We start from the raw sequence: 129,030 nt of genomic DNA on the forward strand, positions 1-129,030 counted from the left end.
AAATCACCGACGGGCAGGGCAGCCCCGATCAGGTCACCCAGAGGCTGTGCCACCTCTGTCCTCGGATGCTTTCAGCAGCCCGCTGAAACCACATCAGCCTGACCCAGTGCTGGTGGTGAACCCACGTGGGATGGCTGCACAACAAACCTCGAGGGGCCCCTTTCCACCAGATCTCACGAGCCTACAGTAGTGCGAACGGCTGATGGCGGTGATCTCTCCTGAAGAACTGCTCGTCTCTGGCCAGATATTTGTGATTTGTCTCCATTGGCTCGCTGGCTCAGGCAAGAACAATCTTTAAAACTGTCTCCATCCGGTGCCACCTCCCTCTGCTTCTGTTACCTGACTCTGCCACCTCCACCTACCTCCCCACCTCAGGCCGCTGTGGGCTTCAGCTGCCTTTACTCGGGCCCTTGACTGAGCCTCTCCTCCTCTCCGTGCCATCAGTCCCCTTCTCCAAGGCCTACGGCTTCTCTACACTGCACAAGTCCTGCTGCTGTTCCTCCGGGTATACAAAGATACGAGAGGATGGCACCTCAGTTCTTTCAAGTCCATGAAAACCTGCCTCCCTTCCGCTGTGTGTGATCTGGAGCTGATCTCCGTTACGGATTTTCTGTGCCACCACAACACCCACCACAGCCCTTCCCTCATTGTGGCATTTGTTGTCTTTTAATATTTGGGCAAAGCCACCCATATTTTCATGACCAGCACATTTGTCTTGTTAGTCAATGTACCTCCTAACACTTAATGTTCTGGGCAAAATGTTACACGTCTGCCAGAGAAGTCAGTATTTTTCTAGTGTACTGTAATTGTATCAATTTGGCAGAGAGATTCAAAGTACGAGTTCCGAAATAAAAAGAAGAACCCAAAACATTTTTCTATTGTTCAACCAGAGCGAGACTGAGGCAAGGGCAGGGGCTGACCACAGACCCACGGCTGACAGACGAGGAAAGTCACTGACACACGAGGAAAGTCACTGACACGGGGCAGAGCTGTATGCTGGTTTTTAATGTTCCTAAGAACTAGGAAACGGAAATCAAAAATAGACTTTGCTCTTCTTGATAAAAGTAATAAAATGGTTAGCGGTGTTAAATTAATCCTTACAAAACAAAACCCAAGGAGGTTAAATACAGCCCGGAGGCTCCGCATAAAAACCACAACGACTACAAAACAGCTGCAAAGACGTCTTTACACACCAAAGAACTCCTCTCCTCCGCTCCTCTCCTATACGGGAACACAGCGTCGGCGAACACGGGACTCACACATGTGGAAAAGAAACGCGGGTGCGATGGGAGCAGCCCTGCGAGGAGCACGGGCGCCACGGACAGAACTATTTACACTATGGACACGGAGCTGTGCTGGTGCCAGTCCGGCCGCGGGAGCCCCCGCGCTCTGCCCGCGCTCCTCCTGCCCGCGCCGGGCTGCGGCCGGCTGCCGGGGCCCCTCCAGGCGCGGCGCCACGCGCCGAGCGCTCGCCACGGCCGTCCCTCCGGCCGCCCGTCGTCCGTCCTTCCGCCCGTGCGCGCGTCCCAGCTCCGGCTGCCCCTTCGTCCGTGCTCGGGCGGCGAAGGGGCCGCCCGCTCCTCCTGCCGCCCACGCGTGGCTCCCTCGCCCTGCGGCGTGGCTGCAGCCCAGCTCCTCTCCCGGCCGGGGGCCGGGCGCTCCGCGGCGCTGCCGGGCGCGGGCAGCGTGCAGTTCGCAGGGGAAGGCGGGTGCCGTGGAGCTGCTGGGCAAGAGTCCCCCGGGCCGGTGCTGCGCAGCCAGCAGTCTCTCCGCCTGCCCTGGCGAGCCTCCTCGGGGCCGCCGGCGCCTCCCTGCTGCCTCTCACCTCTGCACCTCAGTTGGCATTAGTCTCCCGGCTGCTGCTTTGCTCGCGGCCCAGCTCCCGCTCCTTGTCTGCGGAGGAGGACGAGGAGGACGAGGAGGATGAGGACGAGGAGCTGAGGGTCCGGCCCGAATGCTTGTAGGCCGCAACGAGCTCCTGCAGCCGTTCCGGCGTGGGCTCCCACTTGGCAAAGCCCGCGCTGTTCTGCAGGAAGAGGACGGCGGTGTTGTGCACGGCCTTGTAGTACATCTCCTCTCTGTGAGAAAAGACAACAGGCGCTCAGCATCTCTCGCTGGCCCACCTGCCAAGAAGTCACACAACTACAGGGGAACACTCTTCCTAGCACCTGCCTCTCCTCTTCCTCTGTGTAGTTTTTAGGACAACTTTTCCTCCCTGTCCTTCACTGTTATGAGACAAAGAGGAAGCAGACTGCAGTGAAGGCAGAGGCTCACCAAGTTTCAGAGGAGAGGCACTGAGCCAAGCAGCTCCCTGGCCCGCATGTGCACCAGGACACTGCTGTCCCTGAAACACTCAGTGAGATAATGAACCTCTCAGCAATCCTAACCAGACACAGAAAACTTAGCATTTAAGTACTCGTTGCTTAAACAAGCTGTGTCTTGAACTTGTTGCTTAAGCAGCAGACCAAGGGCCGGCTTGCCCCACTGAGGACCAAGATCCTGACTGCTCCTTCTGCTTCCTTCGGAGCGATGCTGAACTACCGAGGCACTACGGCGTTTGGTAGCCCAGGAAATCCTACTCGGCTGCGGCTCACCGGAGTGGGGAGTTGGTAGAGGGACACAGGTGATCACCACAGCACCGCAGGGGATGAACCGTTCAGACTGGACTTGTACCAAAGGAATACCTCACTCACAAGTTTTTTAGTTAGTGAAACACCTCAGCAGTCATCAAATGAGTGTGAAAATCCACAACACTCTGAATTCCACAACACCTCTCTTTAAAATCCAGGATGATTACGCATTGCATTTTTCCTTGCCTTTTCCCTACTTTCCATTGATTTCCACTTGGGATAGGATGTTCCTGTCACACGGCTCTCCTAAGAGGCTGCTCATCAGAAACGCATTCCCAGAAGGACCCCAGAGAAAAGCCTACTTTTTGCAGACGTGCTGAGACCCGCTGCGGTATTCGTGATCGAAGGCTGACAGGATGAGCTGGTGCCGCTTGAACTTGCTCTGCTCCATGCGGGTCAGGGCTGGTGTAGGAGGGTCCCTCCACTCAGGGATGAAGACAATGAAGGAGAGGGGCTCACTGGAGCTCTCCAGCAATTTCTAGTCCAACAAGAAAACAATCTTAGCCCCAGTTAAGCAAAGACATGCCTAATGACTTCTACAAGAAAGAAACATTTCTGCTTCCAGAGCAGTACAGCAGCAGTCACAACCCTTTGCCTTCTGAGTAACAGCCCCGTTATGAGGGTACAGGAGCAGTGGGGAGCAGAGCACTGCACAGCTCCATTCAGAATAACAACACGGGTGAGTGAACATACCTCAAAGTGAGAGACCATGGCATCCATCAGCTCCTCGCAGAATGGAGGATTTGCCTCAAAAGACCCACTTATAGGGAAGAAATCCAGGCACGGGCTAGAGGAAAAAGGCGAAGATCCCTGTCAGAGAGGCTAGAATTCTAATTTTCATACCTTCAAAAGCAGCCATTTCCTCAGAAACGACACTCATGCTCTCAGAAGGCCTGAATTCCCAGCAGCATGAGGCCTGCCACTTCTGAATAACAGAACCGTCACCGGGGACGTAGCCCATCTGCAGTCGCTGAGGGCTGACTGCGGATCCAAGCTGACTGCTTCAGGGCTCAGTTCTCCCTTTCACCAGAACAAGGGCAAGCGCTGCCAGACTCACAAAGCGCACCATGTCGGGACCAGACACCTCTAACCAGACCAGCGGCACACTCCTGGTTGCCCCACGGGCAATCCAGGTCCACTCGTTGCCTTTCCGCAGGCCCAAAGCACACATCCTTCTGCGCAGGCACCACACAACCAGCTACTGCCACGAGCTCCCGGAGCCGTCAGCCTGTCCGGAACCCTCGCACCGCACACACGCACGCACCCACACAGACACATGGCAAAGGGCACTGTAACATAAGACTCACCCCCTGGATCCAAAATACCCGTCTGTATCCAAGAAGGCCGAACAGTACTGTTTAAAATAGCAATTCAGAGGCGAGGCAAAGCATTCAAAACTCACTCCAAAGAGCTTGTGGAGGGCTTCAAAGACGTGCACGGGCAGTGCCCCCTGCAGGCCAGTTCCTTCATACAGGCCCACACCAAACATCATCTGAGGAGAGCAAATCCCGGTGAGAAGTGCCTGCACTTGCTGTTCCTTCTGTTCCCTTCACTGAACACAGACCAAGGGCCACATGTCCATGCACCCACTCCTCTAGGTATGCAGGGCCTCCTCATCCTTTCTCAAATTCGTGCAGGTCCCCTGCATGTACCCAAGAATGCTCTTTAGATACTTTCTCTAACTCAGGCCCCACAAAGCAAGTGTCAGTTTTTACACAGACTCCCCACGAACCTTCAGTTAGTCCTCACGGCAATGCCATGAACTACTGAAGGTTTTTGTAACAATTTATCTTCATCCCCACCAAGGTCTTCCCTCAAGATCACAACTGCTCCCCAGACTACACTCCTACCTCACAACAACGGGAACAGACAACAGCCCCCACGTAAGCCTTGTTTTGTACCCGGCTCCCAGAGTCGTGGACCTCCCAGAATAACGACAGCAAGTCCCCACTATTACTAGGGCTTTTTGACGCACAACTGTGATGAGACAGTACCTGGTATCGACGGAGAAGGCACCAAACCCTGGGCAGAAACTTTTCAAAGCCAGAGTCATCAATGCAACTGTACCGATAGAGAAGCCACTGGAAGAGAAAGCCCAGCCGTTAAAAACCAACAGCACCGCAAAGGTAGGACAGCCAGCACACGAACACGTCACGGCACGAGGGGGGACAGCGATGTACAAAGGAGCAGGTGGGGCTCTGCACGAAGGTTTTTCAGCACATCTGCTTTTACCATGGGAACGAACCGCAAGCTATTTACTAGCATGCATGAATGCAACACATCAGCAAGTGTCTCTCAGCACGGGCAGCCTTGTTGTGAGAACCATTCTTGCAACACAGCATGAACCCAAAGCACACACGCAACGCCTTTTAAGTACTCCCAGCAGAAGGCTGACCCTGACTAAGCAGAAGGAAGCTGTGCTCATGTCTGCTACTACCAGGGCAGTATCAGGCAGCCCCCACCAGGTCAGCACTCTGTCCTGCCGCACAGTCCCTCCGCTCAGAGGAAAAGGAGAAACGGAAGCTCTCGGCAAAGAGCAACTTGCAACGACAGTCGCACAGGCCTGCAGCCAGCCCTTACCAGCTTGCTGAAGTAGTTGCGGCTCACTTTCACCATTTCCCCCTTGTACCGCACACATGCCACATTGTTTTCCATGTGCATTTCCACACTGGGGAGTGGTGGGGAGGGGATGGCCAGTCGCACTGGGTAACAGTACACAAGCCTGTCCTGGACTTCAGGAGCTTCTATCTCAGCTACAGAGAATAAAGATCAAGGCAGTCCATTAGAATCCAAGGACATCCGGAACAGATCTTCCTTCCACCTCAAAACACGCAGTGACAGAAGTAAAGCTAAAAGAGCAGAGTGGTCCCCCCCAGAACACAGTGGTGGCCCTTCACACACATCATGCAGGCAGCCACCTAAGATCAGAGCTGATTCCCAAAATTAATCCTATCACACGCTGCCGGAGCACAGAGGATCCATTTCACAGTATTTCTCCACCTGTAACACAGGAGACCTGCAGACTGTACACAACCATACCAGCATCGTAAGGCACGTTCTGGATGAGTAAAACAGTTTCCTTGTCGTTATTGTTATTTCGGTTTGCCCCAAACTCATTCTAAAAACCAGTAAACATTCCCAGGCTGTCAAGTGCAGGAGGCAAAGGAGCCTTTCTGCCACCTTGTGGTTAACTATTTTGGACAGCAACTTAGCCTTAGCTTTGGCAGAGAAAAAAAGAGCTCACAGGAAAGTTCAGCTAGAAGGAATCACAATCAGGTGGGAAGACAGGCAGCAAGAACAAGCAGCAAAAGGCAGACACTGGGATCTGGAGGGAGCATGTCTGAGGAGAGCTAAGACTCAAAGGCAAAAGGGAGGGTTAAAGAATGGTAGTGATGAAGGAAGCAAGGACCAAGGAGTAAGAAAAAGGTTTACTGTGTACCAGATATATTGTTCTCTTTGAGGATGGCAAGATGCTTCTCCCGGATGCGCTTGACGTATTCAAGGGATATGTAGTAAATCTTACTGCAGATGCCTTCAACAGAGTCCTTTGCTGCAGCAGACACATGGGGCCCACACTGCTTGCGTAAGTGCTCCAGTCGGTCCTGCATAATCAGAAGAGTCCCTTGCACAACGCACCACCTCACGCACCACCTCACTCTCCGGAGGTATGCAGATCTCCATGCCTTTGCCACTTCCACTTCACAAATCAGAGGAAAGCAATCGCAGCCTTCTCAAGCACCTTTGTCTGGCCCTGAACGCCCCATCTGTCCCTAGGCTCGCTGCGCGCAGCTGCACAGGAGGGACACTGACCATGTAATCCTCCTTGGAAGCAGAATGGTCCCGTCGCAGCCAGCTGAAGGTGTCCTCCACATTCCATTTCACCACTTTCCTGCTGTCTGGTGATGCACTCCTGCACAAAACAGACAAGTGAAATTTAACCCAGAGGTGCGTGGCAATATATCCACGCTACCACAACAGTGTTTCATCAGCGGGGGAACACAGCTGCTGACACGTCCTCAGGGCCCTAGCTCCTCACTCCCCTCCAGGCCTCCCACAGAAAGTTCTTCCAGACATCTGACTACGGACTGCCACGCTCCTGCCAGGACACAGTGCAGCTAGCTGTCTGCTGTCCTCTCTGTGACGGGAAAGGCAGATAACGGATTTATCTACGAGAGAAATGGCCCATTTTCATCCTGCCTCTCATTTCCAAATGCAGCCACTGTTAAGAGCTTGCGACTTCAATAAAACTACCCTGTTAACAAGCTTTGGTTTTTCCCCACTAGGCTATCTTCCTCAATTCTGTCCTGTGGCAGGACTCTTCAGAAAAATTATACGTGGTGTAATAAAATAGCAGGCTAAGTTTGTTTCTCTTTACTATCAGTAAGGCCCAAGTACTCTTGTATTATCTCAGGAATAAATGACAGAAGGCATTCCATATTTAGTGTTACACAGATTCTTGCTCATCTCTGCAAACATTCACAGCTTCCCAACGTCTGATTTCACGATAACATCACTAGCAAAAGATGGCTCCAGCACTACCGTTTTTCTTCCATGTGTTCTTAACCTTGCTTTTCCCCTGTAAGATAACGACCTATCCAGAATAAGGCGGGACGCTGTAGCTCCTCCTACAAGTTCCTATAAACTTTTTCTCATCTCTGAAAGTGACAGCGCTGCAAGAGGAACCCCCACCTGGATTCAATAAGCCGTTTTGCAGCCTCAGCATACTTGAAGAGCAGTCTCTTGGCTTCTTCCCGGAACTTGATTCTGGATAGCCTGAGGCAAGCATAAATTCACACGCATCAGTTTCACAGCTGCCATGAAGGCCAGATCCAGTTCCCAAACTTTATATAAACGGCACCTTAACCACTTCATCAGTGGAAGTGAAATATGAAAGCAGAAAACCGCAGCAGGTAAATCACTGGACTAGCCCAAGAAAAGAACAACCCAGAAAGTTGTCCTGTCTTTCAACAGTACCTGATGGGAATGTCATTCATGATTTCTCTGAACATGGAAGGAGACACTACTGGCTCGCAGTCACTCGGTAAAAGAGGGTCTGTGCCTTTATCAACCACCTTCCTCTCCAACATCCAGCGGTTAAAAGACTCCCTTGGGGGGTCAATCCCTGGAGAAGCACAGAAAAAGGGTCAAATCAATACGATAAAGAGATGCCCAGAAGCTCTGACAAGAATCAACACTGGAGGTCAGCTTAATAAGTTTACAACCTTAAAACAATGTCAAAGAGAATAAAACCATCGCAAAAAGAGGAAACCACAGGAAAGAGACAGATGTGAACCAGACGGAAGAACACCAAGGTACTGCAGGATTGTGAAGACAAAGAAGGGGAGCGCAACAGGAACTTACCTTCTCGCTGCTGGCAGAGCTCACGATAGTGTTGCCGCAGCTTGAGAATGAGCTGGGATCGAAGCAGCTCCACCTCGGGGTGTGGAGAGAGCACTTCAGATGGTGCCCTCTGCTTAATCACTGCATTTGTCTGAATATCCAGGTCCCAGTATACTCTATGGCAGGAAAAAAAACGTCAACCTGATGGTCAGATCACTGGCTAATTATCAAATATTACTTCTAAAGATGCTTCCTGGGGCAGTTTTACCAACCAGGAAATCAAACTATCAAGATTCCTTGCAAAGACACGGGAGAATGTCACGTCCCTCAGGTTCTTCTTCAAAGGCATTTAGAAAATCAGCCACCTCTAACCTACTACCAAGAACAGAAGACAAATGGATATAACTCACTCAGTTGGTCGTAGAAGAGCCGCCTGCTGTTTATCTTCAGGTGAAACGCACCATGCCTTCAAAACAGAGGTTCCTGGAATACTGGGAGAGATGGGGACTGGCTGAGCGGCTGGGTTCCCCGGAACATCCACCTGGGCACGCAGAAGATGAATTACTGCCCCACAGAGAAAGGTAAAAGGGAAGCATCCCAGCATACCTAACGACACATCTCAGGATACCCAGTGGATTGCTAGAGCATGTTCTGCCTGCACTTAGCATAAGTTAATACGGACATACAAGCTAACAGGTTATGACTGAGAAACATGGTATCTCTCAACTCCCACACTCCATCTCAGGCTGTAAGAGAAATGGCAAATGAGCCGGACCTGAGTCTGCTTCCACTTTTGTAATTCTGTAATTCTGGAGCGTGAACTGTTACAGGTTGGGTTATACTACAGTGGCCTGATCTTGCGCAGTTCAGAAAAACAGCTGCAAGTTCCAGACCCTCTAGGTTTCAGTTTGAACGACATCCTTAAGCATTCATCTCACAACACCAGACCCACCTTGGACTTTTTCATACTGTTGCCACTCGGGGGAACCTCCTCAGAGAATCTCCTCTTCCTTTGCCTGCTGTCCACGGAGGTCTCTACCATTCCACCTTCCAGTGGCATAGGAGCCGCATTCAATCCCAGAGGGTCTGACTAAGAGTGTGCAAACAACAACAGTACTTATTAGTTCACCAGCTGCCACCGCAGAGTACCAAAGGCAATAAAACTTCTTAACTTCCCTTGCCACTGCCACCAGCTCCCAAGTGGACAGAAATAAGGATACTAATACACCTGCAGAAAGCTGAAAAATTCTCTTCTACACTTGTGTCTGTATGGTTTATTTGGTTTGGTTTTTAGTTCAAGACTTAGATGAGAAAAATTCTACGCAAGTCTCCCAGGTTGAGTATTCTCTGAGCAGTGTACTACGCCTGCAACAGCACTATCAGAGCAGGCACCTGAATGAGGAATGTTTTGTCAGAACCAAGCCAGACGCTGGACTTGGAGAAGAGCTCTGAAGGTAAAGAGGGCCCTCCCACACAGGTAATCTCAAATCCCAGCAGAATACCGCAGTATTGGCACAACCTCTTGAGGTAAGTGGTTACTTACAATGACATCATGCTGTCCCAGAACAGGCATTTCCCACAGAGACTGGTTGGTGAAGCGGTTGAAGTAGTAAGGGCGATTCTCCCGTTTGCTCCAGCACTTCTCCCAGCCAGCCTGCACCAGCTCATCTGAGAGGACAGGAGGAGTCAGGACAAGACCAGTGCTGAAGAGCAGCCCTACTCCTCACGTCCCCATTACTATCACAGCACGCTCTGAAACACGCAGCGCTCCCAACTCTCTTGGCAGCCCCGTTCCACCTTCCCTCCCCTGCTACCCAGGCCCTTCAGAACTCCATGCCTGGCCTTGTCAGGAGCACAACCAGTACCTGGGAGGTCCTGCACCAGTCGCATCGGTTTGGGGGAGCTGGGCTGGTTCTGGTTGGAAGTGCCAGGTGAGTGACTCATTAGAGATGCTTCCTCCGCAGGGCTTCCGTGATTCTCATTGGCCATTTCTCAGCAACCACACTAGAACAAATACACAAGAAGTCCGTGTTACAGCAGGAAGGATCCCAGATTCACTTGGCCCACTCAGCTGTAACAGCTTAAGTTCATTCTCGCAATAAAACATGACTCGAACCAGTACAAACAACAGTTAAGTCCTGAGAAATACCTGCTCCACGAGGTACAGCTCGCTGTAAGGAATGCTGAGCTTTGAACGCTAAGGAAGCTCTTACGGACAGCACTGAAAATTCTCCTCTTCCAGCTAGATCTCTCCTAGACGTGCAGCATGTCATTTCATTCAGCAGGACTGAACGCTTAAGAAATAAAATAGACTCTTCTGTGAACATCTACCACCCTCTAACATGCCGGCAATGCTATCCATACCTGCCCCGTTATCCTTGGATAGTTAAAATCAGTATTTACACACACATAACTGCACGTAATTTAAACTAAAGGCATTCGTTAAAATCCTTCTGCTATATAAAACAACCCCAGTGCTTCACTAATAACAACTGTGGTGGCTCACTGAACCACAGGCTAGGAGTGAGGAGCTCCTGAGTTGTTCTCCTCCGTACCTTCCAGACCCAGACTAACTGTCAGACCTCAGCCAGGCTATTTTAGCCTTTGGTATTTTCTCATTTGCATAACAACAGCTATACAAAATAAAGTCTGTTGAAACGGTAAAGCTTCTCTTAATCATCATTTAGCATTCCCAGCTGTAGAAGAACAGCCAGGTTTCTCCTCTCTTATTCACCCCTCTTCCCCCAGGGAAGTTTCTGAATCAGCACTGTTGAGTCAATCACCACAGATCGCTCCTCTCTGGCAACCCTAAATGCACTGGCAACAAACGGGGGAAACAAGGCGTTTTAAATAACTACTGGCTACCTTCTGTTACTCGACTCTATTCTGGCCTTTGGAGGCCACCTGCACGTCAGTCAGGGCTGCAGGAGCACAGTCTTGTACTCAGTGTGTTTTTAACGGGTCTGAATAACAGCACCAGCAGGAGGCTTCCTTGTGTTTCACCTCTTAAGTAAAACTTCTGGTTTGGTTCGTGCACTGAATTATTTTGAATTTATTCATCCTTACTCCCCATCCCATCCAAAAAAACTCCACTAGCCATTTCAGAAGTGCAGAATGTTAGGAGCTGACAACGATCAGGAATTAGCAGGGACCTGGTAGGTTGTCTATAGCACTGACAGCGAGATCAGCGTGACGCACGGCAGGGCTGAGGAACACTTGATCCTTCCAACGTCTTGGAAGATGTTTCCGTCCTTCCCTCACGGGTAAGCAAGGAAAGGTGCAGGGTACCGCAGAAACCTGGAGTGGCAGCCTCCGCTCAGAACTACGGAGATAGCCACGTCCAAGTCCACAGGCGAAAGCATCTGCTACACAGACCGTGCCAACGCAACCCCGTACGTTTAATCACCTCACTTATGGGTGTTGCACAACATTTGTTTACTGACACTTCCTCCTGAACTCCAGCCCCGCCGTGACCCCTGCAGGCACACTTCAGCTGGCTGCCACACAGGCAGCAGTTAGCCCAGCCACCTCGAGACAAGGCTCAGACCCACGTCACAGGCACTGGGTGCACGACACTTCCCCAGAGCCCGAGGGTCCCAGGGCTGCACGTCGTGAGCCTCGTTGTGTGTTTCACGTGTCACAAACTTTTCAAAGCTGTGTTTAGCCCTCCTTAAAACCTATTTACACACGCAGCTGTCAATGTGTCTCGCACATCACACAGACAACACATTACAACGGATCGGTACTGATGGGGCCGGACCTCCCGGAGCGAGCCAAGCACGTATTTTAAGAAGTTACAGACAGTACCGGGTATCAAGATCTTCCTAGACTGGAGATCACACGCCATGTGCAGTGACTTGCCAGTGGTTTTCTACCACCGATAGCTCAAAACAGCTGACAGACAGGGCTTGTAGTTTTTGCCTTCTCCCATTTACGGATAAAGTAGAGGAGGGGAAGGTAATAAGAAGCTGTAGCACTTTATCAACGTTGATGAGCATTAAATGCAAGCATCCTTAAGCTCTGTGAAAAGGACTAAAGCCAAGTAACAGAATCCTGACAGGAGGAGCTCTGCTTTTATGTAACTATTGTTGTGTCTTAGACAGCGAGAGGGACCCGGAGCAATCACTTTGTGGTGGTTACGGCATTGTGCTCATACCCGGCAGCGAGGCATACAGTGCTTCACGGACACAGCACAGCACCGTCCCTGCCCAGAGAGCTTACAGCCTAGGAGCAGCAGCACGACCAGAGACCACAGCGAGGTGGAAGAAGACACGAGGCAGAGCTGTACAGCGAACAGGCCCGTTACTTGTATTCGCTTCAGCAAAGCAGGCTGTCACACCGGACGACGGCAGACGCGGACAAAGGCGAGCAGCAGCAGCCAGCGGGGACACGGCGACTTCTTCCCTCAGCCCAGCACCGAGGCTGCGTCGCGGGGCTGGGGACGGGGCGCTGCCGCCTGCCGCCGGCGCTTCTCCCGTCCGAGCGCCCGGCTGCCCGGGGCCGGGGCCGAGCGGCACCCGGAGCCCCCGCGGGGAGGCGGCGAGCGCACCGGGCACCGAGGGGCCGCCTCCGCCGGGCACTAGGCGCCGCTGCAGCCCCGGGGCCGCCCTCCCTTTGGCGCTGACGGGCCGGGCCCGGCGGGCAGCCGGGGGCCGAGCGGGTGCGGAGCGGCGGCGATGCCGACCCGGCGGCGCCTGTGCGGGCCGGGCGGGAGGAGCCGGGGCCGGGCGGTACTTACGGGGGCGGGCTGCCTGCCGGGACGCGGGGCCGTCGCTCCGTGCTGGCCGCTGGCGCCTCGGGGCCGCATCCTCATAGCGGGGCGTCCCGCGCCTGGCCCGCGGGGGCCGCTGCGGAGACAGGGGGCCGTTACGGAGACGGGACGGGAGGGCGGGGGAGGGGCCGCCGGGGCGCGCAGGCGCGGCGGCAGCGGCGGGAGCCCCGCGCCGGGCGGAGCGGAGCGGAGGGGCCGGGCCGGGCCGGGCCGGGCGGCGGCAGCGGCCGCGCTCTAAGATGGCGGCCGCGGGCCCGCACCGCCCGCCTCGCCCGCCCCGCGCCGCCCGCCGCCCCCCGCCGCCCCCCGTCCGGCCGCGCGGCCCCGCGGGAGCGCCGCTTACCTGGGCGTGAGGCCGGGGGCTGCAGGCTCCGCGCACCGCCGCGCTTCCCGCCGCCGCCCCACCTCCGCCTCGCCCGCCCCGCCGCCGCCATCTTGCGCCGGGACCGCGGGCCGCCGCTGCGCAGGCGCGGAGCCGCCCCGCCCTCGGCACCGCGCAGGCGCCGCCGCCCCGCGCAGGCGCGCGGCGTCCCCCGCTCCTCGGCCCGACGGCACCGCGCCTGCGCGCCGCGCGGCCCGCGCTTTGGCGGGCGGGGGGGGCGCACGCGCGGTCGGGCGGCGGCCCCGCCTGCCCCGGCGCCATCTTTAGTGAGGGGCGGCGGCGCCCGCCCTGCGCTGGGCCGAGCCCGGCCGCTCCCGGGGGCGCCGCGTGGCGGTGCCGCCTCCCCCCCCCCCCCCCCCCCCCCTCCTTCCCCGGGCGGGCCCCGCGGCCGCAGGGCGAGGCCCTCGAGGCTGCCTGCGGCCGGGCCTCCCCCGGCGCCGCTTCCCCCGCCCGGACCGCGCCCGGCCCCGGGGCAGCCGCAGGCACCGGGTGGGGGAGTCCCGGGGCAGCCGCGGTGCCCCCAGCACGGACCGGGCCGTTCGCGGCCAGCCCCGCGCCCAGGGGGGCCGGGGGGGGCGGTGCCGCCTCAGGGCGTGCTGGGCCCTGCCCCGAGCGGGCAGCGGCCGCGTGCGGGCACAGCCGGGGGGGCCCCGCCCGCCGCCCCCCGCCCGGCCGCAGCCTGAGGCGCTCCGAGCCCCCCCGCACGGGGTGCGGCCCCCTCCGGCCTCCGGGGGCTCTGAGCAGGGCCCCGCGGGGCTCAGCCCGCCCGGGAGCGGGCACCAGGAGCGGCCCCCCCACACCCCCCCCACCCCGTGGAAGCACCGTGGGGCCCGGCAGCTCCCAGCCCCGAGGCCCCTTCGTGCCCTTTGGCTCCCGGCCGCCCCCCGCCGCCCGGGTCCCCGGGGGCTTTTCCTCCCTGTGGGCCGTGACCCGGCCTGCTCGCGCCCCGCACGAGTCCTGCCCTCTGCACCGGGAGCACCGGGGTCAGTTTAAGCAGTTAATGCTGGCGAAGCAGTTCTGGGGGGATAAGTGCTGTGTAAGCACCAAGGCTCCCAAGGCTCCCTCCTTGCAGAACACGAGCCCCACGCAGCCCGGCTGTGCATGGCGCAGATAATCGCCCCGACCGCAAAGCGCTGGCTCAGGCTGACTCCTCTCTGCAGGAGCCTGGAGGAGGGGGAAAGGGGGGACGCAGGCGGGTTTGTCCAGGGCTCCGGGAACAGAAAGCCCAAAGCCTCCTCAAAGCCTCGTTCTTTGTAACCAAACGGGGCTCGCAGCAAAACGCGTTTGTGCCTCGCCTCCCTTGGGCCGAGAGGTGCTGCTGCGTCCCAGCCCTCCCGGCTGTCCCCACCCCAGTGACAGGCGCTCGCTGGGTCAGGAGGGGAGCGTGGGCATTGCTGGGCCCCTCCGCGCCCCCCAGGCAGCCAGGAGCAAGCCCTGGAGAGCCCAGGCTGTGTCCTGGGAGCGGCCCTGGAGGCTCTGGCGGCTGTTGCAGCTTCCCCGCCGGGGCTCCCGTCACGGACGGGCTCAGAGCAGCGTCCCCCAGCCCGGGGCCGAGGGACCTGCGTCGCCCTGCGGCCCGGTGCGGAGCCCGCGGGGCAGCATTGGGGCTGGTGGGGAGCCTGGCACCTGCGGGGCTGGGGGCGGCGCTGCCCCAAAGTGCCCCAGCCAGGCCCCACGTGCGAGGTTTGCCCCACGCAGGGCCGAGCGGTGCCGGGACGCCTGGCGATGCTGAGGGACGTGGTGGTGGCTGCCCGTGCGGGACGGGGGGCACGTTATGGGGTGCTGCCGGGCGCTGTGCGTGGTGGGGAGCGGGGCCCGGCGCTCAGCCCGCGGCCGGGGTGTCCGAGCAGCCCGCTGTCTGCCGGTGCTGGCAGGCAGCCGGGGACCTGCGCTGCGGGGCCGGCATCCTCCCGTCCCGCTGTGTCTCCTCCCAGCTGCGGGCCCACAAGGGGTGGCGGCTGGTGGGCTATATAAAGGCAGGGGAACCTCAGCCAGCTCAAAAGAAACTCCTGGAGCTACTGGTGTTCTCCCTCCCTCCCTCCCTCCCTTCACGTGATTCAGCTTCCCCACACCAGGGAAGCCGAGGACAAGTCATACTGTAAGTACCCAAACTGAGCTGGCGTTGTGTCGGCGGGCCCCCCCCGGCCGTGCGTGGCCCTCGGGGAAGGATGGAGGCTCTGGACCCCGAGCAGGAGGGGGCCCGTCCTCCTCTCCCTTGCAGAGAACCGGGCAAAAACGCTGTGGGGAAACCCTGGACGGTCCCGCAGTCCTGCAGGCAGCTCTGCCTGTTGCTGCTGGACGGGGAGGCTCCAGCCCCCGGCCCGGCCCGGCACCCACGGGGCCGTGGGCGGCAGCACATCTCCGTGGGGGGGCGGCCAGGGTCTGCCCCGTGGCTGCGGGGGAGGCCCCACGGGAGGGCTCCCTTCCCCGCGCCGTGCTGGGCTCCCCGCTGCCGCACCACGCGCAGGGCTCGCGCCTCGCCGTGCGGTTCGGGGAGCTGGGCAGGGTGGGACGCTGCCGGCACCGCAGGAGCCGGCTGGAGCGCACCCTGGGGATGTGTGAGCCCGTGGGCCCACGGGGTCTGCCGGGGGCTTCTGTGCAGCACCCTGGGGAGGGGGCTGCTGGCCCATGGGCACTCAGGAGATGGGGACCTGGGCGGCGTCGGGGTTTCGGGGCGCGGGGTGCAGCAGAGCCCCGGGGTGGTCCTAGGGTCCGGGCTGCCCCCGCGCCGCGGGCAGGGCGGGCAGCGGCCGCATCCCTCCCACCCAGGGGGGTCGGTTCCCCCCACGGGCGCCCCACCGGGCCGGCCCGCGCTGCCCCCGCGCTCTGCCTCCAGGTGCGAGATGGCTGCTGGCAGCCGCCTCCTCCTCCTGCTGCTGCTGCCCTGCCTGGCCACGGCCTCGCTTAGCCCGCCCGGCTGCAGGATCCGGATTACCTCCAAGGGGCTGGACCTGGGTAAGGGGCCGGCCGGGACCCCGCTCCTGGGGCCTGGGTAAGAGGCAGGTCGCGGCGCTGCTCGCGGGGCCCAGCCTGCGCCGCCCCCGTGGGGGGCAGTGGGAGAGGAGCCGAGGCACGGCCGGGTGGGCGACGCTGGCGGAGCACGGCGCAGCCTGCCTGTGGCCAGCCCGGGCTCGTTCTGCGTTGCAGTGAAGCAGGAGGGGCTGCGCTTCGTGGAGCAGGAGCTGGAGAACATCACGGTGTCGGACCTGCACGGCAAGGAGGGGCAGTTCCACTACAACATCAGCCAGTGAGTGCCGCCCTCGCCCCCCGCGTGGCGACCCCCGGCTCGGCCTCACCGTCCCCTCCCCGGCAGGGTGAAGGTGGTGGACCTGCAGCTGCCCTTCTCCGACCTGCACTTCCAGCCGCAGCAGCACCTCGCCTTCAACATCAACAACGCCTCCATCAGCCTGCGCTTCCGCCGCCAGCTGCTCTACTGGTTCTTGTGAGTTCCCCCGCTCCTGCCCGCCGGGGTGCCACGGGCACCTTGCTGCCCTGGAGCTGCTCGGAGCTGCGTGCTCCTCCCGTCTGTTCCCCTTGCTTCCAGTTACGACATTGGGTCCATCAATGCTTCTGCCGATGGCGTCCACATCCACACGGTGCTGCAGCTGGCCAAGGACGAGGTCGGGCGCCTCAAGATCTCCAACATCTCGTGCAATGCCTCCATTGCCAGAATGCACGCAGGCTTCTCTGGCACGCTCAGGTACACCCGACCCCGCCGTGGCAGCCGCGTCCCTCTGCCAGGCCGGCTCTGCCCGCGCCCAGCTCGCCCCGTGCCAGCCCAGCGCGCCCAGGCTGTGCTGCCTTTGAGGCACAAGGGGTGGAGGGACAGGGCTGGAGGCTGCTGCAGAGCTGTTCTGTCCTGCAGGAAGGTCTACGAGTTCCTGAGCACCTTCATTGTCACAGGGATGCGCTTCCTCGTCAGCCAGCAGGTAGGGCTGCGAGCGGGGACGGGGCATGGAGGCGATGCGGGGCCTCCCCCGGCCCCGCAGCAGGAGGGGCTGTCCCCAGGGAAGGTGGAGGAGGGCCCCGGGTCCCCAGCCAGAGCAGGGGTAGCCCCACTGCCGTGATTCCCCTCACCCCAGCCACATCCCTTTCAGATCTGCCCGTCCCTGGAGCACGCCAGCCTGGTGCTGCTGAACTCCCTGCTGGACACGGTGCCAGGTGAGCGTTGTTCTGCGGGACAGGACCGAGCTGAGCACAGGACCGCAGGGCATCCTGCGGGCTTCGTCACGGCAGCACCTCTTCCTGGCAGTGAGGAACTACGTGGATGATCACATTGGGATCGACTACTCCCTCCTGCGGGATCCATCTGTCTCCCCAGACACCCTTGACCTAGACTTCAAGGTGCACACCGCATCCTGCCCTGCCTCCCCCTGCTTCCCTCGGAGCCGCCCCGCGCCAGCGCGCGCACCGGGCAGCACGGCGCAGGGCAGGCTGCGCTACAGCTGCAGAAACATCTGCTGCTCGCGGCCCAGGGCATGTTCTTCTACCGTGCGAGGGAGAGCCAGGAACTGGAGAACCACGCGGTGGAGCCGGTGATCAAGGAGACCGAGCGCATGGTCTACGTCGCCTTCTCCGAGTACTTCTTTGACTCAGCCATGCACGCGTACTTCCAGGCGGGCGTGCTGGCCATAGAGCTCGAGGGGGAGAAGGTAAGCAGCGCGGGTCGCCCGCCGGGCAGGGGCAGGGGCTGGGGGAGAGGGAGGCAGCCAGGGGGAGGCAGGAGGTGCTGCCCGGGGAGCAGCTCTGCTGGGGCAGCAGTAACGGCTCTCATCCACAGAGGTTTCTCCTCCCTGCAGGTGCCCAAGGACCTGGAGGTTTTGCTGAGAGCCACCTTCTTTGGGACCATCTTCATGCTGGTGAGAGGAGCTTGCCCCTGGGGCGGGCGAGGCACCCGGGGGCCCTGGGTGCGTGTGGGGACACGGCTGTGCCCGGGCTGGCTGTGCCCGGGGCTGGCTCACCCGCTGCCTCCCCAGAGCCCCGCCGTGGTGGATGCGCCCCTGCGCCTGGTGCTTCAGGTGTCGGCTCCCCCCCGCTGCGTGATCAAACCCTCGGGCACCTCCGTCTCCGTCTCTGCCTTCCTCAACATCTCGCTGGTGCCCGCGGGCCGCCCCCCCGTGCAGCTCTCCAGCATGGCCATGGTGAGTGCTGCGCCCCCAGCACAGCCCCCAGCACGCAGGGCAGGAGCACCCCACCCCCCCGGGGGAAGGCTGCACTGTCCCAAAGCAAAGGGACAGTGGGGCCCGGGGGGCAAGAGCAGCGCCCAGCCTGGCCAGCTGCCTGCCCGCAGCGCAGCAGGGCTCCCACAGGTCTCTGTCCCTAGGAAACGAAGCTGAGCGCCAAGGTGTTCCTGCAGGGGAAGGCGCTGCGCGTGCAGCTGGACCTGCGGCGGTAGGGCCCGCGCTGGGGTCCCGCGGGGGTGCAGGGACGAGCCCCCTCTGCCCCGGCTCACGGCAGCTTTCCCTCCCGCAGGTTTCGCATCTACTCCAAGCAGTCAGCGCTGGAATCGCTGGCGGTGAGCAGACCCGGTGCCAGCCCGGGGGGGTCCAACCTCCCTGAGCAGCCCCCAGCCGCAGCAGGGAGCAGCCGGGGGGGAAGGGGGTGAAGCCCGGGCCCCCCCCCTTCCAGCCCAGCCCTTGGGAAGCCCAGGCACAGCCCGCCCTGCCGGGCAGCTCTGCCCCCCCCCCGGGTGCTCACCCTCCCTCCTCTCCCCCAGCTGTTCTCACTGCAGGCCCCGCTGAAAACCCTGCTGCAGCTGACGATCATGCCCATCATTAACGGTGAGCATCCCCCCGCCTGCACGCAGCTGGGCCGGGGCAGGGGCACTCTGCTCTCTGCTTACTGCATCTCCTCCCCGCAGAGAGAACGAGAAAAGGGGTGCAGATCCCGCTGCCGGAAGGCATGGACTTCACCAGGGAGGTGGTCACCAACCACGCGGTGCGTGAGCACGGTGGGGACAGCCCGGGCCCCTGCAGCAGGCACCGGGACCGTGCCCGGCAGGGTGCAGGCACGGCCAGCCCCGGGCTGACACGCTTTCCCTTTGCAGGGATTCCTCACGGTGGGGGCTGATCTCCACTTCCAGAAGGGGCTGCGGGAAGTGATTGAGAAATACCACGCCGTCCCCGCAGCCCCCACCTCACCGCCCGCAGCGCCCAGCGCAGATCCCCGCCAGCTGTAGCTCCCACTCGCTCCTTCACCCTGGACAGAGGGCAGATCCCGGGCTGGACCCGTAGGCTGTAGGTAGGAAGCAGCATCCCCAGCACCACTAGAGCATCCCGCAGGGCTTCTGCGCCCTGGTGGGTGGCAGCAAGGCGGAGACAGCTGCTCTGGGAACCCCTGCTGCACCCTTGTCATTACACTAATAAACCACTCAACGCCAACCCATGCTGCCTCGTTGCTTGGAGGATGAGCCCACCGCAGACCGCACGGCTGCCAGCCCTTGGGGAGAGCGGAGGGACAGCCAGCACTGCTCCCCCAGGCGCCTGGGAGGCAACGCAGCTGAGAACAGGGGCAGGGGGGCCTGGAGCAACTTGTTCCTTGCTCCTGGGGCTGGCTGAGTTGTGGGAAGCCCCAGTGCGCCCTGCAGGAGGAGGCGGCACAGCCCACAGGCCCCGGGCCCCTGCAGGGCGCAGCAGCACTCGCGTCTGCTGGCTGCTGGGCGAGGAGCCTGAGAAAGCAAAAGAAAGCAAAGCAAAGGGTAGCGGAGAGGTGGGAGCAGCTGGTTAATGAGGAGCAGAACAACCTTGTTCAGAGAGTTTATTGTGAGGTCCCAAGAGCACTGCATGCCCCAGGCAGGGGGATTGTCTTCACCGTAAGTCACCTTTCACTGAGATCAGGGTGGGAGTGGTTTCAGGGGGAGCAGAAAGCCCCCGTAGGGCAGCTCACAGCCACCGCGTGAACTGTGCTTAGCAGGGAGCAGCTGGCTCAGAGCCTGCCCAGGGCAACGTGCGTGCAGAGGCTGCAGTGCAGAGGGAAGTGGCAGGCACCGCTCCCGCCCCAGAGGGAAGTAGTTGCCTCCGGAGACGGGGCGGAGGAGAGACAGGAAGCCACAGCGAGGAGGCAGCTGCAGCGCCCGGCAGGGACGGAGCCCCAGGGACTCCTCTCCCCCCAGCCTGCAGGAAGCGCCCCTCCACGCCGTTCACCCCGGCTGCTGTCCTGACAGGCTGAGCCGAGCCCCGCCAGCTGCAAGTGGCTTGCGGTGTGGCACAGCCAAGCAGCAGCGAGGACGAGCCATGCAGGAGGCAGCCGGCGCGTGCAGGCAGGTGGAAGCACCACGCGCAGCCTCGGCGGCTCCTAGTAAGGCTCGTTCTTAATGAACCGGCTGAACACGGTGAAGGCAGCGAGGGGCTGGTCCGTGGGCACCATGTGGCCGGCTCCCTGCAGGGAACAGGCAGCGGTGGTGGTCAGTGCCCTGCAGAGCCTCCAGCTGCCCACTGCGCCGCTCCCCCTCCACCCCGCTGCACTCCTCAGCACCAGGGTCTGCCCACACCGCAGCCAGCAGCCTCACGCTCCATCACAGCACCCCCCACAGCCCTACCTTGACGGTGAGGAAGGCAATGTTGGTGAACTCCTTCACAAAGCCCCCGATCTGGTTCTCGCCTCCTTCGGTGTAGAGCCAGGGCCGGCGAGACACCTGCACCTGGGGCCGGAGGCAGCACTGTCAGCACCCGGCCGAGCCCTGGCTGCCCGGACGGGCTCCCAGCCCTGCCCCGGGGCTCCCAGCGCTGCGCTGGTGCCCAGCTGACCTGGGCAGCCCGGAGCTCCCTGGGGCTGGTGACAAGGCTGGCCTAGAGCCTGCTCTGCGCATTTACCTTCTGGCACAGGGAGTCCACAAACCACTCATCCCCGAGAAAGTTGCAGGCCATGTCGACATCCCCGTTGTACACCAGGATCCGGTATTTCTGCGGAGCAGGAGGAGCTGAGCGCTGTGCAGGGCAGCGGCCCCGGGCAGGCAGGAGGCCCGTCGGGGAGAGCTGCTCGCCCCGCACGTACCATGGCTCCGAGCAGCTTCAGGTACTGCTCGGTCATCTGCATGTAGAGGCGCTTGTAGCTGCGATTCACCTCGAAGCTGGGGAAGAAGCGTCAGCACCAGGCAGCTGCTCACCCTCTTGGCCACATCCCTGCCTGCAGCTTGCTCACCTGCACACCTGCCACTCGGGCGCCTCAGGGGGGATGTGGAGAGCCTTCCTCACCTCCGGGGAATTCAGATACATGGTGGGGGCTGTGGAGTTGGTGCACGGCGGGTCCATCCGCACCTTCTTACGGGCTACAGGCATGCGGAACAGGTTCTGGAAGAGTCAGGAGAGGCCCTGCAGCGGCAGCACCTCGGCGCTGCTCCCTGAGAGGGGCTGCTCTGCCCGCTCAGCCCCCGGGCAGCGCGGCTGGCCGGGCAGAGGGTGCTCGCAGCCCCGTGTCACAGGCGCCCAGGCTCACCTGTCGCCAGGAGAACCTCATCGGCATCCGGATGAAGGAGTTTCCCAGGTCGTGTGTGACGAGGTAGTCGCCCTCATACCTGCAGGCAGACCAAGCACGGAGACAGGCTGAAAGCCCTGGAGGAACGAGGGCCTGGGGAACAATCTGGGGCCCCCCCAGGGAAGAGGGGGCCCTGCCAGCAGCCAGAGGCAGCACGGCCCTGCCCACCCCACCAGGTCCCCCTGCAGGCAGGGACCCCCCGCACGCTGCAAGCTGGTGCCCAGGGACAGCTCCACTGCTGCGGCCGCTCTCACCTCATGCTCCCAGGGACACCGCCAGCACACGGGGCGTAGAGATTGTAGATGTTGAGGCCGGACTCCTCTACAATCTGGATCATCTCCTCCATCTGCAAGGAGCCACAAGAAGGGCTTGGGACTGAGCAGGATGCTTGATGGACAGGAGCCACTCACAGGCACCAGAGAGGGGCACGCGGCCGGGGCTCTGGCTCCCTCACCTTGAGCGTGCAGTTAAGGTTGGAGTTGTCGTGGAAGTTGCACTTCCCCTGGGAGCAGCAGAAGGTCTGTAAGTCCTTCCACAGCCTGTGGGGAGAGCCCAGAGGACCTGCAGCGAGCTGCCAGAGCTGACGCCGACACGAAGCCAGCAGCCACGGGCACGCTGCAGGACCTCTGCCTGGTGGCTGCGCAGCTCAGCCCAGTGCCCTGGGGGCTGGCAGAGCCCCGGACAGACACAGCCCTTGGAGCCGCGCAGGACGAGGGGCCACCTCCACAGCCCAAGCACTGGTCCAAGTCAGGCCAGAGATTGCCCGGAAAGCAGGTGAGCCTGCCTCTGTCCCCCACACCGCTCACCCAGCCGGCCCTGGCCCACGCTGCGCCCCCCTCCTGCTCGCCCAGGGACAGCGGAACCAGCGGCAGCGCTCCCCCAGCTCTTACTGGGTCCCCAGCAGGCCGTGGTAATAGGCGAAGTAAACCAGCGAGTTGTCGTTGATCTCATAGGAGGAGAGGCCGTTTCCCACAGCGATTCCCTGTGAAGCAAGAAGAAAACAACTCTGCGGCGTCCCAGCTCCCCGCAGGGCGGCCACAGCCGCATCGGCGTCAGGCAGGAAGCAGATGTGGCCCCAGATGCGGCCCTGTTTACTCCACAGTGGGGAACAGGAAAGGTTGCGGGTGCCTGAGTGCTCCCCCGGTCCCACGCAGCAGGGACACATCCGCCGGCGGCCGCTGCCAGCACCCCGGAGGAGATGAAAGGCTGCGGGGCCAGGCCCGCCCCGTGCCCTGGACCGGGCCCCATGCTGCAGCTGCCGGCTGGGCCCCCGCGAGGCCGTGCCGACCCCTCCGCCCCCCAGCCCCGCTCACCTTCAGGTTGAGGCTGGGGTCCTGCATCACCCACTCGGCCAGCGTGGGGATGTAAACCCCCCCGTAGCTCTCCCCCGTGAGGAAGAGGTCGTTCTTGGAGTACTCGGGGAAGAGCCGGAAGAACTCCTTCAGCGCCAGGTAGTTGTTGTGAGCGACCTGCAGGCACAGGGAGTGAGCACAGCCAGCGGGGCAGCCCCCGGAGCGGGGCAGGCACGAGGCTGGGTGCTCCCAGCAGGCAGGGTCACTCGCCTCAGTGTCATTCGTGGCGTACTTCTTGTCCTCGGAGTACGAGAAGCCAACGCCAGCGGGGGACTCCAGGTAGAGCATGTTGGCAATCTGCAGGGACACCAGGGGAGCTGCAGAACAGGGGAAGCCCTCCTCCTGGCTCCCGGGGGGAGCCACTGGGGCAGAGGGCTACCGGCCTTCATCTACAGCGGTGTTTGTGTCTGCCACGCCAGTGCTGCACCAGAGGGCCACATTGCTGCCCTGCTTGGGAGCGGGCTTCAGAGCAGGGGGGTCGGGCAGAGGGGGCTCAGCCCCGCCGGAGAGCGGCAGGAGCTGGCTCGGAGCCGCCCGTGCCCCTTGCAGGGTGCGGCTGCCCAGGCAGGTGGGGCCGCTCCCCGCCCGTACCTTGTTCCAGGCGTAGTCGTTGTACTTCAGGCTGACCCCATCGGGCTGCACCTACGGAGGGAGAAGGCGGCGGCTGCCGGGCAGGGGGCACGGCGGGGACGGCCCCAGCGGGCCGCAGCCCGCGAGCCTCCGCAGCGGGCACTGACCAGGAAGGGGCCGTGCTCCTTCAGGAAGCCCTCCATGGAGCTGCAGCCGGGGCCGCCGTTCAGCCACAGCACCACGGGGCTGCCGCGGGGGTCGCTCTGCGCCTCCACGAACCTGCGGGAGGGGGCCGTGAGCGCCCGGGGAGCCCCGGCCCGGCCCCGCCCGGCCCCGCCCGGGGGCAGCCCCCACGTACCAGTAGTGCAGGCGGGCGGCGGGCCCGGCGCGGAGGTGCCCCGAGAAGTGGCGGAAGGCCGCCTGCTTGGGCAGCCCGGGCAGGAACCGCACCTCGTGGCCCGGCGGCGCGGCGAGGCCCGGCCCCAGCAGCAGCAGCAGCGCGCACAGCACCGCCGGCACCATCTGCGGGACAGCGGCAGCTGGGGGCGCGCCGCGGGGCCCGGGACGGCCCCGGAGCTGCTCCCGCTCCCGGAGCCCCCCCCCCCGCTCCCGGTGCCCCCCCCCGCCCGCTGACCCCGCTCCCGGTCCCGCAGCGGCTCCCGGCGGCGCAGCGCCGCGCGGCACGTGACACCCGCCCATATGACCCCCGGCCGGTCACGTGCACGGGGGCGGGGCTCCGCCGGGGGGCGGGGCTCCGCCGGGGGGCGGGGCTCGCGGCGGCCAATCGGCGCGCCGCCCACGCGCCCGGCCCCGCCCCCCTCCCCACGCCGCGCGCCGGTCCCGAGCCCGCGGGCACCGCGCGCACGCGGGGGGCACCGGCACGGCCCCGCCCGGCCCCGGCCCGGCACGGCCCAGCACGGCCTGCCCGCCCGGCCCCCCCGTGTCAGCCCCACGCGTGGGCCCCGCGCCGCGGGACCTGGCCCAAATCGCCCCGGGCCGGGCCCAAACCGCGCCGGTCCCGGCGGTGCCGCGGCCCCGAGACCGCCGCCAGAGCGCCCCGGGCAGCGGCGGGGCCGGCCGGCCGTGCCTCGGGACACGCGGCCCCGGGGACGGCGCCCGGTGCTCGGGGCTCGACACGAGTGGGAAAGCGGGGGGATGGGGGGGTTGGAGGGACCCCCGGTCCCGGTCCCGGCCCCGGCCCCGGCCCCGGCCCCGCCGCGCCCCGCCGCCCCCCCGGCCCCGAGCACTAGGACCCCCCGGCCCCGCGCGGCAGCAGCTGCCCGGAGCCGCCCGGGCCGGGTAAAAATAGCGGCGGGGCCATGGCGGAGCCGGCAGCCCCGGGGCGCCCCGCCGCCCGCTTCCACCGCGTGCACGGCGCCAACGTCCGGCTGGACGCCGCGCGCACCCGCGCCACGCGCGTGGAGAGCTTCGCCAACGCGCTGTGCTTCAGCCAGGAGCCGCTGGCGCCCGGGGAGATCTTCCTGGTGGAGATCGAGGAGAAGGAGCCGGGCTAGTGCGGGCACCTGCGCGTGGGGCTGACGGCCCGCGACCCGCAGAGCCTGCCCGCCGTGCCCGAGTACTCGCTGCCCGACCTGGTCAGCCTGGGCGACTCCTGGGTCTTCGCCATCACCCGCAGCCACAACCGCGTGCCGCCGGACGGCGAGGAGGCGCCGCGGGCGCGGGGCCTGCTCTGGGCACCCGAGCTGCTGATCGAGCGGGTGCGCATCCCCCGCGACAAGCTGGTGGGGCGCAGCCGGCCCGGGCGCTACAGCCACCTCCTGGACGAGCTGTACAGGACCAACGCGCTGCCCCCCACCGCCCGGCGCAGCCGCATCGGCGTGCTGTACGCCCCGCGGCCCGACGGCACCGCCGACATGCACATCGTCATCAACGGCGAGGACATGGGGCCCAGCGCCCGCGGCCTGCCCGCCGCCCGCCCGCTCTACGCCGTCGTCGACGTCTTCGCCTCCACCAAGAGCGTCCGGGTGATCCAGGTGGAATATGGCTGTGGGTATCTGCCCCCCGCGGGCACAGAAATGGGGGGGGGGGTTACCCCTCGGGCTCACGGGCAGTGTCTGAGTGGGACACGGGGCGTGGGGCTCACGGGAGCACCCTGGGGGCCCGCAGAGCACAGGTGGGACCCCCCAGTACCACTCGGCAGCTCCCGTGCGCTCTGCCGCACCGTGCTGGGGCTGGGGGTGTGGGAGCAGCTCCCCCACGCGTGGGCACGGAGCCAGCAGCAGCACCGGGGCAGAGCCGGCCTGAGGGTCCCGTCCTGTCCCATCCCGTCCCTTCCCTTGGGCACGAGGCAGCCGGAGCGGGGTCGTGCTGCTGTGGCACGTGAGCAGCGGGCTGACAGCCTGCGGTGCCGCCCGCGCTTGGGCAATATCCGGGCGTTCCCGTGGCTGCCAGCGAAGGCATCCCAGGCTGGGTGGGGAAGGGAAGCCCAGCGCTGTCACTGGCTCCTGCGAGCACTCAGGTGCTAATTAGCACCACGTTTGCAAAGCCAGCACGTGCTCGGGATTATGTGAGACGTGAGCCAGAAGGAAAGCTAGCTCCTGGCTGGGCCACCCTCACGCTGCCTACCACCTCTGTTTTATATAACTGGGAGATAATTAGGTATCTGCATCACAAGTGGAAGGCCAGAGACAGCTCAGTGAGACACCAGCCCCAGGGCAGACCGCCTGCTGCGCGTGGGCACCCACCGCCTCTCCCTCTGGCCCAAAGTTCAGCCGCTGCTATCCCAAGGCCGAAACCCGGGGTTCTCCTGCGCCGGCTGCGCTGGGGGTGACCGGCACCCAGCTCGCTGCTGGAGGCTGCTGAGCTGCTGCGAGAGCCCCGGCCCGGAGCTGGGCAGAGCCGTGCTCCCTGCCCTCCACAGATTTCAGCAGCTGCTCTTGCTGCAACACTTCCTTTGGGTTTACAAATCAGTTCGGGGGCAGACGGTGAAGTGAAACCCAGAGGGAAGCAGCCGGAGCGCAGCACTGCGCAGGGGGGGCAGGGAGAAAGGAGGGGGCACGGAGCTGCTGGGGCCCGGGGCGGCTGCTGCTTCTCACCAAGCACTCAGGGAGCCGCAGCCCCGCGGCCCTGGCACGCAGAGATAAGCGCTCCAGACGTCCCAGAGAGCCCAAGGCCAGGAGCCGGCGCGGCGCGGTGTGCTCACAGAGCTCTGCTTTGCCTGCTGCCGTCTCGAGGCCCTGGCAGCCATGTGAGAGCCTGGGCAGCGCGACGCCGTGGGCAGCGCGACGCCGTGGGCTGCGCTCCCGCCATCGGGGGAGCCGCGACCCACAGGCAGCGAGCCAGCTCCGGGCTGTGTCGGCGAGCGGCCGGCTGCCCCGCGCCCGCACTGCTGGGCGCCGCCGCGAGCTCACAGAAGAGGAATGGCGTGTCACAGGGCAGGGCAGGGGCTGGCTGAACTCCGCGGCGGAAGGCAGGCGTCCCAAAAGCATCATGTGAGCTGCCTCTGTGGCCAGATTGCCAGAGAAGTTGATCACGCAGTCTGGCAGGCGTGCAGGCCACCGAGGGGATAGGGATGAAAGGAAAACACCGCGTGGGCATGCGAGCCTCAGGGGAACCACGTGGCAGCCCGGAGAGAAAACAAATGCAAAACAGCCACGGTCGTGCAGCAATTAGGGTCAGAACTCCAGAGCTCTCCAGCTCTGCCCCTGGCTGGAGCGCCCGGCACAGCCTAAAGCCCTGCACGGCGAAGCTCTGCGGGCGAGAGCTGCCCTGCAGCAGGCAAACTCCCCAAATGCTGCCCGAAACCATGGGGCCAGCGGGGAGCCCCCCCCCAGCCCTCTCAGCACACAGCAGTCCCAGCCCCTCCAGCAGCCTCTTTCTGTCCTCTCCCCAGTGCCCTCGCTGCAGACGCTGTGCCGGCTGGTCATCCAGAAGCACGTCGTGCACCGCCTGGCCATCGACGGCTTGGACCTGCCCCCGCCGCTGAAGCACTTCTGCAAACACGAGTGAGGTGCCCGCGCCCCGCAGGGACCTTCCCCCGTCACCGGGTACGCCTGGGCTCACGCGCTCGGGGGGCACCGCGGGGCTGAGTGAGCAATAAATGCCTCCAGCCACAGCTCGAGCAGTGCTGGTGCGGGGGGCAACGGAGAGGGAGCGGGGTCGCTGCCGCCCCCGCCGCTGCCTGCGCCGTGCCGGCGGTCCCACGTGGGGCCGGGCAGCGGGTGCGGGCACTGTGGTGCCCTGAGAGGCGCTTCCTGGTGCCCTGCGCGGCTCAGAGCACTGCTGGAGGCCGGCACCAGTGGCCCCGGCGCGGGGTCTTGTGTCTGGCGAGGGCTTGCAGCGCGGACGGGGCTGCCCAGGGAGGCGCGAGCGCTGCCGGCACGCGGGCCCCAGGAGCTGCCGCAGGGCGTCCTGCCCGGCCCCGCTGCCCGGCCTCACGTGGAGGGTAAATTACAGCCGGGCCCTGTCCCGGCCACGCAGTTTCGCTCTTGGGAAAGATGTTTACGCTGAGAACGGGATGACTTATTTCCTGTGCTCCCCGTGAAGGGGTGGGAGGGTCGGGCACTGCAGCCCGTGCACCATGTGCAGGGAGCAGCCCCAGCGCTGGCTGCCCCTCAGGCACACGCCGTGGCTGTGCAGCTGGTCGCAGCGGGAGGTCCGGTGCCCCGCTGCGTCCCCGGCCGCTGGGTGCTCCGGGGGGAGCCCAGGGCCCAAACCCCATCTCAGTCCGCACCGCGGGCCCTGGCTGCAGGCCTGCCCAAACCTTTCAGGCTGCTCCTGACTGCAGCTGGTGCTGCCTGGCCAGGGGTCGCAGGGGCAGGCCTGGCCAGAGCTGCAGAGCCATCTCCAGAAGGCGGGGGATGCACCGCGCAAGGAAGGGAGGGCGGCAGGCAGAGGCTCCCAGGCTCTTCCTCAGCATGGCTGGAGTGGAAACGCAGCTGTAAGCTTAGAGAAAGGTGTTTTAGGAAACACTGCGCTATGTTTAGACAGCCAGATTTGATATTATCAGATAATGTTACAAAACCTCGACTGGGAGGAAATCCCCAGCCACGCAGCAGTTCTCCCGGGCCAGCTCCGAAGCCGAGGTGGTAACGGAGCGCCGCCCGTGGGGAGCGCGGTGTGAGAGCCCCGCAGCGCGGTGCCGCTGCTCCCCGCTGGCACCCAGACCCCCGTGGCCGCGGGACGCAGCCCGCTGTGCCCGGCAGCCTCGGGACGGCTGCGCCGGGGCTGCGTGCTGCCGGCGGGGGGGAACCGAGCTCACCCAGCCGCAGGGCAGCTGCCTCGGGCTGGGCACAGCCACGCGTGCTCTTTTCGGTGCTTTTTTGTCCCCCACCCACACGTTCAAAGCTCTGCGCTTTGCGCGGCTTTGTTTGCACGGCTGTGACCCCCAGCGGCTCCCCCGCCTGCTTCCACCCAGCGCGGAGGCGGCCGTGGGAGGCAGGGCGGGTTCCATTTTCGGAGGAATTAAGAGCAGCTGCCACGGCCAGACAAACAACTTCCCCGCCCGGGCAGCGCTGCCAGCAGCACACGTTGCCACCCGCAGGATCTGCTGCTCCTCAGCACACGGGCTCACACCTAACTGGAGGGCAATGAAATTAAACAAGAGATGAAATTAAACGAGAGAGGCAGGAGGAGGTGTCAGAAACCCTGCCCGAGCGAGGAGAGGCCTGGCTGCCCCGCCGGCAGGGGAGGGCCGGCCGCAGGGACAGGGGCAGCTCCCAGGCGACCAGAGGCCGGGTTATTGGCCTTGTTGCACAACACGTCGCAGCTGGATGCTGGAGGACCTGCAGGCGCTGGCCACGGATCACACAGCTTTATCACATGCTATTATACCACCACCTCCTACCCCACGCCACCCTCGGCTCGCTGCCAGCCACGTTTCCTGCTGTCAGGTCAGCAGCTCCTTCCCCGTTACGGTCCGGGCAGGGACTCGTAGCCCAGCTCCTCAGCTCCCCCACGCAACAGGCAACGCTCGCCCATCTGACAGAGCAGGCGAGGAGCCGGCTGGTCTCCGCCGTGGGGAAGGACGCGGGCAGGGACTCCTTCAGAGTCCCTCATCCCAAGACTCATCCCAGGAGCTCCCCAGGACGCCCAGGAGCTGTCAGCGTTGCCTTGCCCGGCCTGGCCGACATCGCGTCCCTCGTGGCACCGCCTGCCCAGCGCCTCTGGCCGCAGGGCGCAGCCGGGATGTGCCGGCGGGGCAGCTGGAACCCCGGCTGAAATGCCGCCTGCAGCGGCCTTCTGGGTCCGCCCCGTGGGATCCTCGAGGACCCGTGTGTCGGCAGCGTCCCGGCTGGTGCCCGTGGGCTGCGCAGCCCGCCGCGGCGCCGCCAGGTCACCGAGGCGCAGCTCGGCGGCAGGCTCCGTGCCGGTGCCCCTCACGGACGGCCGGACGAGTTCTTCAGCCCCTCGCCGCCGCGCCCCTCCGGGCGTTCCGCAGCCTCCGGCCGCGGACCGAGGACCCGGGGAGCACCGAGTGCTCGCGGCCCCCCTCCGGAGGAGACCCCGGGGAGGCGCAGGGCGGCCGCAGGGCCTCGGGGAGCTGCAAGCGGCGGGCTCTGAACGCCCGGGGGACCGCCAGCAGCCGGGGCGGGGGCCGGCACCGGGCAGCGCTGCTGGGGGAGGGGGCTGGGGGCGGCTGTGTACGGCGCACCGGCTCGGGAGCGGGGAGCGGGGCGGGCTCGGAGGAGCCGCGGGGCGGGCGGAGCTCACGGCACCGCCGGGGGGCGCCCCGGGGCCCCGGCGGTACGGGGCGCTGCGGGGGCGCTGCGGGGGCGCAGAGCCCGGCACCGGGCCCCGCCGTGAGCCGCAGGGGGCAGCCCGCGGGTCCGTCCGGCGGGCACCGCCCTGCTGCCGGCGGCGCTCTGGGAGCCGCCGGGGGCCGTGCGGGAGCCCGCGCCCAGCCCGCAGCGCACCGGGCACCGCCGCCGGCACCGGGTCCGCCGCGGCGGGCGGGGCCTATCCCGGCACGCCCCGCCCCCCTCGCCGGGACGCCGCCAATCGGCGCCGGGCGCGCCGTGACGTCACGGCGCCGGCGGCGCCCCCGTCAGGCGCCCAGCGGGGCCCCGAGCGCCGCCCCCGGTCCCGGTGCCGTGCCCCGGCCGCGGCCTGGCCAATCACGGGCGCGCTCTCGGGATTGGCGGCAGGCCGGCCAACCGGCGCCGCGCTTTCCGCCGCCCGCCCGGCGACCGACGGCGCGACGGGCCAATCGGCTGCCGCCCCCGCCGCGTGGGCGGTACCTGCCGCTCCGCCGCCCGTGCCGGTTCCGGGAGGCTGCGGGGATGGCGGCGCCGGGCGGGGACCTGCGGAGCGCGCTGAGCGCCACCGTGCTCAGCCTGGAGCGCCTCGAGCTCGACCTCTTCAGGTGCGCGGGGCCGGGGCCGCCCCCCGCCGCCCGCCGCCGCCGCCGCGCCCTGACGGCCCGCGCGTTGTCCCCGCAGGGGCCGGCACCACTGGGTGCCCGCCACGCGGCGCCTGTTCGGCGGGCAGATCGTGGGGCAGGCCCTGGTGGCGGCCGCCCACGCCGTCAGCCGCGACGTGCAGGTGCACTCCCTGCACTGCTACTTCGTGCGGGCAGGTGCGGGGCCGGGATGGGGGGCGGCGGGGGGCCGGGGGGGCCGGGGGGACCCAGCCCCCGGGGGGCAACGGGGCCGAGCCCCCGCTGAGCGGTGCCGCCGCCGGGGGGGCCCTGCCGGCTCGGGGCGCCCCGTGCCCGCCGCCCGTAGCTCGGGCCCCCCCCGCGGCGCGGCCGCCCCACGGCGGAAGGGCTCTGCTCTGTCCCAGGGGACCCCAAGGTGCCGGTGCTGTACGAGGTGGAGCGGACCCGCACCGGGAAGAGCTTCTCCGTGCGCTCCGTGAAGGCCATCCAGCACGGAAAGCCCATCTTCATCTGCCAGGCGTCCTTCCAGCTCTCCCAGCAGAGCCCCATGCGGCACCAGTTCACCATGCCCACGGTGCCGCCCCCCGAGGAGCTGCTGACCCAAGAGGAGCTCATCGAGAAGTTCCTGCAGTGAGTGGGGCGATAAGGGGCGCGCTGGGGGCGCCCTCCTCCGCGCTGGGGCTCAGGGAGGCGCAGGAAGAAAAGCAGGTGGGAGAGGATTGCGGTGACAACCCGAGGAGTTCTCGATCGCGAGGGGAGTGGAGCCGGCTGGGGCCGGGACCGTGCCCCTGCTGCCTCTCCGTGGGGGCCTGGGCCCCTGGGCTGAGTCCGCTGCCATCAGCCCTGCCCTGGGCCTGCCCAGGGACGCGGGGGCATTAACGTCCCTTCTCCGTATCGTCTCAAGGAATCCCAACTTGGCAGAGAAATACAGAAGGCACCTCAACAAGATCCAAGCGGAAGACGTGCCGATTGATATCAAACCCGTGAACCCGCCGGATATATTCAGCACGGAGCAGCAGGAGCCGAAGCAACTCTTCTGGGTGCGAGCCCGCGGCTACATAGGTGGGTGCTGCCCCGAGGGCGCTCCCGCTGCTGCACGAGCTGAGAGCTCGGGCTCCGCCTCGCCTTGCTGCTGTACAGCATGCTTGTGACAGGGGGCTGGGGGGGGTCGCGGTTCCCCGCTGTGCCGCAGGCCTGCGGGAAGCCTGGGGATTTCAGGGCTGAAGCGCCACGGGGCAGAGCGTGACTCGGTGCCCATTTGCCGCGTTCGGTCCTGCAGGCTTCAGCCAGGGGACGTAGCGAGGGCGGTGGGTATAAAGCAGCACCTTGGTTCTGCTGGGTAGCAGCTGGCCTTGGGGACACAGGGTTCCTGGAGCTCTGTGTCGCAGAACGTGCCCAGGGGTGTCCCACAGCCACCTCGCGCTGAGCAGGCGGCGCTGGTTCTTTGCAGGAGACACCGACATGAAGGTGCACTGCTGCGTGGCCGCCTACATCTCGGACTACGCCTTTCTGGGCACGGCCTTGCTCCCCCACCGGCAGTACAACGTCAAGTTCATGGTGTCCCTCGACCACTCCATGTGGTTCCACGCACCCTTCCGGGCTGACCACTGGATGCTCTACGAGTGCGAGAGCCCCTGGGCGGGTGAGTCCTGCCCGGTTCCTGGGCACCAGGCGGGGACGCGAGGGCTCGCGGTCTGACGGGTGCTCTCTGCAGGTGGGTGCCGAGGGCTGGTGCACGGGCGCCTGTGGCGCAGGGACGGGGTCCTGGCTGTCACCTGCGCGCAGGAAGGAGTCATCAGGGTGGAGCAGAAACCCATGCAGAGTAAACTCTAGCCAAGGACGGCGGCGGCAGCAGTGGCACCAAGCTGCGTGTGCTGGGGCTGAGGCCTGCGGAGGAGCCTGCACCAAATCGGCCATGGGCGAAGGCGGAACCCCGGGCAGCAGAGGAAGGAGCAGCAGAGCAGAATGGGCCGAGGAGCCCGGCCTGCCAGAGTGCTGGTGCCAGCACCTCGGTGCTGAGCTGGACCTGCACGGGCTGCAGTGATATCCACTTTCACCACCTGTCAGCGCGTTACGGTGTCCTGTGCTCAGTCACCCTTCACCTAACGTAAATAAAGCCATCACGTGAACGGGCGAGCTGTCCCCTGGAGTTTGTCCCCTTGGCTCTGGGTGGCTGCGTGACTCCGAGGGAGCTTCTCGTGGCAGGGGCAGCGTCAGGGCGCTCAGGGCAGCTGTGCCCCACAGCAGATGGGGTCAGAGGAGGGGAAAGCGCTACTGTGACACCCGTTAGCTTCCCCTTCTCACTTCTCCTTACCTCCTTGTGCCCTAATGGATGAGCTGCCGCTGCTGCTGCTGCACCTCGGCCTCCTCCTCAGGGCTGGGCGGGAGAGGGGCCCCCAGCAGCCGCAATGAAAGGGAACAAGGCCGTTCCCACCTCCTGGCTTGGGAGCCTTGAGAGGTTCCCGCTGATGGGTGCCCCCGTGCAGTGCCGGAGGGGGAAGTGAAGCTGAACAGACACAGCAGGAACCCCTGCTCTTTTTCCTACCAAGACTTTATTTAATAAAGTCCTTTTTATTATGTGTTATTGGAAGTTCCTGGCCAGAAGCCTTCCTGTCCCTTTAACGCGGTGCCTGTGAGTGCCGGCTGAAACCCCCTCTACCTCAGGAAGCCCCCTGCAGCGGAGCAGCCGGCTCCCGGCAGGCAGGCAGCGAGCACCCGGCGCCGAAGGAAGAACTGACACAGAAAGTGCATTTTCGAGGGGCAGCTCCCAGAGGGGCTGGCCCCGCTCCCAGCCACCGTGCGTGGGTTGTGCCGATACCGCTCTGCCTCCGTGCCCCATCCCGACCCTCGCTGCCCCTGGCTCCCGCCCTGGTGCGCGAGCCGTGCTGCCCCCTGCGGACCCTGAGCCCGGTGCTGGCCGGGGCGCTCACTCCAGAGGCTCCTTGATCAGGCACTCCTTCAGGCTGGGCTGCTGCTGCAGGGGCAGCCCGGCCTCCTGCAGGCCCTGCAGCCGGGCCTCCGACCGCCGCTTGTCCTTGCCCACCTTCCAGGCCAGGTGGACGTGGGCCTGGAGGAAGGGCCCCAGCAGCGGGTGGCTGTCCTGGGCCTCCAGCAGCTGCAGCGCCTGCTCGCAGCAGCTGTGCGCCTCGCCGAGCTCGTCCAGCTCCTGGTGGCAGACGGCCAGCCCGGCCAGCGTCAGGAGGAAGCGGCCGGAGCCGCAGACCCCCAGCCGCTCCTGCAGCCGGCAGGCGTTGGCCCAGGTGGCCAGGGCCTCGCGGTACATGCCGGTGCAGGTCAGGCGCTGGGCGGCCCGCAGGTCCTGCAGGAAGAAGAACTCGAGGAACTCGGGGGAGCGGCGGATCTCGGCGATGGAGTGCAGGTGGGACAGGAACTGCTCGAAGGCTCGGCTCCGCTTGGCGATGGTCTCGGCCGTGAAGTTGCGCCGCAGCCTCTTCCTGGGGAAGGCGATGCCGGCCATGTCGCAGCCAAAGCGGCTGCGCAGGCGGCGGTTCAGCCGCTCGAAGTCCGAGTAGCGCCGGGCAATGGTGGCGGGCGCCTTGTCGAACTGGCCGGAGCGGATCAGGTAGATGGTGTAGAGCTGCAGGCAGGGAGCCGGGGGTCAGGGGGGTGCCGTGGAGGAGGACACGGCCTCCCGGTGGGGCCGGGACAGAGCCAAGCGCACGCAGCAGAGGAGCCGCTGGGACGAGGACAAGGACAAGGACAGGGACAGGGATGCGGTGCCCCGCGCCGCCCTGCCCCGGGGCAGGGTTTGCCCCAGCAGAGGGAGCAGGCCGGACCAGCCGGCTGTAGTTACCTGAGGCTCATCTGAGCCGCCAGCACCATCAGAGCAGCACAGGGAGAGACAGAGAGAAATCAGCGCCCACCTGCCCCGGGACGCCCGGCCCGGCCGCAGGGGGCCCCGCGCCCACCCCGCGGCACGGCCCCGGCCGGGGCGCACTCACCACGTACTTGGAGGAGCGCTCGCTAACCACGCTGGCGCTGGTGACTTCGAAGAGCAGCCGCTGCGGCGCGAGGCTGCTCCGTGACTTCCTCCACAGCTCCTGCAGCTGGCGGGTCAGCAGGCTGCCGCCGGGGGGCTTCGCCGCCGGGTCCCACTCTGCGCGGGGAGAGGGGCTCAGCAGGCGCGGGGGCACCGGGCTGCCCGCGGGGCAGGGCCGCACCCCCGCCTGCCGCCCCGGGGCACCGGGTCCCAGCACCTGCCTCCGTCCTCTGCGCCCGCGGCCTCCCCCGTGGGCTCCGGCAGCTCCCCCGGCTCCTCGCCAGCGCCGCCGTCCTCCTCCTCCTCCTCCTCCTCGTCCTCGTCCTCGTGGCTGGCGAAGCTCAGGGTGCCGCTGAGGCGCGTGGACAGCCCCTCGGTGTCGTCCTCCAGCTCCGAGCTCTCGGGGCAGTCCTCGGCCTCGCCGCCGTCGCGCGCCCGCTCCTCCCTGCCGCCTTCGCCGCCCAGCGCGTGCCGCAGGCGGTGCAGGATGCGGGCGGCCATGCCCACGGCCCTGCGGACGACGACGAGGGCTCGGCCCCGGCCGCCCCCGCCCGCCGGGACGGGCACCGGGCACGGGGCGGCTCCGGAGCGGCGGCGGGACCCCCCCCCCCCGGCCCCGGCCCCGGCCCCTCCCCGCCGCCCCCCCCCGCCCCGGGCCCTGCCCGGAGCCCCGCTCCCGGTGCTGCCGGTGCCGGTCCCCGGGCCGTGCCGCCCCCCCGCGCCGCGCCGGGCGGTGCCGAGCGATGGCTGCTCCGCCGCCCGTCCCGGGATCCTCCCTGCGCGGCTCCGCCTCCGCCGGGAACCCGGATCGCGGCGGGGCTGGCACGGCCCGGCACGGCCCGGCACGGCACAGCACGGGGTCCCCGCTCCCCGCGCCGCCCCGAGCCGGGCCCAAATACCCCCAATGCCCCGGTACCCCGGTGCCCCAGTACCCCAGTACCCCGATGCCCCAAGAGCCCCAATACCCCAAATGCCCCAGTACCTGACGCCCCGATCCCAGGGCCCCGTCCCGCGGTGCTGTGGCCCCAGCAGACCCCGGCCTGCCCCGGCCCCCGCTGCCCTTGGCCCCCGGCCGCGCTCGCCACGCGCCCCCGCGGCTGGGCTGCAGCCACGGCCGGCGTCAGGCGCTCGCCCGGCCTTATTTAGCGCCATTCCTGCTCCCTCCTCGCCACTTTCTTGGGAACGTCTATTAATATCGAGGAACCGGCCCAGCTGCTGCCATCGCTCTGCGCCCAGCGCCAGCACCCCGCACCCTGCCCAGGTCTGCTCCAGGCCCGGGGTGCCCCAGGGCCACCCCCGGCACCCCACGTCCTGCCTGCCCGGCTGCGGGGACGCACCGCGGGGCTCAGCTCTCATGGGCAGCGGGGGTGTCCCGGCAGCCTCCCGCCCCTCCCCAGCACCGGGGAGCCCCACGGGACTGGTGCCGTGCCGCCTGTGCTGCCCTGAGCCCTCCTGGAGCCCCACGGGGCGCGGGCCACTTGGCCAGTGCATCCCCAGAGCCATTAGCCCTGGCAGCGGCGGCTGGCAGGGGCTGCGGCACTGGCGCCCACGCTCTGGGCTGCGCTGGGAGCCTTCGAGGAGGCCCCGGGCAGGTTTCCCACCCTCCCGACGGCACGAAGCGGCGCTGCCTTTTCCAGCCCCATCTGGGATGAGGGAGATGGGTGCCAGCAGTGCCAGGACCCCGCCGTGGGGGCCGGGTGCTCCTCGCCCACCCCGGGGCTTCAGACCCCAGCCCTGCCAGGGCCCGTCGCTCATCGGGGGCCGGGGGCTGCAGCAGGGCTCTGCGCTGGCCTGCCCAGCACCAGAAACGGGGGTGAAGGGCAGGGGCCGGGGGTGGCGGGCACGGCTGGGGCAGCCGGGGTGCTGCAGGGGCGAGGGAGGGGATGGAGCCCGGCCCCTGAGCTGGCCGCCTGCCCCCAGCGGTGCCGCGGGCTCGGCGGGGGCACGGGTGATGCCATCCGGCCGTGCCCGTGGTGCCGGGTCCGGCATGGCCACGCGGGGGAAGTCCCAGCCCCGGTGTCGGGGGGATGCCGACAATTGGGGGCTATTTTTAACCCCCTCCTTGCTGAGCTGCCCCGGGACTGGGGGGGGGGCACGAGCAGGGGACGGAGCCACGTTCCTGCCAAGGCTCCGGTGTCCCTCCCCGCAGGGCTTGAATTTCTATCCCGGCTTCAGACCCACGTTTAATCCCCAGCTCTTGGCCAATAACGCTTTGGCTAAATTAGGTAAAATGAGCCCGTTGCCAATGAGCGGGGCTGGATTTCCACCGGGGAGCTGATAGGCTGCCGGGCTGGGGGGCCAATGGCTGGGGGCACGGGGACACTACAAATTGGGGAGCCAGGGAGCTTCTGGGGGCTTCTGGTGCGTGAGGTGGTGACACCCTAGGGGAGGAGAGCAGCAGAGATGGCGTCAATGGTAAGAGCCCTGATGGTGCCGTGTGCCGGGGCGAGCTGCAGCTGGGCTGGGGGCGCTGGGCACCGCAGACACTGGGGGGATGCGGGGCTGTGCCAGGGCGCCCCTGGGGGAAGGATGGTCCCCATGGGCTGGAGCTCAAGGGCTGGCCAAGGCGGGAGGTGGCAGGGGACATGGGGGCAGCACAGGGCCCCCACGGGACGTGCACCGGGGAGAAGAGGGCACACGTCTGTCCGGGGAGCAAGCGGGCGCCCGGGGACATCGGAGCAGCCCCGACTGGACCCGGGCTGCGCGAAGGCGCTGAAAGCTGAGCGCTGGGTCATGCGACACCGCCGCGGCTCCGCGCCGCCCGCGCCTCCAGGAGAAACTCGATCCAGGGCCGACAGGTGCCCGTGGATGCGCACCGCTGTTCCCTATAAGGGGAGCCGAGGAGATCCCAAAAATAGTGCTGCGTGCCTGGGATGCCAAGGCAGCACGGGGGGGACGGGGGCCCCTGCGTCATGGACCCCCCCAGCGAGCGGCTCTCGCAGTGGCTGCGTGGATGCTGGGCGGCAGCTGAGCCGCGGGGGCTGCCCAGGGCCATGGCTCGCTGCGGGCATGGGCAGCGCCTCTCTGCTGTCCCCGCGTGCCGTAGGGCGGCGCTGTGCGAGGGCTCCGCGGCCGTGCCGGGGGGGCTGGGACCTGACCCTGTGCAGGGCCCCGCTGCAGAGCCCCTCGTCCTGCTGCCCCCACGCAGGGGTGTGTGAGGCCGGCGCTGACCCCTTCGCCCCTTGTCTTGCAGACGGACCAGCAGGCGGAAGCCCGCGCCTTCCTCAGCGAGGAGATGATCGCTGGTGAGCGAGGGCAGCGCCAGGGAGCGGGCTGGGTCCCGGCGGATGCACAGGGCCAGGGCCCACCCCGGTGCCCGAGGCCCCAGCCCCGACACCCCCCGTCCCCGCAGAGTTCAAGGCTGCCTTCGACATGTTTGACGCGGACGGTGGCGGGGACATCAGCACCAAGGAGCTGGGCACGGTGATGAGGATGCTGGGCCAGAACCCCACCAAGGAGGAGCTGGACGCCATCATCGAGGAGGTGGACGAGGATGGTGAGCGGCCTCCGCGGCGGGGTGGCGGGTGCTGAGGCGGGTGCTGAGGCCGGTGGCCTGACCTGTGCCGCGCTTCCTCCCCGCAGGCAGCGGCACCATCGACTTCGAGGAGTTCCTGGTGATGATGGTGCGCCAGATGAAAGAGGACGCCAAGGGCAAGTCCGAGGAGGAGCTGGCCAACTGCTTCCGCATCTTCGACAAGTGAGTGGGGCGGCGCTGCCTGCCTGCGCCTGCCCTCGGCGGGCGAGCGGGGCCCATCCTGCCCTTGCTCTCCCGCAGGAACGCGGACGGGTTCATCGACATTGAGGAGCTGGGCGAGATCCTCAGGGCCACCGGCGAGCACGTCACCGAGGAGGACATAGAAGACCTCATGAAGGACTCAGACAAGAACAACGACGGCCGCATCGACTTTGACGGTGAGCGGTGGCCCTGGCTGGAGTGGGCTGTGCGTGCAGCAGGGCGGGGGCTGACGGCGCCGCTCTCTTGCAGAGTTCCTCAAGATGATGGAGGGCGTGCAGTAAGGGACCAGACATTCCTCGGGCCAGCCGCTGCGCCCAGCCCCGCTCCACCGCCGGGGGAGCAGCCCCGCCGCAGCGCCTGGCCCCGGCCGCCCGCACGGCGGGAGCCCTGCCCGCACCGGGGCCCTGCTCTCTCCCTGTGGCCAGCGGCTGAGCTTTTCCTCGACGCTGTCAGATGTGGTTTATGGTTGAGCCTCATTAAAAGGGGAAAGGCTGAGCTGCCGGTACAGGATTATGCTGGGTTTGCAGGGGGAGGTGCTGCGGCACTGTCCCCAGCGCAGGGGGACGCAGGGATCCTTGCGGGCGGGTGCACCGCGCCACACACCACGCTGTGCCGTGCCGTGCCCTGTGCCGCCTGGCTCACCGCGAGGCACTCACGCAGCGGGGCGGCGCGGGGCAGCCGTTCCCACGGGCTGCTGGGCGGGCGCCAGCGCTGAGCTCAGAGTTTCCATGCAGAGCGGCCGCTTCCCACAGCAGCGGGACGGGGAGCGCGGCCCCATTCCCACAGGCTGGGGGTCCCGGCCGGCAGTGCCTGCGGGGCTGCTCCTGCCCGCTCTGGTGAGACCACAGGGGATGCAGGGGAGCCGGCGTCACCCCAGGGCCCTGTGGGCCTGCAGGGAAGGATGCAGGGGACCTGGCGGTAAGGTGGGGGAGAGCAGCAGCCCCCCCCCGCAGGGGTTAAGGCAATGCTGTGTCCAGGGAGCCCGTGCCAGCCCAGCCTGTGCCAGCGCTCCCTGGGGACCTGCGGCCTCGCACAGCCTCTGCAGCCGGGGAGGAGCGCAGCCATGGGGGCGCCGAGGGTGAGGCTCCTGGGTTCAGGAAGCGCCCAGTGCCCGTGGGGAGAGCGGGACCAGCCCCACGCAGGGCCCTGGCGCAGAGCCCGTCACGTCCCCGCAGAGCCGGGGCCACCGTGGAGGGGCCGCGTCCAGATTCCTCCTCGATGGCGCCGGGGCGAGGGGCTGCGTGTGGGGCACGGGGGGCAGTGGGGACGTGCGTGGCCACCCAGGCTGCCCTCTGCAAGGTGGCGGCTGGGCACCGCCAGCTGGTGTTGCAGCTGGGGGGCAGCGCCGACGGCCCCCGGCTGCGCGAGGAGCGGCGCGGGAGGAGCGAGGAGGCGCGGGAGCTCAGCGCCGGTAAGGGACCTGCGCAGCGGGCAGGGGGCACGGAGGGGGGGCCCCGGGGCAGCGGCCACCCCTGCACCGTGTGGGGCCGGGCCGAGGGGCAGGGCCCCCCTCAGCGCCCCCGTCCCGCAGGGCTGCGGAGCGCGCTGCTGGCGGGGCTGCGGCAGGCGGCGAGCCCCGAGGAGCGGCGGGAGCTGGAGCGGCTGTGGGTGCTCTTCCTCTCCGCCCTGGAGCTCTTCCTGCAGGACCTGCGCCAGGCCCACCGCCTCTGCCGCCTCTTCTCCCTGCAGGGGGGGGGCCCGGCCCTGCTGCGCACCGGGCTGGGGGGCCGGCGAGGGGGGGGCCCCGAGCAGCCCCCGGCCCCGCCGTGCCTGGAGGAGGAGATGGAGCAGGTGAGGGCCGTGCTGGCGGAGATGGAGAGCACAGCCAACATCCCCCTCTGGACGGTGGAGGCCACGCAGGCGGCAGGGCCGGGGGATCTGGGCGCAGCCCCCACGTCCCAGGGGCCGGGGCCTCGTGCCGGGCCCTGCTGCAGGGTCCTGTGAGCCAGGGCAGGGGATGAGGTGGCAGGACCAGGGCCAGCCCCCCCCCCCCGGTGCGGCACAGCTTGGGGTGGGGGGGCCCCGTGTGCCCCCACCGCCCCGGGAGCTGCCCCCATGGCGCAGAGCGAGCGGGGCTGCCCCTGCTGCGGAGCGCTAATAAAGCCCCCCTGACCCCACGGGTGTCTGTGTCCCTCCCTCTCCCCGCCACGCTCACAGAGGGGTGCGGGGCTGCTGCCTCAGGACCCTGGGGACGGGCCGGCCCACCCGCGGCAGCCCCAGCGCAGCTGTCCAGCACCGCAGGATGTCTGAATGCAGCAAAACCTTCAGGCTGGCAGGAGAAGAGTTATAAACGTGCATTTATTTATACATTAACCGTAGCTCGGACTCCAAAATTAACTTAAAAACAGCCTATGATACAGAAAGGCGCAGAGGGGGGCCGGACAGGGACAGAGGGGGCGGTGCAGGGAAGCGGCGGAGCAGGGGTCAGGTTTCCTGGCTCTTGGCCTGCTTGGCGTACGTCTCCCGCAGGTACTTCTTGAAGGCTGAGGAGAGAGGGGGGCTCGGGGCTCAGGGCCGGGCAGCGGCACAGCGGGGCCGGGGCCGTGCCGCCACCGCCCAGGGGAGGGGACGCCGCCGGGCACTCACCGGTTTGGTTCTTCCACAGCTCGGCGGCGTGCGTGTTCAGGGGGCTCTCGATGTTGGGCTCTGGGGACGAGGGCTGGGTGAGCGGGGTCCCGCACCGCGGGCAGCCCCGTCCCGGTCCCGGGCCCCGTCCCCGCGCGGACCCACCTGCCAGCAGGCTCTGGATGGAGAGCAGGATGGTGCGGACGTCGTAGAGCGCCGACCACTTGTCCTTCAGGATGTCGAGGCAGATGTTGCCCTGGGTGTCCACGTTGGGGTGGTAGCAGGGCGTGAGGAAGCGCACGGTGGGCGCGTTGTAGGGGTACCCGCTGGGGAACTCCAGCGACAGCTTGTACCGCAGCTCCTCGTACGCCTGCGGGCGGCACTTAGCGGGCGCGCGGCACGGGGGGGGGACGGGACGGGACCGGGGGGTCCCCGGCGGGGGGATCGGGGGGTCCCCGGGGGAGGGACGGGACCGGGGGGTCCCGGGGGTGCCGCTCACCGTGCCGGCCGCGCCGTCGATGGTGCCGATCCACCTGAAGAGGTTGTCGGACTCGGGGAAGGCGGAGATGCCTTTGTCACCGGACATCTGCGGGACAGCGCCGTCAGGGCCCGGCCGGCCCCGGTTCCGGTACCGGCCCCGGCCCCGGCGCCCGGCCCCCACTCACCATCAGCGCCATCAGCTCCTGCTGCAGCCTGCGGGGGGAAGCGCGCGTTACCGGCACCGTTACCGGGCGGATAACCGGTACCGGGCGGCTAGCCGTTACCGGCACCGTCACCGGGCAGCTCCGGCGGGCAGCGCCGCCGCGCCCCGTCCCGCCCCGGCCTCACCTCTTCCCCACCGATCCGCGGGCGGCCGGGGGCCCCGCCTCGGCCCCTTTCCGGGCGGCGGCGCTGGGCAGGGCGGCGGGGTCGGCGTTCTGCGAGGCCATGGCGGCTCCGTGCGGCTCCGCTCCCAGTCCCGCTCCCGGCCCCGGCCCCGCCCCCCTCCCGCGCGCGTTTGAATGTTTCAAACCGGCGCGGCGCGGACCAATCAGCGCCCGGCCGCCCTGGCGCCGGCCAATCGCCGCCCGCCGGGGACGCGGCTGCCACGGAAACGGCGCGCGGCAGCGGCCCGCCCGCGAGGCGCAGGCGCAGAGACGCGGCGTCTGGCCCCGCCCCCGCGCGGTCTTAAAGGGGCAGGCGCAGGAGGCGGGTGCGAAGCAGCGGCTTTATTGGGGGGGGGGAGGAGGGGGCTCAGGGCGCGGGGGGGCCCTCGGGGGGCGGCGGCGGGTCCCCCCCGTCGCGCAGCGTCTCCATGTACTTCTGCATCTTCTCCGTCATCCACGCCGGCGGGACGAAGGGCTTCAGCTCCTCCAGCCGCAGCTCGCCAGAGTCCCTGCGGGCACAGCGCCGGCGTCAGCGGGCACCGGGGGGGGGGCACCGGGCTGGGGGGGGGGAGCGGGGGGGCACTGGGGTGAGGCACCGGACCGGGGGGGGGGGGGCACTGAGGGGGGGGGCACCGGGCTGGGGGGGCACCGGGGGGGGAACTAGGCCAGGGACCGGGGGGGGCGCTGGGGTGAGGGGGCAGTGCAGGGGGGGCAGCGGGCTGGGGGGGCACCGGGCCGGGGACTGGGGGGGCACCGGGCCGGGGACTGGGGGGGCACCGGGCCGGGGGGCCCCGCCTCACCTGTAGTCGTCGCTGGCAGCCAGGTCGCGGATGTCCTCCTCCAGCAGCAGGTAGGCCTGCGCGGGGCGAGACAGGCGCTGGGCATCGCCGGGCACGGCGGCAGCGGCACCGGGAGCGCCCCCCCGCCCCGCCCCGCCCCAGCAGCACACCGCGTGGGTGCCCGGGGTGCCGAGCACCCGGGAGCGCCCCTGCCTCTGCCTGTCCTGCCGGCCGCCTCCCGCGGCGCGCCGACGGCGCCCGGCCTCGCCGCTCGCCCGGCCTGAGCGTACTCACCATCTTGCCCCCAGTGGCCCTCATGTGCTGCTGCTCTGCCAGCCAGTGCTTATCCTGCGGGTCGGCTGCGTACTGCAATAAAGCAGCAAGGACCTGGCTGAACGCGGGCGACGCTCCCCTCCCCGCTCGGACCCCCCTCCTGCTGGGACGGAGCCCGGCCGCCGCCTGCGCCTCGCCTCTGCGGCGCCGCGCTCGGGGGCTCACGGAGGGAGGGCTCAGCCCTGCCTGCCCTCTCCTCGAGTCGAAGCCTGGCTGCAGGCGAAAGCGGCTCGGAGGCTGCGCCACGCCGTCGTGTGTCGGTGTGCTAGCCCGACCGTGCGCGCCCTGAGACGACAGACGGGGGCACGGGGGAGGAATAAACAAGCGAGCCAAAGCACGCGCTCCCGGTTCCCGTCACAAACTGCTGCCGAGCAAACCCCGAGGAGGAAGCATCCTGCCGTGGTGCCTGACCTTAAAGAGGTGGGGATGCTTGATGTAGAGTCGCCCTCTTGTTCCTCCCATCCCGAGAGCTCTGAAAGAGGAACACGAGGGGGGCGTTACACCCAGGCAGAGGGGTGCTGCAGTGGCACTGGGACACCTCCTCTCCTCCCCAGCCCTTCCTACTGCTTCCGAGGCAGAGAAGTGAAGTGACGGGAGGAGTCTTACGGGCTCCTGCCTTGGAGACACCACCCTCCATCAACAGGGCCATTCCTTACTTGTTTGCTCGAGATCCCAGCACAAAGGTTGTGGTTTCAGTCAGTCGGGATGGATCCCACTACAGAGCAATTGGAAAAGGGGCAGCATTAGAAATGAAGCTGGTGCCAGCCAGTGCTCCACGAGCCTCGGCGCTCTGATGGGGAACCTCAGAACCGCCCCTTGGTTTGGGAGGGAGGGAGGTAGCCGCAGACCTCCGGATTGCCACAGAGGAGGGAATCTGCTGTTATCACCCTGGGCTGATCTAAGTGGTTTCCCCCAGGGGAAACACTTGTGGGATCCTCCTGGCTACTGCTACGGCTCGCCCTGGGTCTCCTAACAGCTGTACCACACCACGGAGCTACAGGCTACAGTGTCTGGAGGAGGCAAGCAAAGGCTCCCAGGCACTTCTCTTCTCGCTTCTCTCCCGGCACTGCAGCGGCCCGGCAGGGCACAGCACAGCCGAGGCCTGGCCTGAGCTGCCACCGCAGGCAGGGCTCTGCTGGCGGAAGCGAAGGGGAGGAGAGGGAGAGCCCAGCGGCGTCGGCCAGCCAGTACCTTTGGTCCATCCCTTCTCACGGGCTCAGAGACTTTAAGCTTCCACCTAAGGGGAAGGAAAACGAAGTAAGGATGGGTCCCAGAGGGATCAACGCAGGCAGACACCACGAGCTCCCAGCAGCAGGGAGCTGAGCTCCAGCCCTTCCAGACCCACTCACACCTTCCGCCTCTCTGCAGCGCCCGCCTCCAGACCCTCACCTCTGCTGCACGTCCTCTCTCCCCCCAGCTGCCAGGGTCCCCCCACTGCCCATGAACCGTCTGTCTCACGGCTCACTGAATCACCCGTCTGGACCCGTCCAAAACTGCTTCCCGGCAGGCCTTTGCCTCCTGCAGCTCAACCTCAGCCCAAACCTTCTTGCCCTCTCGCGCCTCCCCGCGCCTCTCCGCGGTGCAGGGCAGGAGGACAGCGCAGGGTTTCCTTACCCCTTGTCTCAGCCGGCCTCGCTCCCCGCCCTCCCCCCAGAGCTCGGGGCCCGTACTCACGCAGCCATGCCCGAGACCCCGCGATCATTCGACAGGCTCTGTCCTGGAGGCCGTCCCTTTCTCTGCAGGGAAGAAAGTCTCTCATCAGCACGAGGTGAGAGAACCCTTTTGTCTATCTGTCCCCTCTTTGGGAAGCCGCTCTTTTTACCACGTGCACAAATGCTGGCTGGCACAAGAGCAAGCTCCTCTGAGCCGCCACAGAAGCCACTCGCATGCATTCGTACTGTGGGAACGGCCAGGCGTGAGGCACAGGCCCTCCCAAACATAAAGTCCCTTGGGGAAAACTCCCCTACCTTTTTGGGAACGGGGCTTCCTCGACGATTCAGCTCCTCATCCAACTGTCGGGCACGCTGGAAGAGGAACGGCAATAATAGGGACTGTGCCTGGGGTCTGTGGTGCTCTGTAGGCTCCCCCTCCCTCCCAGCCTAACGCTCCCAGTTTCAGCTCCTCACTGGCACAGCTGACGGACAGGAAGGTCTCGGTGACAGAGCTCTACTTTGCTGCCCTGCAGCTTTTTAAGGACAGTGCTGCGCAGCCCACTGAAAGCACTTCTGTAGTTTGACAGACAAGGAACAGGCAGAGAACAGAGCAGTTCCAGCCCCTTCACTCACTGCTCCCAGCTCCTACAAATCTTTAAAGCCTCTGGGAACGACAACGACTTTTACCTTTGGTCCTGCCTGCTCGTGGGGCAGCCTGGGCACAACCTTTTTGCCATCGGAGAACAGCAGCTTGGCCTGCAGGAAGAGAAGGAAGGGTTACCCGGCTGTGGGTTAAGAGGGGGACCCGCCAGCACCCCCTGCTTTGCCCCGTGAAGGCGATCTGCGCGCAGAGGCACTCGCTCTGAAGGGAGGGTCGCAGCCGCGTGACGTTTAAAGGCTACGGCTGAGGATCTCGCGCCCGGCTGACCACGAGGGCCGGCCGCTACAGAACCCGGGGCCTCGGGGGCGCCTGCCCCAGGGCCCCCACCCGCCCCGTTCCCGGAGCGCTGCCACGCGCGCTGGTGCCCACCTGCTCCAGGCAGCTCCGACACGTCTCCTGGATGAGCTGCTCGGGGTCCACCTCCTCCCCGACGTTATCGCGCACGTTGATCGCAGCCTTCTGGAAGAACTGGGGGGGGGGCACGAGGGGGTGAGCGCCCCGCATCCGGGCCACGCCGGGCAGCGCGGGGCCCTGCTCCCAGCCCGCGGCCGCACACCAGCAGCCTGCGGCCACCCCCGCGGCCCTCACCTTCATGTACTTGTTGAAGACGCCCCGGATCTCCTCGTTGATGCTGGGCTGCAGCACGGCCCGCAGCAGCTCCATGGACACGGCCGGGTCGGTGAAGCTGCGGGCGGAGGAGTCAGGAGGGGGGGGCGCGGGGACCGGCGCGGCCCGGCCGCCCCCCCTCACCCCCCGGTGCCGGTGCCGGTGCCGGTGCCGTACCTGGTGGTCATCTGGGAGCGCCGGCCGCGCCGCTGCACCTGCCGGTGCTTGATCATGATGTTCCAGGGGCTCTGCGGGACACAGCCGTCAGCCGCCCGCCCGCCGCCGCCCCGCCGCGCCCCGCCGCCGCCCCGCCCGCCTCACCGTGCCGCCCGGCTGCTCCTCGGCGCCCCCCGGGCCCTCCTCGCCCGGCGGCCCCGGCTGCTGCTCCGCGTCGCGGGCGGCGCCCATCGCGCCCCGCTCCCGGCCCGCGGCCGCGCAGCGCCCGGAAGGCCCCGGCCCGGCCGCGTCATCGGGCGGCGACGGGCGGAAGGGGCGCTGCCACGGCACCGGCACCGGCACCGGCACCGGCAGGGGCGGCGGGGGGGCGGTGCTGTGTGTGCGTACGGAGGGGGCGCTCCCCTCCGGCCGGGCGGGCCTCGCCTCGGCCGGGTCCGGGTCCGGGTCCGGGTCCGGGTCCGGGTCCCGGCGCCGCTCCCCCCCCGCCGCGCCCCCCGCCGCCGGTGCTTGCCGTGCCCGGCCCCGGACCGGAGCCTGCCCCTGACCCGGGAGCTGGGCGGGCCCCGGGCCGGGGCTGGCGGCGGGGCCGTGCCGTCCCGCAGCCGCTGCAGGGCCCCGTGCCGCGGGGCGCGCCCCCGGTGGGACCGAGCCGAGCCCCCCGAGCGGCCGGCCGCCTCCCGGGGCCTCGCGTTCGTCCCCGGGGGTGCCTGCACCGGGCCCCGGGCCCTGCCTGGCCTCCCGGCCCCGCCAGCTGCAAAGTGAAAACCCAAAGCGCCACGCGGGGCTCGCCGGGCCCTGCGCGGCGCTGAAGGAGCGGGGCTTTCTGCTGGCATGACGTTAAAGTTCTCCTTGGGAGGCGAGCTTGCTGTTGCGTTAGTCGTGTCTCTTTGTTGCTTCCAAGATAAATCAGATAAATCAGATACATAAACGAGACTTAGGGACACGCAACATTGAGGCGTCTTGTGTTCAGGGGGAAGCTGCTGTGGGGGTGATGAAGGAAGGCCGGGTGCCACCGGCAGCGAATTGTCCCCGAACGCAGCTGCCCGTGCGCCCCCGCTGCCTGCGGGGCGGGAGCCTCCTGCCGTTGTCCTCCCCTCGCTGCCCGTGTGGTCGGGTGGCTTTGCGCGGATGAGGTCAGGCGGTGACACAACCCAGACCTGCCGTGTGGCCGTGCTGGTCACCGTGTTGGCATGGCTTCGTTTTTGTCAGTACTGGGCTTTTTCCATGCAATTTTGGTTGCTCCAAATTATTAGCAACTTTATTTGCACAACCGATGAATGCACGAATTCTGTTCTTCCTGAATACCTACTGAGGTGGTTGGCTGTTGCTTGGTGGTTTGTGTTTGGTTCCCTTTTTTTTTTTTTTTCCCTGCGGTAAATCAGCAGCAGTGGATTTGCAAAGGAGGAGGAAGCAATACTGGCCCTAGGTGTCTGGTCGGGGTTCTGCTCGAGCACAAAGCAGACGTTTCACGTGCAGACCTGTCGGCTGGGAGGTGTGCGTGCCGGTACTGTAAGGTGACCTGAGATACGGAGCCCTGGGTCGTGCTGGAGCTGCGCAGCAGTGCCCATCGAAGCAGCGCCTTCGGTGTCCCCTGGGAGCCCTCCTCAGGGAGCCGCTCTGCCGCTCAGGTCACGCCCGTGAGTCACGGCTGCTCCCACCGGCTGGGTTTCACCCCGCGCCTTGGTCACATTTTGAGGTAGAGAGGAAGTAGATAGGAATCTGTGGCTAAAGAGTAATGGAGATAATTGCAGAGTTATCATTACCAGCCCCTGCAACGTCTCATCCGGAGCGTTTGGAGGCCGGCGTGTGTCAGTGCCGGCTGCGGCCGGTGCCACCTCTGGGCGCTCGGGTCCGGTCACGAGCCGGGCGGAGACCAGGGAGCTGTGGTCACCGAGGGGCTGCGCAGGGAGCGCCCCAGCGCTCTGGTGGCTGGGGAGGGGCTTTAGGGGGCAAATCTGGCATGCTCCGTGTAACCTGGCTGTGGAACTACGGCACTTACACCTGCAGAAAGGTGACCCTGGATTTTTGTGGATGGATTTTCCAAGGCACGACAGCTCCCCGCCATGTGGGGGTCCCACGGCAGCGCCGCATGCCCGCGGGCGGTGCGGGAAGCAGCAGGGCGCAGGGGCGGTGCGGTGCGGGGCCCTGCTCAGCACCGCCGGCTGCAGCAGTAACGCAGCCTGGGCACCTGCCCGGGTAGACCCTGGGGCTGTGACGCACGGAGTGCGGGAACGTGGCAGACACGGGAAGTTTGCAGGGAAATAGCACCGGAATTGAGTCACGGCCACAAGGAGTGGAGGAAACCTGCACTTAGAGCACGGAGCCTTCCTCCCACGCAGGTTGGGCAGCACCTGGGCCCTGCACCTTCCCACTTCCAGGCACGCGGCCCCCGCACTGCCCCGCGTGTTGCCTTTTGCAACTGGCCGTGCTGCGGCACGGAGTGTTCTGTCTGTCAAGAGAACTTTTTCCTGCTGTTTTTAAAGCATAAAAAGTTACAAAACCAGCAGTGCAAACGTGCGCATGGAGCGCTGAGCTCCTCGGGGCGATGGGACGCTCCTTCACGCCTTCCAGAGCACCGCTTGGAGCTGGGAAAGTGCCCCCCAGGGGGAAAGCACTTTTGGCATCACAAATGCCCGCGAAGGGGAAGATGCCTGTGAAGAACAGACCAAAGTGGGCCTCGAGGGAGGGCTGGGTCACGGCCTGAAGCGGCGGTAAAGCCTCCGGGGGCTGCCTGCAGCGTGCGGCCGGGCTGTCCAGCATCCTCTCCCACCGCTCCGTGGCGGCACAGCCGGGGTGCTGCCGGCGTCCCGAGCGTCTCCGCGGTGAGCGGCGTTGCGGCGGGACGTGGGAGGTTCCCGGGGCCGCCTCCTCGGCCCTCGCCGCCTCTCCCGGGGGGGAACCTTAAATCCCCGCCCGGCGCCGCCCGGGCACTCGCGCCGGCAGCATGCGGGCGAGCGGCAGCCTCCTGCTGGGGCTCCTGGCCCTGAGCGCCCCGCTGCACGCCGCGCCTGCCGCAGGTGAGCACGGCACGCCCCAGCGCCCCGAGGAGACAGCCTGGGTCTTGGGTGGCGTGTGCTTTAGTGTCTGCTTTAACCCTGGCGTTTACGAGAGCTTTCTGCGGAGGGTTGCAGCCCTCGTGAGGTTTAACCCTTGCTTATGTCGTGTGATCTTTGAGTTCTGCCAGGCGTTAAAAGCCGGGCAAATGCTGAGTGTCTGCTGTGTTCCGGCCGCCGAGGCTCCTCTCGCATTCTCTAACATCCTCCTGATGCTGTTTCTCCCGGTGCCGTCGGCTGGGGCCCCACTTGCCCTGAGCACCAGGAGAGTGCAGCCTGGCGCTGCCCAGCCGCAGCAGCTGGTGGGGCCGGGGGCCGCTGGCGCCGGGGTTTGTTTTTTTTTGGGAGCGTCCAGATGGGGGACGGAGCCTGCAGCCGCGGCGGTGCTGGGGAGATGCTTCTCCTGTCTCGTCGGGCAGAAGCAGCTCCCTTGGCAGAGCCCAGGGCTGCCGTGGGCTGGACCGAGCCAGAGGCAGGAGCGAGACGAGACCTTGGCTGGGCAGGGGGCAGCTGAGGGGGCTGTCACCCGCGGGGCCCCAGCCACGACTGCTTTGCTCTGGGCATTTCTGCATCAAAATGAAAGCAGGCAGCTGTTAGAGCCTGAACGGGGCAAGTGCTGTGTCCACGCACACGGGTGTCCCCTTGGCTGCCCGGCTCCCTGCTCGTGGTGTGCTGCAGGCACGCCCCCAGCCACCCCCCGAGGGTGCGCAGCCTCGAGGGGGGCGCGCGTCTGGAAGAGGGGAAATTCCCTCAGAACCATTTTTTTTTTTTTGTCTCTTCCCCTCGGGAATAATGGCAAACTTCTGAAGAAATGAAAATTGCATTTCTTTCTGAATGAACAGTGAACTGATTTTTAGAGCAGTGTTTAAAATTCTGCTGAGCTTCTTCTTCCAGAATGCTCCTGTGCTTGCTGCCACCTGGGCTGTTTTATTTTAGAGCTTAAACTACTGGGCAATAACGGCTCAGCGTGGGCCAGATGGGCTGTTGCTCTGTAATGAGATGCTGGGGCCATTGCACTCCAATGGAAACGCGTCTGCAGAAACGTCTTCATCGTTTTCTGAATGTTCTTCTCTAGAAACCTGAATTTCTTTTGGTCTTGGTTATAGGCTGTTGTAAAGCTTGTGCTATAGCTCACCTTTCTCCAGCAAGTCAGGGGTTTTGACGCCTTCATTCTGATACTTCGGTCCCGTTCCCTGTTTTAGAGAGCTGCCGAGAGGCGGGCGATGCCCGGCAGCAGCGTGTTGCGTGCTGCAGCTCCGTTTCTGGGCTCCCTTGTTACTGCTTACCGGGAAGGCGCGCGTGCTTGCTTCAGAAACACGCTTAGCAACGTGCCCGTGCCCTGGCTGAGCACCACCTCGCACATTCATTCTGTGTTGCTGCTGTCAGTGTCTCAGCCCTCTCCCGTTTCCCCCACCCCTCCTGCAGGGGCTGCCCGGGCGGCTCCCGCTGGCACCCAGGGGCTCTCTGGGCGCTGACGGCCCCGTTCTCTTCCCACCCAGGGGTGCCCGGAGCAGCCTCCGCCGTCCCCGCGACTCGGCCGCAGCCGGAGGACGCCCCGCGCCGGGAGGAGCCCGACCCCGCGGCCGGGGGGCAGCAGCCGGGGGCAGAGCGGGGCAGCGCGGAGCAGCGCCCGTGCGGGGCATGGCCGGCGGCCGCCAGGCCTGTGCCAGGGACCGGAGCTGAGAGCCGGGGGAAGCCCACGCCGGGGAGCAAACCTCTGCTGCGGGAGAAGCCGGAGACTGAGAAGAAACCCAGTGCGGGGAGGAAGCCAGCGTGCGGGGGGAAGGCGGAGGCTGGGGAAAAGCCAAAGACTGTGTCAAAGCCAGGGGCAGGGGGGGAAACGCAGAGCGCAGGGAAAACGGAGAGCAGGGAAAAGCCGGAGGCTGGGGGGAAGCCGGAGGCTGGGGAGAAACCTGTGGTGGCAGAGAAGCCAGAGGCAGGAGGAAAACCAGAGGCTGGGGGGAAGCCGGAGAGTGGGGAGAAGCCCGAGTCGGGGGAGAAATCCGAGTCTGACCATGGTGACAGCGAGGAGGGTGATGACAGCGATGGTGACAACGACGATGACGACGATGGCGACGAGAAAAACGAGCATGAAGATGAGGGTGAGGATGATGATGGCTATGATGACGACGACGATGGCTATGGTGACGATGATGAAGATGATGGCGAGGGTCACGATGACTATAGAGATGATGACGGATACGGTGACGATGACGACAGTGAAGAATACGGTGGGGGTGACGGCAGTGACGACGCTTGGTGACCGATGCTGCAGGGTGAGGAGCGCCTGTGGCGGGTGGACGCGTGGGGCGGCCGCCCCCTGCCTCCGTCTCTGCCTCACTCTGCCAGGGCTGGTCCTGGGCACCAACGTCGCTCTGGGCAGGACCTTCTCTTTCCAAATAAATCCCACGTTGGGCAACTGGCTCAGCACGACAAGCTGTCCCTTGTCACAGCGCCTGGCATGGCACGGCTGTCTGGGGCGGCCCCAGCCCTGCCCAGGGGATGCTGGAGCTCCCACGCCTGGGGTCCTTTGCGGAGACGTGATTCTGACACCGAGGCAGAGCCACAGGGACAGCGCAGCCCAGGCTCACGTCCGGGACCAGCAGAGCTTCCCTGGGCCAGGAGAGCCCCCTGCGGGGTCCCCACAGCCCCCTGGGGCTTCCTGGCACCAGGGCACCTCCCAAAGCAGCCGTGCTGGCAGGGCTCGGCCGGGTCCCGGCCACAAGCTCGCGTGCCCCTTGGAGCCTGGCTGTGCCCACAGCACCATGACCACGACTCGCTGCCAGCGGGGTCAGGAGCTGGGGGAGCACCGCTCACGGCGCTCAGGTGCGGCTCCGACACAGTCCCTGGTGCCCAGGAGCAGAGCGTGCCAGCGCCCGGGTGCCGCACTGCACCCTGCTCCCTGGGGGCTCTGGGGTCCTGCCTGCGCCAGCTCGAAGCCTGCTGGTGCTGCGGGAGGAGCCGTTCCCAGCTGCATCCACGCAGACCCAGAAACACCCCTGGTATTTCACAGCCCGGACGAGCAGCAGAGCTGAACCGGGGAGAGGTTGGGGCTGGTTGTGCCCCCTGGGGCTGCCCGGGGCCCTGGGCAAGCTCCAGGGACAAGGCCAAGTCCCCTGTGGGGACACAGCGGGGTCCTGCCAGGCGTCTGCTGCAGGAGGGGCTCTGGGAACAGGAATGAGCCCGGTGCTGGCAGCAGCAGCACAGCCCGTGGGCTGCAGGCAGGACTCGTGTGCGGGCCCCGGGGCTGGCCGGCTGCCGTGGCACATCCCTCCGCAGGGCTGGGGGGCCCGCGGGGCCAGAGGGGGCTCGCCAGGAGACTGACACAGCAGGAGCCACCGGTGCTCATTGCAGACTGGGTTTACTGGCAAGGAAGAGGCAAAGAGACAGCCGTGCCTGGTGCTGAGCTGGGTGCAGCGGGAGGGGATGGAGGGTGATGGGTGCTCGTCCTGCAGCCGAAGGATGCCTCCGTGTCCGGCTGTCTGTCCGTCCAGCTGTCCGGCGCCAGGCGGCTGCACAAGCGGGGTCCTCAGTGGGGGTCCAGGCGGGAGCTAGGTGAAACCTGGGGAGCGGCAGGAGCGTCCCAACCCTGCGGCATGCCGGGGCCCTGGAGGGCGAGGAGGGCCCAAGCCCCCGGGTGCCCCTGGGCTGTGAGGTTTGGGGTCACACGGGGGGGGCAGCACCGCTGTGTGGGACGCTGCACCCCAGGCACGGCCGTGCTCGGCCCTCTTTGTGCGGCCGGGCACCCCCCATGGACCTGTCCCCCTCTCACCTGAAGCCACCAGCCGGGCCCAGAGGCAGCAGAGCCCCAGGAGCAGGAGCAGCGACAGCAGCCGCATGGTGCACAGGGCTGGCAGCACCAGGCTGCTGCGAGGCGCAGGCAGGGCTTTAAATCCTCCCCGGGACAGGGGTTGGTCCCCGTGACCCCGTCCCTGCCCCAGCTCCATCTGAGCGTGACCCCCCCGTCCCCTCCCTCCTGTGCGCCGGTGCCGCTGGACGAGGCTCACAGGGAGGCTCAGGTGGGACCACAGCGCAGCTGCGTGCCCCCGGTGCTTGGCTGTGGGCTCTGAGCGGCCCCAAGGGCTGAGCTGTGCCGTGCCGAGCCGAGCCGAGCCGTGCTGCAGCACCCAGAGCACCCACGGGCACCGGCGCAGCCGTGAGGGCAGCTGGGGGACAGGACAGGGCCGGGGGGACCCCAGTGCGGGGCTGGGCTCTGCGAGGCAGCTGGAGGTGGCTCCCGGGCCAGGCGGTGTGGAGCGGCCCGTGGTGCCCTGGCAGCTCTCCGGGCATTGTTCTGCCACCGGGAACAATCGCTGGCTCCCGAGGGACGTCCTGTGACTGGACATGGTCCACAGCCCCGTGCTGCCGGCAGCCTGCACCCGTGTCTGGGGACTGAGCCTGGCCCAGGAGGGACGGTGGCCACCACCCCACACCTCGGTGGGGCAGCCGGGGCGCAGGGCAGGGAGCTGGAGGCCGCGTGGGGAATGGGTTCTGCCTGGGCACCGGTCCTTGCTGGAGCCGAGGTGGTGCCTGAGTCCCCGTCCCTGTGCCAGAGCTGCCTCTCACCTGCTCCCGTCCATGGGATCCCAGGACCGGCCACAGCTCGGCTCTGCCTGTACCCGGAGCCCCGCGGTGACACCGCCGGGTGGCACAGCCCCAGCACTGCCGGGTGGCACGGCCCCAGCCGCAGGCCCGCCCCGGGAGGTGCCGCATTCCTGGGTGCTCCCCGGGCTGCCTGGTCGCTGTTTCTGCCGGGGCGGAGGTCCGGCCACGCTCACCCCGCGCTGCTGCCCGTGACTCAGGCTGCGCGTCCCCAGGGCCAGGGCAGGACGGGGCCCTCCACGCAGCTGCGTGGTGCCGGGCTTTTGGCTGCGCAGTTCCCCGACATCTCCCTCAGGCAAACCCCTGCCGTGCCGCCTGCCCCAGCTCCTCCGAGCAACGCCTCTGCTCGGCCCCGGCTCCGTCACCCCTGCAGGGGCTGCTGTGCAGTACGGCCCCAGCTGGTACGATCATCACCTGGGTAGAGGAGATGCCGCGGAGAGATAGCAGCAGGAAAAATGTAGCCTGGTAGATTTTGGCTTCGTGACCCTGCCCTCCTGCCGGGCGCGGGGCTGTGAGTTTCTGTGCAAGCAGGGGATTTCCCGGGCAGCTTGGGGGCTGTGGGAGACGCGCGGAGGGCAGCCGCCGAGCTGTAGCCCTGGCAGCACCAAGGTGGGGGCCGGCACGTCCCCACTCGTGTCCCCCATCCCTGGGCTGTGGCCGTGGTGAGGCTGGGCTGGGTTCCAGCCCCGCTCAGGCTTTGCCTCGTCTCTGGTGTCCGAAACCGGGGACGCTGCGGGGGGGGCCTCTGACCTCGGTGTTTGGCGAAATGTTACTGAAAAGCTGCGGTGGGGCGAGGGCAGGTCGGGGGCACCTTCCTCCGCACCCCACCCGGGTCCAACTTTCCTGCCTCTCCCTGCAGAGCTTTCCTCTCTCTCTGCTTCCCCGTGGGACAGTAATTACAGCACTAATTAGGAAGACAATTATTCCTGCTGAATGGGAAGAGCTTAATCTGCTTCTCTCTCACTTTGCTGGTTTCACCCCACGCCCGCCCACGTGCGCTGGGTGCGGGGGGCCCGCCTGCCATGTGCCCTGCGAGCCCGGTGCCGCGGCCGGCAGCCACGCCACTGCCAGCACCGCACCCGGCTGTGGGGGCGCGGGAGAAGGAGGTGACCCAAGGCCTGGAGGGGCCCGTCCCTGGCTGACGGCTGCGCCAGGGCCGCAAGGGGCTGCGGGCGGGCACCGGGTGTCCCCAGCCTGGCCCTGGCACCCCGGGGCTGGGTGCCCCGAGGGCTGCAGCAGCGCAGCCTTCCCGTCCTACCGGTCCCCCCGGCTCGAGGGCTGCGGCTGGGATGCCGCTGGGGAGGCCGGGCCCTGCCTGGGTGCGGCTCGTTACCCTCACGGCAGGAATTAGCAGGACTCGGGCGCCAGCCCTGCTCCCTCCACCCTGCTGGCGCACCTTAAATCCCAGCCTGACGCACCCGGGGCCCAGACCCGGCCACCCAGGGCACCATGGCGCTGCGAGCCTGCCTCCTCCTCCTCCTCCTCGCGGCCCTGATCCCCCTTTTGGCACAGTCTGGCCCGACCCCACGTGCGCCTGGAAGATCGGAGCCGGCGATGGGGACGGGTGAGTGCGCTGGGGCACGTCCCGGGGACAGGGATGCTCTGGGTGCTGGTGCTCCCCGCTGCCCGGCGTGGTGCAGGGTGACCACGGGGCTGGGGCAATTGGGGTCCTGCTGGGGTCCCGGGGGGCTGCTCAGCCCCTGCTCTGTGGCCCTCCCCAGCATCCCGGCCGCTGCGTCCCGCAGAAAAGCCCGGGTACTGCTACCACATCCCGGAGGTGGAGAACCTCCTGGACAAGGACTGCAGCTCCTGCCGCAAGGACACCTCGTGCTCCCACTGTGCTGGTGATGCCGACTGCCCCGGTGCCACCAAGTGCTGCCCCAGCAAGTGCGGCTACACGTGCCAGGAGCCGGTGCTCGGTGAGGGCTCAGCGGTGCCGGGCGGGGGGGCTGGTGCTGAGCCCCGGGCGGCCGGTCAGAGGGGCGAGCCCAGCACGGTGGGAAGGGCTCCCCGGTGAGACGGGCTCGCAGATGCCCTCCCCGAGGGCTGTCCCTGAGTGGGGTGAGGGATGCGGTTCCCTGGGGAGGGTGGGCGCAGACTTGGCCCTGGGTACGGAGGGGTTCGGTGCCGCGTGGGGTGGGACCCCCGCACAGATCGCTCTGCCGGGCTCCTGGGGGCCCAGAGCAGACCCTGCCCCGCTGGGCAGTGCTGAGCCTGGCGGGGTCCCCGTCCTCGGCTCACCTCGGCCCCCGCGACCACGCAGATTTCTGCTACCTGCCCTCCGTCTGCGGGAACTGCAAGGCGCTCTTCATCCGCTTCTTCTACAACGCGTCCAGCCAGCGGTGCGAGGAGTTCATCTACGGCGGCTGCGGCGGCAACAGGAACAACTTTGAGACGAAGCGGGAATGTTTCCAGGCCTGCTCCCACGCCGGTAACCAGCCGCACCGGCAGGGCCCCCCCCGGGCTGTGGGGCCGCTGCTGCCCCCCGGGGCGATGCTCAGCCCGGCCCCGCTCCTGACCCGGCGCCTTTCAGCCCCAGGTGCCCGGTAGCACCTCCTCGCCTGCGCCCGGCCCCTGCCAGGCAGACGCTGCTGCCTGTGGGCACGGCCCCGTCCCCATCCCCGTCCCCATCCCCACAGGGAGCTGTTTCCCGTGGGACTGGTGGTGGCGGGTGCTGCTGCCCGTGGTGGCCATGCTGGGGACCGTGGCTTGCCCAGGGACATCTGCCTGCCCGAGGGCAGGGACGTGGTGCCCACAGCAGCCTGGCTGTCCCCTCCTGGGCCATCGCCATCGTCGTCATCATCATGTCCTGCCTGGAGGAGCCCAGACCGTCCCCTGGGGCTCTGAAGCTCTCAATACAAGGACAGGTCCTTTGATGAGCAGGTCTGGGTCTTGTCCTTCCTGCCGCAGGTCTCGGATCCAGCTATCCCAGCACAGCTCCTGCTTGCATCTAAATTGGTTTCCACGCCCAGTTCTGCCCTCAAGCTGCAGATGTGACCCGGCTGGGCCCTAAAGCAAGCTAACGGTGGAGAAACATCCCCACCTCGGTGCGGGGTGGTCCCCGTGCTGCCCCCAGCTCTGGGGCCGGCCAGGCTGGGCTGTGCCCACTGTGCATTGCTGAGCTCCTGCGGCCCCAGGGGCTTGCGCAGCGTCCCCTGCCCAGCCAGCCCTGGGTGCGCCCCAGCACCAGGGAAGGGAGAGCCCCAGCCCGTGCCCCTCCATGGGCGATGCAGGGGCTGCGCTGGGGGCTGCCCCGGGCCAGGCCTGCAACGCGGAGCCGTGGAAGCAGCTGGAGACGGTGAGCACGTGCTTTATTGCTGGCAGCGGGAAGAAGGGGACAGGCCAGTTTGGGGCCGTGACCACCCAGTGTCCCGGAACGACGGCACCTTCCTGCCACGGAGCTGCTGCTCTCCCGTCACGCAGCGTCTGGAGGGGAGGATGTGCTTTAGGGAGCCCTGAGGCTGCAGGGGTGAGAATCAGCAGCCAGGGTCACTGCCTGCACCGGTGGGGTTTGGGCCTGGCCGAGAGAGCTCCCTTCTGCTCCACGTCCCTTTGGGTCCCCTCACTCCAAAGGAGCACCCCTGCCCGGAGCCGGCTCTTGCTGCCCCCACGGTGACACTGAGCTGGGCCCCCCAGGGCTGCGGCCCTTTCTGCCTCCCCCCAGGGGCTGATGGCCCGGTGTGCCTCCTGGTGACGGCACCTGCTCCGCGGCCTCCTCACCGTCAGGAACCCGCGTGCAGACACGGCCGCAGCCGTTGCTGCAGCACTTCTGGCCCCAGGGACACTCCTCGTCGAAGCTGCACAGGTCCAAGCACGTCCCGCCGTCCCTGGGGATGGGGCACGCTCCCACCCTCCCTGCAAGGCAGAGCGCCCACCGTGGGGCACCCCTCACGTGTGGGGCACCCTGCCGTGGAGCACCCTGCGGCTCCCGGGGCAGGGCTGGGCAACGGCTGGATCTCACCTCCGGGGATGTCCCTGCAGACACGGCCACAGCTGGCGCGGGCGCACCTCTGTCCCCTGGGGCACTGCGAGTCGGCGTCACACTGCTCCGCGCACCGTCCGTTGCGCTGCGGCACCACGGCCACGTCGCGCTCTGCGGCAGGAGAGGAGCTCACCTGGCAGCTCCGGGCCGAGGCCGTGCGCGCTCATCTCGTGGGTGGAAGGAGGGGAAGGTGCCAGGGGTGGGGGCAGGTCGCAGCCCCAGGGCTGGGTGGTGTGGGACTGCAGTGGGCACAGCCTCAGCAGCCCCAGCACGTGGCTCCGGTGCGGGGTCCCTGGTGAGGGAGCGCCACGATGCTCCTGTGGGAGCCCCCAGGCTCTGTCCCTGGTGGGGCGCCCAGGCAAGGGGCTCACCTTCGAGAGAGGCAGGCGTGCAGACGTGGCCGCAGCCATTGCTGCAGCACTTCTGGCCCCAGGGACACTCCTTGTCGAAGCTGCACAGGTCCAAGCACGTCCCGCCGTCCCTGGGGATGGGGCACGCTCCCACCCTCCCTGCAAGGCAGGGCGCCCGCCGTGGGGCACCCCTCAACGTGGGGGCACCCATCCATGGGGCACCACACTATGGCCCTGCTGTGCTGGGCACCCCGCGGCTCCCAGGGCCATTAGCTAGCGCCCACCTCCAGGGATGTCCCTGCAGGCACGGCCGCAGCCGGTGCTGAGGCACCTCTGTCCCTGGGGGCACTGCACGTCGGTGTCACACTCCTCCACGCACTGCCCGGGGGCTCTGTCCTGGCTCTCTGTGGGCACAGCCGCCTGCAGTCACCCGCAGGTGGCTGCGGGGCTGGTGGCTCGCTGCCCACCGGGCAGAATGCTCCCCGCTACCTCCGGGCACGGCCACGGCCACGGCCACGCAGGCCCAGGCGCAGCCCGTGCTGCAGCACTTCTCGTCCCGCCGGCAGGCGCTGTCGTCCAGGCACTGGCTCCCGCGCCTGCGCCGTGGGTCCCAGCACGGCTCTGCCCGGGGGCACTCCCCGGGGTGCTCTGCGGGAGGGGGGCAGGGTGAGCGCAGCCCCCCCAGATCCAGCGTTGGTCATGCTGCTGCCCTGTGCCCTGTGCCCAATGCCTTGTGCCCTGTCCCCAATGTCCTGTGCCCCGTGCCTGATGCCTTGTGCCCTGTGCCCTGTGCCCTGTGCCCGGTGCCCCCTGCCCCGTGCCCTGTGCCCGGCGCGGAGCCGGTGCCCAGCTGCTCGCGGTTACCCCTGGCGGGGCGCTGGCAGCGCATGGCGCAGCCGGAGAAGCAGCACTTCTCCTGCCGGGGACAGTCCCTGTCGTGGCCACAGGCGTCCTCCTCCGTGCACAGCTCCGATGTCTGCCGTGGCCTCACCTTTGGGCACTGGCCAGGTTTGTCTGAAGGAGAGGTAGGACGGGGGGCAGCAGAGCCACGGGCAAGCTTTCCCATGGGGAGCGGGCCGCAGATGTCGCTGTCCCGGCCCCGTGGGGCCACTCCGATGGCCGCAGCCCCGCGCTCTGTGCCCTGAAGAGGTCTGAGTGCCCTCCGAGCGCTGGGCCCAGGCCGTGGCAGCGGCTCCCCGCGAGCTGCAGGAGCCTGGGCAGGAGGCTGGGCCCCGCACCCGGCCCCGGGGCCGTCCCCTCACCTCGTTCTGGAGCCAGGCAGACCCGGCCACATCGGCGGCTGCTGCAGCACTTCTCGTCCCCTGGGCACTGCCGGTCTTCTGCACAGGGGGCCTGGCACGGGGCCCTGGTCCGCGGCGCCGCCTCGGCCAGGGGGCAGATCCCCGGTTTCTCTGGAAGGCAGGAGGCAGTGCGCCTGGGGGAGCCTGGGGGCGACGGGGGGAGCCCAGCAGGGTGCCTGCCGGCTCCAACCTCGGGCCGGGCGCAGGCACACGTAGTCACAGCCGCGCAGGCAGCACTTCTCCGTGCCGGGGCAGTCGGCGTCTCGCTGGCACCGTTCTCTGCAGTCGTAGCTGGGGAACAGCCCCGCGCTGGCCGGGCAGAAGCCGGCCTTCCCTGCAGGGCAAGGTACGGGGTGGCAGCAGCAGGGGGTGGCTGCAGGGCACTCCGCAGTGCGGCCGCCCCATGGGGACACAGCCCTGGGTGCACGGGCACTGCATCCCGGGCACAGGGGCACCGCAGCACGATCCTGCCCCGCAGCAGCCCTGGGTGCTACGGGCACGGCGGGGCTGCAGAGAAGCCGTCCCGGCTGCCCCACCTGTGCCCTCCGCACCGCACCCCTGCGTGCGCCAGCCACGGCAGCACGTGTCCCTGCCGCTGCAGTCCCTGTCACTCCAGCACCTCGTCCCCTCCTGCCAGGCTGGCACAGCCATGGGGGCCCCGCGAGGCACAGGGCTCAGGGCTGCATGTGGGGCAGGGAATGCGACCAGGGACCAGGACACGTCTGACCCCGCCATCAGTGCTGCCCCACCTGCTGCCCCAGGACTGTCCCATCCCCATCCCCATCCCCATCCCCATCCCCATCCCCATCCCCATCCCCATCCCCATCCCCATCCCCATCCCCATCCCCATCCCCATCCCCATCCCCATCCCCATCCCCATCCCCATCCCCATCCCCATCCCATCCCGTCCCGTCCCGTCCTGTCCCGTCCCGTCCCGTCCCGTCCTGTCCCATCCCACCCCATCTCACTGGCCGGGGCTGCAGGCAGGCACTGGTGGCCGCAGCTGCTGTTGCAGCATTTCTGTGAGCTGGGGCAGTCGCTGTCACCTTCGCACTCCTCCCGGCACGGCCCCGCCAGCTCCGGCGGCACCGCCGGGCACTCCCCGGGTTTGGGTTTGTCTGGCGGAGCAGAGCGGGCGTGAGGCTTCAGCACCCCTGGGCACAGGCAGGACACAACCCGCTGCCCTGCCCACCCCAGCGTTCTCCGGCCGCACACCGCCGTCCCCTCCCCGTCCCGTCCTGCAGCTCCCGGCCCCGCCGTGCCCCACGCAGCCCGGGGCTCCCCGGCCCCTCACCGTGGCCCACGCACGCCCGGCGGCACGCTGCCCGCGTCCCAAAGTTGTTGGGGTTGCCCTCGCAGCCGCCGTAGGGGAACGTCTCGCACCGCCCGGAGGTGACGTTGTAGAAGAAGCGGAGCTCGCGGCCGCCGCAGGGTCCCGGCGCGGCGGGGAGGTGGCAGGTGTCTGCGGCACCGCGCCCTGAGCCGCGCTGCAGGGAGCCGGGGCTCTGGCACGGCGCACGGCTCCGGCCGGCCCCGCAGGAGGCCTCACCCTGCAGCGGCTCCAGGCAGGCCGGGCCGCAGCCCAGCGGGCAGCACTTCTTGCTGCCCAGGCAGTCCTTGTCCTCCAGGCACTGGAAGGAGCAGGGGTAAAAGAGCCCCTCCGGGGCTGCCGTGGGGCAGGTGCCGGGTTTCTCTGCAAGGCCAGGGGTGAGGCTGCGCCCAGGGCACCCCAGGGCAGTGCTGGGAAACCTGCCCGCGCCCGACCCTCCCCGGGCAGTGCCCTGGACCCCTCCTCGTGCCTCATCCCAGCCCCCCCCCACCTGCTCCCTCCCGGTGCTGGGGGCCACGGGCAGGAGGCTGCCAGCGGGGCGCGGGGAGCTGCTCTGTGGCAACGGGGACGGGGCACGGACAGGGACGGGGGTGGGGACCTAAGGGTGCCGGGTGCGCCGGGACGGTGCTGGGGGCTGTGCCAGCAACCACGTACCTTCTGCAGGAGGGGTGCAGCGGAGCCGGCACTCACGGGGACAGCACTTGTGCCAGCCGGGGCACACCGAGTCGTTGGTGCAGAGGGGGGGCTCCAGGCGGAGGCAGCGCGTGAAGTCCCGGGGGCACGTCCCCGGCTTCTGTGGCTCCCCTGCGGCAGGACGGGGGGCGTCAGGGCAGCACCGGGCTGGCTCCAGCCTCCTCAACCCTGCTCTGCTCCGGGGCTGGAGCTGGATCCCCTCCATGGGGGACGGAGGACTGGGGAGGGGAGCACAGCCCGGGGGGGGGCTGCAGGGGCTCTGCTGCAGCTCAGCCTCTCAGGGGGTGGCAGCCTGGCTCAGGGGAGGCTCTGCATGGGCCCCATGCAGTGGGGCCCCTCCAGGTGACAGTGGTGGACATCCCTGAGCACCCCAACCGCCGCGTGCACCCCTTCCCTGCCGCCTCTCCTTCCCACGGGACAGCCCCCCGCCGGCAGGGGCTGTGAGCCGCCCACGCTGCACAAGGGGGCCGGGGACCCCCAGCCCACCAGCAGCCCCCCCCCCTTGTCACCCCGGTGCGTCTCCTCCGCCTGGCTGAGGCTCCAGTCCACCTCCCCGGGGGGGGGGAAGTCGCCGCTGCCGTTCCCCAGCGGCGTCACGCAGCCGAGGCCGCAGCCGGTGAAGCAGCATTTCTGGTCCTGCGGGCACCCTCTGTCGTCGCTGCAGGCGTTGGGACACGGCGCACGGAGGGGCCCGGCCGGGAGCCGGGGGCAGACGCCAGGGTGGGCTGGGGAGCGGGGCTGCCTGAGCGGGGGGGGGCCGGGTGACACCGAACCCCCCCCCCCCAGCCGGCTGCGGGCCCGGGCACCGGGCCGGCCCTGCCCGTACCTGGCAGCGCTGCGGCGCACCGCCGGTGGCAGCCCACGGTGCAGCACTTCTCGCCGGCTCCGCACCCGCTGTCGTCGGCACAGCTCTGGCGGCACAGGGCCGCCCCCGCTGCCCCTCGCCCCGGGCAGTACCCGGGGTGCACTGGTGGGGAGCGGAGGTGTCAGCCTGCGGCCGTGCTCGGCCACCCTGCGCCGTCCTGTGCCCACCCGCCGGGGTGCTGCCGGCCGCGGGGCAGGGCAGGAGCCCCGCGGGGCAGGGCAGGAGCCCCACGGGGCAGCAGCCTGGTTTCCTCCACAGCACCGGGGACAGGGAGAGCTGGGGAGGGTCCCCCAGGAGCCCCCCCCATGCTGTGGTGCGGTGAAGCCTCCCCGAGATGTGGCCATGCCCCCGTGCATCAGCCGTGGTCGGTGTGACCGAGGGCTGGGACCGGTACCTTTGCTGGGGATGGTGCAGGCTCTCACGTCCCCGTCGCGGCAGCACTTCTCGGCCCCGGGGCAGGACTCGTCCGCCAGGCAGAACACGTGCAGGGCCTCCCCCGCGGCCCCCCCCGGGCACACGCCTTCCTTGGCTGCAGCGGGGCGGGACAGAGGCCGGTTCACCCCTCGGGAGAGGGAACCTGCCCCCCACAGACAGTGCCCGTGTCCCCCAGGCTGCCGGGTGCTGGCGGCACGGCCACGGGCTGTGTGCCCGAGGTGGGGACGGATGGCACCGCTGCTGCCCTGCAGGGTGGAAAGCTGCACCGCCCCCCCCCCCCCAGCCCTGACCCCTAAAACCTCGCTGGTGGGGAGCAGAGCGGAGCTGTGCTGGTGCCACTGGAGCTGCAGGGAGCTCCCCTGGCCATGCTAGGGGAAGCCAGCCCAGGGCCAGCCCTCCCAGCGGTCAGGATCCGTCCCCAGCATCCTGCTGCTGGGCACAGCCTCGCTGTCGGGGCTCCTCGGGGCACCCCGTGCTCCCCTCGGCTGCGCTGGGAAAGCCCCTGCCCATGGCCGAGGCTGCCCACGCCTGCGTGGGGCTCCTGCCCGCTGCGCCGGGGGATGCCTCGAGAGCAGCAGTTTTTGCAAACATCCCTCGCCTGCTCCTGGCAGCGCTGTGCTGTTTGGGTTGCAAACAGAGACGCTGCTGGGAGGGTTTCACTGCAAACAGCAGCTGCTCCGTTCAAACAAAGGAAACCTTCCATTATCCTGACGGAGGCGTCAGGAGAGCGCTGCAGCTGGGCTGCTCTGCCCCAGCCTCGTCCCACGCGGGGCAGGACGGGGGCACTCCGAGGGTCCGTGTCCACCACGTGTGTTACCTGCAGGGCTCCCCGAGGCAGCGGGGCCGTGGTGTGGGCTCTGCAGCCACCTGGGCTCCCATCCCCGTGCTATGGGGATGAGGGCTCGGCTGCCCCAGCCTCGTGGCAGCATGAGCCAAAGAGGGACAGAGGGGACGGGGGGGCAAGGGGAGTCGGGGTGCAAGGAGCCAGCCCCTGCCCGGCTGCTGCTGGGTGTCCCTGTGGGCACTCACCTCCTTCCTCCCCCGGCGCAGTGCCTGGCTCTGCCCCGAGGATGAGGAGGCCCAGGAGGAGGCAAACCCCTGGGCTCATGGTGCTGCCGGGGGCGTTGCGAGTGTCCGGCGCTGAGACAGGGCTGGGTTTAAAGTCTCTGGCCGGGGTGCTGGGGGTGCAGGGTGGCTGCAGCCTGGCTGGCCCCGGGGATCCGGCAGGAGAGCAGGAGGAGGGACGTTCCCAGAACCCGCGGGCGCCCTGCCAGCCGGCCCGCTTATCTCCAGCCGAGCCGCGCTTTCGGGTCAGGATGACCCATGGGGACAGGACAGGGACAGGACCCGGGTGGCTGAGGTTGTGCGGGTGCTGCCCCACGGCGCAGTGCCCTGTCCTGCCGCAGCCCTGCCCGGGTCTCTCACAGCCCCCCTTGCCCCTCACCCCCTGAGGGTGGGGGCCATGGGCAGACCCCAGGCCTCAGCCCCGCACGGCAGTGGGGGCGGCCGGGGGCTCTGCTGGCTCAGCCCCTGCGGTGCCGCCCCACAGCCGGGCTCTGCCTCCCTGCACGGCACTGCTGGGGGCCTGGGGAGCCCTGGGGAGCCCGGGGAGGCGGCAGGGTGATGGGTTTGGATGGGACAGGGCGGGGAGCAGGGCCTGCGGGGCCCCGGCACGTGGGGGCTGCTCCCTGCCCTCTCTCCAGGCCGGGTGCTTCATCTGCCCTGCCTTCATTTCCAGCCAGACTTTCACACTTTGGGATGCAAATGAACCCTTCCTTGGTGCAAGGAATCTGAGTCAACAGGTTTCTGGCACTCCTGTCCGTGACTGCCGGGACGGCAGCGATGTGTCCTGGGACCCGTCGGGGTGGTCCTGGCGGGGTGGGGGTGCCTGGGAGGCGCCCACATGGGGACGGAGCCTCTCCCTGCCCCGCGGCTGCTGGAGCTGCGCGCCCACCACGGCACCTGCCTGCACCCCCCGGCTGCCTGCACCACGCCACCCCCAGCAAACCACGGGGACGGGCAGCAGCCGGGCTGCCAGGAGCTGCTTTATTCTGTTTCAGTGCTTCCAAGCAGAGCGGGGGCACCTGCGCCCCGCACAGGCTGGGCAGGCGCAGCGGGAGCGGGATGCGGGGCTTCGCCTCGCACCTCTGGCTCGTCACGGAGCTGTGATGGCACGGGGTGGGAACGGCCCCGGAACGGCAGCTCCCGGTGCCGCCCTCCCCAGCCAGGGCTAGGCTGTGCCTGGAAGGGATGGATGCAGTGGTCAGTGCAGGATGAGCGCCCCTGTCCCGAGGGCAGGGGGAGCACGCTGTCTCCCCTCTGCCCCCCCCAGGCTGGACCTCTGCAGCCTGGACCCCCGCAGGATGCCGGGCTGCTGGGGCCGTGCCGTGCCTTCCCCTGCGGGCAGGGTTTGGGGCCGGCCTTACCCTGCAGCGGGGGGACGCATGCCCGGCCGCAGTCCCGCAGGCAGCACTTCTGGCTGGGGGGGCAGTCCTTGTCCTCCAGGCACAGGATGAGGCACTCGCCTGCTCCGACACCGGCGGCTGCGGGGGGACAGAGCCCAGGCCGAGCTGGGCGCACGCGGAGAGAGGGAGCGGGTGAGGGAGCTGCCCTGCCCGCCGGGGGGTGAGCCCCTCGCCCCCCAGGAGGGGCAGGGTGAGGGGCAGCTCCCAGAGCGCTGGGAGGGCAAAAGGGGTGCTGGACCCAGCAGGGAGGGGGTCAGCGTGGCAGGGGACAGGATGGGGATGTGGCGGGGTCTTGCCCCCCCCGCGGCACTGGCGGCTTTACCCTCGGTGGGCGGTTTGCAGACGTGGCCGCAGCCGGTGGAGCAGCACTTCCTCGCCCCAGGGCAGTCGCCGTCGGTGTCGCACAGCTCCTCGCAGGGCCCCAGGGAGCCCCGCAGCACCACGGGGCACACACCGGGCTTTGCTGCGAGAGAGCGGCCCCGAGCACCATGGCCCCGCCGTGCCCACGGGACCACGGCCTCGGGGTCCATCCAGCACCCCCATCCTGCGCCCCCCCCCCCTGAGCCCAGTGCCAGCCCTGCCCTCTGCCGTCCCGTGGGTCTGCTCCTGGGGGACATGGAGGGTCGGGGCCGTACCCGGGCAGACGTGCAGCCCCCTGGAGCCGCAGCGGGGGTGCAGCCATCGCGGTGCCTGGACGGGTGCCACCGTCAGCTCTGGGCACTGCTGCCAGAGCGTGCCCGCAGGCACAGCCACGCACCCGCTGCTGCACTGGGGAGGAGCCGTGCACCCCCCGCAACCAGGGGGCCGCAGGGCCTGCGTGGGGTGCGCACAGGTGTGCATGGAGCGTTCACACCCGGGCGGGGGGTGCACAGTCCCTGCGGGGGGCAGGAGGGCCGGGGGGGTACCTGTATGCGGGGAGGTGCAGGCCAGGCCGCAGCCGGAGAAGCAGCACTTGCGGTCCCCGGGGCAGTCCCTGTCGTCAGCGCAGCGGCTGGGGCACGCCGCCGCACCGCGCCGCGCTCGCTTCCGCGGGCAAAGGCCGGGTTTGGCTGGAGGGGGGCAGAGGCTCAGGGAACGGCTGGGAGCCCGCTGGCCCCCCAGCACCCGTGTGTCCCCACGCAGTGATGGGGGGCTGTGGACCTGCGGGTCTGCCACACGGCTTTTCCAGCCCAGTGCGAGGCAGCCCCCAGGCTCGGGCAGGGACGGCTCCTGCGGCCACCATCCCCCTGTCCCGAGGGGCCGAGGGGCCGGCGCCTCACCTGGCTCTGCGGGCAGGCAGCGGGCGCAGCAGCTGCGGGCGCAGCACTTCTCCGCAGGGCCGCAGGCGGTGTCGTTGCCGCAGCTCGCCCCGCAGCTCGCCCCGCTGGGGCCGGCACGGGGGCAGTAGCCGGGGCTCTCTGCGGAGGGAGACGCTCGATGCACGGCGTGCCGGGGAGCGGGGCTCGCCCGGGGCACCCCACCGACTCCGGCCCCTGCCCTGCGGCCGGCAGCCCCCCCATGCCCCGTCCCTCACATCTGGCCATACCTGTGGCAGGGAGGAGGCAGGCGCGGACCTCCCCGCGGCGGCAGCACTTCTCGGCCCCGGGGCAGCTGTGGTCGGAGAGGCAGTACAGCCTGGTGGGGCGCAGGGGGCCGCTCCCCGCTGCCGGGCACTCGCCTGCTTTGCCCGGGGCCGGCTGGGTGGCAGGCGGCCGGCGGCCCCGAGGGGCACGGCGCGGCGGCGGGCTGGCAGCAGGGGCAGCGCCATGGTCCCCTGCTCGCTGCTGCTGGGCTGGGGCGGGAGGAAGCTCCACGCACAGGGTCAGGAGCACCAGCACGAGGGTGCCAGCGCCTGGCATCATGGTGCTGCAGGGAGCCGTGCCGCTGTGCCCCGCCAGCTGGGATTTAAACCCTGCTGGGTGGGGGCTGGCCAAGCTGCTCCTTCCCGTGGCAGTGCGGTGCTGGGACCATGGGAGCGCCGGGCGTGAACAATCTGGCCTGGGGGAGACTCCCAGGGCAGTGCCAGGCTCCTGGCCTGCGGCCGGCGCATCCTCCACGCACCCTTTCCAGGTCACCGGTGACCCGCGAGCAGCCAGCCCGGGGGATGTGGGAGGCGCTCCCCAAACCCTGCTCCCTGCAAATCCCCAGCATGGGAACAGGACGTGGGAGAGCTGGGGGAGTCTGTGCGTGCTGTCCCCACAGTGCCCACCTGATCCTGTGGGACCCTTTGGGCTGGTCTGGGGGCTCCTCAGCTCCCGCTGGCTCTGGGAGCTGGAGCAGGGTGGCCGTGAGAGGGGCAGGGAGCCAGGGCTCCTGCGGGGAGCTGCAAGGTGCACAGGAGAGCAGGGCAGGAGCAGGAGCGGGGACCAGGTCTGAGCAGGCTGGGGAGGGATGGGGCAGGGGTGGGGGCAGCACAAGGGCAGGTTCGGGCAGGGATGGGGCAGGGACGTGTGGGGTTCCCTGCCCGTGGCTCCTTCAGGCTCCTGCCACGGGCAGATTTCTGCTGCAGGGCTGGGAGCACGTGGAGCAGGGCTGGGAGATGCTCGTGCCATTGCGCGCACCAGCAGCACCCACGTCCCCGTGCCACACATTCCCACCTCCCCATGCCACCGCAGAGCAGAGATTAGCTCTGCTCCGCTGCACCTCGTGGCCCTCTCTGAGCACGTCTGCTAACAGGCGGGGGGGTGGATGTCAGAGCAGCTGGGGGGCAGCCCTGGGCAGGGGCACAGGCTGGGGACCCTTGGAGAAATGGGGTCTGGGTTGGCCCAGAGCCCTGGGCTGCTGGAACAGCGCTGGCTTGGGGTGGGCGATTGTCTGGTGAGCCCCTTCCAGATGCCACCTCTGCCAGCAAGCAGCAGCAGCTGTGCCGGTTCGGGCACATTCAGGCAGGATGAGGCCAGGAGCAGTGGAGCTGCCTGGCCAGGAGCGCAGCGGGATGGAGACGCGGCCACGAGTGCAGCAGGGAGAGGCTGCTTTATTGGTGAGAGCACGGGGGGCTGCAGCGCGCCCCGAGCCGGGCCCCAGTGAGGAAGCTGAGGCTGAAGGCTCTGAGCTGGGAGCCCAGCCAGGGGGCAGGAGGGCGCGGGGGGGCCTGGATGTGCGGGCATCGCGTCGGGCAGCAGCTTCCCTGTGGCTGGGCTGGCAGGAGGAGGCTGTGCCTGCAAAGGGAGCAGAGGGCTGTCAGGGGGACGGGGGAGCGGGTCCCGTGCCACAGGAGCCCCGGGGCTGGGCGGGTGCCCGACTGACCTCAGTAGAAGGGAGTCACGCAGGAGACTTTGCCGCAGCCGTTCCTGCAGCACTTCAGGCTCCCTGGGCAGTTGGAGTCCGTCTTGCACTGGTTAACGCAGAGCCCCAGCATGGGGATCCCTGGCTTCACGGGTGGGCAGGTGCCGGGCTTCTCTGCAATGGGAAGGGCGCAGCGTGAGACCCACCGGCCGCGGCAGCAGGGGCAGGGCTGGGCGCTGCAGCTCCCGGAGCCACGGGCACGGCCCCGACCCTGCCCGCCGACACCTGCAGCGGAGGGACCCCAGCGCGGGCTGAGGGCTCTCCCAGCCAGCAGCTCTGCCCGTTGGCACTGCCACCAGCCTGGAAACCCTGGGGACGCACAGAGTCGCCCACGCGGTGTGGCAGTCCCCACGCTCAGCCCCGTACTCGGGGGCACGGCTGGCACAGAGCACGGAGCCACGGCACGGGGCCCCAGCGGTGCCTCAGCCCCACTCTCCCTTGCTTTTGCCACAGAGAGCCCCAGCCAGGCTCTCGTGGTGCATGGCCTCAGCCTGGGTCTCCGTGGGGGCACGTGTCCCACGGGCAGCCTGCACCGTGTGGGGCTCCTGCCGTGCCGCCCCCTGCCTGCTGCTGCCTGCTGCTGGGCTCCCAGCTCCGCACCGCGCTGTCCTCTGCTGCGGCACAGCTGAGCCAGCTCTGTCCCTGCAGAAGGCGATGGAGGTGCCACAGCCTCTGGTTCACATCCGAGCGCTTGCATCACATCACATCGCATCACCATCACATCCCAAATCCTGTGTCCGTCTGCCCAGGCCGCTCTCCGGCACGGTGAGCGTACTCCAGCAGGTGGCTGCAGGGCCGTGTCCGGCGCAGGGCTGGGGATGGTGCTGCTGCGGGACGCTCCCCAGGCTCAGGGTCGGGAGGTGGAACAGTGCAACGTCCTGGGCTGACGTGGCTGAGCAGCTAGCGGTCCCCGAGGGTGTGAGGGGGAGCAGGCACAGGCTCCCCTGCCCTCTGCACCAGCCCCGGCAGTGCCTGGGGAGGCTGCTCAGCGCCCCCCCGTGCTGCTGGGAGGAGGAAGGGGCGAGCGTGGCCGGCGCCAGCCGGGGCAGGGGGTGCGCTGTGCCAGGCGGCCGCCCCGCTGGAGCACACCCTGATCCCGCAGGGCCCCACAGCCGTGCTGCAGCCAGAGACACAACGGGCACCCAGGCCCACGCTGCTGCCAAGCCCCGGGAGCCCCGGTGCTGTCAGCTCCCGGGAGGAGGGCTTGCAGCAGCCCCGGGGCTGGGGCAGGGGACCGTTACCGTTGGGCTCCTGGCAGGCCTTGCCACAGGCCGCCGGGCAGCACTTGAGGGTGCTCTCGCAGTCGCCATCGGACTGGCACCCCACTGTGCAGTTCGCTTCCTCTGTCGCTGGGTCCGGGCACACGCCGGCTTTCGCTGAAAGGCAAAGGCACACGGTGTGGGTGGGCACGGGGCTGCTGGCCCTGCAGCAGGGCAAGGGCTGCCGTCTGGAGGCGGGAGATGCTGCTTCCAGCCCCTGGGTTGGCGCCAGGGATGCTGCTGAGCACAGCCCTGCCGGGCGCTGGCCGGGGTCTCCGGCCCTGGACCCCATCTCCAGCAGGCCCTGGGGCCGGGAGCGATGCCGGCTGCTCGCACGGGGCCGGGGCCGTGCGCTCATACTCACTCGTGACATTCTGGGCGGATGCTGGCGGCAGCTCTGCCCAGAGAACCAGGAGCCCTGCGAGGACGAGCACGCTGCTGGCCTTGGGCATGGTGCAGGGGAGCCGGCTCTGCGCGTGCAGGGCCACCCCGCTGGGCTTTAAGCTCCTCTCCAGGTGGGGCCGGCCAGGCGGGAGGGGACTGCCTTCCGGGTGGCTCATAAGGAACTGGCCTGGCCAGGCTCCCCCTTCGTGCCGTTGCACAATCCCCAAGTATCAGGTATCTGCTCGCTCCTGGCTGCCGACCAGGAAGTAGAAGCCTCGAGCAGAGCGGGCGTCTCGCAGAAAACTTGCCCGGCAGGAACAGCCGCCAAGCGCCGCGCGCTGCATCGCCCGCTGCGGCATGCCGGCAACCCCCGGCCGCCCCCGGCCCCTGGTCCTGCGGGGCGCTGAGCGGTGGTGGCCCCGTTCCGAGGCGGTGCTGGTCCCGCGGCACGCGGCCGGGCTGCGCTGGTAACGGCAGCAGGCGTGGGGCACGCGGCGCCTGCGCCCCGACCTGTCCCGTCGCCGCCCCAGCAGCAGCCGCATGCTCGGGTGCAGCCCACGGCCCGGGCTGCTGCTGCCCTGCGGCGGGGAGGAGCTGGCAGCGCGCTCGGGGCTGCGGCTCTGCTGCCCCTGCAGCTCACCCGGCTGCTGCTCCAGCCTCTTGTTGTTGTGCAGCTTTTCGTTACTTGAGTGAAGAGCCCTTCAGGCTGCCCTGCACCTCCTCCGGGAAGGCGCCCGGCACGCGGGGCTCGCTCGTGCCACTCCTGCAGCTCCCTCTCACCCCAACACAACCCTGTCCCGCAGCTCCCCGCTGCGCCCGTGGCCTCCAGCAGCAGCTCCATTCAGCCTGGCCTGGTGGCAGCACTGCTGGGGGGTTGGTTGGCAGGGAGCGAGCCCCCCGTGTGCATGGTGCTGCAGGCACGGTGCTGCAGGCACGGCGGTGCGGGGGCTGAGCAGCCCCAGGCCCCCCCTGCCGCACACCCTCCTGCAGCCCGTACGCCAGCTGTCGGCATTCCTGGGTAGCTGGCGGTGCTCGGCAGCACCAAGCCAGGCTGTGTTTGACCAGGCCCAGCGAGCCAAGCAATCGAAATCACCCCGTGTGGCTGCCCGGCCCCCATCAGTGTTTGCCGCTCAGCCACTTCGTGGTCATCTACAAGCGCTACCGGCAGTGGGTTTAATTCCCTCAGGGTCCAGCACTGTGCTGGGGGCCCCAAGGACCTCAGACCCTTTGCTCACAGCTGCCAGTTTTGGCTCAGAGCGTTTGGCTCAGTCGGGGGTACGACGTGAGTGCCCCTCCACGGTGCCAGTGCTGCCTGGCTGCAGGGCTTGGGCTGGACGCGCTCTGCCAGGGGGGCACCCAGAGCCTCCCCGGCCCTGTCCCGGGTACAGCCCCAGGCTGGGCCTCTCCTCCACAGGGTGCGGGGTGCGAGCGGGGCCCTCCTGCGGGGATGTGCCCTCAGCACTGCATCGGGTGGCTCAAGAGGCAGCCCCAGCTCTGGGCTGGAGCATCCTGGAGCCCCGTGCAGGCGCAGGGCTGCGTGGGCTCAGGTGGTCCCCGCTCCAAGGTCACGAGCTGTTTGTCTCGACCAGTGTCTGTTTCCAAGTAATTTAACCCCACAGTCAACAATGCAGCAAGGTGTGGAGCTACAGTAAATCAGTAACTGTTTGCATTTGCCTGCAGTCCCCTCCCCAGCGTGGGTGTTTATGCAGTAACAGGAGCCGGAGCTGACACCAGTGCCACGCTGCCTGAGGGACGCTCGCTGCCTTTCATCGCTGTTGCAGCGGGGGCAGCCCTGGGGCGCAGCGGGGACAGGGTCACGGCCATCAGCCTGCGCCCTGCAGGCTCTCACCGCACAGTGGCTGCGTGCAGGGGCGGTCAGAGCTCTGAGGATGGTTTTTGAGCAGGGCTCTGGCCACCAAAGAGGGTTTTGGCACTGGGGTTTGGGCAGGGCAGGCGGCTGCCGCATCGCCACCGCCCGCGGCGCAGCCGGGCAGTGCAGCCGGAGGTGCTCCTGCAGCGCCTGCGGCCCGGCCCCGCTGGGGATGCGCTGCGGGGAACGGCTCTGAGCCGGTGCTCCCAGCCCCGGGCAGACTGCAGGGCGGAAACAAAGGAGCTCCCCGAATAAAGGCGGCCTTGTTGCAGCCGCTGGCTCCCGTGCCAGGGGCACGGCGCTCCGGAGGCCGGGGCAGGACGGCGGTGGTAGCTCGGCAATGTGAGCATTGCCCCCGACACCGAGCTGAGGGAGCAGCGCGTCCCTGCCCTGTGCTGCGCAGGGACGAAGCCCGGCCGACCCAAAGGTGGCTCTCCCGGGGCTGGGCACAGCGGGGGCCGGGCAGGGGGCAGCGCGCTGCTGCAGGTCCAGTGCTGCCCACCCAGCAGCTCCAGGGACCCACCACTATCCACGCCGCTGCACCTGTGCTGGAGCTGCCAGCAGCGCCTGCCTTTGAGGTTTATCACTCTGTTCAGTTGGCTGATCCTATAACTGCTCTTATCGTTGCCTTTGGCTCGTAAAGTCTGCGGAGCGCGGGGCTTCCTGGGTACTGGTGGTGAGGGAGACGGAGCTGGAGGGCTGTGAACGTGCAGATGCCAGCAGACAAGCTGCGCCACAGCAGCCACCACCATGGAGGACAGGAGCAGACGGGAGCCCAGAAATGCACTTGTGGCAGGGGACAAGGAAGAAACCACGGAGGGAGCCGTGGGGAGCAGGGCGAGGTGCCTGCAGGTTTGCCTGGAGGTGATACCTTGACCCCCGTGGGACTCTGCTGAGCGCCTGCTCCGGCTGGATCTGCCTGCAGCCAGCAGGAGCAGCTGGAGAGGGACTGAGCGTGCTGGTGTCAGGCTGGGTGGCAGGGCCAGCAGCTGCGCTGGCTCCAGCCCACGCAGTCGGCATCATTTTCCGGGAGACAGAAATACTTTGGCTCCCATCGCCCACGCACCGCGTTCGGGATGCTGCCGTCCTTGCCCCGGCTCTGCCAGGTGCTTCCTTGACAGAGGCTGAGGACAGCCCCGACGGTTCAGGGGCTCCCTGTGTCAGCCCTGTGCCAAGGCACGTCCTGGGCAGGATCCTGGCGGAGGGCTCGGAGGCAGCAGCCCTGCACCCCAACCAGCTCTTCCCACAGCAGCGGGTGGCAGCCCCTCCTCCGGGCTCTGGCAATCTGCAGCTCCGGGGCTTCCTTGGTGGAGGACAGCTGTGTTCACAGGCTGACGCCTGGGGAATTCTCTGCCCCTCTGGGGCCGGCTGTGCCACCCATCGAGGTGCACCCACGGGCAGGAGGGCTCCCTCCGTGCTCCCACGGTCACCAAGCCCTCCTCGCCCCTGCGCTGCCCCCACGGCACAGACCTTGGTGGCCCCCCTCGGGGCTGCGGAGCCAGCAGGCAGCGCCTGGCCCCAGCCCGTCACGGGTGCCCGGGCTCTGCACCGCCGCGATGGTGCTACCTGCTCGCCCAGCCGTCAGCCCGGCGTGGGAGCCCAGCCTGTGCCAGCCCCGCAGCGCCCCGCTCTGCGGCACCCCGAGAGCCACGGGGACCCCTGCACTCACCCATGTTCCCGGTGGCCGTGGCAGCCGGCTGCAGCTGCGCGCACAGGGCAAGGATACCCACAAGCAAAATGCTGGCGGCTTTCATGGTGCTCCCCGAGGACGCCGATGGCTGGCGCGGGTCAGCAGGGGTTTATATCTGCGCGGGGCTGGGGAGGGGCTGCCACGCACATAACCTTTGGGTACTGAAACTCTCAGTGCGTTTCGCAGCTGTGCCCGAGGCAGCAGCAGCTCTGTGTCGTGCTATTACCTGAGAAATCATTTACTATGGCCCCATCCCAGCCCCAGCAGCCAGGCTGCAGCCAGGGTGGGGACATGAGCACCCAACAGGCATCCTGCCCTCGGGGGAAACATGGGCCGTGAGCCAGGGCCCCAGGAAGCCCAGATGAAGGGGCTGGAGGTCTCCAGCTTGGAGAAGAGGTGACGGAGGGGACAGGAGGGCAGCCAACAAAGAGCAGTCTCCTCGCCAGAGCTGTGGGACTCATCACTGCAGATGTCAAATGTTGCCCAGGTTTGGAAAGAGCTGAGACAAGCTTATGGGACAGGAAGCTGGTGTGGGACTGTAGAAGGACACTCACCCCAAGGTGATGGCCGTGCTGGCCGCACAGCACAGGGGCGTTTTGGGACAGAGCGGCTGGGGGTCTGCCCAGGGCTGTGCCCACCCTGGAGAGCTGGCGCCTGCGTGCCCCAGCCTGGTCCCTTTCCCCCATCCAGCTGCCTCCGCCCGCAGAACCACGGGTGACCGGCTCCTCATCGGTGAGCATGGCCCCAGGGGGAGCAGAGCGTGGGAAGCTGGTGTGACGTGCGAGGCTGGGAGCACCCACTCACCCTGTGCCATGTACCGTGCACCATTCCTGTGCGGGGACAGGCGGGCTGGGTGCCGTCACGCCGGCGGGCTGGGCGCGGGCAGCGGCGGGGCCATGTCCCGGCAGACGGCGCGGCTGGGTGCTGCGGCGGGGTCACCACCGGGGCTGCCGCTCACCCGGCCATGCGCGGGGATGGGAGGAGTGGGGCAGCCAGCAGGCAGGGAGGCTCGCGGGTGCCAAGGCGGATGCCGGCCGCAGGGGCTGCCCCAGGGTGCGTACTGCTGCCTCCAGACACCTGCGACTGGGAGGGGACGCCCGAGGTTAACGGCGCGGGGAGATTACAGGGAGCCCGGCGCAGCCAAGCGTGCGAAGGGTGAGCAGCGCCGAGGACGAGGTGTGCTCCAAGCCTGCTGGGCCCTGCGGCACTGCTGCTGCTGCGCCCCGTGTCTCTGCGGTGGGAGATGCTGCCGAGGGTGCGCAGACCCACGCAGGAACCCCATGTCCCTGCCCGCGACCTTCGTGTCCCCGCCAGGCACTGCACGTGGCGCTGCGGCCGATCCGCCCCCAGGCTCCTCTTGCTGGTGGTGGCGGCGCTTGCCCACGGGCAGAGGCACCCGGCTCGCTGGGCTCGGCAAGCAGGAGCCGCACAGGGGCTGGGAAACGAGGCGCGCGCACCGAGAGCAGTGCCCCCAGCACGGCTGCGGGTGCGCGGGGGCTGCAGGTGGCAGCTCCGGCCACGGGGCCGGGTGCAGGTTTGGGGGCGCGGGTTTGGGGGTGCAGCTGGGCGGGTGGGGCTGCAAAGAGGCGCCGGGGGGGCAGCCTGAGGCTGCGGTGGATGGAGAGGGGCAGGCCCTGGCTTCGGCCAGGTGGACGGGGCTTTGGTGGAAGGGGCTCGTTCTCTGTCCCCCCCGGTGCGGCGTGCCAGAGGTGCGGTGCTGCGCATGGAGAGCGGGGCCTCGGCCGGGGAGCAGGTGCGTGGGAGGGGGGGAACCGCTCCCCGCCTGGGCTCTTCTCAGCCCACCCGAAAACAGGCATCTTTGTGCTGGGGCCGGCACGATCTCAGCTGTCTCACGGGAGGGTTACACCTTCCCGGGCCTATTTCCCTGCTCGGAAATTCCTGTTTGCGTCATTCACCCTTCGAGCGGCCAAACGCGCTCGTTGCTGGAGCTGAAACAAAGGGAACCCGCGGCAAGGAGCCCGCGGCCGTGCGCGCAGCCCCGGCCCCGGCCCCAGCCCCGTCCCCGCGCCCAGCCCGCCCAGCACCGCGCCGCCTCCGCCCCCGCAGCGGCACCGCTCCTGCGGCTCCCGGCTGGGCGCTGCCCGCAGCCTCCCCCTCGTCCTCGGGGGGCTGCGGGGCCGGGGCCGCCGTTAGCGGGGCGGGGCGGGCGGCTAACGGGGGCGTTTCGCCGCGTGCCCGAGCCCCGCAGCTCGCGGTGCCGTGAGGCTCCTGCGGGTTCCCCGGGCCGCGGGGCCGCCCACGTTGCCCTGCCCCGTGCCCCGTGCCCCGTCCCGGCCGTGCCGAGCCGAGCCGAGCCGAGCCGAGCCGTGCCCGCGGGGCTGCCGGGGCTCCCCGCCCGCGCCCCGCTCGGCAGCCGCCAGGTGAGGCTGTTGCTCCGCCAAAGCGGGCGCGGGGGCGGCGGGGGCGCTGCTCGGCTCCGCCCGGCCCCGCGCTGAGCCCGCCCGTGCTGAGCCGTGCCACGGGCGGCGTCCCGGGCCGGGCCGGGCCGAGGCGTGCCCCGGGCCGGGCCGTGCCCCGTGTCCCTTGTTCCGTGTCCCGTGCCCCGTGTCGTGCCACATCCCGTGTCGTGCCGTGCCCCGTGTCCCTTGTTCCGTGCCCCGTGCCCCGTGTCGTGCCACATCCCGTGTCGTGCCGTGTCCGTGCCGGGCCGTGCCCCGTGTCCCGTGTCCCGCGCCCCGTGTCGTGCCACATCCCGTGTCGTGCCATGTCCGTGCCGTGCCGTGCCCCGTGCCGTGCCGTGCCTCGTGTCGTGTCATGTCCGTGCCGTGCCGTGCCCCGTGCCGTGCCGGGCCGTGCCGTGCCGTGCCGGGCCGTGCCGTGCCGTGCCCCGTGCCGTGCCGTGCCGGGCCGTGCCGTGCCCCGTGCCGTGCCGGGCCGTGCCCCGTGCCGGGCCGTGCCGTGCCGTGCCGTGCCGTGCCGTGCCCCGTGCTGTCCGGCGCTGCCCCGTGCCGGGGAGGGGCAGGAGCCCGGCGCGCGTTGCGCAAGGCCCGGGGCAGGGCTCGGGGCTCTACAAAAGCTCCGCGGGGCGCGGGCGTTGCGAGGGCAGCGCCATGAAGCCGGGGTCGCTGCTGTCGCTGCTGTTGCTGGTGCCGCTGGTGGCCCTCCTGGCCCCCCGGGGCGAGTGCCGGCCGGACTCGGAGCTCGTCCTGGCGGGTGAGCCCGCGGGGCCGTGCGGCGGGGGCATGGCTGGAGCGGGCGGCCTCCGAGGGCTTCTCCGACCCCAGCGCCTCGATCGCTCTGCGGAGCCTCTGCCCCTCGCCCCCCGGTCAGGGCGCCGCCGTGGGGTCGGAGCTGGGCTGTGGCGCCGGGTCCAGACCGGGCCGTCCCCACTGCCGGGACGAGGGGAAAGCCTGCTCTAGACGCCACAGGCAGAACGGGGGGCTGGTGCTGCAGTGCCGGAATAAGGGGTGGTGGCGGGTTTGGGGCATCTCCGGCGGCTCTCGCAGCAGCGGCACTTCCAGCAGGCGCTTTGCAACGCGTCGTGTACCCACGCTGCTGCCGGGCGCTGGGTGCCAAGGGCAGCACGAGACCTGCTCTCTGCTGCGGGGCAGAGCTGCTCCTGGCTGCAGGGGCCGGGCTGGGGGCCGTGCCTGGGCTGGGGACTCTGCCTGCCTGCTGTAACCACCCCCCTCGCCCTCCTAGGGAAGCTTGGCCAGTGCCCTGCGCCCAGGAGGACCCCCGGAAGCTCCTGCGGCTACTTCTGCTCTACGGATGACAACTGCCCGGGCAGCGAACGCTGCTGCAGCAACGGCTGTGGACAAGAGTGCAGGCTCCCCATTGGAGGTGAGGGGGTCCCGTCCCCCGGCAGCCCCCTGTGGCCCTGAGGGAGCCTGTGCTCTGCTCTCTGGGTGGGGGCTGAGCTGGGTCCTGCCAACCCCTGCACCCCATCCTGGCACGGGGCTGGGATGCGCTGGTCTGGGCTCCTCCGAGCTCTGCCTGTGGGGGCATCCCCCACAAGGGCTGGTGCGGGGCCCCTGCGCGCCACCTCCCCCACTCTCAGCCCCCCTGGTGGGGGGACCCAGGGGTGCCCACTGCTCCCTGCCTGCAGAACCTGGGGCTGGGTTGGGCTGGGTGTGGGCGCGGGTGGGGAGGGACTGGCAGGGCCCTGACCCCACCGGGCACCCCCAGGAAAGCCAGGTTTCTGCCCCCGGCTGGACCCTGACATGATGACCATCTGCCTGGTGGAGTGCGGCAGCGACAGCGACTGCAAGGGCAACGAGAAGTGCTGCAGCATGGGCTGCCACGTCCATTGCGTGCGGCCGGTGCCAGGTAAGGGTGGCCAGGGGCTTGGCGGGATGGGGGGGCTTGGCCCGGACAGACCCTGCGGACACGAGTCTTTCTCCTTATCCACAGCCAAACCGGGCGTCTGCCCCAAGAGAAAGGTGCTGCAGACCTTAGTCGCTTGCAACAACACCTGCAGCGACGACACCGATTGTCCCGGCAGCAACAAGTGCTGCTTCACGGGCTGCAGCCGCGGCTGCGTGCCTCCGGCCAGACGTAGCAGCTACAACCCGGCTGCCGTCCTGCTGGGCTGGGGCTGGGGCTGCCGCCAGTGTCCTGCTCTCGTCGCCAGCCCCGTGCTCCAAAGCGACATCTGCCACTTGCCCCCGGAGCACGGCCCCTGCAGGGGACACTTCTATCGCTACGCCTACAACCCTGCCACGGGGACGTGCCGGGTGTTCTTGTACGGCGGCTGCAGAGGGAACGCCAACAACTTCGAGACCCTGAAGGAGTGCCAGCGGGCCTGCCAGAGGGGTGAGAGGAGGGCGCTGGGCTGGACTGGGCTGGACTGGGCTGGACTGGGCTGCTCCTGCCCAGGCGGAGCAGGGGCCGGTGGCAGGGTGGGAGCGTGGAGCCGCGTTGCTCCGCAGCCAGCTCCGGGGAGGCGCGGGCGGGGGCCGAGCAGTTCTGAAGGATGTGAAGGGCAACGGAGCGTGCAGGCGGCTGCTGCCGAGAGCTGCCCCACGTGAACCCGCTGAAAGCACCCTCGCAGGTCCCGGTGCCGCGGTGGTCCTGGGGCCACCCACCCCTCCCCGCCTCCCGGTGCTCCCCATGCCACTGGTGCCTGGGGTCGGCTCTCCCCGGCGGTGTCGGTCTCGAGCCTGTGGGTGGCTGGGCAGCCCCGAGCCCCTTCCCGCTCCCCACCCGCCTGCTGCAGCCGGGCTGTGCCGCAGTGGGACCACAGCAGGGAGGCAGCAGCTGCGCTCACCCGGCCACCGCGCACTTCTGCTCGGTGACTTCAATCAGCACGCAGCTCCGTCCTGGGAGCGGGGCTTGTCTTTGGTGAGAACTAGGCGATACTGTTAGGAATAATAATTTTGCAGCCTGATTATCAAAATATGAAACCTGCCAGTCCTAGGCTCTCAGCCCGCACAGGAGGGACGAAAAAGGCGCGCTCCTTGCAGGTTGCCTTCCTGTTTCTGTGCCAAATGCTTTTGGCACGAGGCGTGCACTGGGGAGAGCAGGCTTGGAGGGGGAGGCTGGCAGTGCCCCCGTGGGGGGGAGGCAGCACCCTGTGGGTGCTCGCTGGGTTGTGACACTTGTTTCCTAGCACAGCCGCGGGCGGTTGGGGCTGTTGGTGGTTGAACGGCAGCCGTGGCCGCTCCCTTCCCCTGGCACTGTGGGGTTCCGGGGAGGCTGCGGCCCTGGCGTGGCACAACAGCAGGGCCACGAGATGCTGCTGCCTCCTCGGGGCGCCCGCTCCATGTCCCTGCTGGGCTGGGGCCTGGAGAAGGGGCAGCCCCGGGGTCAATGTGCTGGGGGCGAGCTGTCCTCCAGCCCCCACAGCTCCTCAGCCCTGCCTGCACGCCCCGCTCACTGCCCTTCCTTTCTTCCCAGGGAGAGCCACCGAGTGACCCCGAGGGGATGCCGCGGCCCGGCCAGGTCTGCAGCGGGGCCGGCCACTGCACCCTGCCCTCTCAATAAAGCCGCCAGGACGCCTGGCTTGCAGCATCGTTGCCATCTCTCTCTTGCCTTCCCACCGCGTCCAGGGGCTGCCAGTGGCACCATGCGGCCTCGTGCTCCCCAGCGCCGTCCTGCTCCCCCTACATCCTGGGGAGGGTGTGGGGATGGGATTGAGCCCCCCGACCCCACCACAGACCAGGGCTGGCGGTGCTGTGCTGCCACGAGGGCTGCTGTCCAGGCAGGCGAGCTGCTGGGGTGTGGGGCCCCGGCCACAGAGTGGCAGTGGGAGAGCCGGGCATCGCTCACGGACACCAGGGGCTGGTGCCAAATGGGTGGGCGATGCCCAGGGCTGGGCACAGGGAATGCCTCGGGGAGGTGCTTTCGGGAGTGCAGGGGGTGGGCTTGTGCTGTGTGTCAGACCTGCAGCACCCAGACACCGCTGTGCCTGTGCCCTCCCCACGCGATGCCAGCTCTGACCACTGGCAAGCTCTGCACACAGAGATGGTGAGGAACTTGAAACAGAAAAGACGAAAACCTGCTGAAAGTGCCCATTTATTATTCAGCTCCCTCTCTCCTGGCTCCTGCTCAGCCCCAGCCTGTGCTGCGGTTGCTCCTTGGTGCAGGGCTGGAAGCCCGGGGGCAGCCCCCGGTGTCCCGGTGCCAGCCCCCGGTGTCCCGGTGCCAGCCCCCGGTGTCCCGGTGCCAGCACCCAGTGTCCCGGTGCCAGCACCCAGTGTCCTGGTGCCAGCCCAGGGCCGCGGGCGCAGCGCAGGGACCCCAGCCCACACGCTTGGAGCTGCGCTTCCGAGGCACGGGGCGGGCACGGGGAAGGGAAACGAGAAGGGAACGCGCGGGGCTGCAGGGCCAAGTCATCGCGGCGCTGTGATCGAGCACCGCGCGGTGCCAGGGGGCTGGGGGGGGGCTGCTGCCCGCTGCCACCCCGTGCTCAGCACCCCCCTATCTGCGCTGCCCCCATCAGTGCGGCTCTCAGGGGGCTGGCGGCAGCGGCTGCCCGGCCGCCTCCGCAGCGCGCGGCTCGATTGCAGCTCTAATAGCTGCCATCCATAACGGGGCCTCCGGCCGGGCGAGACGGGGGCGGACGGGGGGGCCGCGGCGGGCGCTGGCTGCCTGCGGGCTGGCGGCAGCCCTGGCCCCGTGCCATGCGGCGCAGCCCCGGCCAGCGGCGCGGCCACGCGTGGCGTGCCGGCTGGCGGCACAGGGAAGGCGGCCTCCCAAAATGGGGTTTTTATTACAGCCATACATCACCGCGGCGGCCTGATGTGGGCAGACGGCGGTGATTTTTCTTCATGGTTTACAGACAAATGAGGGGAAGGAAAATTGATGTGAACTTTGCTATAGCGAGAGGTCGGGCGTGTGGGCAGGGAGCTGGCAGCGCTCGAGCTGGGGGCTGCGGGGGCCACCTGCCAGCCCCCCCCAGCTCCCTGGCCTCTGTCTGCAGGACAGACGGACGGGAGCACCGGCAGGACCGGGAGGCATCGTGTCCAGCCCGGGCACCGTGCTTGTTCCTTCCACGCACGTGCAGGGTGTGCGGATGAGGCACCGCGGTTGAGCCCCGGGCCCCGGGGGCGGCTCCCCCCCACCGCTGGGGGCCGGAGGGTGACGGGACCCCAACGTCCCCGGCCCCATCGCCCGCAGCACGGCCCTGAGCGGGCGGCTGCGCTCGTCCTCGCTGGGGAGGAGTCTGGGGGGGACGGGCGGGCAGGGTTATTAATTCCAGCGGACATTCATTATCACTGCAGACGTGGCTCTGATGTGCGGCTCCAGGCTGGCTGTTGTCACAGGCTTTGGGTGAGATCTTGATTGCCCTCACCACAATTAAAGTCGCCTCCGAACACCACGGTCCTGCCTGGCATAAGATAACAGTTAATACCCGCAAATAGTGACTATCAGCTTCTCCATAAGGCCCATAAATATTAATACAATTCTAATTAGTTCCTTTAAATACATTGCCTAAATTAAGCATTTCCTCAGCAATAAATCAGCGGTGCTTTGGCATTCTGCTCGTGCACATTCAGCAGATCACGGGCTCTCCCCGGGTCCCCACCGGCCCCGTGGCCGGCCCCTGCAGTGACCGGGGGATCGGACCCTGCGGTGACCAGGGGCTGTGCTTGGTGGTGCCGTGCTGAGCCGAGCCGTGCCGAGCTGTGCCACGCCAAGCCGTGCTGTGCTCAGGCGGAGCTGCCGCCCCCCTGCAGCGTCCCCCAGAGATCCCCAGGCTGGGCCCTGGATCCCTCTGGCAAGGTCCCCCGTCCTGAGGCAGCGAGCAGGGGAGCCCCGTGCTTCGGGGGGGGCTTTGTCAAGCGATTGCGAGAGAGGATTTTCAAAGATGAAATATCTCCTAAGGACTCTGAAGTCACTGATATAAAAATAAACCAACTATTAGATTCAGAAGAGGAAAGGGAGCCCAGGCTTCACTGTACAAGCAAAAAGTGCCCTGTGACCCTAATCAGGAGTAATATTATTAATACATTTTCCCCCAGGTGCACCCGAAGATTTGCATTTCCAGCAATTTGCACAATAATGAGGCAAGCTGACCAGGCTTCACCTCTGCAGCAATCACCTCCAAATCAATGGCAACGTGCCGGTGAGCTCCTGTGGAAGCTCGCGGGCTCCAGCTGCAGCTGTGCCTGGCTTCCTGCGCGCCGCTCTTCCTCCTTCCGTGGGTGGAAGCACCACGCGTCCTCCCCGCTCCCTGGTGCCGGTGGCACTGGAACAGAGCAGACACCAAACTCACTTGCTCGAGGAGAAATTAATACAGTGTGAAGCCTGTAGTGGGTGATTTAAGAACTGAATTTAAAATCTCAACACAAAGAGATTTTTTTATAAGGTCAGAAGAGAGATTAAATGCTACAGACAAGCACAGCACTTGCCATTTCAAGCATTGCTTTCGCCATAAATACTTGGGGCTGGCGCCGCGTGGCTCAGAGCCCCCTGCCCCCCGATGGGGCTGCCCCGGGGCAGCGGGGGGGCACGTTGCTGCGAGTGCAGGCAGTGAGTGACATGATGGCAGCCCTCGCCGTGCCGACGTCCTCGTGGGCACGTCCCGAGACAAGGCACAGCTGGCCCGAGGAGGGTGAGCACAAAGGGCTTCTGTCTGTGGCTGCGGCGCAGGGTCCCGACAAGCTGGAGGCACCGGCGCGAGCTAGGGCTGGGGGGGGGCTGCACCCCCGGGATGCAGGGAGTGGGGTCAGCTGTGGGTGCCGGGGGGGCCCTGCCCGCTGTGCCCCCAGCCTGTGCCACCAGGGCTGGCGCCCACCCGGCCTTCCCGGTGGGGCCAGCTCCCCATGGCAGGGACCGGGATTGATGGCAAGAGATTTGAAAGGCTCCAAATGCGGAGGTTACATCGCTGAGACACCCCCATCCATCACGAGACGCTCATTATTAAGTAACGCCCCGCACGCCGGGCTGATTTCACACCTTATCTGAACCCAGCAGCTGTGCCCTAAATCCTGAGCGCCGCGACTGTCTGGAGGAATTTGGTTGCCTGTGTTTAAAATTAGTGTTAGCATCTATCATTTCCCCACACCAAATGGCTTCTGTGTCGGCACTTGGCAGCACTAATCTGTCACCGGGCTCTGTGCTGCCCAGCTCAGTACCCTCTCCGTCACTGTCACAGGACCCCTCATTGGCAAAATGTCACCCAAAGGACAAGTGCCACAGCTTGGCCTCCCCCTCCGCCCCTGTGCTCCTCTGTGCCCATCACCACGGCCGCCAGCTCCGCTCCCGGCAGGGCTGCCTCAGGCTCCAGGCTCCGCGGCACGGGTGGTGCCCGCCCCGGACGGCCCCTCTGTGAGTGCCGGGGGGCTGCCCCTGCCGCTGCCCCAGCTCCGTGGGGGGGCTGCGGCAGAGCCCCCGTCTGTCTCCAGCTCCCGCCGCCTCCCTGGGCCCCCCAGGCCGGGCAGCTCCAGCGCAGGGTGCGGGATGTGAGGGTCTGGGGGTCCTGAGCCAGGGCGCGAGGTCTGGCAGCCGGGGCCGCCGAGCTCCTGCCGCAGCAGGGCAGGGCCATAAATAACCTCCCATTAGCGCAGCGGCGTCGCTGTGCTGAGTGACTGATTTTGCTGGCTACATTACGGGCTTCATAAACACAGTCGTTTATTCCCAGCCTTTGCTCCGCCGCCTCCGGGGCCGGGAGCCGCGCTCGCCTCTGCTCGGGAAGTGGCTGCGGCCCCGGTGCCGCGCCGGGCTCTGGGCCATCCCAAATCCCGCGGGTGTCAGCGGGGCTGAGGGTTGAGCCTGGCCACGAGCAGGTCCTCGTGGCTGTGCTCCCCCAGGGCACGCAGCTGCGGGTCCCTGTCATCAGCGTGGGGGTGAGCGGGCGCCCGTGCCGGAGCTCTGGGCCACCTCCTCGGGGGGGCACCGCGCACGGCCCCGGAGCGGCACCGCCGGGGCTCGCCGACACCCACGGGTGAGAGCCGTGACTGCTCCCTGCGGCACGGGCACCGCGGGCAGGAGCCACGTCCTCGCCCAGAGGGATGGAGGTGGACTCAGGCAATGCCATCCCTCACCGGGTGCTCCAGCCCTGCTGCAGCCAGGCACGCGGCGTGGGCACAGCCCGCCAGCCCTCACCCCACCACACCAGCTCGCCGCCTCCCGCGCGGGCCGTGGTGCCGTAGTGCCGCGGTGCCGGCCCCAAGCACGTGGCCGGGCCCCTCCTGGCCGCTGCTGCCGGCGCCTGGCGAGGAGCTGCTGCCAGGCAGGTGATGCTGGAGCTGTCGGCGTGATGAAAAGCCTCCTGCAGCAATGCAGATAACATACAAGCACAGGTCAGGCGAGGCCCGTGTAGCCCATCCATCAGGCCCAGCAGCTACAGGCGCTCCCCGTGCCACCATCTGATGCATGTTATCTGGCACAAATGCGTTTCTTCCCCCAAGGTTAAACGGATGAGTGAGGTTCAGGCAATGACAGCTCTGCTTGCCCTGCAGAGGCGATAAACGAGCTGGAAGAACCAGAGGGAAAAAAAAGGTTCATGTGCTGTCAAATGCTCCTTTTGATGGTGCCAGCCTAGGCACTCTCCTGCAGGGTGCCGGCACGGGGCTGGTGGCAACGCGGAGCCACGCACGAGGACGGGGACCCACGATGGGGACCCACTCCCAGCGGTGAGGACCGTCACAGCTGTGCGGTGCGGCCGTGCCGCTGCCGTGCGGTGGGCAGGTGAGCGCGTGGTCGTTTTGGCCGAGCCCCCCTGCCCCGTGCAGGCAGCGCTGGGGGCACGGGTGGGCAAGATGCGGTGGGAACGCGGTGAGGTGGAACCGGTGGGGAGGGGGCCCCGAGGTCTGCAAGCTGGGACCCCAGGAGAGCCAAGGGTGGGGTCTCTAAACGCAGCCTGGGGCTGGGTTTCCCCCACCCTGCTCTTTTTGGCTGCTGGCAGCTTTGCAGCGAGGTGCTGGGGCCCTGCCGGGGGGTGGTGGTGGCCCCGCGCCGCTGGAGCCCCCATGCCCGGGGCATTTTTGCCAGCTGCAGCAGAGCCTCCGAGGTGTGTGCGGGGGGGCGCCTCCCGCGCGGCTTCGCCCCATCGGGTGCCACTGCCCTCGCTCAATGTCACACTTGGAGCCTGTCAACGTGAAAAAAGGTTTGCATCCGATAAGCGATCGGGCTGTCAGCTGCGGAGTGCTGCTCGCTTGTGATTTACTGCAACGTCGCTAACGGAGCACAGATTTTTCTTAATCTAAATTGAAAACTACTCAAGTAGAAAAATAATTTCATTGCTTCATCTCGGAGGGGCGGGGGGAAGGCGGAAGCCTTGTGCCGGGGCTGGCTGGCCCGGGCCGGCAGCACTGCACTCGCGCCTTGGCTCCCGCGCCCTGTGCCGCCGGTTCGGCCCCGTGCCACGAGCCACTGGCACCGCCGGAGGAACGGCAGCTGCGTGGGCGGCGGCACTGAAGCCCCCTGCGTGCCCCCGCCTCGGCCTGGGAGCTGCTGGCACCCCTGGGCGAGGGGTTGCAGGGGCCGGGTCCCTGCCAGTGGGGCGTGGGACAGGCCCTGGGGCAGCCCCGTGGGGACACAGGAGGGGGCACGTCCCCGGCATGGCACGGAGGCGGCGCGGAGCCGCGGTGCTCGCCGTGCTGTGGTGCCTGGCCGTGCCGCAGGGCTCACTGTGCTGCAGGGCTGCGTAGCACAGCGTGAGGAGGATGAGTCCCGGGCATGCAGGTGCCTCTGATCTGCCCGTGCTCGGCAGGGCACGCGTCAGCCCCGGCAGGAGGGTGATCCGTGCGTGGCAGCGTCATGGGACCCCCGGGCAGCACCGTCCCCGCCACGGGGCGCGGGAGGCCGCGGCAGAGCCAGTGCTGGAGCTGCGGCCAGGGTCTTTTGCAAAGAAAGTGCGAGTGTCTGCACCCTGCTCCCTCCCAGCTCCTCATTAGGGGCTAACGGCGCTGTTGGCGCTGTTGGTCGTTAGCAGTGAGCGGGCAGGCAGACGCGCACATGCCCGACCAGGCTGCTACACGTGGCCCCCGCTCAATTTTAATTTGCAGCACTAAATACAAGGAGGGACCACGAGCAGGGCCGGGGCTCGGCTGCGCCGCCAGGGCAGGGCAAGCCCTGGGCAGGAGCGAGATTTTGGCCGTTGTGCCACGGAGGGAGCCGGGAGGGGCTGGGGGGGCACAGCCAGGTGCCGCCAGGCCCCGCCGTGCTGCACGCAGGCGCAGCCCAGGCACGCGCTGCCTCGCCGAGAGATCGGCAATTTGGAGCGTGAGCGAATTCTGGGAGCATTTGCTGAGCTGGATAATAACGTGCCCAGTGAGCTGCATCCCAAGCACGCTGCCAAATTAAAGAATTTTTTTTCCCCTTTAATTTAAAAGTCACCGTTGGGAAATCTCCATCGGCCTCACCAGTGATTTCCCCCCAGGCTGGCTTTCTGGAGAAATCTTTAATTTTGATTGTCACACTTTCTGGAGTTTAACTCGGGGAAGCAGAGCCATAAATAAGGTGCCACTTCGGCGCCGAGGCTCCAGCTGTGCCGGGACAGCGAGCGGCACCGGCGCGGGCAGGCAGCAGCCGCGGGAAGGGCGAGCAGCCCGGCCGTGGTACCAGCGTCCCTCCCCGGCACCTCGCCCCCCGGCCCCCTGCCCGCTGGCCAGCCCCGCACACCCCAGCCTGATTTCACAGGTCGCTGCCCCTTAATTAGCTGGGCCCTGTCCCCCCCACCGCCTGCAAAACCGCAGGTTCGTGAAAATCTCATTAGCCTCAATTCCACAGCTGGCTTCTCCCGCCTGCACCGGCACCTCCGCGTCGCCCTGCGGTGCTGGCGGGCTCGGGGCGCGCTCTGCCCGGCGCCCGGCACCCCACGGCCGCGGTGCCCAGCTGGGCTGCGCCACGCCGCCTGCCGGCACCGTCCCACCGGGCTCCGAGGCCGGCACGCTGGGGCGCAGCGGGGTCTCTCCGTTTGCTGCAACATGCGCAGTGGGGCCGTGGCTCCTCTGCAAGAGCAGTCGGGAGGTACAGCCGGATCCTACAGACCAGACACGGTGTGGGCACAGGGCGGCGAGTACGTTCGAAGCCTGCTTCACAGGCCTGTCCGTGTGCTGCTGCTCCCCGGGGCTGCCCGAGCCCCGCCGTGGTGGGGCTGGCCCGAGGGGGCTGCGTGGAGCCCCCCACAGCCCCTCTCCTCTCTCTGCTTGGGCAAAACTCGCCGGCGGTCACAGGCAGGGTTTTTCCTCTCCCGTAATGAGGCCTTGGAAAGGACTCGCCGCACAGCTCTGTCAGCAATTAAGAGAAAGGGAAAAAAAACACAAGCGCCTCCCTTTCGGCGCAGAGCCCCGCGCGGTGGTGCTGGGGTGAGCTCCGGAAAGGTTACAGCCCATTTGCATTTTACCCTTCAGTAATTTCAACACTTACGGGTGCAATTAAGAGGCAAGTCTGGAGTTATGAAGCTATCAGTGCGGAGAGACCTGAATACTAACAAACTCCTGTACGCGCTCACCATCCTGGGCCGTCTGATTTATCAGTGATAAAACTGCTATAATGCCAGCAGATTTCCATCGGCCGCAGTAATGGGCCTTGACTACATTAAATGCACATTTTTTAGCTTGTCTGAGAGCCCAGCCCTCCCGAAGCTGTCGGAGCGATGGGCTTAGTGCTCCTCAGGGGCCGCAGCAGCTCTGACCGTGCCGGGCGCTGCACTCATGGTCCCATGGCCGCCAGATCGAGAAGTTTTGGTCCAGTTTTGACTTTTGGAGGAATGGCACCAGGATGGGACCTTTCCTCTCACCGAGAGACGACAGGCACCATCTCCTGCGGCAGCGCAGCCCGGGGCAGTGGGGTGGGGGCAGCTTCGCTGTGGTCCCCCCACGTCCCCTCCTGCCTGGGGGACATGGCCCCTGCCGAAACCTGTGCATGACGGTGGGCTCGGAGACCCGCGGCCTTCCCCTTTAAGCTTCATCCCCATTTAATTGGATACTTTTGAGCCCAGGCTCATGATTTCTGCAGCAATTTGGTGTGAGATTTCTTTCTTTCCCTCCATTATCCACCCTGATTAACTCAGCTGCACCTGTCAGCTTTTATTCTGCGGCGCGGGGAGCGCTTGCGAGGACCTGTTAAAATGCATGAGTTTTATCACATTCACTCTTTCCTGGCCAGTGATGCTGAACCAGCAGCTGGGGGGGGGCTGCAGTGGGGCTGTGCTCAGAGCTGGACGAAGCCGGTGCCGGGGGGCAAAAGCTCAAGGGACGAGTCCCTGCTCCCCCCGCCCGGCCGTGGTGCTGCGAGGGGAGCCGGGGGCAGTGGGGGCCTGCACCTGCGGGACCCCCCCTCAGGGCACCGGCGGGCAGGGGCCTGGCCCCGCAGAGCCCCCGGCCCTGCCGCCACCACCGAGGGGTTGCTCAACGGCTGCGGATTTTCTGCTTTGGAAATGCTAATTTAACATTCCAGTTATAACTTGTTCCCTTTTTCTCATTTTAATAAAAACGAAAGCATCCGGAAACACTGCTGCACCCAAGAAAGAGCAAGATCTGACATAATTAAAAAGTGGCTTCAATCAGGCTGTTTTCCTAATGGTTTGTCATATCAGCCCCCACCGCCCTGCACCCCCCTGTACTCCCAACCCCCTGAGGCATCATTTACATTTCTTAATAACCCCTCATTAATATGCATGACGTGGGGAGGGTAATAACGGCTGAGTGCACACCACTAATTCAATTTCGGCGAGCCTCAGTGTGTTTAGTTAATCACCGGGGGACCTGGGTTACTCAGTACAATTATTTATTCGGAATTAGATCTTGAGGCATCTGGATTGAAAACCGAGCGAGGAACAAAATTAAAAAGGGATTCTCCTCCTCGGCACCCGCAGCCCCCGCGCCCAGCGTCTCCCTGCGGAGCGGGGCTCGGGTCCTGCGGCTGCCTTGCGCCGGCCCCACGGGGTCACGGCGTGCCCGTGGGGGAGCGCCGGGGCTCCGGGCCCCGCGGGCGGTGGGCACGGGCAGGGGCAGGGGCAGGGGCACGGCCCGGGCTGCTGGCGGGCGGCGGTGCCGGGTTTGCCTCGGGGCCAGGCCGAGCAGCGGGGCTCGCCCCGCGCCCCCCAAAGCCTGCGGCACGGTGAGCGGGGTGCCCGGAGCCCAGCACCGAGGGCTGCTGCTCCTTTCCGTCCCCGTGTTTACTTGAGGGTGTGTTTCGTGCTCGGCTTTGCTTCTGCTTCTGGTTTTTACTCCAGTGTTTTGTCCCCGTGCTCCAGCTCCCCTAACGGATGAAGCTCCCCGCTCTTCAATCCTGCCCCCCGCACCCGCTGAGCGCTGGGTTTCCTGGACAGCAGTACGGCTTCGTGCCCTGCCCAGCGCCCTGAAGGCTCACGGCACGGGGCTAAGAGCAAAGGGAAGGGAAACCACGCGGGACAGCTGCGTGGGGACGGAGCAGGGCTGCGAAGGCCGCCCGCCACGGCCGCCCCGTGAGGCCCGCGGGACCGGAGCCCTGCCCGTGCTGCAGGGCGGGGGGCGCTGCTTTGCGGCAGTGTGGCGCTGCTTTGCGGCAGTGTGGCGCTGCTTTGCGGCAGTGTGGCGCTGCTTTGCGGCAGTGTGGCTCTGCTTTGCGGCAGTATGGCGCTGCGTTGCGGCAGTGTGGCGCCGCTCTCGCTTTCCGGCAGCGCCCTTCCCGCCTCGCTTTCCGGCGGAGCGGCGCCCCGGCAGCGCGCCTGCGCCGCGCGCTTTACGGCGCGGTGTCGCGCGGCCCCGGGCTTTAGCGACAGTTGGGCGGTGGCGGGGCCCGGCCGGAGCCATGGACGTGGGGGAGCTGCTCAGCTACCAGGTGCGGGCACCGGCACCGGGCACCGGGCGGGGCCGCTGGTGCCGGGCCCGGCGCTCTGCCGCTGCTGGCCCCGCCGTAACGGGGCTGCCCGGGGCTGGCGCTGGCCGCGGGGCCGCCGCCGGGCTCGGGGGCCCGTCGCGCTGCCCTGCCCGGGGGCGAGGCCCCGAACCCCGAGCAGGGAACGCGGCCCCGGTGTGGGAGGCTGCCCCCGGGCCTCCCCCGCGTCAGACCCGGGGCCGGGCCGTGAGGGCAGCGTTCCCGTGAGGGCTGCCGGGTCAGAGGGGGCGGGGAACTGGGGGAGAGCCCAGGGGAGGCCTGCGGGGGGTGACGGGCCCGGGGGAAAGGCGCGTGAGGGGCGGCCGGGGGCGCCGGGCGGGGTCGGCCTGGGGGAGGAGGCTGAGGGGGGGCCTCGTCGCGGCCTGCGGCTTCCTTGTGAGGGGCGCAGAGGGGCAGGCGCCGGCCTGGTCTTCTCAGTGACCAGCGATAGGACCGAGGGAGTGGGGCCAGGCCGAGGCAGGGCAGGTTTGGGCTGGACAGCGGGAAGAGGCTCTGCACCGGGAGGGTGGTGGCCCCCTGGAACAGGCTCCCCAGGGACGCAGTCGCGGCACCAAGCCTGTCAGAGTTTTAAGGAGCGTTTGGACTGTGCGCTTAGTCACATGGTCTGAATTTTGGGCAGACCTGTGCGGTGCCAGGAGTTGGACTCGATGATCCTTGTGGGTCTCTTCCAACTCGGGGTATTCTGTGACTCTGTGATCCCTGCGTGTGCCAGCTCTGGGACATCACCTTCCTGCTGTAAAGCTTCGCCTTGCCCGTTGCACTGGGCCTGGCTGTCGGCCGCGTCCCCCTGCCCTGGCTGCGTGGCACTGGCAGCACGGCCCTGCTGCCCTGAGCTCGGGTCTGCCTCCGCGTTTCTCTACGTACGATTTTCCTGTTGATTTTTCAGTATGAAATTAGAATGATCATTTTTCATGTTCCTTTACCTGAGGTGAAGAACACTGCAGCATTACTGTTAATGATGCTGCCATTTACTTGCTTTGCAACACAATTTATACCTAAACCCTGTAAAGGTAAACCTTTGTTGAACTTCGGTTGTTTTTTTAGTTTGTAATCAGGTTCTAGTTTGGGTTTTTGCTTGTTTTCCTCTTGGTCTGAAAACACGAAGCCTACAGGATTCCCTTTGCTGAGAAGGAAGGCGCGCCGTCACGTTTCGGTCGCGCTGATTTCTGCACAGCCCTCTGCTGGGTGAGCTCTTTGTCCCGCAGTGTGGGTCGTTGCTTGTGGCACCACGGGGCTGTGCCCTGTGGAAGCTGTAGGTAAAGATCGTCTGTTCGGCTGCCAGGTACCGCGGCGCTGCCTTTCCTTGCTGCTGAGCTTGTTCTGGAGCTGTGGGCCAAAACATTCTGCGAGTTTCAGCTGAATATTGAGGACGCTGTCCTGGCTCTGTGCGCTCCCACCTGACAGCGAACACACACGTTTTCACACCAGCAGGTGGGATAATGCTCCGGGTTAAATGTTGGACGTCAGGCGCTGCAGGGTTCAGGCTTCCAGAGTTAGGCAGAAGGGTGAAAGGAGTGAAAGTGGGGGAGAGACAGGAGGTGGATAAATCCGTCCGTATCTCTGATACTGAGAGAACGCGATCCCTTTCTGTGGAGCTGCTCACGGCTGAGACATGGAAGCAGAAGGTGGACGGGACGGGTTTCACCGGCGCCCACGTGGTGAGGGTCGGGCGTCTGCTGCTGCAGGGACGGCCGGGCAGGGCCCGCCCGCAGGACGCTGGGCACGAACGTTCTCACCCGCCCACCGGTGGCATCCAGCGGGACCAGGCTCCTTTGTGCCTCTGCGGCAGCGAGGTCGCCGACTTGTGTGGGTCAGGGTAAGATCGGACAAATGCAGCGTTGCTGCAAGCTGTCTGCTGTGCCCGTCTGCCAGCGCTGCTGCTTCTGAGGCCAGGCTGGCGTGGTGGCTCTTGAACCAGCTCCTGACCTGCTCCAGGTTTGTCTGTTTTAGGGTTAGCCACAGCCGAGCTCTGGTTCTTTCCTCTCAGCTGGAGAAGCATGAAGGTTCGGGGCGTCCTCATCCGTCCTTGCTGCAGGGGCGGCCGCGGCCGTCAGAGGGGCGGGCTGGGCAATGGGTGCTGTCTGATCTTAATATCTTGCTGTGAATGAGTTGGTCTTCTCAGCTCCCCTCAGCAAAAAACAACCCAAACCCCACCTTTATCTTGTGGTGTTTGAAATTTGTGTCCTCTGAACGCTTAATCTGTGCCCTTGCTTAACCAAAAAGCTGTTCTCCCTCAGAGCCACCCCTGGGAGGTCTCGGGCGCCGTGCCGCAGGTCGGCACCAAGCGCCTGTCGGGGCGGGGAAGGAACCTCCCGCGGCAAGGAGCTACAACCCAGCAGAGTCCAGCACCTGGCAGCTTGTGCAGAGCTCGGCAGCCCATAAACTTTATGTGTAGCTGCAAAACACTCGCAGATGGTCTCAACTGCTGATTAAATGTTGCTGCTGTTGTGCCCAGATCCTCGGGCCTGGTTTCCGATTCCAGCGGGTGCCTCGGGACAAAGCCAACTCCGGTTGTTTTCAGACCTCTCCCTCAATCCTCTTGGGAGGCAGTAAAGGAGGTGATTTCGGTTCTCTTTGCCATTACGTACCGCTTTCTTTCTGATCTTTGTATGGTAGCTCTAACGTGGGATGGGCAGAGGAAACTTCAATTTTGCCTTCGTGCCTTTTCCCGATCCGTGGGCTTTTCACGGTGGCGGGCTGCCTCGAGGACCTGCGTGCCCGCAGAGTCGGGGAGGAAAGGGATTCTCTTCCAGTGATAACCTGTAGCCGTGCGGGGGCAGCCTGCGCAGGCCTCTCGTTTCAGCTGCCTTCATTTGTGTGACCGGGTGCTCTCAGACCTCCTGAGGCTCCCGGCTTTTCCTGGAAGCCGCTCCTTCAGCCGGCGGTGGGCCGGGCAGGAGTGCTGTGCTTCGGGAACAGAGGCCAAAAGTAAGATTGATGGGAGCCGGGTTCATCGCAGGTGCTGGAAGCAAAATCGAGAAGTTAGTGAAGATCCCCCTGGAGATTTAGGGCTTGCTTTCGGAGCTCCTGCCCTGGCAGCTAGCGGGTGGTTCCCTACAGTGGCTCTTTTGGGCAGGTTGCAGTTGGCGGAGACGCGGCCTCGGGAGCAGCTGCGTCACTTAGGAAGATTTATTTCAGATTTCGCTAACAAATAACTTCAGAGCTCCACAGTAACGAGGTTACTTATAAAACAGACGTCCTGGTAACGTGAGGCTCCTTCTGCGAGACTTCTCTAAAGCTTCCCGATGACGAAGGCGAGGTCTGAACGACGCTTTCACGCGCCTAAGGGTGTTTTGTCTTGGCACTGATGCGTTATCGCTGCTCGGAGGAAGGCGAGGCAGGGGCCCTGGGTTGGTTTAGGGCGTGATTCTTCTCCCCTGCTCAACACGCAAGAGGAGCGCTCGTGCTTCTGCTGCTCGAGCGCCGTACCGGTGGGGATGAGGGCTCGTCCTGGGCCCGGGGCTCTGCCACCGGGGGCTCCCAGCGCCCGTCTGTAACGAAGGGCTGGCTGCCTCACTGAAGCCCCAGAACGACTGCAGCTGAAGGACAGCGGAGGGACAGATCTCTTCTTTACCAATCAACATTTTGCTTAATTTATTGCATTTTACTTTTTTTTGTTGTTTTTTAAACCCTTTCCTGTTTTTTGTGTGTGGTGGGACCAGCGTTAGATTTAATTGGAAATGTCTCCTGAATGAATTTCTGGGGACGCGCTGCATTCAATAGGAACAAAATTAAGCTTAACTAATAATGCAATTTAAAATGCTTTCCTTGTGCACTTTGTAATGAATTCCAGCTTCTTGCCAAATGCACCTTAGCACAACTGAGTAAAACAGAAGCCCACGCTTTATTTATTAAACAGTTAACTTTCCCTTTTCTACCAGAAAGCTAAGACTTAAGTAGATGTGTTTGAAGCTACGAAATTATTTAAACAAATGCGTTTAGACACAATCTATGGGATTGCTTAACAGAGCGCACCAGTCTGAGCCCAGCAATGGATGTGCGTAATTCCCGTGGGCTGCTAACAATCCTGCAGAGCACGAATGCAACCCGGAGACAAAACCAACGAACAGAAGTTTAATGCTCCTCTTAAATCAGCTGCTGGTGGCTCTGCATCTCCTGTGAAACGAGCAGAAGCACAGGTGTCTCACTTAGCCGTGATTTCTTGGTTTTAACAGTGCCGGGTGGAAAGCCGCAATATTCTCAGCAAGGTTTAGCAAAACATCAATAACAAAAGGAAAAACCTTAATGCCTGCTTAATAACGCTTGCCTGGGAATTCAATTACTGTCTGTTGGCAATCCGTCGGCAGCGTTAATAACGGCGTGCTGGGCACTTCCGCAGTTTGTCATAATGACTTCTGGTGTGTGATAGAGGATTCCTCTCCCCAACAACGCATAAATACGAAAAAGGATGAAATAATTGAGATGGAGACGGGACGTAAATGCTGCTACTGTGGGTTTGTGTACTTAGAGGAAATGGGGTTGGTTTCGTGATGGAGTTTTAATTTAGATTTTGTTCTGGTGATACAGTCCCTGCCCATGGCACACGGCGTCCGACAAACCACCAGCTCCTGCGGTCCTTCGCTGCAGTCGCAGCCTTATCTCCTTATCTGTTTTTTCTTTCTTTTTTTTGGTTCTTTTTTAGCGTTTAGAAATGAGAGCGAGGAATGATTTTCTGAGACTTTAAACGAGGAACATCCAAGGCAAATGTTGCAAGGTTTCTTCTTGTAAATGTCAGGACGTACGTCGCTAATTTCTGTGTGTGGTTGTAATATTAATCTGTCGAAGCGAGTTTAGAATGAATTGGGTACTATTGAGCAGGAAGGGGAAGGACAGGAACTTGGGTGCTACTGAGGGCATCGAGCAAGGAATATCTGTTTACTGAAGATTTTTCCTTAGGTGAAGTCATTTAGAAGCATCTTTTTCTTTTTTCTTTCTTTTAATGGGGTTGCTAATTGCTTGGGAACGGTTTAAAGTATTGGTTTTTGGCAGTGATGTATTTGTTTCAAAATTGATCTATGTGAAATTATATTTTAATGTGCCCGGAAGATAAGTAACGGGAATCTGCTTAAGGAAAAAAACCCACACTCCAAGCAAATAACTTTTTCATTTTGAAGAATCTCCAGGCGTGCTGCTGCTTCACAGCTATTGAATTATGAGCTCAGTAACTGCTTTAAGGGTGCACGGGAGCGCTGCAGAAGAGCTTATGTCAGGAGCGTATCGTCTGTAATGGAAGCAGCAGCGGAGCTGTAGGGGGAAGGCAGATAACGGCCGGGTTTGAGCAGCTCTGGCTAGCAGCAAGCACCTAGCACGAGCTCGGGCTGTACGCTGCTGTCTGAGCTTTTGTGATCCCGACGTCAGGGAACCTCGATTGGGCACCTTTCCCAAAGGGCACGGCACAGATACCCCTGAAAACACACCGTGCTCTCGGTGAGTCTGCTGTCTGGCTCGCCTGTGCCCTCTGCGCCTTTGTTCTGAAGTTCTCTTGGATTCTTCCTGACTTTGGCTCAGTCTCGGTGAGAACGCAGACCTTACGGTCACCAAAGCGTGGCGTGACTTTGGGGATTTTAGACAAAGGGACCCCCGAAGCAGAGAAGCTGGCTCCTTGTGCCAGACGATGCATTCCGAAATGGGCTGGACAAGCGTTAGACCTAATAAAATAGGAAATCATCTTCCAGGCAGCTGGAGCAGCTGATTGAAAACAGAAAGTAAAAATATTCTCACCTTCTATGTTTTAACACAGACTCTTGTTAGACAATAATGAATGAAGTTCTCCTTTTCTGTAGCTACAGAGCATAGAATACTGCTATTCGAGCTTGGTTGTCCTTCAAAAAAATGTGAGCAAGACCAAATTTAGTGGTTTTGTTGGTTTTGAAGAGAGTTTTTCCTGCTATTTCAAATGCTTTCATCCCCTTTTGTCTGAATTAAAACATGGGACTAGGGTTAACGGACTTTTTCTTGTCCCTGACAAATTATGTTTAATTTTGTCTATTAAGTGGAAATTTTAGAATGTAATAATAGGTTGTTCCAAGCAAATCACTGCTTCATCTGGTGCCAAACCCCTGCAGAATCGCAGCAAGCAACAACGCTCCTGACTTGCATGCGTTAAAACGGGCTTTGATTCTACACTCACCGTTAGCAAACCTAAATGCAGGGATGGGGGAAGTCAAGGGGAATTAGGATGCGTGCATGAATTCAACATCAGCTCATGTACTAGGGGGTTGAAAAATCAGCTTTCACTGCCATATGCTTGAGCGCGTTGGTCTTGTCTGTAAAATGTGAGATTATCTCAGCTTAGCTGGTTCTAGATCCTTAAGGCTGTCCACCGTACCGCCACTGAGCAGTTCGGTTTGACCACTTCTTGTCTTTGAAATACCGATCGGTTCCGTATGAAGATACCTTCCCACGAATCGTACCCATAGATCAGACAAGGGAGGATGTTGACATAGCTCCTGGCAGAGCGGTTCATCCCGTCATGTGATGTTACACTTCACTAAACTAATTTCCTTTCCACTTTTCAGAGTTGTTAAGCATTGTGTAAGCAAATGTTTTAAATAACTTGTTAGAATTTCCTCAATATGTCTTGTAGTATTGCTGTTCTGGTTCGAAAGGGTCACAGAAGGCTTGTATTCATTCACCTTATTTCTCTGACTTCAGCCTAACCGAGGGACAAAAAGACCCCGTGATGAGGAGGAGGAAGAAATCAAAGCACGTCGCAAACAAGCTAGCGCACGAGAGCACGGCCGTCACAGGGAGGAGGAGCCTGTTGCGCTGGAAGAAACAGATGATGAGAAGAAGAAGCTCCTTCAGATAATTGAGAGGGATGGGGAAGAGGAAGAGGAGGAGGTAAAGCACTAGTGTCCTATGGGAAATACGCAGAAGCTAGATCCCTTCTCCGTGACTTCCATTTCATACCGTGGCACGTGCCATGTGTAACTGAAGGTGGTGGTTTTGCTTTCAGAGCGAGCCTCTGAAGGTCTAAAGAAGGTGACTGGGGGGGGGGGATAATAATAATAATTAAAAAAAAAGCTTTCAATCCTTCTCTGTTTTAGGTTAGGAATACACAATTCACCTTTTAAATTATATATTTAGGAAATAGTTTCTAGATTCTAAATAGTTTTCTAACTCTATTGTTTTTATCAGTACCCCCAGCCATGTAGCTTCTCTCCCTCTCCCCCTCTTTCCAGCTATGCTGCAGCAGCAAATAAACATTCTCCTACACGAGAAAGGTCTTGGGTCAGAGGAGGGGGGTAGCAGCTGTCAAGGGTAAATGATTTCAAGCCTTGGAGACAGAAATCCAATGCAGCACTGGCCTTTCTGCCAAGGGCCAGGGAAAAGATCACTTTATAAATGTGACACATGGATTGGTATAAATCTAGAAGATATTTGTTTCCTGCTGCCTGTGTCCTGTTTGATTTAAAAAAAAAAAGTATACTCACCACTGCAGAATCAGGTAGCTTTGTAAAATATCCCTGTCCTCTGCGTACAGCATTGCTAGCATTCATCTCTGAAAATCTCCCTTGTTTGTTTTTGTTACGTTGAGCTATTGCCATTACAGTTGCTGCTAGTTGAGAAAGATAACGCAGGATTTCTGTAGCATTTGAGCTCCAGGATGAACGGATGCAGCCAGAAGTCCTGCTGACGGGCTAGAGTCTTTTGGTTTCCTGCCGTGTGCAAGTCTTTGTCAAGTAAAGTTCTCCCATCCAGGCACTTGAAGGGCTGGGGGTCCGAGGTTTCTTTGGAACCTGAATCTCTTGCTTATTATCTTGGAGCTCAGTTAATCCATGTGCCGTCAGAATATTCTTTGTATCAGTAAAATTGATGGAAGGAGGCTAATCTGTAGGACACCGTAATGTGGGATGCGTAAAAAGCAGATCCTAATGGAGATACTACAGTGATATGTATTAAAAAAAGAGTCAAATACAATAGAGAGAAGCAGTGTCAGCGTCTGTGACAGTACCTTTGTGGACTGAAATTCCCCTGAAGGAAGAATATGGTGTGGGTGCTGTAGCACTGGTTACTTGAATGGGATGGCGACGTGAGCTGTGAAGTGCTGAGGCAGGCTGAACTTGAGGAAGTAGGAAATCCGCTAATAGTGGAAGTCTTTAGCTATCTTTGCATGGACTGCTGTTATTATTGGAATGCAGTTTGCTAAAGAAATTGGTACTTTTTTCGATCTCAGACGAGATTGCTGCTTCAAGTCACTGTGTAAAGAATCCTTAATACCAGAAACAGCTCTTGATTTAGCAGTGAACAGTGCACGCAGCTTGGCATAAGATGTGAATAGGCCTGGTTTGTTTTCTGTTTTGAGAACTTCTCTGTAATAGTGGTTATAAAAAAGTTGAAAAGAGAAGAAGGAAGAGCTTACACAAGAAAATCTAGGATAGCAATATTTAATTAAAAGTTGTACATTAAAAGCAGGAAAGAAAGTAACAGGGAGGTAGCTAAGGGTGTACTGCTAACGTACAGTAAATGTACAATGCCAGCTGAGAAATGCTTTAGAAGACTTTCCAAAATAAAAAGAAAGTACTGGAGTAAAATATTGATTTATTTTTTTTCTTTAGAAAAAGACTTTAAAATAGAAGTGAAAGCTTATCCGAGTGAGAAAAATACAAAAGATCATAAACTCCGGACAGTTAAACGTAGACCTACAAAAAGAAACGGCACAATGGACTTCTGAAATGAAACTACCTGTGGGCTTAAGCTGTTAATGGAAATTTACTGTAATATGTCAGAAGCAGAAAGCTTCATGAGGCGCTGGTGGTGCCGCGTAAGGTCACTGCAAAACACTATTTTTGTTCACCGATACTTGGACTCAGAAAGTGTCAGGAAGCTCTTCTGGTTCTTCTGGAAAAAAAGTCGCCTGGTAAACCTCTGGCTTATAAAACCGCAATTTACAAGGGTTTGCTCTGGAGAGCTTGCTTAGGTCAAAGTTGCAGCGAGTCGATAAATGAGTAGCGATGGTGCGTGAGTTCTGCCAGCCTCCTGCAGCGAGGTGGCCGGCGCTTGCCGTTTGTTGCTGCGCTGCACCCAAAGCGTCGGGGCCGGACTGCAGTCCCACCGCAGCTGCTGCGCTCCCTTGTTTGCTTTATGCCGGGTAATTGTTCCATCCCTCCAAATGTTAAACTCTGGTTTCTGCCCTTCCAATTTTGTTAGGAGGAACCTTTGGATGAAAGTTCAGTGAAAAAGATGATTCTCACCTTTGAGAAGCGATCTTACAAAAACCAGGAGCTGCGGATCAAGTTTCCGGACAATCCAGAGAAGTAAGATTATGCTTGGCCCCTCATTTGTTGCCTTTGCTTTTATGTTTCAGCCCTAAATCAATTTCTTGAAAATACAGATGTTTTCAGTTACATAGGACTTATATAATAGCTGTTATTGCCATGTTGTTCTTATAAACTGTATTTGAAACTAACTTTGTTAATTAAAAATGACATTATCGAGCCTTCTGGTGGAGACAGGTATATGGTTTAAAAAAAAATCACTTGCAGTTGCGGCATGAAGAAAATAGCAAGAAAGGGAGAAGATTTAGTTTATTAAATTCTTGCTGTTAATATGAAAGACTATGAAATTTCAGTCCTAAAATTGTAGGTTATGCTGTTTTTATTTTGGGAGTACAAACCTTAAATAAGGTTTTGTGATTTTTTTCCTTTTAGGTATCTAAATAAGTAGCTTTGTTTTCAAAAGTGTAAGCCAACGGTAGTCTTATTAGCAGTTGGCATCAGAGAATCATCGGCCGTGCTCCAAGTCTCTCGTTTTTCAGGGGGGTTCCTTCTGCACGCAGCTTTGAGCAGTGCTGCTTTTTCTCACTGGCAGGCAGGTGGTAGATACCGGGGGCTGGGCTGAAAGATTGATCCCGGGGCTGTGAGTTCTGCTTTCCAAATTAACCAAGATGTCACGTCGTCATCTCGTGTGTTGATTTGGCTGGGAAGGCGCCGCGCTTCTGTATGTGGGCAGTGCTCCGTGTGCGACGATGACTGGTTTGCACTGACGGAGCTCTCCGATGCCGTGGGCACCACGGCTGGGTGGGGTCTGAGAGCCAGAGGCTCTTCGTGATGCTCCTTTCCACACCTGCACGGCCAGCGAGCCTCTTCCTCCTTCACAGAGTTTATTCATGCTAAATGAATTTCTGCCTACACTTGAATGCCAGTATTTTTTTGTCCAGTTTAGTGTTCTTTCCTTTGTATAAATTTTTTATGGTCTTCGCTTCAGACTAATACAACGCACGTGTCAGTATGGAGGAGTTAGGGGAGGTGCATCACTGGAGTATTTATTTCATATGCAAGGTTTTCTTCATGTGTAGTTATCTCTATAGTTTTGTAACTGATTTACAGAATTTGAACAAATCTACTCTTTTTGCTATGTAAATGATATAGTAGCAAGGCTTATCCTGCTACCTGATTAAACTAAAAGGGGCAAATGTAGGGCAGGGTGGGGCACAAACTGCTTGTAGGAAGTTTGGATTCCGTCATTTGATGCGATGACGGAGAATCAGATGCTGGGGCCATGTGCAGCCGGGGTGACTAAGTCTTACCTGGGACCTCGGGGAAGGCGTTGTTCTCTTTGGTGAAGGACTGTGTCCGCTGACCACAACTCGTGCTTTTTATTTTTTTGTCTTGCCTCAGGTTCATGGAATCTGAATTGGATTTAAATGACATCATTCAGGAAATGCATGTGATCGCGACGATGCCGGACCTGTACCACCTGCTGGTGGAGCTGAATGCTGTGCAGTCTCTTCTCGGGCTGCTTGGACACGACAACACAGATATCCTTCAGTGGTTAAAGCAGCTCTCTTAGGAGAGGCTTTCAGCAGACTTTTCTGTCATCTCTTATATCCTGCTTTCACAGGCTACTACGTGTTTTTCTCTTTTTTTCCCCCACTGCACTGAGTTTGTGCCTTTTTTTAACTGAAAAGCACTGTTAGTCTTAAAAATCTTTGTGTTTGGCTATTTTGACTTGTATTTAGCTTAACCTTGATGTGGTAGTATACTGGTCCATGCAAAACAGCAAACACCACTGCTTTCTTTATCTGTGATCTGTAATGAAAATCACTCTCAAGTAAATGGTTGTTAACAATTTACTCTTGTACATGGGAAACGCCTGTGATGCGTAACCAGTTCCATGGGCACCATAGTTTCATTACTCTTTTTTTGCTGGACACCACAGGCTTTTTGTGAACTATGTGCACAGTCTTAGCAGGTTATCTCTGAATTTCTCATTCACAAGGAAATGATTTTGCCTGGGCTAGCTGGGCTGATTCATATCTGGAGTGCACAGGAATACAACTTTGTCCTTTTTTTCATGAGAAGTTGTGTCCTAGAGTCACAGCTGGAGGTGAGGACTTGTCTGTTTTTCCACCAAACTTTTTTCTTTTAACTTGGTTTGCAGCTTGTCTGTCTGTCAGGTTAGGGCCTGTGGATTGCAATTTTAGGAGAAAACTCATTTCTTATTATAAAGCTGCTGAAATGTGTTCAGATCTGTCGGAAGCAGGACATAGGCTGTAGTAATGCCTCTTCCCTGTGCTGCTGCCTGTATAGAGAATAGAAACACTATTAAATTGAAGCATCTGGATGTGTAATAAAATTGGTACAGCTCAAGTTTTCTAATGACTTTGTTAAAACAAATTGAAAAAGATTCTTCAAGAGAGCTCTAAGCAAATGGCTCTTCAGACGTGATTTAAATGTAGTGTCTAGAGGAACTAATAGAAAGAGAAAAACAGCGTCCAAGGGAGAGTAGAAATAATCTGCTGAATCAGAGATTCAGGTAGTTTTACACAAAGCATGTGAATGGAAGATGGTCGCTGACAAGATTTAATTAAAGACAGGAAAGCTTAAAGTGAAGTTGTTTTTCCATCTCATAAGGTACACAGGACAGCTGGTGTGTTCTCCTTGGAAGCCTCCATAGAAGCTCCCTAGATGGGAATGCCCTGTGAGGTGTGGGTACACCTGTTTGAAACGTGGTACAATCATGGAGTAATGTAAACTGGAAGGGGCAATAAGAGGTTTCTGGCCCAATCCTCTTTTAGCAGGACCAACTTTAAAGCTAGATCAAGTTCTTGGTAAGCTGAATTTTAATTCTCTCTAAAGATGGAGATTCCACTGCATCTCTGGATATGCTTCTTCAGAAGACTTTGAAAATCTAGTTTGAATTTCTTTTGCTATAACTTTGATTCTTTGCTGCTCACCCTCAGAAAAATCTGGCTCAGTCTTCTGTGTAGCACCTAATAATAGGAAGCAGTAGTCTTCTATGATTCAGTTAGATCCTACCTTATCTCTTACACGGGTTGAGCAAACCCCATTCACTCAGTTACCTCATATGTCATATGCTAATCCCCGACCATCGTAGGGGGTCCTGTGCTCTATTGAGCCCAGTATTGTACTGGGGGCACCCACAACTGAACAGAACATTCAATATGTTGCTCCATGAGTGCCAGGCAGCAGGTTAGAGAAGGTCCTTCTCTTGGCCTGCTGATTTTGTTCTTGAGAATGCATTGCAGCCCATGATTAGCCTTTGCTGCTGCAGAGGCATGCTGCTGCTGACTCATCTTCTCCAGAACTTCCACATTCTTTTCTGCAGAGCTGTCACCTCCCCGGACAGCCCCAGCGCATGGCTTTGTTCCATCCCAGAGACAGGGCTTGGATTTGTCCTACTTCATGAGATTCCTACTGGCCTGTTCCTCCAGCTTTTGTTGCTTAACAGTTGATTCCTTGCAGCATAAATGCAAGGCAGGTTATTTTCTCTTAACCTGCTTATTGAGTTGTGCTCCACACTGCCTTCAGAAGTTGTGCCCTGGCTCCCCTGACAAAGATTTTATATAAGCACGAGTGACTGCCTGCCCAGTACGGCATAACACCCTTCTGTTTGAATTCCTGATGGCGTTTGCAACTGTAAGTGACATGTGCCGGTCCTGAAAATGTACAGACAGCTTTGGCTTGGTTAAGGATTGCTGTAGCGTGATGAAAGCAGTAGTCATACTAATAAACATCTTCAGCAGAGCTGTACAGAGGTTAACTTGGGACTGGAACAGGCAGCTCGCTGTCAGTGTTTCCTGAGACTAGATAAGTTGCAACTATAACCCTGCTAAGAAAAGATGTATTAAAATACTTCTCCTACTGCTCTGTGTGTGCCTGAGCAAACGCACAAACGGGAGAACTGGGAGGCTGGTTTGTTAGCCTGTGAATTTTAAAGAGATTCATCACAAAGTTGTTATATAGGACATGGAGGAAACTGCATACCCTGTTCTACCCCGGTGGGAATTGGGCAAGATTGATCAGAGTGTCTGAGAGAATAGGGAAGTGGCTCTAATGAGGTGGAATACGTCTCGTTGTACCAGAGAGCTGTGTAGCAGTCAGGGGAACCGTGTGTTATGCAGCCCAGTGTTAATGAGTGAAAATTGGGCTGGCAGAAACGATGCTGCTCCTGTGAGGTACGTGGTTAGAGGAGCATGCTGTCTTAATTGGGCCAGGCAGGAGGGGGTTATTGCTGCTGCTTCATGCGGTGGCCTTGGCCTTGTTAGACGTGTGCTGTTGGGTTAGCAGGGGATCACTGAGAGAATAACACCCGAATCAGATTATTATGATGCATTTCTCTTTTGTTATGCTCAATCCTGACAATGAAAGATGATGCCTAGTTATGCCAACTATAGAAGTTTTGATTTAAAAATTAAAAAAAAATGTCATCAAGCAACAGTGAAATTGCCTAGCACAGTAAGCACACAATGATGTTTGTTTTTATCGTTCCTAGCTGTCAGAATTCTCTGAATCTGGTTTTCATGAAGCCTGCTGAAGTAGTCTCTGTACCCTTGGGTCCGGTGTTCCTGTGCCCTAATGAGCTGCCAGTTCTGGGTCACGGCAGGAGCTCACTAGCCCAGGAGCAATATTCTTTTGGTACTGCGTGTCTGCTGCCGTCTTGGTTGTCCTTAACATCCAGCACATGTTTCCATAGCTGTGGTAGACTTGCTTCAAGAACTGACCGATATAGATACTCTCCATGAGAGTGAAGAAGGAGCTGAAGTCCTCATAGATGCTCTGGTAAGTAGTGAGCTCCACGTTATTTTAATGGCTGAACACCTGCCGTACACAGCACAGCAGTGAGTGCTCCGAGCTACCCTGTTTTCTGCAGCTGTGCTTATTTATATTGCCAACACCGTGATGAAGTTAGCTGGTTCTGCTGTACGCTTGTTGTAGCTGAAGTGCTGCGTTGAGGACCGCAGCAGGCCTTGGGAACGGAATGCCGGAGTTCGAGGAGCAGGTTGTTCTCGCGTGTTGTTAGATCACTTCACTTTGGGACGGCACACGCTCTTGCTTCAAAACTCGTGTAGGCTGGGAGATTTTTTCATGCAGGGAGGGAAAATGAAGTGACTTGGGCAGCCTTTTATTGAAATTAGGGGCTTGATCTGTGTTTTTTTCCCTTCTTGTGGGAAGGGTGATCTCTGTTTACCCAGGAAATTTATGACTTCAGATTGTTATGTGAAGGACAGCGGGGCCATTGTGACCTTTCAGTCTGACCTCTTGCGGAGACCAGTATACTGTGACCCAGTAACTCCTGTTTCAAGCCCGATGATTTGTATTTGAAACATAAAATGTCCTTATAGTGAGGCTATGCTTTTTTCTTGAAAGCTTGGAAGTTTTCATGTAACAGAGCTAATGCATTTTAAGGGTGGTGGAGAGTTTAGATTTAATGATCTTTGTGCCACAGAGATTAAGTGACCCTATACAATGGTCTGTGTGCAGCAGCAGATGCATTGCTTGGTCTTAAATGCTCTCTACCTGATTAACTCTCTTGGGTGCCTCTCATCTTCCGTGTTGGTGTAGTTCTGGTGTCTTGGCGTTTGTGCTGGATGCCTCCTGCTCCTCAGCTGCAGGAGGAGTTTGCCAAACTGAGCAGAAGCACCCTTCAGAGAAGTGATGTCCAGCAAAACTTAGCTCTCAATGTCTGTTCTACCTTCAGGCAGCTTCTGTTGGTGAATTGCTGCGTTTGTGAAACATTGTGGCTGTCTTGTTCTGTAACTGCTGTGTTGAAATTGAACGACGGAGAATTATTGTTTTCCTTTTGTTTGGCTGCCATGCTTTCTCCTGCAATCCCTCTCGTCCAGTCACTGTTACCTCCAAAGGTTAATGACAGTGGCCGGGAGCTCGGTTCCTCCAGCTGGCCTCTTGGCTGCTCTTAATTACTCTGCCTTCACGGAAGGCTTGCTGGATGAATGAAGTGGCAGAGAGGACTGGTAGGGAAGATGTTTTCTGTGGTAAATCAAGAGAAGTTCTTTCTCTGTTTGCCTTGTCACCAACTCACTGATAATAGCCAAGTTTTAGATGTTTTGTTGTTCTCTCTGAAAGAAACAAGTCTGGCATATCCTGGGAGACAAGTTTGGATATCTGCTTTTTAGATTACTTTAAAAAAAAAAGTCAGTGTAATGTTTTAGGGTATCTGACAAGATTGCTGCACTGCCTTCCCCAGCAACTGCTGTTTGTATTTTTTCCCTGGCTTCACTGAGCACAAAACTAGTTAAGAGTTTTGAATTGCAAATGGTATTTTGTTCAACTTTTCCAAGCTTAGCTCCACAATAGGGAGTTAGCTGAAGTCAAGCTGGACTCTGTCCAATTCCAGCTTTAAGAGCAGACTTCTTGTGGCAAGGGGGCTGCAGCCTCCGCTGCCCGTGTGGATTCCTGCTCTTGCTCTTGCTTTGCTGTCGGGGTTTTGTTAGCTCTCTGGAGTCAGCTTGGCACATTCCTTTTACTAAGATTTGAATCTGCATGTGTGAGCATTGTTCCTTCAGCTTTTTGTACCTATCAAAGTGGAGGGTATAACAAACATGTAGACAGGCCAGTGGTAGGAAGTTGAAAGTGGAACTGCTCGCAGAGCTGAGAGCTGGCTAGCACGTGGTGCTTTGTGGTGCCTAGCGTTTGAGAATTCTGTGGGATTATAAATCAATCAGGGTTGATGCGGGAAATAAGTCTGTGACAAGGTTTGTGTTTTCCTCCAGCTGTTTTTCTGTTTAATCTGAAACCTAAAAGTTGTTTAATTAAGACAAACATAGTGGCAGATTTGTTTGGTGAATCCTTTGCTACTTCTGAGATTTTAGAGCAAGACTGTTAATATCTCCCGGTCAGAATCGTGTCTAGCAGGATGGTTCAGTAGGGCTTATTGATTATTTTTTGTTTTAGACCCTCCTCCCTCCACTTATTCCTCTCTCTTCCATTTTTCAGTCTTCTCTCATGTTTTTCTCTCCCGTGACCATGGTGATTTAGGTGGAGGGCCAAGTTGTGGCGTTGCTGGTCCAGAATTTAGAGCGCCTGGATGAAAGTGTGAAGGAGGAAGCCGATGGCGTCCACAACACGCTAGGTAAGTGGCTGCTGCACAGCCTCTCACTTCGTTGTGCCTTTTGTACAAAGTGGGGAGGGAGGGCTATCCCACCCCCTCCTTTCCGTCTTTCCTGCTCTGCCTTTGAGCTGCCAACACTGAGGTAGAGACCCGAGTGCAAGGTTCATTCAAGCACAATTGTAGCTCACGGTAAAGTCTAATCTCTTCAGCTAGCATTTGTTGCATGAGCACTGGTGAGGTGCCTCTTCCCAAAGTCGTTATGTTAATGTGCTCATACGCAGATGAAATTCTTTGTACTGGACTAGAATGTATGCTCTACTGACCATGTATTTTCTATGTACTTGTCTGTGAGCTCTGCTCGGTTATGTGAGCTGTTTGTCTTAGCAATATATTTAACTTTCAGGTAGTAAAACAGTTGCATTTCATACAATTACATCATTACCCCTCTGTTCCTCAATCTTTGCACAGCACAGTAACTGTTTTGCAACGTGTTTCATTTATTAACACTGAGACCATCATCCCCACCTTTCGGTCATCCAGGACAGTAATCCCTGTGAATCTTTGTCCTTCCCAGGGACTGGATGAATGAGGCAGACTGGAAACTGGTTTTGGACTTTTGTTCCTGCGCAGCAGCAATAAAATCTTGTGTTAGTTTTTTGTGCAGTGAGCATTGTTACTCAGTAAAGGGCACGTATCCAAGGTTCTTCCAGCAAGAGCTGGTGTCGCACCGTCTAAAACAGTGAGACAGTGTCATGCACCCCAGCTGAAGTCTCACTCAAAAAATATAGTGTTGCGAATAGTACGCAACTTTAACTAGAACAGTGCAGCCCTAGGAAGGACCTGGCAAAGCTGTGTTGATACAGGTGTAAGCTGAACTGTGGATGGGGGAAATGCATGTTTACTGTGCCTTTCTTCTCAGCGATCGTGGAGAACATGGCAGAGTTCCGACCAGAGATGTGCACAGAAGCTGCGCAGCAGGGCCTCATGCAGTGGTTGCTCAAGAGGCTGAAGGTGAGCTTATTTTTCTGTTAATGTTTGGGAGATAGCACAATAAAAACTGACAGACCACTGGTCCGGAAGCTGGTGTGCTTGAGATAGCATTCCATCTAACTTATTGTAAACTAGCAAAATTGGAAGAGCTGGCTTTATGTGTAAGTAGCTCTACACGTTGTGGTGTAAGTCCCTGAGTAGTTGTCTCATTTTTGTAGTGTTTGCCTGGGAAATTATCTGTAATATGTCCTCTTGAATGTCTTTGGTTTTTGCTTGTTTCTGGGGAGTTCTTTGTTAATGTGTCCTTGATCCTGCCATGAGAAAGAGCTATGGTCTTCCCTTTATTGCAGTGTCAGAGACTTCACAGCACCACAAAACCAGTAGGTGGGCTACAGCCACCGATCTGGTTACCCCGAGTAGCTGTGTTACCTTAGCGTTCCTAGCTCAGGCATCAATAGAATACTGCCAGTGCCCGCCTTCTGTAAGCCAGTTAGTGTGAACTTTAAACATTGCTTAAAATAAGCCAAGTTTGCACGTGCGCTTGTGTGTGTGGTGAAGCTGAGGTAGGCACAAAAACCAAGTTGGAATTCAGGGCTTGCATTTTCTGCATTTTTAGTTTAAATGTACTTGTGTCTTGTCATTATATTGTAAGCTTCATACAGCAGGGCGTGTCTTTTGTGTGTTTGTATGATTCCTGTAGGGTGGATTTCTGGTCCATGGCTAAGACCTGCAGGAATGTAAAAAGCTGATCAGTAAGCAGGGAAGCTTACGTGTTTTATGGGTTTGTTTGCTACATCTGTAAGACGTTTTTGATTTCTAGAGGTGTCTTTAACTGGTGGTGGCTTTTTCTTTGAGCTCATCTAATTGCCTTTTGATTTCACATTTACGTGTTAATATTTTGAGCATCCCGTGGCAGTGAGTTGCAGTGTTTAACTCTGTCTTTTGTGTAAGGATGCCTAAACATTCCCTGGAAAAATATTCTAGGGAAGGAATTGATAGTTCACCTCTCTTACAGAGCTAGTGAAGGAAATCTAGAGAACAGATCCTGGGCTTTCTTTCTCCTGACTTGTTTAGTAAGGCATTTCCACTTCCACATTTAAATGTCTGTACAGTTAGTGTGACCTCTGAATCACAAAAATATTCTAGCAGCTTTGTAATCATGCAGATACTCCTCTGTGCCCCTCGTATACTTGTTAGCAGAAACAACCTATAATTTCTCACTACAGGTAGTAACATAATTATATTCCTTCCGCTTAAATACAAAAAGTGAAGTCAATGTTATTCCAGGCAGGTATGTACTGAGTGTAGGTGTGCTGTCTGCTTTATAATTACTCTTGCAGCTGAAAGACTTAAAAACATGGGAAAGCAAAATAATCACAACTTGGATTGCCCGGCTTGGTGCAGCAGAACATAAATGTTAAAGGTTTGCGAAACTTGGTGCTGAATGTGTGTGTTTCCTTTGCTCTGGCATGTGTTAACTCCCTCTGGGTTTGGGGACGTGTGATCAGGCAGTGCCTGTTTTTTTCCTTACGAGCTGTCATGGTGGGGAGATGCACGCTAATAAAGTCCTTGCCCAGGAGCTTTTGCTATTGGCAGCACTTGGTCTGGAATCTCTCGCCCTGACAGATGTGTTTAGGATTAAACCAGTATCTCAGCATCTGCGCAGAGTACTGCGCTGCTGAAGACCGTCTTTAGGATGATTTTTAAAATCAGGTTTCTGTCTAGGAGTTGGTGAGGACATCTGGCACACGGCACGGAGTGTGAATTTCTGTTTTTTGACTACGTTTCAAGTTGCATAATTGTATTCTGACTGTCAGAATTGCCTGAGAAAGCTCAGATGGAGAAGCTTAATAGCTCCTTTCTCCAAACACAGGCAGGGTTTGATGGTGTTTTGTGCAGCCTTGAAAGAACAGGACGTTATTTCCTAACACTTGTTGTACAACAGCAGTCGGTATGTGCTGTGATGGGAGCAGGTAGGGTTGTGCAGCACCGGGCACCTGCCGCGATCCCCTCTCGTGCCTGCCAGTGAGACGTGGTTGCTATAAACACCATCATCTACAGGGTGCTTGGGGATTGTTCTGAAAGAAAAGCTTTATTTAAAGTCAATACTTGTGGCATTTGGGATCTTCCTGCTTTTCATGTTTTTGTTGCAGGATACTTGTGTACTGTGACCTTTCTTTTGGTAGCTGGCTGAGATAATTGGCCCATACATAGCCTGGGGCAGCCAGGTTCACTCAATCAAGCTGCAGGTACTTGTGTGTTGGAGGGGAAAAATGGGGGTGACAAACAGAATGTGTTAAGCCTAGTACTTACTACTTTGTAGTTTTTTTTCTTGAAGAGTGGAATACAAACAGCTAGTTACTGATGATTTTTAAGATTTTTAATTTTTTTTATAGTAGCTGCAAACCAGTTTGTTATCTGGTTAATGGAGGGAATGTATGAAATGAATGTTATGTGACTGCAGGCTAAAGCCAGTTGCAACGTTTGGTCCTCATCAAACTTTGACTGCTCCTATTTAACGTTACTGTGATGTGTTTTCTGAAATTCCATTTCTGGTGGCAGGTGTGGCCTTTCAGAATAGGGGTGAGCCCATGCATATACATACAACATAAAATATCATGGAAACTTCTCGGAAGGAGACAGCTGGAGACTGTTCTGAGGTTTTCTGAGTCAACTGGGGCAATTGTAATTATGTAGGATAACGCAAAGGATCAGAGTTGGTTTTCGACATATGCGTGTGGACATGCAATACGCACTGTCACCCCTGTATCAGGAAAAAAATATTTGGACATTGAGTCATACTGCAGAATTGCTGCTGTTGTATTTTGCTTAAAGTGTTGCTTATGTTCAGTGATTTGATCAGTGTATTCTTCAGATTCAGTGAAACACAGAGCAGTGCCCTGATGAGTCTTCTTTTGTTCCTTCTTCCACCAACAGGCTAAGATGCCGTTTGATGCCAACAAGCTGTACTGCAGTGAGGTGCTGGCTATTTTGCTCCAGAATAATGATGGTGAGACATGCCTCTGGTATTGATGTTCTGTTAGGATAGGCCCCAGGCTTGTTTCAGATCATGACTGCACTCTTTTGCCTTTGGCTCCCCTTTGCCTGCGCTCTCTCTCCTGTGTATGCTCTCTCCTGTACGCATGCGCCCTCTCTTTTTCTGCAGCTTTTGTACTCTGTCAAGCCATATTGATTTTGTTTGCTGATGTATCAGTGTTAGATGGCAGTAAAATCTGACAGTTAGCTTCATTTTTCTTTCTGTTTTCCCCCTTCCCCCCACTCCCGTCTAGACAACAGAGAATTGCTTGGGGAGCTGGATGGGATCGATGTGCTGCTTCAGCAGTTATCTGTGAGTAATTCACATACATCCTCAACCGTCGGGAGACTCGCAGGCTGGTTGTGAGCAAGTGGAATGGATCCTGGGTGTAGTGCTGTCCTAGGAATCTGTACTGTAGATAACGAAACGTGATGATGCTTAATGTTTAGTGGCGGCATAGTCCCCGAGTAACTTCCACTCAAATGTGTTGTCTGTGCTAAGTGAGGTTAATCCCCGTTTAACAGATGTTAACGTCGAGGTACACAGAAGTTACATTATTTTGTTATAATTGTGTGGAGGGTTGGGGAGAAGGGTAGAATTTGTCCATCTTTAGTATTTTCCACTCCAAGCACTGTGCAGCATTACTTCTGCTATTGAGCTGGCTGAAGGTAAAATGTTCTTAGTTCACTTACGTTTCTTGAATAGGTGCTAGTAGCGTCAGTACATGAGGGTGCTGCAGAGCACATCATTCAGGTGTGCATTATGCCTGGGTGTTCTCTTGTAACAAGCTTATCCGCATAGTTTTGTGAATTGCGTAATCAGCGAATTTGCCTTTCCCTTTGGAGGCCCTGTATTGTCTTTCTAGTCGTGCATTAGACTGCTGCACATCTGCTGGGATACAGTCAGGACAGCAAAAAGGGCAGCACAGCTACAAGAGAGAATGCATCGGTGATGTGTGTGACTGCTGCTCTGACGACTGCAGGCTTACGCATGTCAGGTGTTGAAGGTTGTGATGCAAAACATTCCTATATATTCTGCAACAGTGTGGACGAAACTGGGCCCTCCATTTTGGGGAAATCTTGTGTTCTTTGTCCTGCAGGTGTTTAAACGACACAACCCTAGTACAGCAGAGGAACAGGAAATGATGGAGAACCTGTTTGACTCTCTTTGCTCCTGCCTGATGCTCAGTTCCAATCGTGATCGTTTCTTGAAAGGCGAGGGCCTACAGCTGATGAATCTGATGCTGAGGTACTCGTAGAACTGTGACTTTCTTGCATGCTTTTGAGCTACCAGCACATGTTCTAGCAAGATGTTTGTATTTTTCTGTTCATACAATTCACATGCTAGCATGTTTGTCTTCTCTTTTCAGCATGCTGCTTCGACCTTTTCAGACATACGAAGTTCACTTTTCTCATTTTCCTAAGAAATGGGGTTACTATAATAACCCCATTATAGGGTCAGGCCAACATATAATAACCCCAATAGGTCAGGCTACTAACTCTCTAAGGTTTGAAAAGATCCCTATGGGGGTAAGAGAGAACTTCTGGGTCTCCGCAAGGAGAATGTTTTTTTCCTTTGGTTCTCGAGTTCAAGTTTCACTGTGCTGTGTCTTCTGAGCTGGTGAGTTCTTGTGGATGTTGATACAAAATTTCCGTTTTGTGAAATAGGCATAAGTATGCATTTCTTCTTGTGATGTCTTTTGTCACACCATGAATCTCCAGGGCTTCTCTGCTGTGTTCACTTTTGCTTCCTAGATGGGTACTGGATTACATTTTCTGAGAGGAGACTTCCTCAGGACCCGGCACAGTGGGACTCTGTCTTGCTTTCCCCAGTGTGCTAAGCTGCATGCAGTGGCTGCTTAGCAAACACCAACAAGAAATGATGTATTCCTGCAGCGCATGGCTGGGTAATGTGCAGCAGCAGGGAACTGAATAAATAACCGAATGTGGATTATTCAAATAGGAACGCTGGGTTTTCTTGAAGCTAATTAAAGAAAAGCTCCAAAACTAAGGACGAGAGGGGAAGCCTCCCTCTGCCTCGAGTACTAAGCTGCTAAGCTATCCTTGCAGAACTAATTACTTGGAATTCTTGTGCCATGTGGGTGGGACTTAGCATTTGTGGTTTTTAATAGCTTTTCCCTCGTATTTGGACTCTAATGTTTACCATTCTCTGTATCAGGATTCCAGCTGGAAAATTTCTTCCTGAATGTGTTTTTAAAAAAAAAAAAACAAAACAAACAAAAAAAAAAAACAAAAAAAAACAAACCTGACTTGTCCCACGCTGCAAACCTGATCTAGAGAGAACAGTGCCTAGCTGGACAGAGTAAACTTCTTGCTCCTTGTTCTTGAACAGTACAGCCACAGTACCTGCAGGCTAGCATTGCAAGTAAGGAGTGCGGTCTGACTGGTATCTAGAGAACAGCATGGGAGTATTGCACTTTTGTATCTTCATACCTTTACGATAAACAACAACGAATAGAAATGTCACTCAGTTGTGATTGACCTCCTTACCCACAAACAGGGCAGAATATTTTTCTTTTCTGTCCCTGTCCTCTGAAAACCGGGGGGAGAGATCTGCTGTTTTTTGTATTTGCTTTGAAGGTGGTTAATCATTGCACCATAGTCTGCGGAGATGAAAGGACAAATATGCAAAGTTGAAAGTTTATTGACATTGTGCAAGATAGATAAGCTGTGCAAGAATAAAGATATCAGGCTTGAATCTCCATTACTGTCTTAGAGAACACAGGATTCTGTATCTGGTGCTACCAAATACATCTAGCCAAGTTGTTCTTTTAATGGTCGCGCACCCAGAGCTGCGGGGAAGCGTAGCAGCTTTCAGCCGAACATTTAACATGCTCAAGAGATTCCTATAGACAGTAATGAAAGCTGCGCTCCTTCCCGTTTTGCTGAGACTTGAAACGTGTGGCCATCAGCAAAAGATGCTGCAGCCGTGTGTGAACTTCTCGTGGCAGCGTCTGAAATGAGCGTGGGGTGGCTGATGCTCTTCACGTGGACGACTGTAGCAGGCCGTGTCCTGCACATGGTGCGCAGGACTGGGAATTGCAGTGGTGAGGGGAATTTGGGTGGGCTGTCGCACGTGGAGCTTCAGCAGAGGGGGCTGGGAGAAGACCAGTCCTGAAGGACAGAGCGTGTGGCAGCAGGAATGAAGCTGACGGTTTGGGATTAGGATGAGAGCAACGATATATACAATTATTTGACTTGCATCTCTGCAGCGGTGGGGGCTTATGGATTTTGTATTGTTTTTATCAAAAATAAGATAGTTCATCAGGTTGGTAGCCACCAGTGGAAAGTTTATCAATGTCATAAAGAATTAAATTCTTTTTTTTTTTAGGTCAGGAAGCACTTCGCAGTACACAGGCCCTCAGCCTTGCCTTAGTAACCTAAATGCAGTTTGCCTTACAAAGCCCAAAGAGAGAAGAGCAGGCTTTTAATGTCAGTTCTCCTGCAAGTGCTGACAGGAAGCTTATTGCTTTCACTGTAAAATTGTGTTAGGGTTTGGAGGGGATGCAGCCACTGGTTTCCCAGGGGATGTGTCAAGAACATTCTCTCTTGCATAGGAGGAATGATGTGTGGCTTTCCCAGTTATTAACCAAAAGTGCATCTGTATGCACATAGAGAAATGCAGCAAAGGGAGCTTATAGAAAAGTGCATCACTTGGGCAACGTGACCTTCTGCTCTGAAGCTATTCCGTTGCTTTTTCTGACCCTCACAAAAACATTTGCTCCTGTATAGAAAAAACAAGGTGAAAATGGAAAACTCTGTGCTGTTCCCCAAAGCTTGACTATAGCTATGTCAGGGTATATTTTTCATGATTATTAAAATCCTTTTATGTTTTCTTGTCCTGCTGTTCCTAATGACCCCATGGAAACTTAAGACTATCTCTTTACTAAATCTTCTGGTTAATCAAACAGAACCGTTTTGTGCAGCACTTTCCCATGAAGTCTGGTATTTTTTGTTTTGCTAGTATTTGGGAAAGTAAGAGGTTGTGTTATGCTAGTATGGGAAGTCCAAATAATGTTTGCACCTTTCTTTTTAGAATAACAAATGTACCAGAAGAGTTCTCTGAGACACAGAGGTATTAAAAGGAGGAAACAATGGTTAGTAAATAAAGTTGTAATTCGGAGTTCTCTGTTAAGACTGAGGTCGCTCTCCGTTTGGTGATACTCGCGTATGCTTGTCTTTGAATTAGTGTTCGGCTAGAAGTTACTGCAATAAACCCAGATAAGACTAAGATAAACTACTTGGCCTCCAGCAGAATAAATATTTCAAATAAAATCAACTCTAGACAGTCCAGTCAAGCAGCTATTGATCTCTAAAAGCCTGAACTTAAACCCAATGAATATTCCAGAGATCAGCTCTGTGCAACCTTCCTAAATGCTGATCAATATGCAATTACTTCCCCTGAAAACATTTCTTATATTGTCTAGCCTGAGAAGTACTTTATTTTTAGCTTCCTCTACAGGGAAGGTGGTGGTGCTGAGCCTCCCCCTCGCACCGCTCTTCGCTGCAGAGCCCGGGGTCGTGCTCGCTGCTGCGCCCCCGCTGCGTAACCACCGCCCGGCGCGCGCTGAGCGCGGCTGTGGTTGCACTGGGCAAAGGAACTTTCTTTTGGGCTGGCGTGTCGATGTATGTTTGGTTCAGTTTGCATATTGTTACGGGTTCAGGCAGCTAGGTCTCTAAAGGAAAGGCCTCTTCTGCAGCTCTCTGAGCCTGGGCCTCGCAGCACTGGAGGAGACCTGCGGCTGGCTGCGTGAGGCCGGGGAGGGGTGGCTGTGCTCTCATCTCTCTAGGGGCAGAGCACGGCTTGTTTCTGTGGGGATTTATTTGTAAATGCGCACACAGTTACATAGCTGTTAGAGAACAAATTCTCTTCCAAAGAGAAGGAAGGGGGTCGCCGTGCAGCTGGGGCGGCCGTGGGCTCGCAGGCCTCGTGCTGCAGCCGGGCTCTGCTGGCCTGCGCTGGGCTCCGCGCCGGGCTCCTGGCGCCCGCCCGGCCTGCTTTGTGCAGTGCCTCGGCACCTGCTGCCGCGGGTCGAGGTTCTCGGGGTGTTTTGTGTCTTCTGGGTGAGTTGTAAGTTCTCCTGTCTCTGGTTTGAGAGGTACAGAGTCTGTCTGCCTCCCGCTGAACACGTGTTCTGGAGAAGGGTTTTCAGTGCAGCTGACCTCCAGTCAGTGCTTACCAAACACACCCCTTTATTGTAGTGAATTATTGCTAGATCTAAGCCCTGATCCTTCTGGTCTGACAGTATTTGTCTTGTGTACCCAACCCAGTCTCCTCTGCCTGTTTTGTGCTAATGTTTGTAAGGTGGTGAAGAAATAAATTCCTTAATAACTGAGAAATAAAAATGCATATATAAACAATAAAATAGATAAATAGAAAATAAAAAGAAATAAAAATAATAAGAAATAGCAAAGCTAATAGTTTATCTTCAACCACAGTCTTGGAAAGAGTATTTGTCAATATAATATTTTGGCTCCTTGAAGAAAATCTTGCTTAGAGCTTGCACTCAGGCTCTTTGTGACTTCCCTTGTCACTTCAGTTTCCCTTTTCATGCTGTCTCTTTGAAGTAGCGTAGTTCAAAGCTCCTTCTGTCCCTGGAAAGTTTAAGTTGCAGCTTTCTCTTCACAGAGAGAAGAAGATTTCCCGCAGCAGTGCCCTGAAGGTGCTGGATCACGCCATGATTGGACCCGAGGGCACAGACAACTGTCACAAGTTTGTTGACATTCTTGGCCTGAGGACCATCTTCCCACTCTTCATGAAATCGCCCAAGAAAATAAAGAAAGTTGGAACGACTGAAAAAGAGCACGAAGGTAGGCCTGTTTGCAGATCCTTCTCGCGGAGGAGGCGAATGAAGGCAGGTGTCTGTGCCTGCCAGGGAGGAGGCAAGGAGCACTCGCTGGGCTTCCCATTGCTCTTCCTGCAGCTTTCAAGTCCAGAGCAGCCTGCCATTCATTGCTGCAGCACTGGCTGTTGATGACACACTTGCCCTGCTTGTTTTGGTATCAGCAGTTCCTGGCGATTCCGTTTCATGTGCTGTTAATAAGTTATTTTACTCCTGTAGGGTCTGTTGTTTGAAGCTCTGACTCTTTGATGCAAAACTCTTTTGAAAAGAGTAATGAGGCAACTACAAATGTCACCTCAAAAGCAGTGTTTTCATGGCTCTGGGCACTGAAGTGTGACTCAATGAACATCAGGCATTACAGAAATAACTGCACACTTTTGAAGTTGGCTTTTTTCTATTTTTTTCCTCTGTCCCCTGGAAAACTCCGTTTTAACAGAAATCTGTGGAGTGTTATTGCAGGACCCAGTGCTGAACTGAATCTAGGGTCAGTCCATGCCTGCTTCTGGTAACATTTCCTTTTTCATTTCGTTAATACTTGACTACTTGGAAGAAACTTTAAATACTGCCAATGATGCTTGAGTTCTTGTGTCTGTTCATTACTCATCTCAGTTCTATGAGGGATGAACACTGTCAAAAGCTGAAGAGGTGTGAGCATGTCTCAGGCTTACCTAGTGTCCGTCCTTAACTGTTGCAGCAAACAAAGAAAAATGTCTGGAAAACAGCAGCAAAATGGGAGCTCTAAACCCAGACACCATGTTGGTACAGTCACAGCCAGATGTCCCGACGTTCTCAGGAGCAAGGGCAGGGTGGTGGTGCCTCCTGCAGACCTCGCTGGAGCGGGGCTGAGCCCACTCGCTGCCCTTTGGGACCAAGCAGCTCCTTTCTCTGGTGGAGGCTGGGGTGGGCCGAGGCTTGTTCCGTTCCTTCCTGAAAGACGGGGTGGTGAGGAAGGGCAGTGGCAGATTGAGCAAGTGGCTCTTTTCTTGAAAAATGTTCCAGCGGTGAGCTGGTAACAGTAGGTTGTATTAGAGCACCAACATCAGAAAGGTGCTAACGGTACGTTAAGGAAGGCTTGGCAAGACGGCTCCTGGGAGGCACGCTTCGGTGGTGGTGCTGCAGAGGCGAGCGCCGTGTCCGAGCTCCGCGGGGCTGGCACAGAGGTGGCAGAGCTGTGAGCGCGCGGCGGGGCGGCTGCGGCTCTCCTGGCACGTGGGGAGCGGGGACGGACCTGCAGCCCGGCGCCAGCCGTGGCGATGGGTCGCACAGAGGGTGCTGGCTTCAGCTGCCTTGCCGCTCCTGTGCTGCGTTCCTTTCCTCTCTAGGTAGGGGTGAGGGAGAAATGCTCTGGTGTGTGGGTTTGGGTGGTGAGACCGCAGAGAGTGCGGTTGCACCTGGGTCCGTGGCCCATGTCACTGACTTAATTTTTTGGTTTGGGAAAGTGAGTTAATCTGTCTCATCTGCTTCATCTTGAGACTGCAGATGACATCGTGCACGGTCTTGGCCACTGTGAGGATTAGGCATCGGTTTGAAAAGCCAGAAAAGGGTCAGGTTCTGAACTATTTTGGGGAGGGGGGAAGGCAAATCTGCCCTCAGGAAAATGGAGCTATCTGTGCAAATGGTCTTCATGTGATATCTCCATCTCATTAATATTCAGAAGAAATGGAGGACATTAATATGAGTCCAGAAATCCGTTTTATTAAAGTAAACTCTCAGATGCTGCGGTAGTAAGTCCCATTTTCTGTGTTTTGCATCACTGGGCAGGTGAGTTACCGGCTTTCCGACGGTGGGAGTTAATTGAGACGTGTAACAGGGCTCCCCTGGAGCCTGTCACAGGCATTGTCCTGTTGTGTGTAAGCAGCACACTATATGTCTTTACTTTGCCACTCGCGATACAATAATTTCTCTGTGCTTGGGGGGCGCTGCTGGTTGGCAGTTGGATGTTGCAAGCCACTGCTGACCAGCAATGCTGGCAAGAACTGGTGGTGCCCGCTGGTTTTGGAGGAAATGGTACAAGCCTCGTGTGATTGAGAATTGTTGCCTGCTGGGCTGGGGTGGCCCTAGGGACACGTTTCTTTCTGCGTATCTCTTTAGCAAAAAGAATGACGGTAGTCAGTCGTCTCTCGTTACCGTTTCCCGTAAAAACTTCAGCCTGTGTCCTGACTGTTGAAAAAAGAATAAAAATTATCAACTCTCTTTTTCTAGGAGTGTGTTCAAGTCTATGTCAAATGGAGGAACATATTCCTGTAACGGTTCAGCTAGAATAGCTTTGTGGCAGAGGCTTCAGTACTTATTAAAAAGCAATTCGAAGGAGTTTGTGCTCACTGTAATGCTGTTGAGACTGTCGGGATAGACGCTTGGGGTTTGTGTCTGATGATGGGAGGAAAACACTCCCCTTGTTTCTATCTTACAGTGATGTTGCTTTTTCCATTGGAGATCATGTCAAAAGTAATGCTTACTTTATTATCTTGAAGGCGATGTTTCAAATGTGTGAAAATAATACATACCCTACCAAAAAAAACTCAGCGTGACTTGTTGAGCTTTTGTTTATTACGAAAATTTATAATCCAAATTAAATTTGATTTAAAAAAAAAACTTTTCTGTAATGTATTTCTATTTTTTTTAAAGCTAACATAAAGATGCCAGTGCCGGATAACGACATTGTAAACACTGTTGGTGTTGAAAAATCATTTTACTCTAGGGAAACTGTGGATGATTGAAATCCAAACTGCACGTATTTATGCTTTTATGTACGTGATGTAATTAAGAAAAAAGAAAGGGAAACTTTTCTAACAGTCTTTAACAGTGCGGCCCGGCAGCGGGCTTTCGGTGGTGGTTGTGTCTGCGACGAGCAACGCGTGGTGTAACGATGGTGTAACGTCGCCTGCCTGTAGAGAGCAGCGGGCGAAAGGCAGGGCCCACGCTGGGGCGAGGAGTTTGCCCGCGGTCAGCGCGAGGTGGGCGGCTCTGCGCCCTGCCGGGGGTCCTGGCGCGCTCCTGGCGCCGCGATGCCGAGGTGGGAAGGCAGAGCAGGCAAGGAGGTGAGCGCTCAGCACGTGCGAGTGCAGGGGACAAAAGCGCTTTTGGCTCTGGGTAACTGTGTAAATCTGGGGCAAGGTTTGAAATAATGCTCCTGTGTGGCGAAATTGGAAATGCAGCTGGTGCTGCATGAATGGCTGTGTTCCAGATCCTCTTCCATCACAGAGCCGTATCGTAGCTGTCCGTAAAGGTACCGGGATCTTCAGTCCTGGACTTCCTAAGCAGCAGTCGAATCGAAGTGTTGGGCACTAACTTGAGATTCTTGAATGGACTCAGCGAGCTTAAAATGGAGAAAACACAAATTCCTTCCGAGTTAGCGAGGCTGTGGTGAAGCAACCACAACTCGTGCGTTAGGCTGTATGTTCTGCTCTTTCTCTGTACAGCCATTTGCCATCTAGTTTTGCTCACTTGGAGAGTCTAATGAAGTATAAAAGGATGTTTGTTCAATTCATCTTAATTTAAATGCCTTCTCTTGTCCTAGATGTCAGTTTTACTTAGGAATGCTTAATTTGATAACCTGAGAATTAGTTCAGCCAATTTCCAAATGAGAATTCCTATCTCTGGGTTTTTTTTGCCTGTTCACCCTCCAGCAAAAAGGAAGCTGTCTTTGGAGCTAGTCAGCTGTACGTGTTCAAAAACAACAGCAGCAAAATCTGTTTCTTAGTAAATATGATTTTACTCCTGTGTGACCCACGCTGAAAGGTAGCAGAGCCCCTTGGAATGAATGCTTGCTGCAGAAATAAGTTCCCCTGGCACGGAGAAGTGAAAAGGCAAAACAGAAAAATGACCCGATAGCGAGTGTCTGTGTTGAAAGACCTTCTGTCAGCCGGCAGACACCGTTCTTGTATGTGGTGGTCAGCCGAAATGAAACCTAGCAGAGGCATCGGTCTGTTTAAGCAGAACTGCTCAGCTGCCTTCAGATGGCCAAGGAAGAAATGGGTTGCTGAACTGGAAGATAAGGTCAGACGTTTTTGTAATTAGCAGCGAAGGGAGGCCCTGTGCAAGGCTCTGCGCCGTCGGGGCGGCGCGGCAGGCAGGTAACCCCCGTGCAGATGGACCCGAGCTCTTCGCCGCTGTGGCTGCCCCCTCCTCACTGCCAGCACGCACGTTTGCAGCGGGCGGTGGCACTGTGCCCGACAGAGCTGTTAGCGGCGTGGGGCTGGCCCTGGCATGCGCCAGGTTCTTCGTGCAGCTTTTCCCTGCAAACCCACCTGGAGCCACAGCCTTCTGCGCAGCGGTGCGTGAAGGGTGGAAGCTTCTGAAGGAGCTGGTGTTTTTTCTTTCTTGTACTTTTCTGCTTCGAGTGAGAAACCTCAGTTTATCTCAGGAGATCTTTACAAGACAGAAGGCTCTTAGAGAAATCCTGGTGGGGTCATCACAACACCCCTCTTGTCCACCCAGCGCCTGCTGCCGCTGCCTTGCAGCCGCGAGCGCTGCTCCTGCCCCGGGAGTCTGCGCTGGGGAGCGGAGGGCAGCCTCCGAACGGGGTGTGAAAACCGAAAAAAACACAGGGAGCTTTGGGGGTGATAAAGGCAGAGGAGCGTAATGTTACGGCTTGATTTGACAGGACCTCCTGCTGTTGCAGCTGCCAGTGCCAGCCATGGAATAGATTAATCTGTATTCCAACACGCTGCAGCTGAAGTCAAGATCGATCTAATTAGGGTGTTTTAAACACTGCTTGCGTTCTGAAGTCTTCGTGCCTGTCTGGAGAGGGAAAGGCTCCCGAGAGCCCGAGGTGCTGCTGGTGTAAGGAGAGCTGCCGGCGCAGATGGGTGAGCAGCCGCGGGGTGACCTGCCGAGAGCAGGCGGTGGCCGCGTGCCGCGCTGCACCGAGGGGTCGGCGCCGCGGAGAATTCGGGTACGCGCAGGCGAGCTGGTGGGGGGGAAGGAGACAACTTTGCCTGTTAATAAAAAAAAAAAGGCAGCAACTTTTTTTTTGGTAAAAGCTGTTCTTAATGTTTACTGGCTGCCAGGTGGTAAGTTGGTCCTGGTAGAGGAATCGGTGGCGGTGCTGAGCAGGACTTTGTTTTGTTGTTGTTTTACAGGAGAAACACAGTTAGTCGTTCCTAGAAATTGGGGCTGGACAGCAACGTTTTCCTCTGGCCTTGTCTGTTCCCCTCCATGAAAAAGACCCTGTTTGTGCGTGTGCTGTGGGCTTGGGCTGGGTGCTGGCGAGTTTGATCGTTCGGAAGTTGCCCAAATTCGCAGAGTCCGTGGGGCCGAGGCGCTGCCTGAGGCTGCGTGCTCGTGGCCTGTCGTCGGCTGAGGTCCCAGCGGGGAGCTGCGGGCTTGGCTTTCTGAGGACTCGGAACAGCACCAGCCACTCTTCCCTTTCCAGAGAAGATCACACCGAGAGCAAACACTGTGATTATGCGCTTTTACGAATTTGCGGATGCGTGGTAAGCAGCAGCGCAGTCCGGGGGGGAATGGCAAGGTCCCCGGGCCTGCAGACGCGCGTTTCCAGCTAACGCCTCTCGTTTCCGAGTGCGCAGCTGGACGTTTAATCCCCTGAAAATGGGCTCAGCCGCTTCTCCCGTAGCGCTTCTCTTACCCCAGGCCTTGCCCTCGTTTTGGCTCCTGCACGTGGATGCCGGAGCTTACTGGGCCGTGCGTGCAGCAGAACTGCGATTTGGGGGGAGGGCACGGAACCGCACTGGGGTGTTTCTCGAGAAGCTGATCAAGAAAAAGGCATTTTCTTGATCAGTCAGTTGAGGAATATTTCTGCACAACACTTTTTGAACATTTTGACCAGGAAATAGATATTTCCTGGACTTTCTGGAATGCGGTGTGTAAAGAATAACCTCATTCTTAGAAAACCTGCATCAGTTTGCTTAGATTTCTCAGTAGCTTCAAAGATTTTATCAGTATAATGAATAACCTTCTGCACATGGGCACCAAAGCAAAAACAATGGCTAAAATGCATTTCCTAGTGCAGGAATATTGATATATATATATAAAATTGGTGAGGACATTAGTACTAAAATACTGTCAACACTTCTGAACACTTCCAAAAAAAAAAAAAAAAGGAAAAACAAATAGTGTGAAATACGGGATTCTGCCTTCTTTCTATAACAGCAGAGAATCTGTTGGGATTTATTTTTGAAAAGTCTTCATTTTATCTTTTTTTAATACTTAAGGAAATAGGAGCTTGCAAGTACTTTGCAGGCTCTCACAGTGTTTTTTAATGAAGACACTTAATTCAGTGCTGTTTGTGTGGAATAACTGTTTCTCTGCAGCAAGAGCATGCAGTGCCGTAGCCAGAGCCATCCTTCACCTCCATGTTAGCCTGTCGAAATGACAGAGCAGCCGAGCGGTGCTGGCCACCAGATAAACCTGTTATCTCCTCTGCTCCTCCTGCCAGCAGCTCTCCCAATCTCCTTGGTACATGAAAAATTGACACCACCTCAGGCAGAAATCTGTTTCTAAGGAAGCTGCGTTTGTAAGCAGCTAATGAAATGGGGTGGGTGGGTGCGTGCGTACGCGTGCCTGTCCTCTGCTGTCGCTGCCCTTCTGTAGCATGCAGATAACCTGTGCCGCCGTGAGGGCAGACCCGCGGCTTGGACAAGCAGCCTGTGTGACTTCAGCCTTTCGGTGAAAGTGTAAGCTGGCTGTTAGTGCAAAAGATCCATACGAACGCGTGGATGTCACTTGTTCTTGTAGGCTGATGCAATTGATCTAGGCTTCTCGTGGCTCCGGGCTAGGCAGCACTGTGGAAATGCGCGTTAAATGGTTTGATGGCAATGAGGTGATCCCCTTCCTCCGTACGTTGTATTTTCCTCTCAAAAACAAAATCCTGACACTGTTCTCCCCTCCCCATCACTGTAGGTGAGGAAACTTTTATGGCCATTATTCTTCATCAGTCTTAATCATCAAGATTAAAGCAAGGGAAAGGAGAGAAGTTACAATTTTAAATATATTTATATATCTAAAATGGAAGGTCTATATTTAACACAGAGCTGTAGGCAGGAAGCAACACCAAAAGATTTGGCAAGGGAGAGAAAGCCGTGCTTCTGTCATTTGCCTTGCACTTTGCTGCTTGGTTTTATTTCCCGTTAATAAAGGCATGTACTCCATGATTCTCTGCATCGTTTCTGATGTTGGCATGCATTTTGCAAAGGATTCACCTCTCTGCACCTCCTATGCCCATGCAGGAGCGATGTGGGGTGCAGGTGAGTGGTGGTTGTGGCCCATCCTTCTCCCGGAGGGTAGGAGGCAGGTGGACACCCTTCTCTGGGCTCCTTCCCCGGACTCATCTGGTTTCCAGAAGCGGTCGGTTCCTCCTCCTGCCTGGGAAGTTGTTTGCTGGCAAAATGAAATAGCGCCAATGTGCGAGGGTTGTAACTGGAGAACTTGATGAGAAATGTTTCAAAACCGAGTGTATGTTTTGTATGAGTTGCACATAAAACTGGTGAATCCTTCTGAGGAAACGACCTAAGGAGAAGCGCTTTCTTTTGTACTTCATGGCAGTCCAGGAAAGCCAAATATTTGTGTTTAAGGGAGCACATTACACCCTCTGTGTGTAAACGTGTAGTTTTAGAGAAGATGGGTTTGTTTCCTTTGACTCGGGGAGCAGAGAGCTTGGGCCCCGTTACAGAATGGCCCGAACACCACCTGGATGTGCTGGGTGCTCTGCGGGGGCTGGCCCCCGCTCGGTCCTGGTCCCGCGAGCCCCGGGGAGAGGCAGAGCGCTGTGCCCCTGGCTGGGCGGAGGCCGCAAGGAGCAGGGTGCTGCGAGGGCACCTGCAAGCCTGGCGAGTTGAACTACAGCAGAATTTGTGCTTTATGTAAGTTGCTTTTTTTCAGGGTCACTGAGAAAAAGCGGGGTCAGCGTGGCAGGAGTAGTGCAGCAGGTCCGGGGGAGGCCTTCCCGGCATGGTTGTGGTGGGAGAGGAGCTGCCGGTGCTCCCTGCGGCCGCAGCTTGCTGCTTCTGCTGCTGTTCTGCCTCCGCTCGCTGGTGCTGGAAGGAACCTGGGTTCTGCTTATCGGCAGCTACGTGCCGGAGTGCTAGTAGTAAATTTAATGGCATGTTACAGAGAGTATAAGCTCCTGTTTCTGATCTCAGCGTGCAATTTTCATTTTGTTTCTCTAGAACATGTCTGTTCCATCCTGGCCTCCCTTCTGCGAAACCTGAGAGGGCAGCAGAGGACACGGTTACTGAATAAATTCACAGAGAATGACAGTGAGAAGGTGAGTGTGCGGAGTGTGTCTGCGGTCTCTGGGCTGCTGGACTCAGAGGACGCGTGATAATGGCAGGGTGCCTGCGTGCGCTTACTGCGTTACTAAAGCGCAGCTACTGTTCCTGTCTGGAGGGACCGGCACACTCACGCCATCCTTCTCTCATTCCTGTTGTTGTCTACAAACTGGAGAACTGGCGATGCCTTTAGTGCTTGGCCTCCTACATCGTATGCGCTCTTGTTTTCTGGTGCTCTTGCACAGCTGGTAGTCCTGGGTTGTGCCTCACTGCTGAGGGCTGATCGTGTACCACATATTGCTGGCTCTGCGGGACCGGGGAAGTATGGAAAGGTGCCAGTCTGTTCTAGTGAAGCTCTTTTGCAGAAATTGTAGGAGTTGCATTAGTACACACTCAACGTTCCCCATTCCTCCCCTACAATGCATCACTTCAGTGGTGTTTAGTCTGGGAAATTCTTTCCAAAATATTTACATGGGGGTGGGTAGATCAAACAGCTGTGAAAAAGAAACAGCAGCTTTTGCAAACCAATAATTTCCAGGGGATTTGTAAATTCCACCACTTGGGAAATACTGGTTCCTCTGTATTTCTCATTAGTATGTTTTAAAGGTGTTTTTCATAACCTGCTCTAACAGCTGGAGAAAATTTCGCATTACTGGAAAGGGTTTAAGTTGCCTAATACGCAGTAGAGAGCAGGAGAACCCTGAGGTGTCTGTTAAATGTAACAGAAGCTTGGCTACATTCAGCAGAGACAGAAAAGTCCATTTAAGAGACCAGGAGAACTGGAGAGCTGCAACACAGGAGAATGAGCGGGCTAGGGACACGTCTCTGCTTCCTTCTAGCTGGAGCTGATGAGACCATCTTGTGATATGGGATTACGTTCAAATGCTTGCAGCCTGCGCATGCTCATCTGTCCAACACTTGTACCATCTTTCTAATGCGTTCCTTCCTGGGAGTGACAGAATCGCCTGGTTATTTTGCATAGACTGCAGCTGGAAGAAAAATAGCATAACACAAAGGATTAAAGATGATTGCGTTGTTCTTTTTCTCTTGCTTAGGTCTCTCTCTTCTGTCCTTGCAGGTTGATAGGCTGATGGAACTGTATTTTAAGTATCTGGATGCAATGCAGGCAGCTGATAAGAAGATCGATGGAGAGAAACATGTATGTATTGCTTAAGGTGCACTAGCCCTTGTCTGTGGTGCTTCTGCACAGGCACGTCATCTGCACAAAGCTTCTGGCTCAGCCAGATCACTGTTCTGAGCCATGCCTTCGTACCTGTGCTGACTTCTCTCTCAGCTTTTGTTGCCCCACTCCCCATCTTCTGGTACCTTAGATAAGATGGGGTGAGAACTTATTTACAGCAAGTGCTTCTGGACATTTCTTAGTTAATTCTACGCAGAGGGCCTCAGTCAGTTTACCGTCATTTTTACTTGTCTGAAATTTTGCTTGGTTTGGTGGATGGAGAGAAGCGAAATGCAGATAATTACGTGGTAATGTGTGAGGCCTCCTACCCTGGTCTGTAGAGTTCTGATTACCTGTGAGAAAACTTCTATTTTGATTAGAGAGATGAGGCTGTAGCCAAAGTCTGGTGTGCTTTTGCGCACCAGCAGTGAACGTTTTGAATGACATGAGCATGGGTACCACATAGTACTTTCTTGGAACTGAAGCTGGAACAGACTTTTTGAAAGAGAATGAGCTGTCGGAGTCAGGAAGCAGCTTGCAGAGCTGTTAGTGAGCTTGGCCCGCTTCCCACAAGATTATCTGTATCAGCGCTGAAGAGGGTGTGAGATTGATTAGCGCTGACGGAGAGTAATCACTGCAGCCGCCGTCCCCGCACGCGGGTGAGCTCAGCGTGCCCGGGCTGCAGCCCCCTGCCGGGCTCCGACAAACAGCTGTCCCCTTGCTGCCAAGGCTGTTTCTCCAGGCGCTGCCAAACATTTTGGGGGCATCAGAGCTCAGCGGTGATGCTGCTGCTCAAAAAGGCAAAAGGCTGAGTGATGAATGGAGCTGCTTTTGCTGCCAGCATTCAGACTCCATATGGACAGCTGCAGCTTCACAAATGAACAGTGGCCCGAAGAAAAACAGCCTTTACCCTTTCCTGCTATCCCTCCACTCTCCATTCATCCACCTCGAAACAGAACAAGAAATTATTTATTCTCTATGTTTCAGTGTTAGTGTGTGGGTTTTAGAAATCGAAAAGCAGAGCTGATTTTTCTGGCTGAAATCTCAGTGCATGGGCAGCTGCTATATAGAGCCCTTACGTGAAATGAGCAGAACTAGTGTATGTAGGTACCCTTTATCCAAAAAGGTCTTGAAATTGGCTGCAAATGTTAACACCTGTAGCAAACAGCTAACACAGAGCAGGGGTGAAGGGAGATGGCGTGTGAAGAAGCTTGTGTAGAAGCAATTTAATTAATAACAACCCATTCCCGTTTACTGATAAACGAGAAGAGAAAGCACAAGAACTCAGACTTTCCTCCTGCATCCGGAAGGCCAGCGTGCTTTTGCCCCACTGCCGTGCTCTGTAGACTGGAATGGCTGGAATAAATGCATCTCAGTTCTTCCCTCCTATTAGTGCTAATAATAGGATTTGGCAGAAACATCCCATATGTGCTTTGACCTTCTGCAATATATTTCAACAGAAAATATCAAAGCATTTCACTGAGATTTGCTCATGTCACCTCTGAGAAGCAGATTTGTACTTTGCATGTGAAGGACATTGGTTTTTCAAAGCAGAGCTGTTGGGAGCCTGGTAGTAAAGATTAGGAGGTTAGAAATCTGGACTGGACTAGAAATTTGTCCAGTTGCAATCCCAGTCATCTCTAAGCAGCGCAGATGATATTAAGCATGTCACCATGCTACTACTTCTTGCTTTATCTCCCAGCAGGTTAGAGCATTGGGCACGGAGGGTATGAAATAATGACGTTCCAAGCAAGGAACGAACCTCAGCACTTCTGGAGTTACTGATTGCTTTGCTTTTTAGCATCCTGAAATGGTCAATGGGAAACGGTCTGCTGAGATCTGAAGTGGCTCAAGCGGTTTCCTCATGGAGAAGTAGGCAAAAGCCATCGCTGTGTCTGTCAGGTCAGGGAATTGTCTAGCTGTGACAGGATCTATGGGCTGCTTTAACGTTTGTAGTTGTTGCACATGAATCATTGAAATGGATGGTTTGAACACTTGGTCCTTTAGAAATTGTGCTTTGTCACCTGGGGGTTTTTGACCGTCCTCTTGCGGTGGAGGGCATAGTACCCCAAAAAAATCTGGAATACGAATCCTTTCCTTTTTCCCCGCCCCAAAGGAAAAAAAGATACCTGAAGAAATTTTATGGGTTCAGCCTATACTGAAAAGAGAGATTCAAGTCTGATGGACAGAGTATCGTGGTGTAAGTCTTGCATTACAAGAAGTGGAAACATGATTACACAAAGAATGATTGAAGGTATCATACCTGAAGTTTTATCTTTAGTAGTGCAGCTGACATAAGAAGCTCCTGCTCTTGCAGTTCTTTCCTTTTTTTTTTTCTTTTAGCTTAGCTTATTTTTGTGATCTGGTTTATAGCTCAGCCCTTCAGACTGTGGCAGTGAAGGCGTGGAAATAGTTGAGAACAGAAGGGAAGGGAGGAATTTCTTAAGGCAGCTGTTTCTGAAGCAGAACAGTTGTTATGAAGCTGCATCATGAATCTGGACAATGAAAGAGGATATGGTCCAGAGGGAGAGCATCCCTTCATCTCAGTGTTAACCAGCTATTTGCTTCTGTGGAATCTATGCAGAAGTGATCAGAGGTGATAACTTCGTGATTACCCTGACTGCTACGTGAAAGCTAGGAGCAAAGGACATGCGAGCATTTGTCTCTAACACCTGATGCCTGCCTTAGCACTTTTCTGTTTTTAGGTAATGAAACCTAGTACATATCTTGTCCCCGTCTCAAAATCTTTAATCCTTTCTGTAGGAAAAGGTGCAAAACTGGCTTTCAGCTCCCTCTAAAATGAGGCATAATTATGGGCAGCAGCAATAGCCTAAGTGATCCCTAAAAATGGTAGGAGAAGACAAGGGTGGTTTAATATTTTTATAGTTCAGTGGAAAATGATGCTCACGGGTTTATTCAGTAAAATATTCTCAGCAGATACTTTGCGCTATAATGACTTACAAATTACATGCTAATTGTGCTACAGTTAAGTGATTCCATCCTTGAAAGGGAGAGGTGGAACTCCTAGCGACTCCTGACTGGTATTAGCCCAGCATTTGAGTTCAGGTTAGAAGGACCGATGAATTGCCCGGACCGTGCTGAAAGCAGGACCTGGTGTTGGTGGCAGGGGCGGTGTCAGTGCACCGTAAAAAGAGCACACCGGAGTTCACGGGAGCGTGTGCGGATTTCTCAGCGTGGCCGAGTTGACGCTGCCTGCACTGGGAGCTTTTCCGGGAAATGGCCAACAGGCTGCGGTAAGCTTTGAACTTTCTTGCTAGAAACACAGCCTTGCTGCGCTTTGCTGGGAAAGGTGAATACGATGTAAGGAAGGAGAAGGATGCAGAGAATCTTTTGGGCCCCGGTCCAGCGGCTGTGGAGCAGATGTGATCTCTGGCATAGCCGCGGCAG

The 129,030-nt window shown here is 61.3% G+C and overlaps 17 protein-coding genes across 30 annotated transcripts in view; 9 read left to right on the forward strand and 8 right to left on the reverse strand.

The window, feature by feature from the left end:
- Positions 1-984: 984 nt before the first annotated feature.
- On the reverse strand, positions 985-13,242 carry PCIF1 (phosphorylated CTD interacting factor 1). 2 transcript variants are annotated; one of them, XM_080558615.1, is made up of 17 exons: positions 13,085-13,242; positions 12,709-12,817; positions 9,836-9,974; positions 9,514-9,638; positions 8,923-9,060; positions 8,381-8,511; positions 7,992-8,146; positions 7,605-7,752; positions 7,320-7,403; positions 6,441-6,540; positions 6,070-6,232; positions 5,211-5,383; positions 4,625-4,711; positions 3,938-4,122; positions 3,324-3,417; positions 2,933-3,108; positions 985-2,078 (listed from the first exon to the last, which is right to left on the reverse strand). In XM_080558615.1, the coding sequence occupies exons 3-17, from the start codon at positions 9,957-9,959 to the stop codon at positions 1,835-1,837; spliced, it is 2,127 nt and encodes a 708-aa protein (XP_080414741.1). In that variant the 5' UTR covers positions 9,960-9,974; positions 12,709-12,817; positions 13,085-13,242; the 3' UTR covers positions 985-1,834. The 2 variants fall into 2 exon arrangements, with proteins under 2 accessions (XP_080414741.1, XP_080414742.1); XM_080558616.1 differs by lacking the exons at positions 12,709-12,817; positions 13,085-13,242 and adding an exon at positions 10,120-12,576.
- A 934-nt stretch (positions 13,243-14,176) lies between these two features.
- On the forward strand, positions 14,177-19,501 carry PLTP (phospholipid transfer protein). Its single transcript, XM_080558617.1, has 16 exons — positions 14,177-15,221; positions 15,960-16,078; positions 16,271-16,370; positions 16,437-16,565; positions 16,668-16,823; positions 16,989-17,052; positions 17,221-17,284; positions 17,376-17,467; positions 17,599-17,775; positions 17,923-17,982; positions 18,100-18,264; positions 18,447-18,514; positions 18,596-18,638; positions 18,840-18,903; positions 18,984-19,060; positions 19,170-19,501. The coding sequence occupies exons 2-16, from the start codon at positions 15,967-15,969 to the stop codon at positions 19,299-19,301; spliced, it is 1,503 nt and encodes a 500-aa protein (XP_080414743.1). The 5' UTR covers positions 14,177-15,221; positions 15,960-15,966; the 3' UTR covers positions 19,302-19,501.
- A 363-nt stretch (positions 19,502-19,864) lies between these two features.
- CTSA (cathepsin A) lies at positions 19,865-24,285 on the reverse strand. Its single transcript, XM_080558619.1, has 15 exons — positions 24,152-24,285; positions 23,876-24,039; positions 23,685-23,796; positions 23,539-23,589; positions 23,158-23,244; positions 22,909-23,064; positions 22,486-22,577; positions 22,050-22,134; positions 21,850-21,941; positions 21,557-21,635; positions 21,263-21,411; positions 21,116-21,191; positions 20,935-21,024; positions 20,661-20,762; positions 19,865-20,500 (listed from the first exon to the last, which is right to left on the reverse strand). Exons 2-15 carry the CDS (start codon positions 24,037-24,039, stop codon positions 20,417-20,419), a joined length of 1,419 nt encoding a protein of 472 aa, XP_080414745.1. The 5' UTR covers positions 24,152-24,285; the 3' UTR covers positions 19,865-20,416.
- A 104-nt stretch (positions 24,286-24,389) lies between these two features.
- On the forward strand, positions 24,390-27,590 carry NEURL2 (neuralized E3 ubiquitin protein ligase 2). The gene is given in 3 exon segments (XM_080558626.1): positions 24,390-25,028; positions 25,032-25,524; positions 27,371-27,590. Coding segments are annotated over 3 exon segments (801 nt in total). The 5' UTR covers positions 24,390-24,836; the 3' UTR covers positions 27,487-27,590.
- Positions 27,591-28,038: 448 nt separating this feature from the next.
- On the forward strand, positions 28,039-32,989 carry ACOT8 (acyl-CoA thioesterase 8). The gene is made up of 6 exons (XM_080558614.1): positions 28,039-30,841; positions 30,918-31,054; positions 31,261-31,486; positions 31,761-31,918; positions 32,307-32,498; positions 32,571-32,989. Exons 1-6 carry the CDS (start codon positions 29,250-29,252, stop codon positions 32,687-32,689), a joined length of 2,424 nt encoding a protein of 807 aa, XP_080414740.1. The 5' UTR covers positions 28,039-29,249; the 3' UTR covers positions 32,690-32,989.
- A 400-nt stretch (positions 32,990-33,389) lies between these two features.
- Positions 33,390-35,486, reverse strand: SNX21 (sorting nexin family member 21). Of its 3 annotated transcripts, none has more exons than XM_080558603.1 (3): positions 35,078-35,485; positions 34,819-34,973; positions 33,390-34,311 (listed from the first exon to the last, which is right to left on the reverse strand). In XM_080558603.1, exons 1-3 carry the CDS (start codon positions 35,355-35,357, stop codon positions 33,517-33,519), a joined length of 1,230 nt encoding a protein of 409 aa, XP_080414729.1. In that variant the 5' UTR covers positions 35,358-35,485; the 3' UTR covers positions 33,390-33,516. The 3 variants fall into 3 exon arrangements, with proteins under 3 accessions (XP_080414729.1, XP_080414731.1, XP_080414730.1); XM_080558605.1 differs by having other exon boundaries at positions 33,650-34,311; positions 34,826-34,973; positions 35,078-35,486; XM_080558604.1 differs by having other exon boundaries at positions 33,650-34,454; positions 35,078-35,483.
- Positions 35,487-35,665: 179 nt separating this feature from the next.
- TNNC2 (troponin C2, fast skeletal type) lies at positions 35,666-39,087 on the forward strand. Its single transcript, XM_080558633.1, has 6 exons — positions 35,666-37,271; positions 38,050-38,101; positions 38,209-38,352; positions 38,439-38,553; positions 38,632-38,768; positions 38,842-39,087. The coding sequence occupies exons 1-6, from the start codon at positions 37,260-37,262 to the stop codon at positions 38,871-38,873; spliced, it is 492 nt and encodes a 163-aa protein (XP_080414759.1). The 5' UTR covers positions 35,666-37,259; the 3' UTR covers positions 38,874-39,087.
- Positions 39,088-39,217: 130 nt separating this feature from the next.
- Positions 39,218-40,737, forward strand: LOC308179049 (regulator of G-protein signaling 9-binding protein-like). Its single transcript, XM_080558627.1, has 2 exons — positions 39,218-40,003; positions 40,124-40,737. The coding sequence occupies exons 1-2, from the start codon at positions 39,811-39,813 to the stop codon at positions 40,534-40,536; spliced, it is 606 nt and encodes a 201-aa protein (XP_080414753.1). The 5' UTR covers positions 39,218-39,810; the 3' UTR covers positions 40,537-40,737.
- A 134-nt stretch (positions 40,738-40,871) lies between these two features.
- Positions 40,872-42,147, reverse strand: UBE2C (ubiquitin conjugating enzyme E2 C). Its single transcript, XM_080558632.1, has 6 exons — positions 41,986-42,147; positions 41,823-41,850; positions 41,657-41,743; positions 41,323-41,527; positions 41,179-41,238; positions 40,872-41,075 (listed from the first exon to the last, which is right to left on the reverse strand). The coding sequence occupies exons 1-6, from the start codon at positions 42,084-42,086 to the stop codon at positions 41,017-41,019; spliced, it is 540 nt and encodes a 179-aa protein (XP_080414758.1). The 5' UTR covers positions 42,087-42,147; the 3' UTR covers positions 40,872-41,016.
- A 198-nt stretch (positions 42,148-42,345) lies between these two features.
- Positions 42,346-46,534, reverse strand: DNTTIP1 (deoxynucleotidyltransferase terminal interacting protein 1). Of its 2 annotated transcripts, XM_080558620.1 has the most exons (13): positions 46,376-46,534; positions 46,232-46,302; positions 46,037-46,133; positions 45,818-45,916; positions 45,475-45,543; positions 45,103-45,159; positions 44,810-44,871; positions 44,327-44,372; positions 43,792-43,850; positions 43,547-43,607; positions 43,097-43,168; positions 42,824-42,879; positions 42,346-42,532 (listed from the first exon to the last, which is right to left on the reverse strand). In XM_080558620.1, the coding sequence occupies exons 1-13, from the start codon at positions 46,460-46,462 to the stop codon at positions 42,391-42,393; spliced, it is 978 nt and encodes a 325-aa protein (XP_080414746.1). In that variant the 5' UTR covers positions 46,463-46,534; the 3' UTR covers positions 42,346-42,390. The 2 variants fall into 2 exon arrangements, with proteins under 2 accessions (XP_080414746.1, XP_080414747.1); XM_080558621.1 differs by lacking the exon at positions 43,097-43,168.
- Positions 46,535-46,675: 141 nt separating this feature from the next.
- On the forward strand, positions 46,676-51,720 carry LOC308179046 (uncharacterized protein). Its single transcript, XM_080558624.1, has 2 exons — positions 46,676-49,248; positions 50,784-51,720. Exons 1-2 carry the CDS (start codon positions 49,176-49,178, stop codon positions 51,545-51,547), a joined length of 837 nt encoding a protein of 278 aa, XP_080414750.1. The 5' UTR covers positions 46,676-49,175; the 3' UTR covers positions 51,548-51,720.
- Positions 51,721-55,171: 3,451 nt separating this feature from the next.
- Positions 55,172-56,762, forward strand: LOC308179051 (uncharacterized protein). Of its 3 annotated transcripts, XM_080558631.1 has the most exons (4): positions 55,172-55,450; positions 55,608-55,805; positions 56,150-56,317; positions 56,420-56,762. In XM_080558631.1, exons 1-4 carry the CDS (start codon positions 55,336-55,338, stop codon positions 56,434-56,436), a joined length of 498 nt encoding a protein of 165 aa, XP_080414757.1. In that variant the 5' UTR covers positions 55,172-55,335; the 3' UTR covers positions 56,437-56,762. The 3 variants fall into 3 exon arrangements, with proteins under 3 accessions (XP_080414757.1, XP_080414755.1, XP_080414756.1); XM_080558629.1 differs by having other exon boundaries at positions 56,150-56,762; XM_080558630.1 differs by having other exon boundaries at positions 55,632-55,805; positions 56,150-56,762.
- Positions 56,763-56,898: 136 nt separating this feature from the next.
- LOC308179038 (uncharacterized protein) lies at positions 56,899-64,083 on the reverse strand. 8 transcript variants are annotated; one of them, XM_080558609.1, is made up of 17 exons: positions 63,872-64,083; positions 62,802-62,936; positions 62,369-62,509; positions 62,052-62,267; positions 61,504-61,653; positions 60,814-61,212; positions 60,488-60,637; positions 60,056-60,199; positions 59,710-59,853; positions 59,481-59,630; positions 59,083-59,232; positions 58,730-58,866; positions 58,503-58,638; positions 58,240-58,377; positions 57,848-57,979; positions 57,607-57,741; positions 56,899-57,312 (listed from the first exon to the last, which is right to left on the reverse strand). In XM_080558609.1, the coding sequence occupies exons 1-17, from the start codon at positions 63,948-63,950 to the stop codon at positions 57,302-57,304; spliced, it is 2,547 nt and encodes an 848-aa protein (XP_080414735.1). In that variant the 5' UTR covers positions 63,951-64,083; the 3' UTR covers positions 56,899-57,301. The 8 variants fall into 8 exon arrangements, with proteins under 8 accessions (XP_080414735.1, XP_080414737.1, XP_080414732.1 ...); XM_080558611.1 differs by having other exon boundaries at positions 56,899-57,741; positions 60,814-60,981; XM_080558606.1 differs by having other exon boundaries at positions 56,899-57,741.
- Positions 64,084-64,185: 102 nt separating this feature from the next.
- On the reverse strand, positions 64,186-68,105 carry LOC308179042 (uncharacterized protein). Its single transcript, XM_080558618.1, has 6 exons — positions 66,833-68,105; positions 66,567-66,704; positions 66,213-66,356; positions 65,630-65,770; positions 65,269-65,412; positions 64,186-65,083 (listed from the first exon to the last, which is right to left on the reverse strand). Exons 1-6 carry the CDS (start codon positions 67,875-67,877, stop codon positions 65,073-65,075), a joined length of 1,623 nt encoding a protein of 540 aa, XP_080414744.1. The 5' UTR covers positions 67,878-68,105; the 3' UTR covers positions 64,186-65,072.
- A 135-nt stretch (positions 68,106-68,240) lies between these two features.
- Positions 68,241-70,360, reverse strand: LOC308179054 (WAP four-disulfide core domain protein 2-like). Its single transcript, XM_080558634.1, has 4 exons — positions 70,195-70,360; positions 69,813-69,947; positions 68,533-68,685; positions 68,241-68,444 (listed from the first exon to the last, which is right to left on the reverse strand). Exons 1-3 carry the CDS (start codon positions 70,280-70,282, stop codon positions 68,534-68,536), a joined length of 375 nt encoding a protein of 124 aa, XP_080414760.1. The 5' UTR covers positions 70,283-70,360; the 3' UTR covers positions 68,241-68,444; position 68,533.
- A 6,420-nt stretch (positions 70,361-76,780) lies between these two features.
- On the forward strand, positions 76,781-79,749 carry LOC308179068 (uncharacterized protein). Its single transcript, XM_080558668.1, has 5 exons — positions 76,781-76,948; positions 77,438-77,578; positions 77,924-78,064; positions 78,149-78,550; positions 79,634-79,749. Exons 1-5 carry the CDS (start codon positions 76,846-76,848, stop codon positions 79,648-79,650), a joined length of 804 nt encoding a protein of 267 aa, XP_080414794.1. The 5' UTR covers positions 76,781-76,845; the 3' UTR covers positions 79,651-79,749.
- Positions 79,750-89,791: 10,042 nt separating this feature from the next.
- Positions 89,792-129,030, forward strand: part of CTNNBL1 (catenin beta like 1) — a 48,067-nt gene continuing 8,828 nt past the window's right edge. Inside the window, 14 exon segments of the mRNA XM_080558656.1 lie at positions 89,792-89,950; positions 96,662-96,850; positions 99,161-99,267; positions 100,630-100,770; positions 100,772-100,779; positions 103,949-104,034; positions 106,252-106,345; positions 107,244-107,335; positions 110,252-110,324; positions 110,605-110,663; positions 111,451-111,599; positions 116,001-116,182; positions 124,341-124,438; positions 125,521-125,601. Of these exon segments, the coding sequence (XP_080414782.1) occupies positions 89,921-89,950; positions 96,662-96,850; positions 99,161-99,267; positions 100,630-100,770; positions 100,772-100,779; positions 103,949-104,034; positions 106,252-106,345; positions 107,244-107,335; positions 110,252-110,324; positions 110,605-110,663; positions 111,451-111,599; positions 116,001-116,182; positions 124,341-124,438; positions 125,521-125,601 (1,389 nt within the window). The 5' untranslated portion in view covers positions 89,792-89,920.

The sequence above is a fragment of the Anser brachyrhynchus genome, assembly GCF_964034855.1.
Source record: "Anser brachyrhynchus genome assembly, chromosome: 16".
Taxonomy (NCBI): Eukaryota; Metazoa; Chordata; class Aves; order Anseriformes; family Anatidae; genus Anser; species Anser brachyrhynchus.

Coding starts and splice junctions, on each gene's coding strand:
- PCIF1 (XM_080558615.1), bottom strand. CDS start 9,959: ATGGCCAATGAGAATCACGGAAGCCCTGCGGAGGAAGCATCTCTAATG. Junction 5,384..6,069: donor CAAAGAGAACAATATATCTG/GTACACAGTAAA, acceptor TATTCTCTGTAG/CTGAGATAGAAGCTCCTGAA. Junction 3,109..3,323: donor CCATGGTCTCTCACTTTGAG/GTATGTTCACTC, acceptor TTGTTGGACTAG/AAATTGCTGGAGAGCTCCAG.
- PLTP (XM_080558617.1), top strand. CDS start 15,967: ATGGCTGCTGGCAGCCGCCTCCTCCTCCTGCTGCTGCTGCCCTGCCTG. Junction 18,265..18,446: donor AGCTCTCCAGCATGGCCATG/GTGAGTGCTGCG, acceptor CTCTGTCCCTAG/GAAACGAAGCTGAGCGCCAA. Junction 18,639..18,839: donor CAGCGCTGGAATCGCTGGCG/GTGAGCAGACCC, acceptor CCTCTCCCCCAG/CTGTTCTCACTGCAGGCCCC.
- CTSA (XM_080558619.1), bottom strand. CDS start 24,039: ATGGTGCCGGCGGTGCTGTGCGCGCTGCTGCTGCTGCTGGGGCCGGGC. Junction 23,065..23,157: donor ACGCCACGAATGACACTGAG/GCGAGTGACCCT, acceptor CTGTGCCTGCAG/GTCGCTCACAACAACTACCT. Junction 22,578..22,908: donor ACCCCAGCCTCAACCTGAAG/GTGAGCGGGGCT, acceptor CTTGCTTCACAG/GGAATCGCTGTGGGAAACGG.
- ACOT8 (XM_080558614.1), top strand. CDS start 29,250: ATGCTGGAGGACCTGCAGGCGCTGGCCACGGATCACACAGCTTTATCA. Junction 30,842..30,917: donor CTCGAGCTCGACCTCTTCAG/GTGCGCGGGGCC, acceptor TTGTCCCCGCAG/GGGCCGGCACCACTGGGTGC. Junction 32,499..32,570: donor GTGCGAGAGCCCCTGGGCGG/GTGAGTCCTGCC, acceptor TGCTCTCTGCAG/GTGGGTGCCGAGGGCTGGTG.
- SNX21 (XM_080558603.1), bottom strand. CDS start 35,357: ATGGCCGCCCGCATCCTGCACCGCCTGCGGCACGCGCTGGGCGGCGAA. Junction 34,974..35,077: donor CGCGGGCGCAGAGGACGGAG/GCAGGTGCTGGG, acceptor CTCCCCGCGCAG/AGTGGGACCCGGCGGCGAAG. Junction 34,312..34,818: donor AGCGCTCCTCCAAGTACGTG/GTGAGTGCGCCC, acceptor CGCCTTCCCCAG/GAAGAGGCTGCGGCGCAACT.
- TNNC2 (XM_080558633.1), top strand. Junction 38,554..38,631: donor TGCTTCCGCATCTTCGACAA/GTGAGTGGGGCG, acceptor GCTCTCCCGCAG/GAACGCGGACGGGTTCATCG. Junction 38,769..38,841: donor CGGCCGCATCGACTTTGACG/GTGAGCGGTGGC, acceptor GCTCTCTTGCAG/AGTTCCTCAAGATGATGGAG.
- LOC308179049 (XM_080558627.1), top strand. CDS start 39,811: ATGGCGCCGGGGCGAGGGGCTGCGTGTGGGGCACGGGGGGCAGTGGGG. Junction 40,004..40,123: donor GGCGCGGGAGCTCAGCGCCG/GTAAGGGACCTG, acceptor CCCGTCCCGCAG/GGCTGCGGAGCGCGCTGCTG.
- UBE2C (XM_080558632.1), bottom strand. CDS start 42,086: ATGGCCTCGCAGAACGCCGACCCCGCCGCCCTGCCCAGCGCCGCCGCC. Junction 41,744..41,822: donor AGGAGCTGATGGCGCTGATG/GTGAGTGGGGGC, acceptor GCTGTCCCGCAG/ATGTCCGGTGACAAAGGCAT. Junction 41,528..41,656: donor TCGACGGCGCGGCCGGCACG/GTGAGCGGCACC, acceptor TGCCGCCCGCAG/GCGTACGAGGAGCTGCGGTA.
- DNTTIP1 (XM_080558620.1), bottom strand. CDS start 46,462: ATGGGCGCCGCCCGCGACGCGGAGCAGCAGCCGGGGCCGCCGGGCGAG. Junction 46,134..46,231: donor CGCTCCCAGATGACCACCAG/GTACGGCACCGG, acceptor CTCCGCCCGCAG/CTTCACCGACCCGGCCGTGT. Junction 43,608..43,791: donor CTGGGATCTCGAGCAAACAA/GTAAGGAATGGC, acceptor TTCCTCTTTCAG/AGCTCTCGGGATGGGAGGAA.
- LOC308179046 (XM_080558624.1), top strand. CDS start 49,176: ATGCGGGCGAGCGGCAGCCTCCTGCTGGGGCTCCTGGCCCTGAGCGCC. Junction 49,249..50,783: donor GCACGCCGCGCCTGCCGCAG/GTGAGCACGGCA, acceptor CTTCCCACCCAG/GGGTGCCCGGAGCAGCCTCC.
- LOC308179051 (XM_080558629.1), top strand. CDS start 55,336: ATGGCGCTGCGAGCCTGCCTCCTCCTCCTCCTCCTCGCGGCCCTGATC. Junction 55,451..55,607: donor GGAGCCGGCGATGGGGACGG/GTGAGTGCGCTG, acceptor GGCCCTCCCCAG/CATCCCGGCCGCTGCGTCCC. Junction 55,806..56,149: donor GTGCCAGGAGCCGGTGCTCG/GTGAGGGCTCAG, acceptor GCGACCACGCAG/ATTTCTGCTACCTGCCCTCC.
- LOC308179038 (XM_080558606.1), bottom strand. CDS start 63,950: ATGAGCCCAGGGGTTTGCCTCCTCCTGGGCCTCCTCATCCTCGGGGCA. Junction 62,510..62,801: donor CTGCACCATCCCCAGCAAAG/GTACCGGTCCCA, acceptor GCTCCCCACCAG/TGCACCCCGGGTACTGCCCG. Junction 61,213..61,503: donor CTGCACCCCTCCTGCAGAAG/GTACGTGGTTGC, acceptor CTGGCCTTGCAG/AGAAACCCGGCACCTGCCCC.
- LOC308179042 (XM_080558618.1), bottom strand. CDS start 67,877: ATGTGTGGCACGGGGACGTGGGTGCTGCTGGTGCGCGCAATGGCACGA. Junction 66,705..66,832: donor CTGCCTCCTCCCTGCCACAG/GTATGGCCAGAT, acceptor CTCCCTCCGCAG/AGAGCCCCGGCTACTGCCCC. Junction 65,771..66,212: donor CTGCACCTCCCCGCATACAG/GTACCCCCCCGG, acceptor GCTCTCTCGCAG/CAAAGCCCGGTGTGTGCCCC.
- LOC308179054 (XM_080558634.1), bottom strand. CDS start 70,282: ATGCCCAAGGCCAGCAGCGTGCTCGTCCTCGCAGGGCTCCTGGTTCTC. Junction 69,948..70,194: donor ATCCGCCCAGAATGTCACGA/GTGAGTATGAGC, acceptor TTTGCCTTTCAG/CGAAAGCCGGCGTGTGCCCG. Junction 68,686..69,812: donor GGCCTGCCAGGAGCCCAACG/GTAACGGTCCCC, acceptor TTCCCATTGCAG/AGAAGCCCGGCACCTGCCCA.
- LOC308179068 (XM_080558668.1), top strand. CDS start 76,846: ATGAAGCCGGGGTCGCTGCTGTCGCTGCTGTTGCTGGTGCCGCTGGTG. Junction 77,579..77,923: donor GTGCAGGCTCCCCATTGGAG/GTGAGGGGGTCC, acceptor GGGCACCCCCAG/GAAAGCCAGGTTTCTGCCCC. Junction 78,065..78,148: donor TTGCGTGCGGCCGGTGCCAG/GTAAGGGTGGCC, acceptor CCTTATCCACAG/CCAAACCGGGCGTCTGCCCC.